Source organism: Centroberyx gerrardi, chromosome 5 (genome assembly GCF_048128805.1).
Source record: "Centroberyx gerrardi isolate f3 chromosome 5, fCenGer3.hap1.cur.20231027, whole genome shotgun sequence".
Lineage (NCBI taxonomy): Eukaryota > Metazoa > Chordata > Actinopteri > Beryciformes > Berycidae > Centroberyx > Centroberyx gerrardi.
Genome location: NC_136001.1, coordinates 12,135,398 through 12,277,380, shown reverse-complemented (window position 1 = coordinate 12,277,380; position 141,983 = coordinate 12,135,398). Strand labels below are relative to the sequence as shown.

General features: G+C 40.2%; 11 protein-coding genes and 1 long non-coding RNA gene across 19 annotated transcripts in view; 6 read left to right on the top strand and 6 right to left on the bottom strand.

Annotated features, from left to right (window-relative positions):
* Positions 1-6,648: 6,648 nt before the first annotated feature.
* Positions 6,649-11,295, top strand: LOC139915325 (uncharacterized). The gene is made up of 6 exons (XM_071903918.2): positions 6,649-6,756; positions 7,190-7,824; positions 8,042-8,146; positions 8,558-8,619; positions 9,904-10,167; positions 10,359-11,295. The coding sequence occupies exons 2-6, from the start codon at positions 7,200-7,202 to the stop codon at positions 10,404-10,406; spliced, it is 1,104 nt and encodes a 367-aa protein (XP_071760019.1). The 5' UTR covers positions 6,649-6,756; positions 7,190-7,199; the 3' UTR covers positions 10,407-11,295.
* Positions 11,296-14,490: 3,195 nt separating this feature from the next.
* Positions 14,491-16,643, bottom strand: rplp2a (ribosomal protein, large P2a). Its single transcript, XM_071903900.1, has 5 exons — positions 16,561-16,643; positions 15,294-15,417; positions 15,141-15,189; positions 14,923-15,024; positions 14,491-14,620 (listed from the first exon to the last, which is right to left on the bottom strand). Exons 2-5 carry the CDS (start codon positions 15,414-15,416, stop codon positions 14,544-14,546), a joined length of 351 nt encoding a protein of 116 aa, XP_071760001.1. The 5' UTR covers position 15,417; positions 16,561-16,643; the 3' UTR covers positions 14,491-14,543.
* Positions 16,644-22,247: 5,604 nt separating this feature from the next.
* On the bottom strand, positions 22,248-24,562 carry LOC139915284 (adenosine receptor A1). Its single transcript, XM_071903860.1, has 2 exons — positions 24,207-24,562; positions 22,248-22,884 (listed from the first exon to the last, which is right to left on the bottom strand). Exons 1-2 carry the CDS (start codon positions 24,560-24,562, stop codon positions 22,248-22,250), a joined length of 993 nt encoding a protein of 330 aa, XP_071759961.1.
* Positions 24,563-31,088: 6,526 nt separating this feature from the next.
* On the top strand, positions 31,089-33,807 carry LOC139915293 (adenosine receptor A1-like). The gene is made up of 2 exons (XM_071903869.2): positions 31,089-31,417; positions 32,243-33,807. The coding sequence occupies exons 1-2, from the start codon at positions 31,089-31,091 to the stop codon at positions 32,892-32,894; spliced, it is 981 nt and encodes a 326-aa protein (XP_071759970.2). The 3' UTR covers positions 32,895-33,807.
* A 419-nt stretch (positions 33,808-34,226) lies between these two features.
* Positions 34,227-43,500, bottom strand: LOC144539367 (uncharacterized). The gene is made up of 2 exons (XR_013504891.1): positions 43,372-43,500; positions 34,227-35,566 (listed from the first exon to the last, which is right to left on the bottom strand). It is a non-coding gene; the product is annotated as an uncharacterized LOC144539367 (long non-coding RNA).
* Positions 43,501-52,139: 8,639 nt separating this feature from the next.
* LOC139915331 (uncharacterized) lies at positions 52,140-62,659 on the top strand. The gene is made up of 13 exons (XM_078283766.1): positions 52,140-52,154; positions 55,255-55,387; positions 55,522-55,632; positions 55,875-56,006; positions 57,756-57,866; positions 58,292-58,480; positions 58,557-58,639; positions 59,091-59,255; positions 59,614-59,726; positions 59,889-59,997; positions 60,093-60,191; positions 60,913-61,084; positions 61,670-62,659. Exons 1-13 carry the CDS (start codon positions 52,140-52,142, stop codon positions 61,801-61,803), a joined length of 1,566 nt encoding a protein of 521 aa, XP_078139892.1. The 3' UTR covers positions 61,804-62,659.
* Positions 62,660-64,676: 2,017 nt separating this feature from the next.
* Positions 64,677-94,131, top strand: tead3b (TEA domain family member 3 b). 7 transcript variants are annotated; one of them, XM_071903822.2, is made up of 16 exons: positions 64,677-64,822; positions 65,145-65,295; positions 76,635-76,884; positions 83,138-83,202; positions 83,642-83,704; positions 86,172-86,183; positions 87,493-87,621; positions 88,263-88,283; positions 88,395-88,438; positions 88,632-88,688; positions 89,290-89,354; positions 89,500-89,636; positions 90,254-90,427; positions 91,337-91,480; positions 91,620-91,772; positions 91,903-94,131. In XM_071903822.2, the coding sequence occupies exons 3-16, from the start codon at positions 76,761-76,763 to the stop codon at positions 92,014-92,016; spliced, it is 1,302 nt and encodes a 433-aa protein (XP_071759923.1). In that variant the 5' UTR covers positions 64,677-64,822; positions 65,145-65,295; positions 76,635-76,760; the 3' UTR covers positions 92,017-94,131. The 7 variants fall into 7 exon arrangements, with proteins under 7 accessions (XP_071759923.1, XP_071759924.1, XP_071759925.1 ...); XM_071903823.2 differs by lacking the exon at positions 86,172-86,183; XM_071903824.2 differs by lacking the exon at positions 88,263-88,283.
* A 587-nt stretch (positions 94,132-94,718) lies between these two features.
* Positions 94,719-102,978, top strand: smpd2b (sphingomyelin phosphodiesterase 2b). The gene is made up of 11 exons (XM_071903931.2): positions 94,719-94,843; positions 97,083-97,259; positions 97,356-97,452; positions 97,756-97,832; positions 98,411-98,504; positions 99,753-99,842; positions 99,935-100,017; positions 100,273-100,405; positions 100,519-100,623; positions 101,871-102,048; positions 102,168-102,978. The coding sequence occupies exons 2-11, from the start codon at positions 97,210-97,212 to the stop codon at positions 102,590-102,592; spliced, it is 1,332 nt and encodes a 443-aa protein (XP_071760032.1). The 5' UTR covers positions 94,719-94,843; positions 97,083-97,209; the 3' UTR covers positions 102,593-102,978.
* Positions 102,979-108,168: 5,190 nt separating this feature from the next.
* Positions 108,169-117,891, top strand: pkp1b (plakophilin 1b). Its single transcript, XM_071903893.2, has 13 exons — positions 108,169-108,418; positions 109,282-109,376; positions 110,042-110,496; positions 110,636-110,777; positions 111,375-111,582; positions 111,970-112,138; positions 113,673-113,790; positions 114,757-114,936; positions 115,320-115,490; positions 115,750-115,903; positions 116,239-116,425; positions 116,556-116,640; positions 117,112-117,891. The coding sequence occupies exons 1-13, from the start codon at positions 108,226-108,228 to the stop codon at positions 117,184-117,186; spliced, it is 2,232 nt and encodes a 743-aa protein (XP_071759994.2). The 5' UTR covers positions 108,169-108,225; the 3' UTR covers positions 117,187-117,891.
* A 616-nt stretch (positions 117,892-118,507) lies between these two features.
* On the bottom strand, positions 118,508-124,755 carry tnnt2b (troponin T type 2b (cardiac)). 2 transcript variants are annotated; one of them, XM_071903951.2, is made up of 11 exons: positions 124,738-124,755; positions 123,589-123,615; positions 123,372-123,393; positions 123,200-123,263; positions 122,972-123,088; positions 122,703-122,780; positions 122,261-122,362; positions 122,049-122,161; positions 121,743-121,833; positions 121,320-121,360; positions 118,508-119,139 (listed from the first exon to the last, which is right to left on the bottom strand). In XM_071903951.2, exons 5-11 carry the CDS (start codon positions 123,068-123,070, stop codon positions 119,100-119,102), a joined length of 564 nt encoding a protein of 187 aa, XP_071760052.1. In that variant the 5' UTR covers positions 123,071-123,088; positions 123,200-123,263; positions 123,372-123,393; positions 123,589-123,615; positions 124,738-124,755; the 3' UTR covers positions 118,508-119,099. The 2 variants fall into 2 exon arrangements, with proteins under 2 accessions (XP_071760052.1, XP_078140003.1); XM_078283877.1 differs by having other exon boundaries at positions 123,589-123,612.
* A 6,000-nt stretch (positions 124,756-130,755) lies between these two features.
* Positions 130,756-132,602, bottom strand: tnni1b (troponin I type 1b (skeletal, slow)). The gene is made up of 5 exons (XM_071903952.2): positions 132,558-132,602; positions 132,312-132,443; positions 132,023-132,112; positions 131,580-131,756; positions 130,756-131,053 (listed from the first exon to the last, which is right to left on the bottom strand). Exons 1-5 carry the CDS (start codon positions 132,564-132,566, stop codon positions 130,949-130,951), a joined length of 513 nt encoding a protein of 170 aa, XP_071760053.1. The 5' UTR covers positions 132,567-132,602; the 3' UTR covers positions 130,756-130,948.
* Positions 132,603-138,120: 5,518 nt separating this feature from the next.
* csrp1b (cysteine and glycine-rich protein 1b) overlaps positions 138,121-141,983 on the bottom strand; it is a 4,738-nt gene continuing 875 nt past the window's right edge. Inside the window, exons 2-6 of the mRNA XM_071903878.2 lie at positions 141,195-141,304; positions 140,491-140,659; positions 140,214-140,343; positions 139,514-139,607; positions 138,121-138,865 (exon numbers count right to left, since the gene is read on the bottom strand). Coding sequence (XP_071759979.1) covers positions 138,789-138,865; positions 139,514-139,607; positions 140,214-140,343; positions 140,491-140,659; positions 141,195-141,303 — 579 coding nt within the window. The 5' untranslated portion in view covers position 141,304 and the 3' untranslated portion in view covers positions 138,121-138,788. The remainder of the gene's footprint in view (positions 138,866-139,513; positions 139,608-140,213; positions 140,344-140,490; positions 140,660-141,194; positions 141,305-141,983) is intronic.

Here is a 141,983-nt window from a genome sequence, read left to right as displayed (position 1 = left end):
TTTGACATATTTACTGTAGCTAAATATACTATAATGTGTTCATCATATAGTAATGATCATTGTATTCCATGTGATAGAGACAGCCAATAGTTCAACTGGGTTTGTAAAATGTTGAAAACAAGTGATGAAACCAGGCATTGGTGTCACGTCAGGAGAATATGAACTGGTACCATATATGCATGCCACATTTCAAACTTGAAAATGTACTGTATGTGTGTGTATTATACATATAAAGACAACCTGTATAGAAACAGCAATGGATGTAGTCGTAACTCAATCAATGCCTTTCTAATAATCCTACAATATGCAACGATGATGATGTATGGGTGGACAAACCAAAACTAATGTATTTTCCATCAATGGAAACAGCAATACCTGTAATCAACGAAATGAAATGCAATAAGCTGCAATGGTGACATTAGTTAGTCACTTAGGTATTCAGCACTTTACTATTGTTATCTAAGCACTTACAATATCAGGACTGTTACTGTGTGTGTGTCAACATTGTACAGTATACAGCATCATAATTTGCTATATTTTATTTATCCTGTACAGAGTGCCTTTCATTAAATGTGTATCCTAACTGTGTGAAGTTCCCCTCTGTTTCCTTCACATATGTAAGTGATCCCATATTTACAATATGGGACAGAACAAAATCCTGACCAGAAATGGATATTTTAAATGAATTCATTGATCTTCAAGATTTAGCTTGTCTCATGTAACGCTTTCACTTTTGAGACGAGCTCCATCTGTCACATCATTACATCGAGCAAATGCCAAGTTTTCCTTCTCAGATTTCAAACTCTTTCAAACAGGTATTTTTTTTTTTTCTTTCCTGGGTACAACAATAATGGTGATGAAAGGAGGTGTAAGTGTTGTGTCAGCATATGGCTCCGGGGCTGAATACTCGTTATCACCCTGTGTTAGCTGTTATTAACGCCTTCTCACTGCTGGTTCTCTGCACCGGTGTGACGATGGCATCCCTCTCTTTCTCTCTCTGTCTTTCCCTCTCTCTCTCTCTCTCTCTCTCTCTCTCTCTCTCTGTCTCTCACAAAAAAATGCTCCCCGGTGAGTCCTGTGCCTCAGAATGTGTCATTCCACAGGAGGAGAGAGAGATATGGGGTTCTTTTTATATCCGGTGCCATAGTGTATACGGCAGACTGGAAGAGCAGACGTTGTTGCTGTGTGTTCTGTAACAAGCCTGTTATCTAATGAAGACGTGAGTAGGATAGCTAAAAATAGGTGGCAAGATCAAAAGGGATTATCAAATCATGTGAAAATGCAACAGATATGGAAAACTGGCACATTGGGGAGTCTTTGTTGCTGTCCAGGATATGAAACAGAAGAGCTGAATAATAACTGATGATAAACATAATTAGTGCGTCCATCTATTAGCACGACTCTGTGCTAGATACAGAGAAATGCTAGTGCTGTGTGCTTGACAATGCCTTTGACTGGGACAGCTTCAAAAGCAAAAGCACCAAATTAAATATGCAGACCAAATGAATCATTTATAAGATTATCTATCTTGGCCTGCAAAGTTAAGAGCTGGGTGTTTCACTTGATGTATTACTGTCCCATACAGTCACATCAAGAACACATTCTCCAAGTGAGCCTGTCAATATGTTTGAACACTGGCTAACTTTGATCTAAGCACATTTTATATGTCTTATGCTTGTGATTTCGGATTTGCTGAGCTGTCCCTCTTAACTGCAACCTAAGTAGGACTGTCTTGTTAAATTGATTTGGTCATTCTCATATGGAAACACACTGGCTGTGTCTTTTCGCAGTCTGTTCAGAGGTCTTCTACTCTTGTCACTAGTTAACGGTCAGGTCAATTGTCTGCCCTTCTGCCCTGATGATCACTGATTGTGTAGTGATATCCCAAACACGAGGCCCGATAGTATTTTGCCATTTAACAGACAGGTGGCTCTCGCAAGGTCAGCCCCAATGTGAGTCTGTCATTTATAATTCATCGGGTGTTCCATGAAGAGATCAAATCCATCCTGCCTTTGATAAGGATTCAACCAAAGAAATCCACTCAAACACCAGCAGATGGTCCAATCGTGACACAGCAAACTATACTGCAATGCTTAATGGATCTAAAAATATCACAGTTGCATGACTCCATTCTCCCCCTTTCTCTCCCAGTAAGTGACAAACTGTGTCCCAATCTTGTAGGAGAAACAATGGATGGGTCTCACACTGAAGCTCAGACAGTGAGTCTCACATCAGTAGATTGGGTTACTGTTTTGTCAGCAGACACGCTACAAGCCAATTTCAGTCCTGCACAGACAGCAGCTTGTGTACTGTAGTTCATGCCCTCCAGAGGGCAAAGTCTCTTGGAACTGGGCAGCTTCTGTTTGTATTAAATCCCTCCAAAGTCTCCTGTTTCTTCCAGTGACTTTACCTTATCTGAATTTCAGAGCAGCACACAGAGACAGTGGCATCGGGCTGGATCACCGCTACAGTGACCTTGCTTTTACTGTTATAGAGCTCAGCAGATCTACTACTGAGTGGCAAAGCAATTTTTATGGGTTCAATTTTGATTAAGATTCAACACCCATGCTCACCTACGGTATTACTTGGGCCATTGATTCTGTGCCCTGACTTTGCTGACCAAGAACATTCTGACAAGGGTTTTGCATTACTCTTATAGCTTCCTTATCGACTGCAGGTCTAATATGATGAAATCACAAAAGCAAAATATTTTCAAAAAAGGGTACACTATAACAAATGAGCAGCAAGTATCTTGGACATATTCTTGGCACGGGTTAAACCAAGTGTGCTTGATATTCCATCTGCTCTCTCAGCATTGGAGGTAATGAAGGACAGGTGGACACACCCTGCTTCTTGGTGGGGGTGACAGAGGCTTAGGCACGCTGACGTAGCGTGACAGTGTGACACAGTGTGACACCATGTGCTACATGCTCCTCCTCTGGAGAAGTATGTATGGGAAGTAATTTCAAACACACGTATGTTATCTGCTAGTTTTAGTTCCACTAACTTACTGGAAATTCCTGATGTCATTCAGATATCCCTCACATTTGTTAACAAACTGTCTCAAATTTCAAGGAAATGCATTGTGTTTCCTGCATGTTAACACTCAACCTATCTGTTTTACATGACCAAGCCTGGACCAACTGAAAACAGCAATTCAAATACAACTGAGGAAAAGTACAAGCATACTCTGACAGTTCATACATCTACTGAATCAGCCTGAATATGACTGTAATAACACTATCTGGATAATAGTAATAATAATTATTATAATAATAATAATACATTTGATTTAAGAGCGCCTTTCTCAGACTCATGGACACTTTACGTATAGTTCAAGAGTTAAAAAATCTGAAAATCAAGTTCAAAAATCAATTAAGCTGCATTAAAACTGCAAAAATTAAAAAGAGGATAATAATAAGACACTCAGGATGTCATTTTCCTGAGTTATTCCTCTTAAGTCCATTTGTAAAGAAAACAGACAAGGCAATTGTCTGTATTTACATTGTGGTCAGAAATCTTATTACATATAACCAGACTCACAAAATTCCAAGTTTGAGAAAGATCTTTCTCCAGCTGTTAAGTTCTATATTATGGGTTGTTATGGAAGTGTAATAGATGTTTCCTGGAAAACTACACCTAAGTTAACCATTAACAGCTTTTTCTTTCTTGTGGTGATGTCAAAGGGAACTCCTGTTATCCTGATTGAGAATTCATTGCAGCCAGACTTTGTTACGGCAAACTCTTCAATTATTCAAATGACATTTTGGTCTACCTCAATAATTCAGAGTGGCTTAAGAGAAGTTTGTGATGACCAGTCCTCGATATATCAAATAAGCCATTAAAATTAATATCACATTAAATTAATAAATCATTTAGGGTATACAGTATGCACTTGGGATGCTGACATTAATGGTGGACATTATATTCTCCATTTTCAGTTTGAACATGCTTCTGTAGCTCAGTTTTTGTCTACCTTAGTGTTGCTACACTAATTCCAATCTATCATTTCTAAAATAGCAAAATTTAGTGTGTGTATTTATCATATAACCTCCAGCGCAGTCACACAGGACTCCAGAGTCCCAAGATGGAGAAGGTAGGTAATGATTCAAGGAGATAAAGATTTATGACAGGTACCTGCACAGTGACTGCACAGCGCCCGCTCTGCTGCGGTGCGCCAGCCTGGAGGTCAACAGCCAGACCTTGTGGGATGAAACGTGAGTCTCACATTTGTCCTGCTTAACGCCCATGAAAAATGAAGCAGGTGACCTGAAGTATCACCCTGGATCAGATAGTAGACTTGCTGCCTTCAGAGGACCGCAGGCTGCTCTTCGCATCTGCCACAAACACAAATCTTTACAAAGCCTGATTATGAAGTTGAAGTGCAAAGAACACTGGTCATGCAATTCCAGTGCAATGAAAAAAATAAATCTGGGGGATTCTACATAGATAATTACCACAATTACTATGACTGTGGTAGAGTCTACATTAGGCTAAGGCAAACCTGCCAGATCAGAGAAAACTCAACCCACTTAAGGACTTCAGTTCAGAGTTCAGTGATCAGCTGGATTGTTGTTGTACTTTATGAAAATTATATTCCTGCACTTCCAAAACACAGCAGATCATACACTCCATATGCTAATTGAGAAATGTAGGCAGTTCCTGTAAAGGTTGGCGGTTTGAATCCTCTGGTCAGCTGTGAAATTTGGGTAGGCAAAGTCAATGAGTAACGCTCTCCCCTCCCTCAATAACTACTACTGAGGTGCCGTTGAGCAAGGCACTGAACCTATGGGGGAAAAAAGCTATGATGTGAAAGACAATTTAGGGCACAGGATTGGGCTTGTTTACCACTACACATCTACTTGTGTGATCTCAGTGCCATCGTGACGACAGGCAGGAGTTGTTTCACAATGTTTAGTGTGACACCATGTGGTATTACTTTGCTACTGCACATTGTAAACAGGTTGTAACAGCAGGTTTGTCACTCATTTGTTGACTTCTGAGCAAATTTGATATATAAAAGGCTCACTTGCAATAAAATGGAGCATAGGAGTACATTTATTTGGGCCCTGTGTACTTAATCAATTTTCTTGGGCCATTATAAACCCATTATTCTTCCCTTCAGTGCTCAGCAGAGGATCAAACAAGCGTGGGCTCTGTCCATCTAAAGCCGACAAAGGCCCAATTATGCGATAGTCACAATCTATTTTCTGTCTGAATGTCTGGAGGAATGATTGTGGAAATTTTGAATCAGTCACTTTTGTATTGGGATGAATGAGAAAATCTCTGCATTCAGCACGGTTGTTGGGAGGAAGAAAAGTCATTTTTAATCCTCCAATCTCCCTAATAATGGAAAAAAGATTAGCAGTATAATGGAGAGATGGAGTCAGAAGGTCATTGGAGGGTGATAATTACAATTACAGGCTGCTGCAGCTTTTCCAAACAGTGTTAGAAAGAATAAAGAAGCTGATTTGTGAACTATACTCACATGATGAATCCATTTGTAATACAAGTTTGGCAACTACTCAGTAATTTAACTTTATGGTTACATAAAAGGTAACCAGGTTTCCCATAAACAAGCCAGACATGGCGTTACTCATAAACTGACACACTGCCCTGATGTTTATTAGTGTAATTACGCTGTTTGCTTGATCAATGAAAAGAGCAATGGAATATGTTTCTGCTATGAAGACAGCTTTACTGTGAGCATAATTCATAAGCATTTCCTGGAAGACTTTCACAGCCCTACTGTTTATCAGACTAAACTCAGCCCAACTTGCAAGCGATTACAAAATCAGGGCAAACACCTTTTGAGGTGAAGTCATGGCTTTCGATAAAAGTTCACCGCCATGTCGCCATGTTGGAGCAAATGATTCTCAAAATTAAAACAAGGGAGAGAAGTGCGAATTAATTCGTTAATGAGTTGATTTGAACCATGAATCTAATTGTCTGAAGAAAACTCAGTTACAACAATACAAACATAATGAGCAGGGAGTGAATGTTGGCAAGTTAAGCATCTTTGCTTTAAAAAAAAGAAAGAAAGAAAAAAAGCATATTGATATAAGGATCCAAAGATCCCATAATGTTATTATGTGAGCTTATAGCAACCATATTGTACTTAATTGTATTTTGATCTCCTATATCATTATAATAATCCTATAGAATATTATGATATGTATAGCATCATTCTAACATTTACTAGAGGATTATTAAAGTTCTTTTTCGTAAAGGTGCAGTGGTCTATGACTCGATTGAATCAAATGATCTGACAACCTATTTACTTCAATAGGTTACAACCACAAGGCACATGCAGTGAATATTGCCAAAAGTCTTTACTTTTCTGCGGGAGGAAGGAAACGATGTCTTCAGCATTTCTACTTCCTGTAAAGTTACTGTCAGCCATCGCATGCGAGCGACAGCACAGAGAGCGAAACCGTAAAGCGTGAAACCGTAAACAAGCTGTTGTGTCACCTGACGCGGCGCGCGTGCTCTCACCTGTCTGGGATACAGGTGTTTTTCCCGTCACTCCGCCCACTCTCTCTAGTGTTATCTGAAGATGACGATAGGCTCCAGGTCAGAGGAGGAGGCAGGGACTTTTCACGACAAGTCCAAACAAGGGTGGGGAATGTGATCGTACCTTCATTAAGTAGTCACACTGTTTCAGTCGAAGCTGCTGCGCGTCAGTCGCATTTAATAGTTTTACAAATCTTCGGGAAGTGAAAGGCGCCTCTCTGTAGTGTTGGTGAAGGAATTAAGGTGAGTCCATGTTGTTGTTTGCTCTAAATTATATATATGTAGGCTACAGCAGGGCAATTTCATGTTTCTAATTTTAACAGTTCTTGAAAAGTGGTACGTTTCTGCAGCTATAAAATGTCTAAGGCTTCCAAGGAATAGAACAGAATAGGCATAGAATAGAACAGAATAGAACTTTTCTAAGTATGCTGTCCCACAAAACGAAACGTGATGTGTCCTGTAGCCTCGGTCATGTTCAAGCTTTCAGTAGTGCCTTCCTGAATTTTGCCTATTTAAACACAGAAGCGTTTGTTCTTCATTCTTTACACCCATGGCAAAGCCTCTGCTTGGATCACAAGTTGTTGCTTCCTATTTGGCATAAATTAAATGCTAAAAATATCTAATGTTGAATGTGAGGTTGATTTTTTTGTTTGTTTGTTTATTGCTGTTGTTGTAGTTTTGCCACCATGGAAACGCAGACGGAGAAAGGAAGGACGCCTAATGGCCAGTTGATCTCTGTGACCCGCAAGGATACAACCCGTCTGCTGGAGGTGTACGTCAAGCGCAGCCTCAGCCTAAACGATGGGACACTGGTGGATAAGAGGACTGAAAGGAGAAAGAAGTGGGTGACGATGCCCCAAAAACGAATACGCAGACACTCCAGTGACCCTTCCATTCACCTGGCCCCGGATTCAAATGATGGGGAAATTGGTGAATTTGCTGCTGCTGCCGAAACCCCCCCCACGAATCAGCCTGAGACACAGCCTGATGAATCTGAGAAAATGCCCAAAAAAACGAAGAAGAGCAAAAAGTCCTCGTTGTGGAAAAGTTTCTTGGGCTTATTCTCGAGGAAGGGGAGTGAGGAGAAAGAAGGAGAGCAGGAGAGTCGTCCGGACGCGTCGGAGGTCTCCGCATCACAAGAGGCCTCCTCCGACGCTGCTGGTGCCAGCTGCCTCCCTGCCACCCCAGACTCCGTACGCAAGAGAAAGTCCATGAAAAGAAAGTCCATGAGAAAAAAGTTCTCCAAGAGGCGGCTGTCTCTGAAAAAGTCATTGAAGCCAGATCCTGCTAAAGACCTCAACACGGTTGAATGTAAGTTTGAAGGAGAGACAGGATTATGTAACCTAATATGTTGAATGTAAGAAGTAGTATTGCATGACAAACAATATGATCAAATGTTATTTTTAAGGTGTACTGGCCATCATACTAGGAGTAATGTGGGCCATAACGTTAACTTTTTTGTTGAAATATACTTGCTGTGTGCTGTTTTTGTATTATGTTTTACAAATAACTAATTGTTGATTTGCAGCTGTCGTGATTGTTGAACCTACCTACTCCTACTATGAGAAGGTGTCAGAGGAAATGGAAAAGATTGTCCATGAGGTCAAGGAGAAAGAAGAAGTTCTCACAGATGGTAAGATGGGCTACTAAGCATTTACACTTTCTCTTACATCTTCTCCTTATGAAAGAGCTTCTTGTTTGGTTCGTGTGCATGGCAGTAGAAACTCATGTATGAAGACATGTTTTAGCTTGACAGCACATTTGGCGAAACATTAAATCTAAACGCACGCCAGCCGGCAGAATGTATTTCTCTGCCAAACGCAGCCCCACCCATGAAAATTATAACCAGCCTGTCATTTCTGTTGGCTCTGCATCCTGGTTCTGCATCCTCCCACTCCAAAATAAGATTAATATCCACCCACATTTAATCCTTCCAACCATGCTATATTAATCGGCAAAACATATACGGGTATGGTAAGAAATAAGCGACAGTTGTTTGACATGTTTGACAGTTAACTTTCACTTTTCTTTTGTCTTACCTCAGAGGAAGTAATAAACAGGATCATTGCTTTGACAAAGCAGCAGGGGGATGCCATAGATGACAAGGTTGGTATTCATGGATAATTCAAGCAAAAATTAGAAGGTGGACACATTGTACTATTAAACTAATTTGTTAGTATCCATATAAACGTTAGATAATTCTAAGTATTTCTGTGTTTGTCTGGTTATACATGACATTGTCTCCTCAACACTCAAATGAAAATTAAAGTATGTTGTTAATTATTAACGATGATCCAGTCAGGATTGTTGATAGAGCATAGAACAACCAAGATTGTCATAAAGTGCTTTACAGAAAGCAAAGGACACAATAACAGATTAGAACAAGGATTATAAAATCAAGAGATAGAACAAGTAGATCATAAAACCCATGACACTACTGCATTTTAAAGGTTCAGTTTAAAGGTTTCTAACCTCAAGTTAGATAGATTTTTTGTGTTGTGATTTACTTTTTTGGTGTACCCACTTTCCCTCAACCCGCCTCGTCTGCTTCTACTTAAAGGAATAGTTTGGTATTTTGAACCCTGGGCCAAAATAACATGTTTTCCGTCATGATCCCTATTAGTAAAAACCATCATAGAAAGACTGTCACGTATGCCCCTAGGTTTCTATTACAATAGAGTGGAAGGGGGCAGCCGGTTGTTACCGGACGGGCAGAGCAGGCGGCTAGCGAAGTTATGGTTTCTACTAATAGGGATCATGACGGAAAACATGTTATTTTGGCCCAGGGTTCAAAATACCGAACTATTCCTTTAAGTTAGTGATTTCCTACATTTCCCAGAATGCCTTTTGACAAGAGAAAGTGCCTGAACTTGTTGCATTTTGCTGTAAAGTTATATGTGAAGGTGGAGAGAGCGATAGCCATAACTATAGCGGGGACATACTAAGAGCAAGAGAGCAAGAGTTTTTTTCAGTCAAGAAAAAGTGACTGCAGCATGTGTTGAGGCTGCATTGCACTGTGGTCTAGTGAGGCTACTGTCGATGGAAAAATTGATTGATTTGAATGTCGGTTCACAATAGTGGGTCTAGAAAGAAGTCCTTGCTCTTTGATTCTGAGGAACTGACACCAAAACCTGACATTTACGGTTAGATAGATGAAACATTTTCTGCTATCAAACTCCATTGTAGCTGCACATCACGTCGTCTACGTGTGGCCAGTTATCCATGGAAATAAGAACAATACAGAAAAGCAAGGTGCCAATAGCTGTTTTTTTTTACAGTGTTAAAATGTCTTAGGGTGGATTTTTTCTTTAACCATGAATGTTTAGGAGCAGTGAGATTCCCAGTTGGTCCAAGTTACTGACAGCAGTCTTCTCCCTTATCCCCATCTAGCTGAAAGAAAACCCCGCCCTGAACAACTTCTTCCAGAAGATGTCGTACAGCTCCTTCCAGCAGTTGGCTGATGCCTATGTAGAGACAGAGACGACACCGACCAACAACAACCACCTCAGCGTCCTACCAACAGCTCCTGAACTGGTCAAGCTGGCCTTCACGCTCGACTTCACTGCCAGGGTGGCCGGCCTCTCCAAGCAGAATATAGGTCACATTACTGGCTTGGGGAACCGCTACCTAGAGGACCGATTTGAATACAAACAGGTGATTAGCAGAAACACACTTACAGAAAAGAGATAAAGCAGAGGGGAGCACTAAACATTTAGTAGACAGCTTGGGCGTTCTTCTTTATACTGCATGCAAATCTAAGAATTTGCCTGTCCTTAATGTTTCAGATGGAAATGTAACTGTTAAAATGTGTCTCTTTGTCTTACTTTGTCTTTTTGTCTTTACAGGCATGCACAGATCATCCGTGGTCCGACAGTGATGAAGCTAATGACTGAGGCGCAGCTATTCAAAACGAAACCTCTACTGCAAACGAAACCAAACTTTATCTCAGCATCACTGTTGTGCTTAACAATATGTTGCAAGCATCGGTTCCCTTTTACCAAAAACAATTTTTTGTCCATACAGGAAGCAACTTAGCACTAATATCAAGACTGTAAACAAGCAAAGATTATAGACATTTTCATGTGGCTTTTTACTGTTGATTTAGAGAGGAATGAAAGGATGTTTGTGTAATTATCCTGCAGCAGGATATTTGCTAACACGTCTTTGTTTAAAAACCAGTTGACTGGCCTTGGTAAACACAAGTGAGTACCTTTTGTAATGTGAAGTGTTGACCAATGTCACGCGGTTTACTACATATGGAAGATCAACTTCAAAAAGGAGATGTTAGTAAACAGTCTTGAATCATGTAGCAATATTTCAGGGTGATAAACAGCTGATTCTGCTAGTGACACTAATAATGTGATTCACGATTAAATTAGCTGCACCGTGCACATTAATTTGTAATAATACAGATGAGCAATGCAATATACTGTACATTGTAAGCTAGACACCTCAGTGCAATACCTTTGTTTACATTTGTAGGATGTAAAGGTGAGGAACATCTTATATATTAAATAGACAATAGCAATAATGAAATGTGATGTGATTGCTATGTTTGTTAGATATGAATGCTGGCGTTCATATTATGTAGTTAGGAGATCATTAATTGAATGCACATTTTTATAACATTTTCTATTGAAATCTTACATCACTGTCAGGATTTATTCTGTGGTAATTAAATAATGTTATTGTTAATTATGTATGTTTCACTGACTGTGGATGACGATGATGATGATGATGATGACAGCAGCTGCTTTAAATAATAAAGCCATACAAAATCAAGGCTTGTTTGGGTCATGCTAAGACAAGCCTCACCCACTACTTGCACACTCCCATTCCATCAGGCAATTACTGGAACTATCAACCAGATCCACTTTTTCCTTTCCCAAGAAAATCCTCTCTTCCTCCTCCACTTACTAATGAGATGCATGGAGAGGTGAAGTCTATACTGAGCAGTCATCTCTAATAGCTGCAGGCTAGTATTTTAGTTTCTTCGACTGGATGCCCTTTTCTAGACCTTAGGATGGGAGTGTATCTTGTTATTGCTGTTGGTGGTGGTGGTGTTGGTGTTGGCGATAGGAGATACGCTAGCAGTGGAAAGCTGGAAGTAGAGGAAAGAACGACACCTTGATTCTGCGGCTCGTCTGGAGTCTCACTACAATCTGCCTTACTGCAGGGACGAGAGCCTGGCAGGGATACGAGAATATGTATCAGAACAAAAAAACAGATGTACATTCCTGTCTAATAGCTGAGGCTGAAATCAACATGCCTTGACAATACTGGGCACAACCACGAGACTGTGTAAGTGGATCATTTAGATCAATTTTGTTTTGAGTGATGAGTCATAGGGGCAGAGATGCAGAACATTTTAAAGATCCAGAATGATTTCAACTCAGGAAAATTTCATGTTGATTTCTAACACAATGAGCATATATACTGTATATAGATGTATATTGTCAGTTTTTGATAGATGGTACAAAGCCTGTAGGACTGAGTGAAAATCTAACCTTCCCTATGATTGTGCCTCCACTGCAGCCAATATTTATATCTTTGGGGAACAAATGTCCAGTGTTGGAACTTCGGCACCCAGCAACAATGGAGGCACAGAGATTTTTTGGCTAGTTCGGCAAGTGGCTGGCTGGTTATTGTCTTGATAGACACCTGATTAACTATGCATACTGTCGACCAATCAGAACATTCAAGAAAACCTGGGTGAGGGTGACATCATTTACACCAGGAAGTAGGCTGGAATTCTACATCTCTTTGATTCTGTTGACAACCAGATGGAGAGATTTTCAAAGGGGCGTTAGTTCAAATTTCCACAATGATGTCAGTTATAATAATGTGGGTAACTTTACATTAACAGGTCCTTTGTTAAATTATGTCATGAAATTGGGAAATACAATTCTCATTGCACTTGACCTTTTTTAGTAAAAAAAATACAGCTTTACCAATTTTATTGGATAACCAGGACATGAGAAGAGATTCCCGCACACTGTCTGTACTGCAATTAAAACATTTATTAGAAAAATAGGCAACGTTTCGGTACTGAGACCTTCGTCAGGCAAATATCAGATTGGATATGTTGGATAACCAGGGAAATGGATGGGCTTACATTGTCACCGTACATCACGATTATTGAAGACATGAGAAAATGTGTTCTTGCCAACATTTATAATGGATTCTGGGTGCACAGTCCACCAGGTGATTAGAAAATGGAATGTGACAGTCTGTCAGCTCCATGGCTGAGGCGTGCAGTGATGGGTCTCACCTGTGAAAAAGGTTCCTTTGCAGGCAGGAGACCTTTCTAAGGAAAAGGAGGAACTCTTCACCGTCCTGCCAGAATCAACGGGGCCCTTGAAGGAATTTCCTGGAAACCAGCACAGCACCATGATGGTACACATGCACACACATAAACCAGAGACAAGAGAGCGGGAGAGATAAAGAAAGTAGACGCCCAGGGAGTTGTATAGTGAAAAAAACATGCCCAACAGTCGTGACTCACTGACATGCGGCATGAACCACTAACATCTCATTGGTGTTACTATTATAGTGCCCAGTTTTAAAGTCAAATCATTCCTTAAATTATCTCTTAATATAACTGTGATTGTTCAGTACAGAGAAGGGCAGTGATTTATTTTTCTTGTGTTTTCTTATGTTTCTTTCCCTCCCATTGTAGCTGATAATCACATCTAGAGTTGAACTCATGATGAACACAAAGTCAGGCGACTAGCAGGAAAGGCAAACAGGCAGGATTACCAGGCGTGCGAGGAAGCAGGTGGTGGAAAACTTTAAAACCACATCGCTTCCAAAGATTACACAACAGAGCTGAAATGATCAGTGACAAAATAAGACGTCATACAATCAGCGCTGAATGAAAATAGGAAAACAAAAGCTGTATTGTAAGATATGAATCTGATGATTCACATTTCATGACTGAGTTTGATTTTCCAGTCTAATTAGCCTACATGTATTTAGGCAGGTACTCAGTCGGATCTGCTGAATTTATAATGTTTTATTGATGCCCATCAGGAAATTCTGTTTTCACTCTCCCCTCTTTACAGGAAGGTCAGACCAGGTAGCAACAGCACAGCGGTCCTGGCGTTGGTAGGGATTCAGTAGTTGATAAATGGGTTAACCAGGTGATTTGTTTTGACAGTAAATTAATAAAGGGGCGGTAAACATGTAGCTGCATTGTGCAAAAGAAGAAAAATATTTAACCAGTAACTGATAGCAATGGCATACCAAATGTATTGAGTTGTGATACTTACAATGTAGGCTGATATACCCAATATAACAAAGGTTTAACCTATATAATTCTAAATAATTTATAAAATCCTGTTATTGGATTCATCTAATTTTGACTTTCATCAGTGTTGTTTTATAGCGTGGCCTGGTCATGTGATGTACTGTTCAAGTATAGTGCAATCTGAACGGTGCACTGGTAATCCTATACTGAATAATCACTTCAGTGTACAGTATGTACTGATCAGCATGCAGCATGTTAGTATCCAGTTCCTCTCTGCATGGCTAATTTACAACTGGGAATATGTTTTGTTCTTAAACCTGCACCATTGTGAGTTGTAGTTTCAGCTTTGTGGCCAACAGTAAGCCAGACAAACCACATGCCACTGTCTGCATTGCCCAATAATGATGGGTTGCAAAGTCAAGCCTATTTTTAGCCGGCAGCAAAATAGCTTTCAGCATTCGATTAGGATTTAGGTCCAGGAAATTCATTTTACAAGCCCTGACACCCATCTTATTTATTTCTGTAACAATAAAAATTGTAAGGTATGGGAGAAACTCAAGCTGTGTATGGGTAAAGTCTAATACCTATTCCTCTTGTTCATGCCACTTTTTCGAAGATCATCCTTCCACCAGTGACAGTACAATGTGTGTAACAGCGTTGAAACTAACTTTGCACAGCCATCATTTGTAAGTGCTATTTTAATCCGACTAAAGGACGACACGACAATGTTTTGTGTAAACCTTTTACATTTTTATTGCTTTTTAAACTCTGAGAAGGCAGATTAATCAAAGAGTCCGAAGCCCATGTCTTCATCTGACTCTTCCGATTCCTCTTTCTTCTCTTCCTTTTTCTCTTCCACTGGAAAGGGGGGAGATAAAGACAACAGTCAATACAACAGACAGATGGCAGTAGGAACATTCAGCTGCACTGGGATCCAAATAGTCAAAAACTTTATGTTGCAAGACATCCAAGTTCAACTAGGCATTCATTTCAGAGTCTATCCAGATTGAGAACCAAAAACCTCAGTTTACATTTGCCATACTATTTGCACTGATAACACATAGTAGTGCAATAATGCTATTTAAACTTCAAGCAAACCTACAGAAAATGAAACCATCCATTTTCTGATGTACGCCAAGACTGGAGGAAAAAACACTCACCAGCAGCAGGCGCAGCCCCGGCTCCAGCGGCTCCGCCACCAGCAGCAGCAGCAGGAGCCGCTACAGCACCACCTGCTGGTACGGAGGCTAACTTGGAGAGGCCTGTGGAAGAAGTACAATATGTTTAGTCAGATTTTCCCTGTGCAACTCCATGGAATCTTCAATGTGTGGCGTTGGGGATTTCACTGAAAAAAAATCAATTTTCCCTGCAGCTTTACCTGAGTTCATGACTTCATTGATGTCTTTGCCATTCAGCTCACTAATGACCTGTGGAGAAATACCAAGCCTTTGTTTCAGCCACACAGCATCTTCAGCAGACAATAAAGAACACTTTTGGTAACAGCACAGTATAGCTTTCTTATATGCCATACCTTGTTTAAACGTTCATCTTCGGCCTCAATTCCTACGCTGCCCAAGATGGCCTTGATGTCCTTTGAGGAGGGGCTGGTGTTCCCACCGAGCACAGCCAGGAGGTAAGCGGCCACGTAACGCATTCTACATAGACAGAGGAAACAGGACAAAGGTAAACAATTTCAATTACACTGCAATTTATGCCACCTTCATGCCATGTCATAAGAAGTGAAAGAATGGGATGATATAAGATCTGGCTGCTATAACTTTCAGCCTTTCACATATAGATTTCACTTATAGATTTAAAATCAACCATAAACAAACTGCAGCAGACATGACTCGCTTTTTGTAAGCAGAGTTGATTGTATTGCTGTGAATAACTGATACTTTTGATTTTTATTATTTTGAACTGCTGACATCAGTGGATTCGCTTGCTGCCTCTGTTGACCGAGGAGGTTTAATAGTGTTGACACTTTTCTGCAATTCGTGAATATGAGATATCAGTGCCTACAAAATAAACCCCATATTCTTTTCTTATTTTATTTACATCAACCTGTGTTGACATTCATCTTCTCCCACCCTGGCATCCTCTGTTCATGTAACACTGTCCTGTACTTTATGTCAATGTGTCATGATTGTATTAGTACTGTTGTCAATTAAGAAAGAAATCCCACATATCCTCCTTGTAATTACCACTAGGAGGCTGGCGTGAACGTTTTTTCCTAGTCGGCAGGTCGTATTTACGGTAATTCCTGCCGTAACTGGAACGCGGCATAAGCGCATACGGTACAAGGTAGCTGACACTCTTTCACAAAAACAACACAGACTTAAAATAGCACCACTTAAAATAAATATGGACCCTAGTAGGATTGAATACTGTGGTGAATCTACGGCGAGTGGAGATATGTGGGAGGGCCCAAGCCTGATATTAGCATTTCTTACTGTCATCTTTTTTTAAAATATAGGATTTAAACGTCTATTACAATTCAATTCCACATGGACATGAGTAGAAAAGGCAGTGTAAGGTTTTGTATTTATGTTTTGGGGTCTGTAATGACACTGCGGGAGCGTTCAACATGTATAATATGTGGTTATTCAGCAAGAAACCGGAGCGGCATGGCGCCCAGTGTCCACCGTCTGTGAGGCGTTCATGAGCTTTGTTTTCGCTCCAGCATCGTCGTGTTGGTAATTAATTCTAACCGCCCAAACCATGTAATATGAAAAATTACTGTAAAACATCGACGAATCGACATTTACAAGGTTTCAACACGTTAAATTGACACTTACTTTTAAGTCTGAACAGACACGAAACGTCGGTCACGCTGGTAAATCCGGAAGAGGGAGGGCGGTGGTACAGGAAGTTGTACAAGTGTTCAGTGCGTCGATTTCATTGGTCCGTTTGGTTGATGGACATGCATACGTCGTCATTTTGATAAATAGATAAAATATTATTATTACTAGGCCTATTATTATTATTATTATTATTATTATTAGTAGTAGTAGTAGTAGTAGTAGTAGTCGTACTTTTTAACGGAATTGTAATGCAAAACAGTAACCTTCACTAAAAAAATATATGTAACGTGAGATTGTGTTACATTTTAATGTATGCATGTGTAATTTTGATCAAACTTGGATCAGCTGTCGTTACCACATACTGAGCACAATATTTTAACTTTTTGTGTTATCAGATTGAGCATTAGCTACTATAAAAACAATACTGCTACAGTTTAAGTTTAATTATATTTGTTAACTTTTTTAAAAAATGGCAAAAGAGTGACATACGCCTTTTTGGCACAAACATTGTCCCAATACAGCCATGCAGAATATGGGCGTATGTAAGTAAACAATTGTAAAACACATTCATTTTAATACAAATCTAGCAATTACACTTCAATCAACACTGAAATATCAAACAAGATCAGAATGAATATCTTTATCATGAAGTAATGCTCAGCAACTTTCACCAAGGCCTTTAAAACTGTAGGCTACATGGAACATATCGAATTGATTGATACATTTTTTCTGTTAAAAACATTTAATAAACCTTTTTAATAAACCTCTATAGACATAAGAAACTACTTTTGATTCTAAACTACTACTTTTTTTTTCTTTTGCTAGTATAATACATTTTTGTAGGGCCTTCATCACTTATTGATGTGTCCTGGGACACATTCAAAGACCTGTAAAACTCCTCATAACACTGAGGGATAACTTCAGCTACCAGCAGTCTTACTACCAGAGCTCATCTTGACCAGTTCACACTCCTAACATTATAAAATAACATTTGAATCTATAGGCCTAAGTATTTCATGGGAATATTAACATATTTACATTCATCTAATATTGACCTAGAATATTAATTAGGATATGAATAGGATACTAAAAATGATGTGATCATGCTGCCATGCTAGCATTACTTACGTCAGCATGCATTTTGAGTTGACCTGTCGTGCTGTTAGAATCCTCTACCCACAATGCTTGTTCAAAACTGGGGTTTTGCTTGGTGTCAAAAGGGCGTAAGTGCAGTTACGCCCTTTTGGCAGCAAACAAAACCCTACTTTTACTGTTACGGCTTTCAGTTTTTGTTTAATTAAAACTTATGGGTCATGATTTCAGTTGTGTCCTTTTGGCACTGAAAAGATCTCACTGAGACCTTTCAATTGATATATAATGCTCATATTCGCCCAAAATCGCACTTACTTATTTGGCTCCAAGCCCTCGATTAGTAGTAGTAGTACTAGTAGTAGTAGTCATACTTTTTGACGGAATTGTAATGCAAAACAATAACCTTCACTAAAAAAATATATGTAAAATGTGAGATTGTGTTACAGTTTAATGTATGCATGTGTAATTTCTTTTCCTTTTTTGTCTGTCTTCCTTTTTTCTCACCTCTTCAGCTCTGCACCCATGTTGTTCTTTTTTTCCCCTGATAGACAACGTTGTCTTATGCAATGTGTGTCTTAATCACTCCATCTTGTTTATTATTTTAATGTATTTTATACACAAATGCAATGGAGTATTATTCATTTTATTCAAGAAAGTAAAATAGTGTTAAAAAAAAAGAAAAAAAAAAAGGACTGCCTGTAGATTGTTTTTACAGCCTAAACTGCAATATAGGTGACAAACAGAGCCTCTTGTGGTTTCCAGGGGTTTAGTCTAAATTTATTAGAGCTCAATTTGGGGCTGCAATGGTGCAGACTCCAAACTAGTGAGGTCCCCTAACATGAAAATGGCATCCTTAGAAAATTACAATACCCCATTCTGATTTTATAATTAAAAACACATGACAACAAGGAACATTTTTTGTCACCTGACTGTGAAGAATGAAGAGTCTCCTTTCTCCATCTGTCATAATGTGTAACAATTTTCACATGTGTTAAATATGAGAGTAGCAGGAATCTTTCAGCCTCAGCATGGGGTCACATACCAAAAAAGGTTGGACACTGATGGGGTGTTCCACCAGGCTCTGGGGGAATAAAATAGATAGATAGATAGATAGATAGATAGATAGATAGATAGATAGATAGATAGATACTCTTTGGAGGCACACAATTGTGTCACTACACTGAATAATTAAATTTGCTGGATGGAAACTTGTCAAGTAAAATGTTACTTTGCTGCGAAGGAAATGTCATCTAGTTCAGATGTTAAACATTTTACAGTGCTATTTTGCAAGAAGCAGTGTCATGTCATCAGCTTTAACAGAGCATGTTAACTGTAAAAACCCAGAAAAAAAAGTGAAGGACACCAGGCCACTGTCAGCATCCGACCAGAGGGTGGAGATACTAGAGATCAGGGTTCATGAATGAATGAATGAATTCCAATTCAACTGAGGAATTGGAACTTGAATTTGAGAAAAACCTACAGGAAACAGAATTGGAATTTAATTGGAATTACAGGAAGTTGTAATTAATTCAATGAAATTCTATGAAATTCCATGTTTTTTTGTTTTTTTCTTATCTGAGATTACACATAGTGTTATATATTATCAATAGCCTACTGAATATCATAAAATGTTAAAGGGACCTTTCAGGTGGTATTTGATGCATAACACGTAATCATAATACATACAGTACATTATGAACAAATGTAATTGATTGAAATGTCTTTTATTTGATTCATAATGTTTGATTTATAACGTTTAGCAAGTCGAGACAAACTCTCTTAGAAGTGGAATTTAATGGAATTTAATGGAATTCAGTTTAGTTTAGTTTATTAGTTTATAATGTCATGGACAGTCCCCATTTTAACTGTAACAGTAACAGCTTTAGCCTACATGGCTAATTTCCAGCTGTTGTCCCCGGCCAGCTGACAAAAGGCAACCTAAAATAGATTAGTTAAAAGAAAAAAACAAAACAGAACAGACAAAAGAAAAAAAAGAAAAAAGAAAATACTAATAATAATCACAATCACAGCAAGCACAAACAAAGGAGGCAAGACATACAAACACATGAATTCAATTCTGTTTCCTGTTGTTCCAATTCCAATTCTGTTTCCAGCTGGGTGACATTCCAATTCTAATTCCAACTCCAGGAATTGAACTGGAATTTACCATGCATTCTCAATTCAACTCATGAATGGCCCCAACCCTGCTAGAGATGTCTAAGAACATGCATTGCAGCAGCCCAGTGAGCTACACCGATCCAGTTAATTGCATACTTTGTTTATTTTTATCAATTCACAGTCAGTATTGAAATTCAGAAATCAATAATACATGTATCTCATCCAAATACATTGCTATCAATTAATTCTCCAGTGGAAATCTGGCCTAAAACAATGTAGAAAAACACAAAAAAGTAACAATTCAATCAAATCACACAGTAATGTTGAGCATGTGGTTTGAAGCGCTCTGCATCCAACCTACAATTCAATCAGCTCCTCCTGCTCCTCCTGGGTGAAGAGCCAACCAACCAGCCTGACCACTGAACCTGACACAAACGCTGCAATCTTCCTCACATCTGTCACAAACCACACCTTGTAGCTAATTTCTCCAAACAGCATTACGAGAAAAATGATTAAGAGCCCAAGGAAGGCGCGATCTATGTAATAGTTGACCTTTTCTCTGAAGCTCCACTGCTCCCACGGCAGGCTGCGCCGGGCATCGCATATTCGGATAATGTGTACCAAGGCCTCCACGTCGTCCACCGTCTCCTCCACTTCTTGGTTCTCCTCAGCTCCGTCTGCGTCAGCCATTTTATAGTGCTTTCTTTTTCAGTTTGGTACTGCAAATAAAAGTTCCCTTCAGTCCTCTGAGGATGTTAAAACAAAGAAATTATTAGATTTGCCTTGTGGGAAAAGTCAACGAGAGAGTGGTGTGCAGAAATAGAGATTCATAGTACCGTATCTTTACTGTGTGTCGCTGCTGTCTTCTTCCAGTAATAGGATGAATTTCGGGGGGGTTTGCCTCAAAGTAGATTAGTCTTTTAGATGGTATGAGGAGAAGATGCATACAGAAACCAGACTCTTGGTTATTTGTCTCCACACCTACACCATGCTTGCGCCATGCATGGTAGTGCCGCTGGTCAGGACAATGCGGAGCGAAGGCAGTAAATGGCAAGTTAATTACAACGTGTACGTACCTCACTAAGACGAGGGCTGGGGATTAGGACACACTCAGCAGTTTCAAATCCCTCAATAGGGATGACAGATGGGAAAACACGTAGTGAAGAGTGTGTGTGGGTAAGAGAGAGAGAGAGAGGAGTGAGAGAGAGATGGTGGGGGGGGGGGGGGGGGGGGGGGGCAGATTGAGGGTGAGGGTTTTAGACACCAGTTTGCTCGTGTCAGTCTATTCAACCATATTAGGGTCAGTTGGTCAGCATACCTGAGGGGTGAATACACACAAATCTAAGTAAAACAAATATATTTCTGGAGCTCACTGGAATACATATGCAATATTGTGTTATACATTATTGCATCCAAAAAATGGAGTATTAAGAAATCAAATGACAAAATATTCAAAGATGCATATTCCAAACCAGATTAGATGTGGGTTTTTTTTTTGTATTAAATATTGAACATGCGTGGAAGTAGTCTGACATGGACTAGAGCCAGGGAGAGGTTAAACTGATGACAAAGCAGAACTGATACAGCTTTAGCAGAGGCTTTAGCGGGGGTGGGAATAAATCACTTCACCATAATGCTCTGTGTGTAATTCACTCAAAGGCCCGAGAGCCTTTTCAACACCCTGTCACAGCTATTGAAATATGGCTCAAACCAGCTGAATTAGCTGAAGAGGTGGTCTGGATCCTGTGATAAACACAGATGGCTCAATTGCTTTGATGTGGGAGCTGCCAGAGTTTTGTTTTATTTGGATTTGGTGATTTGATTGGTGATTTGTTTTCTAGGCTGAACCTTTTAACTTCCCTGTATATTGAATGGTCTTCCATGAAAACACTGAACTTCACAGTACGCTGTACTACTTATTGATCTAAATCCTCCCTTTCTCAATCTTAAGTTATTACTGCTTTTGTTTACGTGTGATTTCTCAAAGGCAGCAGTAAAAAATTAAGACAGAATTACCACTATGCGCTGAATTGAAACTCATTTTGTAAATTCACATTTAAATCATTATTCAATGAGCAAACATGAAACAAGAATAATTCAATTAGCAAACAAAAGCATGTTTACTATGGTGAACTTACCAGCAAGCTTTTTTCCTGTGAAATGTTTGTTTTACCACTTATTATGTAATCGACATATAAAATTCAATATGAATTAATAAGGACAGCAATGAGTCAAAACATAATGCAGGCTGACGGGAATACTATTTTTTTCCCCGTTTTCAGTCAAATTTTCTAAAGATTTGACTGTCAAATGTGAATGGGTCAGAAATGAACTTGTCCTGTGACTCCATGAAGTGCTTTGTTGTGTCTGTTAATGGGTCCATATCCCACATTGCAGTCCTGTAAGTCTCATCACTGCTCCGTGGCATCATCTCACTGTAAATCATGTGCACAGGACTGAGGCAGTCCTTGTTACAGGGTGACAGCCGTTTTCTCCATCAGGACCAGTGTGCTGGTGGGGCAGGGGCTGGGCTCCGTGGGCTTACACAACATGCAACGGCGAGCGATCTGGATCAGCGTGACACGGAACCGCTCTATCCTAAAAGCGTAAACCAGTGGATTGAGAGCCGAGTTCACGTGGGACATGAAAATGCCCGCATACATGGCAAACTTGGGAATGTAGCACTCTGGGCAGAAGAAGTTGACACAGTTCATGATGTGCAGCGGCAGCCAACATAGAGCAAAGAGGAAGACCACCAAGGCCAGTGACTTGGCCAGCTTCAGCTCCTTCTGATAGTACCTGTCCCCATCACAGGTGGCCTCCGCACGCCGGTTAAGCTGTCGCCGGATCACCCTGAAGATCTCCCCGTATAGAGCAATCATTATGGTCAACGGTACCACCACCCAGCCAAAGAAATTGAAGTACACCATGTAGTTCATGCTCATGACAGTGGTGAATTTACAGACAATGTCGCTGGAGCTGCTGAGGTTTCCGCGGGCGTCCTGGTTGTGCCAGCCAATCATTGGAACCAATCCTGCGAGGAAGGAGAGGATCCAGCACAGGCAAACGGCCACCCATGCCCTCTTTTGGGTCACTATGGTGCTATACCTGAATAGGGTCAATGGAAAATAAATAAAGGCAATTTTAAATGCAAGCAAATGAAGACAAAGTCGCCCAGATACACACAAATCGTATTTTTTCAGTCGAGTAGATCACTCTTAACGAAAGCCAGTCCATTTTATCATGACTAAACACTATGGTTGCTGTAATAAACAAAAAGGAGTATGGATGACTGCCAAAATCCCTTAACAAACTATCCTTAAGTCACTCATTTAGGCAGACAGGGACATTTTAATTTACCTAAAAGCTTTTGACGTCCAGCCCATTGATTTGCATTAAACTGGGCAGAGATATATGGCGCCATGTCAGGCATAGATTTCAGCAACAGTGGGAACCACTTCCTAAGGAATTACTTGCTCTCTGATGCCAAAAGTATTTTGAAAAGACAAAGAATAGGGAGCCGAAGCAGAAGACCGCTCAATGGTTTACTAGCGGCTAGGGGGCTAGCGCAATTTTCCAAAGATGTGGGGGGAACATGTCTTATTTCAACTAAACAAACCAATAGATTGTGTTGAAAATTGAATTGATAAAATTGATACTGCAGGATGCACAAGAGGTACGAGATGTACACATTTTTGTAACTTTTGTGGGAAAAGGCTTGGGCACATGATTGCGTACTTATAGACCTACATGCAGTTACAGAAGGCCTCTCTTAACCGTAAGGAGTATACCAAAAAAAAGGATCATAACTATCACTAGCTATAAAATTTTCATGATGCAATGTTAATGTTGGCTAGTAGGTTTACTAGCAAGCTAAGCAAATAATGCTGTTGGGGTCATCAGGAGTTCAAATGAGTGATTGTTACCAACATACACTCAGTTAGCTTTACATTGAAAGTTCCCCGCTACATTTTTTGAACATTCCAAACAAGGAAGTTGTGCCTTGTTTGTATCGAACGGATGTTGGGTACTGTGGTGTGGGAAATGTAAATACATTCATACACAACATAATCATACGTTCTATCAGTTGAATCCCACAGAAATCAGGCCAAGGAATAAATATCAGTTCGGTCTATAGGAGCTGGACTGTTGTATGCAGTGTACTGGAATAGACAGGAGTGAACCAGGGCAGGGCTGACGTCGACTTCGGCTCCCTGTTGCTATCAGCCATGAATATTTAATCGTTCTTATCAAGAACTGTATCATACTTTGCCTGATAGTGTCATAAAATATGAATCAATAAAAACTGAACCAAGATGATCCTACCAAACCAATCTCTGCTTTCCTTTAATCAGTATCTAAATTCAGAGAAAACCAAATTACACCTGTCGAGAGAAAGAGTGACAGAGCGGTGTGACGACAGAATTCACCTGGTGGGAATCTTGACCCGCAGGTATCGGTCGATGGCGATGGCCAGCAGGGAGAGGATGGAGCTCTGGGTGATAATCAGCAGCAGGCAGGAGAGGAAGAGGCAGGTGTAGAACTGAGTGTTTAGTCCCAGGCTGACGATGACAGCCAGAGGGATGACCAAAACCCCCACAGCAATGTCCGCCACCGCCAGAGACACAATGAAGCAGAAGGTGGTGTCCCGGAGCGCCCGGTTCACGCACACCGCCAGAACCACCAGCACATTCCCCAACACAGAGGCCAGGGCAATAGCTGTCTCAATGGAGATATACAGCATGTCCACATGCTCCCGAGGCTTGATGCCAGGAGAGGAAGACATCTTCACCCTCTGCAGGTCTCCGTTACCTTTATTCCGATTCTAAATAGGTTAAATTAGGTTTCTGAAGCTTCTTTTCTCTGCTTTGGGTTGTAGCTTCAGCATGGTGCCATCTTCCATGTTGTATGTTCTCTTGCTGAGAGAAGTGTGGGTTTTCTCTTTGCCACATTTGCACAATGAGTGGCCCTTGTACTGATGAAGGGATGCTGAAAGATGAATGCCCAGCATATTCTTCCAGCTCCACACAAGACAGGGAACCTCTGCATCTCCACTCTCTTCTCCCTCCTCACTTGCTCTCTCTACCCCCCACCCCCTATATCTCTCTCTCCCACTCTCTCTGTTTCTCTCTCCCACTCTCTCTCTCACTCTCTGTCTCTCTCCCTCTCTTGCCCAGTCTGTATAAAGCAGTCGTTAAATCAAGGGGAGGGACTTTGGTCTCTTTGCAGCACCCTGCATCAGTACCTTACTCACATTAGTGTGTGTGTGTGTGTGTGTGTGTGTGTGTGTGTGTGTGTGTGTTTTATGAGGAGCTGCAGTGTTTAGTAGGCTGTAGGCTTTGGTCATATTAAAATTGACATGAAAGATGCCCCATTGAAGATGGAAATGCGTAGGTGCATCTAAAGTCACAATACACTTATTGCTGATTAGATTCTCGCTGATTAGACTTATTGCTGTTTGGACTTTGACACTGACCTACAAAGGAACTCAACTGGCATTTGGCTTCCTACTCATTGGCATGAACCCAAAACATGATGTCTTCATGTGAAATAATTGTGAACTGTGCCGTATGAATCATGTTTTTGCATGTGCAGGTCAAAATGTGTGTCAAATGCTGAGATATTCTGCAAAGTGCATTAGATAATAACACAGAGGCTATGGATACAAACCTAAGTAGTTTTTATTGTTGTAATGAATATTAGATTCAGCTCTTTGCGTTTAGCCTGTGTCATGTGGGTGGATTATTGAAGGAATTCATCATCTTTAGTACGACTGCAGTCCCCTCTAGTCTTAATGCTCACCTACACTCCCCACATTGATTTCCCTTTAATCATGCAACATCAATACCTTAGAGACATGGGGGCTAATTGGTGTTATGTAATGAGTGAGTTATGGTAGTACTTCAGGTACAATTCATGACTTGCTCAACCCAGTTCGATTAGTAAGAAGCAAGATATTTCAGCAAAGCATTTAAGTGTAAAATAAATAATTAGAATTCTATCAGTCAATTGCAAAATGTTTGATAGTTTTGTCTTAACCATTTAATCATGAATTTCCTTTCCTTTCCATTTCCTTATTTTTTTTTTGTCATGCTGTATCTCTTTTATTCTTTAAACTGCACACTGTAGGTCTAGCTTTTCTGTAACTTGAAAATTTACTTCACTTCAACCCACATTCTTCATTTTTGCCGGAAAATTACATATCAGAATTAAGTGCAAGGCACACCCAAAATTTTAATTACTTAAAAACTTTACTTGTTTGAATAAGAAAATGTCCATCTGTGGATCAAAAAACTTTGGCAGCAAGTACAAAGGATGGATTAATGAAGCAATCCCTGAGATGGGCTTCAATCCATTAAGGAGAAGTTTTCGATATCTGCCCGTAAACACATTCATTTCATTCTCTGGCCTTCGTTTTGGAGCAAAGTGATGAGTTAGGATTTTGTTTTGGGACATTGCCCCTGATCTCAGACTGTAGTCTGTTCATCAGTGTGTCAGTGAGCGAACACTAGCTCACGTTTACAGGGCCTGTAACATCTATCCACAAGCCTTCATTATCTCAAGTGGGAGTCCACATGCATTACTGGCACTTCTGGGCATTTCTGAGTGTCAAAAATTAAGATGATTTACAATACTGCGGTGTGTATCATGAACATACTGGTTGAGCACACAGGCATACTATTTAATCATTATTAATTAATTATTCTTTTGTCAGTATCTGTAACTGTCCACTTGTTACAGATAGAAAATATTTTGTAGACTTGAAATCTTCAAATGACCAGATGTTTTGGTCATGCCAAAAGAGAGGTTGATTTGACATATATATGTTCTGTATGGAATTCAGACCAGTATTAATGTGTTTAGGGAGCACATTATCTCAATTACCCCATCCCAATTACCCACATAGCAAAGCCATCTGTGTACGATTTCTAAATATATACACTGAAATTTCTTCCATTTATGTTCCTCTGCAGAATGCTGCCTTTGGCTGCACCACACCACCTATCAATGTCTGTGAATAGAAGTAATGAATTTGATTATGGCCTTGCAGGGATCCGCTAGGGCATATGTGCCAGAGGGAGTATGTGACAATGAAGCTTCTATTACCGGTTTCAATTAACAAAATTATTCTCAACATCCTCACCAATCGTCCCATTGTAATGTGGAGCTGACGGATGCCTCAGAGTTTATTTCACCCTGACACAATGATCCTGCTTACTGTGCTGCTTCTGCATGCGTCTACATCAATCGGTCAGCTTCAGCTATTTTCAAGATGGATAATATGGGTGTTCAAATTAATCAACTGAATGGTGTAGCTGAAATCAAAACTAAACAGGCTCTGAATCTGTACTAAGTGTAGGACAGCAGTGACTCTACAGTAGTGACTGGAGATAAAAAGATCTAGTTGGCACCAGTCAGATATAGTATGAAAATGTATATGCAGTCATCCTATCCGAAAAGTAAGCAGGCTATTTTTTTCTGTGGGAGGAGCCATATTTGTATTTACAAGACCAACGCCTTGTTGAATGACCAAAAATGGCAGCACAGACGCCTCTGAAGTTAATAGAGGCGAAATATTTTAGGCGCTGCAACTCATGTTTGATATGCATCTCCAAGGTATGGTTTAAAAGATGGAAGGAAAAGTTAGAAGATGTTTTACTCAATGTGTACAACAAGATTATTAAAGCTACTACCAGTAGAATTTGAAACTTGATGATTTTGGCGACCCCCTGTGTCCTTATCGGTTGTATTTTAAGTCAGCTGTTGCAAAGACGACTTGCCACTTTGCAATTTGAGAATGATATATTGAGGTAAATATTCTACACATAGGGGCTTTAAAATGTCAGGCAAACAAACATTGGCATTTGCCGAACATTTGAGAAAAAGTGCAGAGACGCCTCAATGTTTATTGATTGAATGATTGATTGAAAATGTCAATGTGATCCTGGGGCAGCGGATGTATAGGAGAGTGCGGATGTTGATGTTTTACTCTTGCCTTTTTTAACAGGGTGTAATCCTTATTTTGTCGAACAGGCCTTGGAGGAGCATGATGAGTCAAATGGAATCATGCCTGTGCTTAATTGCCCTGCTGAATAAGCCATCAGAAACCATTAGAGTAATCCTGATGGTTTCCATTAGGGAGAACTATCAAAAACCATTATAAACCATCATAACCCATTAGTGTAGCGATATGAGCTTCTGCTCTTTTTTCTATCTATAACTCCTTTCCTCTGAGCAGCTGGGTTTGTGTGTGTGTATGTGTGTGTGTGTGTGTGTGGGCCGGGTCAGTATATAAAGTTTAAATGACAATAGGCCTGTCTTCACAGCTATCAAATCATTACAACACTACAACAGCTGTCAAATCCATCATCAGTGGAAGAATCTGCCAAGTGACTTTCTTCCGTCGACTGTTTGCTATGATCAGTGTTGGGGAAGTTACTTTCAAAATGTAATATATTATTTATTACTTATTACTCCTTATTAAAAGTAGTGTGATTAAGTTACTTTATTAAAGTAACAACAAAATAGTGTATGCTAAAGAGTTAGCATGGAGCACCTGAGCAAACAATCTACCAGGGATACATGGATGAATTTGGTGATTATGTTTTCATCACTTAACGAGTAAGTTGAGTCCAATCTCAGGCCAATGTCTTGTCCATGCTGGTCAAGAGATTGACCTGCCTGGAATTGGTGTATTTCTTTGATACTGCATCTATAGAGTGCTATCAGATAATTGGCACTGAAAGCTGCAGAGTAGTTGTGATTATAAAATGTTGTTCCCTAATGCTGTTCCTCTTGGGGAGGATATAATAGAAAATGGTATTCACAAGCCATCCATTTCTCTGGTAGATTAATCATTCGACTGCTGTTTTAGCCCCAGCTTCTCTTTTCTGCAATTTGAGCACGTTCCTTTTTCTCGCAGTGTGGACTAGTTGCTTGCTTTAGCCTAATTCGCGGCTCCTGGTGAAAAATGAACGATGGACCTTTCTAGTAAAAGGCTTGAAAAAATAAGCCTCTCATTTATAAAACATTTGCACAGTTTTGCATTGATGATGACTCATGATTAGGTTTTTGAAGTGTCAGCATGGTTTCAGGACAACAGTCAATATGCGTGGGTGGTAGAGTTTCATGCTTCAGTAAATCATTATGCTTTGTTAAGGCAGCAAATTCAGAAAAAAAAACGCCTTCGTAAAAGCCAGTGAAGTAAGCTACAGTGTTTAGTTCCTTCCCGTTCTGCGCCTATCATCACTTTCATTGTTATCTCTCTTTTTGACTTGTAATATGTAGCACTTTTGACAAAGTGATTGTTTGCTTTGCTTGCACAACTTTATTCTCTGTCATGCTAGCTTAGTAATGTTGGGGATCCATTCAGTGATGGGCCGAAAAAGGAAGTGAAATTTGTGGTCCCCTTGTGACCCTCTAGGGCTTGTGGGTAATCATCCAATTTTCTGATCTCTTGACCAGACAAAAGTGGGACATGAGCCAGCCCAAAAAGCTGGAACCTACCGGCTATACGCAGATCAATGAGAATTCAATCAAGAGAGACAGAGAAAAAGAAACTCTGTTCTGAAGCTGCATATACAAATAACATTCATCATAATTCTTTGTGTAGTGTAGAAATGTTCAAATCTATAATCAAATTTTGCATTGTCAGAATAGGAAGTGACTGGAGATGGCAGCCAATATGGAAACTGCAATCTGATTAAATGTGCTGCATAAGAGGTACTAGACTTTGCAATATCACGTCAAAGCTGATGTATCAACTTTTTTTTTATTATTCTCTTTAACTCTAGACCAGCATGCCAAAAAGCATCTTCCTTTTAAAAGACTGAGCCAAGAATAAATCCATTCTGTACTGCTCTGTGTGTAGGCTCTGTGTGTGTGTGTGTGTGTGTGTGTGTGTGTGCGTGCGTGCGTGTGCATGTGCACACACGAGAGAGAGAGAGAGAGAGAGAGAGAGAGAGAGAGAGAGAGAGAGAGAGAGAGAGGCTTATTATTGTGTGGGGATTATTGTGGAGGCTGGTTTATAATATAATAAATATAAATATAATATAAATTGGTTGGCTGATGAGCAGACTGAGGGAAAAGCAAAAACTGCACTCACCCATCACTTTTTTTCTTTGCTCTTATGCGTTGTGAGACACATTTCTTGTGTGACATTTTACATCAATAGGAAAAAGTGTATTTTCAGCACGTTTTCACATCAAATATGAATACTTATACCACATTTGCACTGTGAGCAACTTGGTTGATCGCTCTATTCAGAGCAATTGTGGGCTTTGCGAGAGGGTCCAGTTGCATTTATGTAATGGTCTTGTGCAGCTACACAGTTGTGATGTCAAATCATGTATTTTTTTTGCTCCTTTGGTGGCTTTCATAGCATTGCATTGTTTTGATGAGTTACAGCTAGCTAGCTAGCACTTATTAGGTAGCATTAATTGAAAAGAAACAGGAAAAACACTCAATAAAATTACTTCACCATTAACCACAACAATGGTGCAACAGTTCTCCAAGCATTGTTTTTGAGATGTTTATTTCTGAAGTCTTTCAAATAAAAGTTCTAGAGGACTGGGAAACTTCCAGTGGTCCTAATCAATTTCTCGCCCATGATACACTTGGGGGAACTATTGTTTATTAAACAAAATCACATCAGTATAGGGAGACAAGGAAGGGCACAAATCTGATTGGCTGTTGATAGCTGATGACCACGAAAAGTTCAGCCATGGCCAGCTTTTCTCGGGCGACAAGCTTGCTGACTGTTGATCTATTCAGTGTGAGCTCAGCCTTCATCAGTGATATCAGTGATAAATGGTTAAACGCTACAAATTTTGAGCTGCACCTAATGAAAATGCATCGCTTCAAATGTATTAATATGGAATTATCTGTAAAACAATCTTGTTTGGCGACAAGAAACTAGTCTCATTTCCTCCTGACAGAATTTCTATGAACACTCTTATCATAAACTGCTGCAGCGATCGACCCCCTGCAATACAGTTTGAATGTTTTGTCAGACCTGGCAATGGGGACATACTGTGTAAGTTAAATGCAACCTTGCAGTTGCAAACAAATGAAATAACATTAAGAATGTGTTTCTCTGAATCTACAAATCCTGCAAACGTGTAGATACAAAGCATGCAAGAAAATAATCTAAGGGTGAAATCGCAACTTGAAAAAAAAAAAAAACACCCGAGTGGCTGAGGACTTCCTCAAAAGTGCCACAAAAATAAGACAAATCTCACAGCACAGCACATTCATATTCAGGACACGTTACACCACTAACCAGTAAAAACATCAGCTGTACAGGAGGCAAAATGGGTGTGGGAGAGGTGATCTACACATTTCTGGAGGTGATTATTGCCGTTAGCTGCTGTCTGGGTAATATGTTAGTGATCTGGGCAGTGTGGTCCAGCAAAAGCCTACAGCAGGCCACTTTCTGCTTTGTGGTCTCTCTGGCTTTGGCTGACTTTTTGGTGGGCTGTATGGCGATACCGCTGGCTGTGGTGGTGGACGGACGGGTGCAGACTTCATTCCAGGCCTGTCTCTTCATCAGCTGCATGGTCATCCTGCTGACCCTGGCCTCGGTCTTGTCTCTGGTGGCTATCTCAGTGGACCGCTACCTCCGCGTCTTCATCCCTCTCAGGTAAGCTGTCTGCTGATCTGCACTCAGACGCACAACACACACATCCATGGGTTTATGTGGTCCTGGATAGCTCAGTGTGCCGAGAAAGGTGGTAACACTGATATGATTAGGAATTCAGCACCCACTTGGGCCGCCGTTACAAAAAAGTAGTAAACTTGAAGTGTATTTTTTTAAAGTGTAAAGATATACTTTAGGTTACCTTTAAGTTTACATCTGTATACTTTTAATATACTTGAGGTTGACTCACACAAATGCTAAAAATATACTAAGGTATATTCAAACTTCTTGTGACTTAATTGGACCAATTTTAAGTTTATTAAAGTATACTTTCAGTAAGTAAGCCTAAATATACTATTCTCAATACCTATTGCAAGAGTGAAAAAAAGTATTCAAGTCTCTGTAGTATTAAAAGTACAAGTACAAGCCTAAGTAATTATTCTCAAGTGTACCTTTTGCAAGTACAACAAGTAAAAGTACACTGTCTTATTTTTTTAGTTTTAAAGAAGTATACTAACCGTGTACAAATAAACATATTTTTTTTATAAGGGCACCCATGCTAAAACTATATGTATGATGTGTTTTGGATAAAGCATACAAAAATGTCATATGATTATAACTTTTATTATTGATTTCTTCTCACACCAACCAGTTACATACCATGTCATGCATTGAAGTGATTACAGTGACCTTGTGATGTTTTTTATACACTGTATTGTCTACTGACAGATAAAAAGAGATTTTACCAACAATTTCTAATTAAAATTCTTTGTGACACTGCAGAATGAATATATAATAATGCATGGATGATACTGCTGTGCTCTGCAGGTACAAAAGGACTGTAACACAGAGACACACTTGGCTGGTGGTTGCAGCAAGCTGGCTTGTTGCTGTAGCACTGAGTTTCACACCCATGCTCGGATGGTACAACCAAGTAACCCCCCTGTCTCCGTCAGACAACTCTACTATTGTCTGCAGGTTCATAGATGTGATCCCCATGTCATATCTGGTTTACTTCAACTTTTTCCTCTGCACCCTGACACCTCTGTTGGTTATGTCTGTATTGTACTGCTACATCTTCTGCACAATCCGGGGGTACCTTCGAGAGAAACCGGGGAGCAGCATCCAAACCCAGTCTCACGCCTACCTAAAGAAAGAGAAACATCTGGCCGGTTCTCTGTCTCTGGTCTTGGCCCTGTTTGCCCTTTGTTGGCTCCCTCTGCACATAATGAACTGTATTGTCTACTTTGGTCGGCCATCAGACGTACCACAAGCAGCTTTCTACGTTGGCATCCTGCTCTCCCACGCTAATTCAGCTGTCAACCCGGTCGTGTATGCGTTCAAAATCCGCAAGATCAAGTCGGCATACCTGAGGATCTGGAGAGAGTACATTGTATGTGGAGAAGAACAGCAAAGATCTCAGACGAGCCAGACTACAGACAACAATCCCAGCAACCCTAACAGTGTGGCCAAAAAATAACTGAGGGGAGACTTCATGTGTTCCTTTGTTCTTAAAGGCATGGTTGGATTTAGCACTTTTTTTTTTGTTTTGCATTTATTTGCGAAGCTATTGATACAAAGACTGACAGTAAAGGAAGATGATGAGTTAAAGATGTTTTTTGTGGATACAAAAGGTTAAGAAAGTCAATTAAGTGAACTGAAATAAAATAAAATAAAATCCAGAATGTACAGTATCTTTAAATGATCAGGCTGGTGTTGGAGAATAGTATGATTCAGCACACACCTTTGCCGCAATGTGTGTGTGTGTGTGTGTGTGTGTGCGCGCGTGCATGTGTGTGTGTGTGGGCATGTGTTTGTGTGTGTCTGTGTGTATTGCGAAACCTGTCTCGCTGAGGAGAAGCAACTTCAGTAAGTTTCATATCACTGTTGTGTTTCTGTCTCCGAGTTCCAGTTCTTCAACTTTATTTCAACAGAAAGTGTGAAATTACGTTGCCTTTCTTTGAGAAAAGAAATCAACTTTCACGTGAGTGTAAACCAGGTTTGAAGAACCAGGTCTGCACACATTGATTGATCAGTTCACACATAACAACTAACTAACAAGATTTCAGAGGAATGTGTCATTTTTACTTTGGGGACAAACATTGTACTTTGTGTTTGCAGATTGTAGCTCCATAGATGTGATGGCATATACAGTATAACATCACCATAACATGAACAACCAACATTATAAACAAAATATATATATATATATTTCCCTGATTGTAACAATTCATAATTTATTTTCTTCTTAACCAAGCAAGCTCAAGAACACTTATTTATAGAAATGAAATATGCCTACTAAACAACCGGCATCATCTGCCAAACTACATGGCAAAATAGTGTCTTTAGACTGCAGCACATTCAAGAAAGTACCCATGCTGCATGTAATGTACAACTCGCCTAAATGTGAAATGATACATTACAGAGTTTTATTCACAAGAGTCATCTGGAATGCATCATAGACAAACATGTGTTTGTACATTACAGTGACAGACAGAGAAAGATATCACAGACCATGTGAGTACTGGTAAGCAGAGACAGAACAGAGGTCAGTGCCAGCAGAGTGATCGTACAAATTATAAAAATACAGGCACTGAATGAAGTCTGGTTCTTTCATTTCATTAGAACTGAAGGTAGCTAAAGTAAAGGCGTTGCCACAGCCCACAAGGAAGTCAGAAGCTGGGTTGCTGTAGACTTTTACTGGACCATACAGCCTAGATTACTAACATATCACTCACTATGATTACTCATACAGCAGATAACAAAACAAAAAAAAACACCTCCAGTACTACAGTATGTACATTTATAGTGTACCTTTATTTACTCAGCGAACGTTTTCTAAGTGCTTATGATCTTTTTCAGCAATGCCCTGCATCAGATTCTGTCACGATTACACTGAAACACACTCACACTTGGGAGTTGCTCAATACAGCCACATTGTTGGCCACAGAGCAGCTCTACTGCAGCAGTTGGGTACAAAATGCCTTGTCCAATGGCATCATGATGATTGTTGTTGTCAAAGGCATGGAGAGCAAATTAAATTCAATTTCTCTTTCCAGATTTCCCTTAACCTTTATCCTACAGCTGCCACTATATAAACCATCTGACTACTAAGCATCATTTTCTTGTTCAACTGCAACTCCTGCACATCTATAGGTGTGGTTGTGTACACTTACACAACAAATGACATATGTGTGCTTTTAGTTATTCAAAATGGCATATTTCTCCTATAACCTCTTTTCTGAGCTGGAAACCACATGTCCTAACTTACCTTAGTTCTATGAAATTCATACCATGGAAGACACAAATTTAAGTTTAAAATATTTGAGTATAAAACTTTCATTAGGCTGTTAAAAGCTTTTTAATGCGAGAAGCTGTCAAACTACAAGTGACTTGTCAAGTTTTCCTTTTACATTTTTGTTGTCATATATCTTATCTGTGTGGACACAGCAGTAATACCAACTTAAATACATAGCACGACAAATAACAACAACAAAAAATATACAGTTTTCAATGCTTTAAATACAACTTCTGGAGTCAGTTCTTCCATTTTGAGACAGTAGATACACAGATGTCCTGTGGTTTAGATGAGAGAGGGTTTATCTCTCAGAGTTTCTGGAGTGATCTGATACTCTTTGGCCACAAGATGGCATAAAAGTGGCTCCACCGCCACACAGTCAGCAGATACCCGGGTATCATTGAGCTTCATTCTACGGAGTTCCAAGCATTCATTGTACCTCTCAAGGAAGGCAATAGACTGTATAGTTATCACCTGAATAGGATTCACTCCATCCCACAAACTATACAACCTACTACCTCACCTTGCTAGGCTCTGTTCATGTAGTGAATAAACAAACCTCAAACACAAATCAACATCCTTGAAAATCCTTGCGTCTGCATTCTATTCCCCAAAAAAGGATCTCTGGAATATTTACTCAGCGTCTGATTGTCTTTATCGATGGAGCTTGCCATGTGAGCAGAGGTCAGTCTGCGGCATCACAGGAGATCAATCTGTCTCTTCAGGAAAGACAGTAGATTGTATAGTTATCTCAGAGGGAGGACACAAACCCCACAACTATTCAATCTACTACCTCAGCCTCAAGGACAGATATTATTGCTGCAAGGAGCTGGAGAGGAAACTTGTCCGTCGAACTGTGAGACAAAAATGAAGAGAGAACAGGTGAGTTTTCAGGTGTTATTATATACCTGGGTCAAAAAGTATTTGCAAATATTTTGCATTTGTTTTAACCCAGATGAGTGGGTTTTATCACATCAGGACAATTCAGATAGAGTCCAGCAGTAGCACATCACAGAAAAATGTAATAAATAGTCTTTCAAATACTTTCCCTGTGATTTCCTGTGACTTATGCAGAAAAACTGCACCAATTGTGCGGCTAAATAGGCTAAAACACATAAAATATTTGTAAATATTATTCTACACAGCTCTAGTTTTCACTGATCATTAAACAATTCAAGATACGCACTCACATGGATAGGCATACATGTATGCACACACTCATGCACATCCCCACCAAACACACAGACACACACACAAACACACACACAGACACACACACACACACAGACACACACACACACGCATACAGTCGTCCAACCAAATTATTCAAATGACACCCCCTGCCATGGAGTGAGGTAGTCTGGTAACAGTTTTATCAGGAATTACCTTCAAGGAGCAATTTCCTCTGTAGACTAGCCACAGAGTATGTTGTAAAACCAGGGCTTAGTTCACCAAGCTCACAACCAGCACTAAAAGACTCATTCTTTGAGTGCTAGTGTGTTAATGTAAGTGATGATCTGATCCCTTGCATTTGTCAATACAAATGTATTTGATCAGTGTATGGGAATGACAGGCGTGCCAAGTGTCACAATAAAGAGTCATACATTGGCATAGCTTGAAAATGTGCAAAAGAAATTATAGTTCCTGTGCATTAAAGACAAAATACACTTTTGTCGCTGCAGAAAGTGTGCTAATTTGTGCAAGCCTAAAAGGTAACTCACTTGCATCCAGAGAAATTGGCATGTAATAAAGGAATGCTGCGCCAAGAATTAGTGCCTATTTTGCTCAGGAACTTGGCTTGGGTCTTTCCAGCTCTACTCTCCAACAGGCAGAAGTAAATAGCTCAATTTAAGCATGGCTTCCCCCAGTTACGTCCCTTTAGTCTGTACAGCCAGCAAGCAATGCAAAGCAAAGGAAGAAAAATGGACGAAAACAAAATGGCAGTACCTCGGCCATTTTAGGGAGTTGCTTGGCACCCATACCCAACATCTGTGGTGCAACCTGTTAACTTCTGCCTCCTTCTTATCCCTATCCATAACCTAGACTGGATGTGTTTTGTCCTGAATAATGCTAATTTATTTTTAATGTCTCTGTCATTGCCTGTTTTCACGGCTTGGTATAAGGAATCCTGAGATTGATCCAAGGATTTGCTTATTCTTGTTTCTTATTCATAAATTGTTTCTGAGAGTTGATTCATCCTGATTCATTCAATAATTCATAAATGCACTTTGAGAAACACTCAAGAAATCTTGCTTGAGATTTCTGTTTGTGCTTGAGATGTTTTAACAGGAAAACCCAAAGTTACTTACTTCTTTGACTTCAAAAACTGGCCTTTTTTGCTCAGTGTGAAAGCCACTTCAAGTCCTTTGAAAAAGCACTCTGTTTACTGTGCCAACTAGAGTCTGGGATACAAGCTGGGCAGAGCTGTCTGGGCCCCAACAGAGCCATACTTTGGCTGGGCTGACTGAGCCCAGACACTGTTATGGTAGACGATGGTCAAACCATGCAAAGGCTGGGACACTTTGCATAAATTAGCATGTGAACCATGGTGGCTGAAAAGCGGCTGGGCAGTTCATTAACATTCTGAATTCCTCTTTGGCCTAATTAATGCCGACAGTGATTGAAATGTTTTGGCAGGCCGTGGGGCTGTGGGAGTGCCGGGGCATGCTCACTGGGGCAGAATGAAAAGGCACGAGGGCAGCAGAGAGTGGGAGGCCTTAATTGAGATGTTGAATTAATTAGACTGTAAATGGTATCAAACTCTTCTGACTGGCGGGCCAATACAGAGGTGACGGACTGGGGGCAGAAACATATTCAACTTTTTATACAAGAAAAGTTGTGTGGACTATAAACAAATATTTGTTGTATTGCTATGCCATTACTGTACGATTTCCTTTGGAAACATAACACAAACTAAACATTTACAGATAAGGCCTCACACCTGCTTAGCCAACTTGTGAGCCTACACAACAACGCTATGGACAGAGACAATATTCACAAAGATAACATTTTTCAATTCATCTCAGACAGACAGATTCTATTGTTTGATGAAAAAAACACAGGATGCTCTCTTCTACCTTTTTTTTTTCTTATTGGCATGATAACATGATGATGTGTTAAATCAGATATAATCCAATCACTGCAGAGGCACACCACAACCACACCACACTGAGTTGCCCAAAAAGAAGTGACTGGCATACTTTTTGCTTAGATTAATCATTTCTTTCTGGAGAATGATTCCCCCTGCACACAAACCTATCTGTGATACAGTTTAAATTAAATGCTCACAATGCTTTGTTAAACTATTAGTTTAGTCAATTTGATTTCCCATGTAATATCCATTTTTCTACCTCATTTGATTTGAAGATAGCTAAACCACTGCCATATCTACGAGCAGAATACAACCACAGGCCAGTGAGGCATGCAAACAGGTACAATTTCATTTTTTCAATCTTTCTTACCTTTTCACATTACAAATTGCTCCTTGGTGGTTTCCAAATGTCATATTTCTGATTGTACATGTGCTTTTTTTGCACTAAACTTTTTTTTAAATACAATTACATTGTGCTAGGAGTATATGCCAATTAGCAGTTCCATTGGAATCTGTTAGTCCCTATGTTATTGAGTGGAACGACGGATTAGAGCAATTTGTTTTTGTTTTTTCACCCCCGGAAGTGACGGTTTGACTTTCATGTATTCCCAGGCTGCCGCTGATTATTACAGAAAAGAAAATGGCTGATCTGTTGCAGAGTATAACAGAGGAATACTGTTAGGAATCCATAACCTTCATCTAAGACTCTCACTCAGAACATGTCAATCAACATATCGATGACTCGGTCATTCACTGTTGCTTCAGATAGAGATGCCCAGAGCAGCTCTCCTCGTCTTACACTGGTAAACATTCATCTTATTAAAGGTATCCATATTGTCGAACGCCCAGGTGCCAAACAGTATTTCTAGACGAAGGCACAAAAAATGCCCATCGCAAGCTGGCGTTGGTCCATGTGGATCGGCGGAACACGAGGGACGACTGTGAGGGAAAAGACTGAGGTTGGATCTCTTATGCGGCTCTCTTCAATATTTGGTGCCAAGAAATGGGTATTGTCTGCGTGCCAAGCTGAATCTCAATGAGGCAAAAAGGGGGTGATGTCGGGGATGCGGTGTGGCAATGCCCACCGCTGAGGGGGGAGGAGAGTATTGGCAGCCAAGCAATAAGAGGATGCCATGTCAGAAAGGGTGTATGTGACAACACAATAAGGTATGGTGGCATAGCTTGCAGCCAGATGCTCAGCGCACTATCCATGCTACCGAGCCAGGTGCTCAAACATCCAGAGAAAGATCCATTGTTCCATTAGCAGACTTTGTCCATATGTGGGACAAGTGTGTACGCTTTCTATGGGCCTGAGGTTTTAGCTGCTCTTCACTCGAATCTCATCATCTGTGATACATCCTGTTTATTAAACTTAGGTCAGACAGGAGTTTACATTCATCTAGCGGGCCGACGCATTCTACCATACGCCGAAACTTTGTACCACTATCATGTAGGCTTTATTTGGAACCTCATTTCCACATTTGTTGTGATTTCAATAGAGCATCAATAACTGAGACAACCACCATATTTTACTCACAATACTTGCCAGTTGAATATGGAAGAGTAACTCTAGGCATTTTTATGACCTGCTGAAACCTCAAATTAGAGATTTTTGGTGCTTTTTTGCTGTCCTAATTGACTGTTCACAATATTTTTCTATTGGACAAAAAGCTTCATGACTCTGTAAGTCATGTGTGCCAACTGTAAAATCAGGGAGCTTTTCTCAATTCCTCAACATTTTTTTTTTTTTTGGAGATACTAGGCATTGCAGGACACTGACAATTTGAGAAATGTAACTTTGTACCAACCTCAAAAAAACAAAAATGGTTTTGTGTACGAACCACAAAGCCACGAGCATTCCTTTTGGTTCAAGTTCCTCTTTTTTCCCTTTGTCATGTCTCTTCTTGGTGTCCTACTCTTTCTTCTCTTTGTGCATCATTTCTTTCCAAGACTAAACTTCCTTCTTCAGTGTCAGACAAGCAGTTGAACAGTCTGAAAACTCCCTACATGTAGAATATTTACCTCAATATATCATTCTCAAATTAATTTTAATAGCATTGTATAATGGGGTGTAGAAAAATTAGACCATTGCTGTGAAAATTGGCTTATGCTTTCTATGTGTTTATTCTATGTGGCCCCGAGTACGATTCCCACAAATTGTGCGTGATTGATTGGGCACAAACGAGACCTCAACCAAAACAGGAAGAGTGCCTCACTTTTTCGTAGGCGAACAAACACATAAACAAGTCCAGATGCTGTCCAGTTTCACAGCACCTAGCTAGGTGTGCAGCATCAACTGTTAATGTAGGTGAAGTTACTAAAATCCTGGAATAATCAGGATAACCACATAATTCACCCAATGTACTGTCAAGAAGAAGAGATCCACTCTACTACAGCTACGCTCTGGTAGGTTAGCTGTCTTTCAGTATCATGGTAGCTTAGCCTGTTAGCCAAAATGTTTGGTTAGCATTGCCTAGACATAATAAATTCCACAACTATCACACAAAAACTGCTCTGTTAGCTCAATCTAGTTGTAACTAAAATATTTGCCAGCAAAAATATTGTTTGTCAACATAGATTAGGCACTGCAGTTACAAACACACATTGTGATACAAACACTGGTGCCAGGTGAGAGACCGCCGTTTCGTTAGCATTGGGAAAACTTAATAAATATAAAAACTGTAACGCAATAAACGGCTCTGCTAGCTCAATCTAACTGTTGCTGAAATATTTGCTGGCAAAAAGTATTATTTTTGTCAAAACATACTGTAGTTTAGCCAATGCAGTTGCAAAGCTATAACTAACACCGGTCAGCGGGCATCACTTAGAGACAAGTAGAGGCAAGTTGTCTTTGCGACAGCTGATGTAAATTACTACCTCTAAGGGGAAGTTGTACTGGTAGTACCTTTAAATATTCAGAGTTTTGGGGGTTGCAAGATGATTTAAGGAATGTGAATTCAAAACATTTAAAATATAGGAAAATAGTATCATATCTCTAATGTTTGCAATAATTGTGTTTTCACAAACATTATTCAATCCCTTCTTCTAATAATCAAGTAAAAAGCGGGGAAAACAGGGGGTCATGAGTGGGAAAGGTTTTGTTTTTAGGGGCCTCAGGTCAAACATCTGTCTATTAACTGGAGAGAGAAATCATTCATGACATTTGAAGATTCCACCAGAGGAGAATGCCAAGTCTTCATAAACAGTGTCTCTAAACAGGAAGTACTGTATGTTTGTTGTTGACCTTGGTTGTCTTCATCTTGTGGTCTCAAGGTGTCAGTGTGACCACAGCACACTTACAAAAACATTGTACTGAAGTACAACGTTTCAGAATGACAATGTACAAATCCCAATTGGTCAACCAATTTTTTGAAAAGCACCCTAATGATTATTTTACATACTGCATTATACATCAATACTTTCTCTTTGATATAATTTCCACCATCGCTGTTTGCTACGGCCAATGGTGCCTTCTACTTTCTCAACGTCTTTATATTATGTGAAGCGTTTTCAAGTGCTCTGCTGTGGGTTTGTTTATTGTGCAATGCTTTATGTGAGTGAGGAGGCTGAAAGGCCATTCTTTGTGATGTATATTTTACTACAGGCTGTGGAAACTTTTCCTCTCTCCGGGCCTAACTGTAACTATCCATGTTCCACTGTAGGCTACTTACCACTCAGTAGAGTTAGTGACAAATGCGTCTTCAGTATATGCACAGGGACATTCCCAAGAGACCTGGGTAAAGATATTATTTTCAAATACTTTTCATGGTTTGTTTTAGTCAACATAGGTGCCAGATATCTGCCAGATACATTTTTGTCGATAACAGGAGAGTATTTGAAAGTTAATTTCATATACTTTTTTCTAATCATCAACTTATGTGACTCCTGTTATGGGAAGCCTGCCAATCTAGTATCCGACACAGATAAAAACAAGAATAAAACCAAAAGTCAGCATTTTTTTGACATGTCCGTTGGTTGCTTAAAGCTAGACCTGTTTTAATTAAGTGTTTGTTTGTTTGTTTTAAATGGCTGTAGTCAACAGAGAAGAATCAAATACTGTTCAACAGCCTTTGAGTCAGCGGTGCTAATAAACAGGAAGAGCTGAACGTGTGTCCTGATAAAGGCAACAACAAAAAAGAGAGAGACTTTGATCCTGGTAACCACAGCCTCACTGTAACCATGGGGAGGAGAGAAACGCAAATAGCAGAGGATATGTGTGGCTTTCCAAAAAAACATGTCATCAAGCAGTGTAGCAAGTTCATCTGAGGAGAACTGGGGGAGGAGGAAATCAGTTCATTTTTTTTCTCTCTGCCCGTCCTCGCTGCACCCTCCCCTTTTTTTTCCTAGCTTACCCTTTCTGTACAGTATGCCATGCTCCGTCTTTATCACACACTCAAACACACACACACACACACACACAAGTGCTGACTCGCATGTATGCAAACAAAGCCACACACAAATGCACACAGGCAATAAAGTGCCAAAATGTTTGCACAGTCATTTTCACAGTGAACGTGGTTCATAAAACATCGGTCTCATCGGTGAAGTGGAAAAAAAAAAAAAAAAAGTTTGTGCTTCTAAAATCATGATGTGATTTTTTTTCTGTAAAGTTTCTTTTAGCGTTTGTGCCTTTAGAAAAAAACGAAACAAACTTAAAGTATTTGATCTGAAATTGAGACCCTGCAATCTTACAATACAAGCCCCTTCATGTATAGAACAATGCTTGCATCAGAGGGATCTGGTTCATACTGGTTTGTGAACAGGTCTATCAAACAGCAGTAGTACACTGAAGGCCACCTCAAGAACCATATGGTTTGCCTGCATGATACAGTAACCACATATTTTCCTCCCATGTAGGGTTTTTTTTTTTTTTCATTTTGTGGCAAAACACATCGCACACAGTTCCCACAGTACAGCTGAGGGACTTTTTTTTTTTTTGTTGTAGCTGGTTGCAGATTGCCCCCACCAATACCTAATAACACAATCCTGCACCACAGAAACCAACATGTTTAGTGTAAAGGGCTACATGCCTTTTATCTCAAAGTATTTCCTGTTTAAAACTTAGAGAGGCAGTAATCGCTTTTGAGAGGTTCAAATGTGTTTCCTCATACTACAGCTACTGGAGGTGTAGTGTGTTTAGACTCTCTCTTGCAGCAAATGATACTTAAATATCGCTTTTTACCACAATCCTGTGCTTCCAGAGGCAGTAACACGACCACTAAAGTGTCTTTTAACTCTTGGCGTGTGTTTAATCAAACAGTCCTACATAAACAGACTGTTCATTACATTCGCTATACACAAAATGCTTTGGTTCTGATCATTTCTTAACGCGCTTAATCCGAGAAACTGCATTATTTAACTCAAAAAACTGAATGTGTCTCAATCGAACAGAAATGGCGGAGATTTCGGCATTGCGTTCGGTGCAAGCAAAGCAGACACGTGTACAGCGGGAAGGTGACAGTAGAAGAAGTGCAAAAGTGTGATAGAATTAAGGAATTAAGGGAGAGTTAAACCCAAAGAGGAATCATAAGGCCCAAACAGAGAAGCAGAATCAAAAATCAGAAATACCTGGAGGTGACTTTTTTTTGTGTGTACAGGACAGGCTAGGTGTTGACCCGCAGAGAACAGGCCATGGTGGCGGCGAGGAAAAAAAAAAAAAAAAAGGCGGGTTAGAAAGGAGACAAGAATGCATTTCCACATCCCTCTCTTTCGCCTGCAAGACGAGGGAAAGGCTGAGTAGTGTACCAGCAAGCAACCCCACTCGAACAGGGGCTGGGGCTTGAGAGCAGTTTCTGGGCCATGCCCTCCTCTCTCCCTGCCCACTTTTGCCCTGCTGCCAAGAGGGATAGACAGGGAGAGGAGAAAGGGAGGCAGAAAAAGAAATCATGAGGTCACAAAAGCTTGCTTAAACACACATACCAAAGATATGAAATTCACTTGGTGCCATGCATACAGTAGACGTTGCAAAGTGAGTTTATGCTTTGAGGTCACCGAGTTTACCAAGTGAACCCGCCTCACAAAGGGGAACGTTTAGAGTCACATGTAGACTGTGTGTCATCAAATAGACATCTCACTTGACTATAGGCTATGGGGGAGAGAGAGAGAGAGAGAGAGAGAGAGAGAGAGAGGGAGAGCGAGGGAGGGAGACAGAGAGAAATATGCTTGAGTAAAAGTATCAGAAGTGAGTACTTACATGCTGTCTTGTAACAATGCCAAAAGGTCTGACAGATTTATCTGCAGTTGGCCAAGCAATTCAATGCCAGATATTCCCGATGCATTTCAGAGCAAAGGAGTTAAAGGCTTCTCTCAGAGCCGTGCAGTAAAGCCTTTTGTCAGCAGTTGGCATCCTTCCCAGGTAGTACATGCCTCACAGTTCCCATTTTCGGTAGTCATTCCAGACGTCTTTAGCTGTTCTGCACCTGCCTGTGTTTTTATTTGGATTTGTTGCATAGCCGAAAAAAAAAAAAAGGAAGCCAGTGAGGTTCTGCTTTAATTCGGTTGTAGTAGTGAATGAAAACCAGTGTTTACAGTCAACATAACGGACAAAATGAGAGGTCCTGGGGTGTTTACCAAAATTTACACTCGCTTTGCAGTAATCATCCTCACGCAACAAAATGTGTCACGGAGCTGTAAAGAAGAAAATAAGGGTGAGGAAAGGGTCAACCTCTGGAAACAAATGGCAGGGGTGAGATCCAAAGACATTGTTCCACGTGGACCGTCGCCAAGAAATGTTAGTCACTAAAGTATTCCAATGTCCCACTCCCAAATAGGGCACAACGCTTTCATTTCATGTGTGTCCACCCCAAGTGCCACAGTCAGACACCCATCAGTATCTTTCCTCAGGCATTATCCAGGGCAGCTTCCTCTGTGACGTCACTGACTCTTCAGATATTTTTCTTTTTTTTTCATGTCAATTATTCCCCTTTACATATAAATCCTTTCTCCTCTCATGCAATCTTCTTGCAATTTTGTGTGTTTGCCTGTAGAATTTGTAGTTTGCATGAACAAAGAAAGCAAACGTGAGCCGCTCTGCTGATAATCTCAGGCAGGTCGAAGAGTGAAAAGGAGAGGAGCTGCAAACTCCCTTTACAAATCTTTCTCTGTGTGTCTCTCTCTTCCTGCTCGCGAACACTGAGCTTGTAAAAGTTTCAGCTGCGAGGGCTTGGGCCAGCCTCCATTGGCACCGTTTCAAAAGAGCACTGCCTGTTTCAAAAAGCGGTAGGGACAAGTCTGCGAGGGAGTGCTGGCTCTCTGCACTCTCTCTCTCTCTCTCTCTCTCTCTCTCCCTCCACCCTCGCGGGGCAGTGACCACTCTCAGGACTTTGCTCTCATGGCAATGCCAGCTCATGCCAGCTCAGTTGTCAGGCATCTGTTCATCTGCTAGGGATCCAAGGGAGTCTGGGTTACCCCGGAGAGGCTGGTCTCTATCACTCTCTGTCACACACACACACACACACACACACACACACACACACGGACGTAGACACAGATGCACACACACAGAGAGTAGGAAATGCAGGCTACAGCCCTATTTCCTGGATACCTTGTCCTCCATTTAAGATGTGTGTCAGGCTCTCACGAGGCTCAATGCTGCTTGGGTTACAGTTCACACACAGTTCTCGCTGCTTTGCCCTTATTTCTGTGGCTTGGGGACTCTCATCTGACCTTCCACGTTGCTTCCTTCCTGACATACTTTTATAGTTGTCCAAATGTGCTATTGTTCTTTTACTATGCTCTTTCTTTTACCAGTTTGACCGTGAATAATTTCGAAACGATAATACACTTAGAGGTAAAGAGGTTTATGTTCAAGCTTAAGAAAAGGCTTAGAAAAACCAAGCAGTGTTTAAATGCTATCACAAATACACAGCACTTTAAACCTCCCTGGTGTTATTGTAACTGTGCCTCTTTCCTTATGATTGTTAATGTTTGATGTTGATATTTGCTCAATTGTATATGATCTGTACCTGTGTCATATGGGGACACAGTCCTCTGATCATAACATCAGTGGTAGGTGGGGAGCAGACAAATAATACTTGCAAATACTTTCATATGTTTTTTTTTTTAACCCTATACTGTGAGGTGCCAGAAAATTGAACAATCACAGGAAAGAATTTGGAAGTCAACTTTGCATACTTTTTTTGATAGGCATCTTAGCAGATACTGACTGACTTCTTTTGACAGAGGTAAACCCCACCCATTTGGTACTTCAAGCATGTTAAAACAAATGCTGAGAATTATTTGAAAAATCCCGGCTCTGATAGGGAGACAGACTCTTTCTGTCTTCTCTGCTTTGCTCAAAGCCTCAAACCTTGCAAACAGTTATCTGTACAACCCACCGCATTGACCTTTCACACAGCTATCTGTGAACGAGAAGGGAGGCAAAGTTCACATGCTGTAGCTGTAACATTGATGAATAGATACCGGCAAAAAGAGCTGCTTCTGTATAGTTTAGCTTTATCTTGTGAGGTTACAAAAACAACGCTGTCTTTGGAGCGTACACTGCGCAGCCTCTACGCATGCCAAGCAAGATTTAATATTATGCGAAAGCGTGTACGCTCTTCCAAATGTTTGATATAGTAAACTGTGCCTTAACCACTAAGAAACGCCTGGTTGTCAAAACCTGAAATTGGTCCATATATTATGAAGCGGCCCAGAATGGTGCTGGTCAGATAATGTGCTTTGCAAGACATACAGCTCTCCCAATGCTACCCAAATGGTCATCAGCTGTAATAATACTTAATAACATGTGTGTGTATGTGCATGTGTATGTGCACGTGTACACGCAACACATTCACCTACACATCTGTGTGCACGTCTGCATCTGCGTCTATGTTTGTGTATTGACGGAGATTCAATTGGCCTTAATGGTCTCTATGGCGCCAGTATCTGAGGACACACTCTCTCCACTGGGACCCTCCATTTGCTGCCAGAGCAGTGATGTCATCGCCCACTGACTGTGCATATCAGTGTGAATTTCAGTAGGCCCACCTCCAACTCTTTTCTCTCTTATGGGTCAATATAGCAAATAATGTACGATGTATTGTATAGCCACAATACGGTCCCTTTTGTCTAGCTGGAGAGATTGTATTAACGAGGCAGACAAACACCAGAGAGGCGGAGGAGTGTTCTCAATTTGCTCTTTATTAGATTTGACACAGTGCTCTTTGGGCCTTGCATGGGGAACTTTTGTCTCGTTTCAAACATTAGTCTCTTATCCTCTTACAAAGCAAAGTGTACCCTGGTGACATATGGCCCTATGAAGAGCACATGTGTACAAATAAAGAGATAGCTGCGGTTGAGAGAGAGATGTGAAATTTGATACCGCTGCTCCCGGGACAGTAACAATAACAGAATGAGTACAATAATGCATTATATGACAGTTGTTCCCAAAGTGGGGTTAGAGGAACCCCAGGGATCCTTCAGGGGAATCCACGTGCTCCCAAGCCATATGAGTATTACTTTAATTTCACTGTTATTACATTCATGTGAAGTTATAGGACAGTGAGAGAAAAATGCAGGAATGTTTTTTGATCTGAGGTTTCACTCTCCTCACCTACAATGTAAATAATTCTTTACCAAGCGATATCTCACCACAAAAATCTTGTCAAACTAAATTCTTATCAAATGGGGTTCTGTGGCCTAATGTGTATAAATGTTTTTTTTTATTTATCTATAATCTATTTAACCTTTCATACCTGAACTTTAGGTAGGAGTTCTTTTCAACAGGATGTGACCTTGTTTAACCATGTAGTGCGAGTTTGCCATTATTCTGTCTATGCCCCAAGAGACTATTTTTGTTCCTGAATAACATCATGCCATTTATAGTGAATGGAAAGGAGACCTCCTGCCATTGTCTCCTTTTCTCCTCTCTCTCTCTCTCTCTCTCTCTCTCTCCCTCAATCTCTGTCTCTCTCTCCACCCGCCCCACTTGAACAATCCCTCCTTTGGGGATAGATTCATTTAACCCAGATTTTCCTGTTTCGTCTTCATTGTTTGCCCTTCCTGAGATACGGGCCCTCTCTGTGTTGATGATTCACCAGGCTTTACAGTGCCACTGGGTTCACGTCCTCACCACCGTGCTGTTTCAGCACTAAACGCACGGGTGAACTAAAATATCATCATCATATCCCCCCCTCAGACACAGGTCACCGCCACTGGAACGCTCTACCTTTATGTACTTAACATAATTTTCCCCGGCTTAGTGTTTGCACAACTGCTTTGAATGGCCCCCTTTTCACCATAACTTTGATTAATGTGTTTTCATTTCATTCAGGTTTGTTGTTACAGTTGTTGATGTAGTAAGAGCTGGTTTTATAAGCCTCCCCGGTATACCGTCTCTTGCCACTTCCCAGTGCTTCCACAATGTTTACCATCATGCCATAATAAAACACAATCGACATGAAATAGGATTGGAAAAACAATGTGTGGTGAGAAACAGACTGTAGTTACTGTCTCTTTAAGATCTTGATGGCCTCTCCTCGACTCCCTTGAGGTCACTGGCCTTCCTTAGGCCGCCTGCCAACTGCCATGTTACTGTCAAGCGCTTGCAGAAATGCCAGCAAAGCCATTAGTCTAGACCCTTTTCACCAGTCAACAGGCTGGACAGTGTGAGCGGGACGGTGATGTGGAGAGACAAAGGGCCTGATCTCGTAAACCTACAAAACAAATTACTTTTCCTTCTTTACTTCCCATCACATGTTATTGTTCCTGTCAGCTGTGATTGCTCCCATCTCCTCTTGTGAGTGAAACCACATCTACAGTCCCGATAGTGCTGAGAAAGATTTGAGGATGTAGTCAAAAGAATAATTTCAGATGGGTAATTATGCATTTTAACTCATTCAATATTATCGTTGAAGTTGACTCAAACATTCAAAATATGTAAGGGTGAAATAAAGCACTCCCTTGTGCCCCCTGGTGCCTCAGCTGATTCCTGCACTGCTTTCTGTCTCTTGGGATACAGCAGCATCTGGTGGTTGACCCCAGGAATCACACTTTATTATTTATTTTTATTTTGAACCTTTATTCATCCAGGGAAGATAGACTGAGCATGCATGTCTATTTTTCCAGCATCACCCCCGCTTTACACTCCCACTGTTAACACTCACTCACACCCAGCAGCTGTCTGGTTCAGTAATCACGGTCTTCTACTGTTGGCCGCTGAACAGTTCCATTAAAACAAATGGGGGTTCCCTTATAAAAAAGAAGTTTATTTTAGTACACGGTTAGTATACTTCTTCAAAACTGCATACTGAAGAAGGCACTAGCCGAAACGTCTGTGCATGATTTCCCTTCTGCATTTATAAAAAAACAACAAAAAAAAACCAAATATAATGAGAACATAAAAGGTCTTGGAAAACATATTTCTTCTTTGAGTGCGAACCACTTTCTCCACTGAAGACATTTGATTGTTTTTTACGCACCAAACAAAGCAAAGGTGAGTGTGGTGATTTCTCCTATAGACTTGATTCTACTTCTTCAAAACAAATTTTAAAAAATACCAGAGTATGCTTTTATTTTACTTTTGTTGTACTTGCAAAAGCTACACTTGAGAGCAATATACTTATAGGATTGTACTTGTACTTTTAAACTTGTTGAATACTTTTTTACACTTTTGCAGCAGGTACTGAGAATAGTATACTTAGGCTTACTTGTACTTTTACTGATACTGGAAGTATACGTTAATACGTTAATACTTAAAATTGGTCCGATTAAGTCACAAGAAGCTCAAATATACCTTAGTGCAGTTTTATTGTGTGTGAGTCAACCTCAATTATTCACATATAAACTTAAAGTTAACTTAAAGTATACCTGAAAGTACACATTTATAATATATAAAAGTGGGCAAATTTAGTCCCAACAAGTAACAAAATAGTACACTTAAAAGTAATAATAGTTTACCAAAGTTAGTACACTTCTTATACTTTAAAAATACTTTTCTTATACTACTTAAAAAAAAAAAATACACTTCAAGTTTACTAATTTTTTGTAAGGGTTAACACATGTCTTTGGGTTTCAGTGCCTTGCTCAAGGGCACCTTACCTGTAGTTATTAAGGAGGAGAAAGCATTTCTTATTCACTTTCACCACCTGGATTTTTCCAGAGAGACTAGGATTCAAACAGGTGACCTTCTGCTCATAAACAAGCCTCTCTAACCTCTAGGCTGCTGCTGCTGGTGCAACACACTTTTACACTTGTGTGATCACACACACCTCAGCTAAAAATAGACACGTTTCATTTGCATCTGTTTTCTTTTCCTACAGTAAAATGAACTGATCGGCTTTCTTTACTTTTTTTGTAACATGGCAACTGAAGAACATTTTTAGAGAGACAGTGAAGCATCAAGACACACAAGCCGCAGTTTCTTTTCCTTGGAAACCTCCACAGCTTTTCTTTGGAAAAAAACCCAGAAATGCTCACAGATGGTGTGTAGCTGATTAGAGTAATCCAGACTGAAGGGTCAGGGTGTCTAGGGTGGGTGGTAGTCAATGGGGGGGTCCTGTTGCTTTGGTAAAAATCCTCTTAGAAGTCGGGTCATGTGACCCCTGTCCCCTGGGCTGCAGGATATGTATGGCTCCTTGTGGGCATTCACAACCTGGATGGAGACCTGCGATCACACTGCTGCCCAGTAAAACAGCTACCTGGTGAGGGATTATGTGTGTGTGTGTGTGTGTGTGTGTGTGTGTGTGTGTGTGTGTGAGTGCGTGAATTTGCATGTTTTTTTATATTCATACTCATATACATTCACATACAAGTTTAAATGCAATGGTTTCCATTCACTCAGTGCTCTCTGTTTCTCATAAGCTTGTTCTTTAAGACCCAAACCTGGATCTAACCCCTTCCCACATCCACCATGCCTCTCCAAAAGGACGCGCTCAGAGAGGTCTGGACAGAGGACAGGTATGTCAAAGAGCTTTAAGTGGCGCACAACAGAACTTGTCACGTGCAAATGTATGCATTTAGAGGTAGTTTTATCGTCAGGACATGATTACTTTAGGTCCCACTATAGAAGAAAGCACAGCGTGTGCCCCCCTGTGATGCAAACAATACAAACAGCGATAAGTATATATTTTTTGCTTGTATGCAGGTTGTTGATGTGGTGTATTCACACTCAAGCAGTCATTTTAGTTTCCATCTGCATCCTCTCCAGACTTTGGAAGTAAAGAAATCACAGAAACATTGCTTCGTCACACCTTCCCATTCCCGTACCTGAGGCCTCACGCTTTTCTCAATGGCTCTTAAAGCTCTACCACACCCCGTTTCCGTACTGTACTAGTCAAGTGGTGCTAAACCAGTAAGTGTCAGGGGAAAGCTTGACTCCTTGCTGTTGGGCAGACCTACTTATGCCCAATTCCCACACCCTGCATGACCTGTTAATGTAAGAATGACACTTGGTACCACAAAACCCACTGATACAGCGATGGCAAGGGGAAGAAGAGGAGCTTTTGACTCTGACTGGGCTACTGGCTGTCACAAATAGCTTATGGCCCCTATGTTCCTTTCCCATATACTGTACATTGATCTTGAATTATTCAATATTTGGGAAAACGTGTCATTCATTGAAGATCTTCTCTTCTTTAAGCAGGCCAATCCTTGGATCAGATATGTAAAAACAATCCTTTCAAATCAGATATATAACAGAATAAATACATACATTTAGTTACATCAAGCCTTGTGTTGAGACCAATATAACCCAATCATAATACATGTGACAGTTTATAGTAATAAATAACTAGTAAGCTCATAAAATATGACTTTTTTTTTAATATAATGATAAATGTACACATTTTTGTCTCAGGCTTCAAGAAGATGATGATTCTGCACTGCAGCTGCAGAATCAGGTAAAATCTGCAAAAGAAAAACTGACCTCAATACTCCAACATAGATGCATGTTCCCTCCCTCAGCTGAAACTGGAAATAGCCAGTGAGAGAGTAAACTATAGCTATAAACTATGCTGTCAAGCTGACCTATAGGTGTGAAGGCAGGCAGAAAGCAGAAGTATCTTGTGACAATTGTACCAAAAAAGTCCCCCAGACCTGAAGTTTCACAGGGAGTTTTGCTACTTTGGATAGTAGACCCGTGTGTGTTCCACCTCCATCCTGATAAACAAGTCTTCTCCCTCCTCCTAAGCCCTTGTTGGTTTCTCCCGTTGACGTGTTTCTACAGAGCAGATGGCTTTACACATAAATCCTATTAACAACTTTCTGCTGATGGAGACACACTGAGTACAGGGCTTTCTCACTCTCTCATTATCTCCAGTGCGAAGCCTGCTTTTTTATTTTCTAACCTCTGAAAAAGAAGCACATGATGTGTAAGAGCTGAAGTCGGAGGCCACACCATGTCTGCAGAGAAGGTAAAAGGGTGGGGTTGTGGTTTTGTGGTTTGTTTCGAGACTTTCAAACGCGATTGGTTCTCAATGTTCATTTCCAGCTTGCAACCGATTAGTGATGAAATCTCAAGATACCTAGAGCCGGGGAAATACGTGATCACAAAAATGACTTGAATAAGTGTCAGATAACTATTTTACTGCTGTCATATAGCTTTATTTACAGTTGCCAACCTATGTAGAGTTTAGGAGTTGGGTTGCAATGCATTCATTAGAGGCATAGTTTTCTCTTCAAGAATTTGAGAAAAATTAAGTTTCTTTTTGTGACTCAGAATAATTTAGATATCGTCATCTAAATCAGGAAGACATTAAGAAGGCTGCTCACGTAATATAATCTCTGACCCACATGTGAAGTAATTGCTCCCTATACAAATGCCAGGATGTGAATCATTCAGAGAAAGTAGTGCAGGTTACCCAAAAGGTACAATATTTAAAAATGTCAAAATTAGGAATCATCACTGTATAGGGGGCTGCAGCATAGACAACCTTTACACCTGACATGAACATGCATCTTGACTGCCAGCCGGACTTTACCCGTATACAGCTCATCTGCCTAGAAGTGTATCTGTAAATGCAACCAAGAGGGATTGAAGACGGCCAGCAATCCAATCACCTAAACCACCTATGGAGCTGGTGTGGTGACATCAAAACCAAATGTAACTGCAGTAGCATTTGCTTTTTCGTCATAAAAGGTCAAAGTTATCTCGGACAAGTAATCGTTATTATCATAGGTATCAACAGTTTTGTTTTTTTTCCACTGTATGGTCAAAAAAATGGCCTTCATCATCAAATGTGGTAACCAGGTCAAAAACGTAATTCCTATATTCTATTAATTTCATAAATCTACTTATTAAATCTGAGAAAATGGCATTGTTATTCTAGATATTAATTCCAGATATTATCCTCTGGCTACTCAAGAGTTTCAGGCCCCTCAGTGAATTGTGAGAATTAACTTTCAATCATGTGCAATTATTCCCAGTATTCACGTCAATCCCTGTGTCAGCAACAACTGTAGAGGTAAAGTATTTACAAAGACAGGCAAAAAGGCTACCGCCAGAGTTCAAAATAGATTATTTTGAAAAACGATATTTTGATTAATGCGTTAATGAATAAGCATACGAATTTGAAAAATGTTCTGTGGAAGAGGCAAGACCAAATAGTTTCCTTGTAATTTCCCAAAAGCTATGACTATGGTGGTCAGAAATGCGCCAAATTGTGATGTAATCTTTAACTTCTTTAAAAAAAAAAAAATCTCCAACTTATCATGGCAGTAGTAGTTTGTGGTGGAGCACAAAACCTCAAGACAACAGATCAAGTTTAGAAGAAATGTTTCACATTTGTCTTTGCCAACAATTATCTCAGACTGCTATTATAATAGCATATGATAGCATATTCTAATTTGTATAAAGTAGATATAAAGCATGATGAAATTCATTATGTTTAATATCATGACAAATCATCATAATATCCCAACTGTCTAGCCTGCTGTCATTACTCTGACCTGTGGATTGTCTGAGGTGACGACAGAAATAGATCTCATCTATGGTGAATCTGCATCTAATAGGATTACCTTTACCATCTCAATCACACTGACCTCCTTCTTTGTGACTTGGGACGGTGACAGTTTGTTCCTCTCACTTCATGACAGGGTTTGCTCTAGTGCCAGAGGAATGACAAAAGCTTCACCAAGACACTGCACAGATATCTTGGGGGAACAGGCAACAGAAAAACAAATCTGATTTATAAATTAATTGGTTAAAAACCTATTGGACAGACTTCCCTTTTTTTTAATTAATGATAGCTTCGTTCATGGATATCTCCCCCAGTTTCATGTCAAATGATGTTATACAAAAATCCTTATATAGAAAAATGTATGAAGGAACCCATTCTTGGATGGATATTTTGTAGGGCAAAAGGGCCGAGGTTTAAGCCCCCCTGTGGCCCTGACTCATATTGCAAGGGATGATGGGGGGGAAGAGGTGGGGAATTGAAGAGCAGGGAATGGGAGTCTGTTCATTCACTGTATGCTTATGAAGAATTACATTTAGACCTAATATGCACAAAATACGTTTTAAATTTTTACAAGTGTTTGATCCATACCAAGGTCAAATAGAGTTACAAATAATTCTGAGCCTCTAACAATTCAGAAAGAGAGAGTGTTTCAAATTAATCACAAAAAGGTACTAAATTGACTTTCAAACACTTTCCTGTAATTATCTGCACTTTCTAGCCCTCGTTTTATTGCCTTCTGTGGTAAACCCCACCTATCTGACATCTAAGCAGGCTTGATTTGGTTTGATCATTTAATTATGTTTCATAAGTTGAAGAGGCTACTTATCACGCAGACAAGACAACTTGGCGCGCGCGGTCTTGTGTCCCTCTAATACTTGTGATGCAACGTGTGTTTGCGATTTATTGAGATCACGATGCTTTTATCTAAGTTTCTTCGTACTCAGGAGGAGGGCTGTGCAAGTTACATAAAATAGTTACGAAACTTCACCATCAGAAATAGATTATTCAGTGCTTGAAAAAAGTCTTTGCATGCATAGTATCACTGTGATTACCTCATGACCTGTTGCTTAATTAATTTGCCATAACTGAACCTGATATCTTAAGTCCATTTATAACCAGCCTATATGACTATATTACAACATTGCAGGTATACTGTATATTGAGGATGGTTTTTAATCAAATCATTTCTTGTGAATGACTGAATGTAAACTTGTTTTTATTTCAGATTAAATTCACAGTAACAATAGTAGTAGAATAATTTGGACTGTTCTCTTTTTAAATCGCTTTTCCCTTCTTACCCCTCGCTTCCCTTCATATCTGAATTTGTGATGGTGAGTTATTACAGTTAATGTTGATCTTTTCAGTAGCAGCCAGAATAAATGCTACCATTTTGATATTGAGATCTCATACAACTTGCTAATTAATTTCTTTACTGTCTGTCTGTCTTTCTCAGTTTTTATTTTGCTTAGTCTGTGTCATCTTTTGTTTCCTATCCTCCCCTTCTTCCACGAGTCTCACCTCTAGTCTGTTTTGTATTCTTTAAGAAAAATTCCAGAAACCAAAAAAGAAGAAAGAGGAGGCCAATGGCGCGACAGAAGCCAAGTCAAATGGAACTGAAGCCAAGCCCAAAAAAACAAAGAGCAAGAAGAATGAAGATGTGTCAGAAGAGGAGAGCCCTGCCATCCAAAGTAAGTAGCTTTAAAGATGTAATCTATGATATTTTAAGTGTTTCTTTTGAAGAAAGTACTGATGATGATAATATCGAACAGTGTAATCTAACCACATCTGTCACATTATTGTCTTCCTCTCAAACATTAAAAAGACGGAAAGAAGGTGAAGAAAAAGAAACCAGAAAAGGATAAAGAAGAACCAGAGAAAGAAAAAGAGAAAGAGCCAAAGAAGAAAGCCAAAAATGCTCCAAAAAAGAAGAAAAGTAAGTCATCAATAGTTATTACTGCAATGGGAACACAGGCGCAATTACCATTATATTGTGTTAAAACTGGGACGTGTGAAGCCCTTTGAGACTGTAACTGTGAGTTGGGGCCTAATAAACTTGACTGACTGACTGACTATTGTTTAGGATCCCAATTTGAAAGTATGTGGCAGCTCAGTAACAATAACCCTTAGAAGGCCAAAAATCAGTTGAATGGTGAATAATGTTTTACGTATCAGCAGGTTCAGGCACAGAAGACGATGACGATGATGACGATGAGGAGGAGACCCCCAAGAAGAAGACTAAGAAAAAGACAACAAAGGACAGTTCTCCATCTGCAAGTTCCAGCAAGGATAAGAAATCTAAATCTAAAGGTATGGAAAACAGTTTTCTCAGGGGAGTTACAGTGTTTTCAAAACAACATGTGTAAAACCAGACTGCTGCTAAAAGGATTAGATGATTTCATTGAGTAATTGTGAATAAGTGGAAACATTGTAGCAAAACACAACTATTAACTAAGTGGCTTGCCCCAAAGTAATAAACTGTGAAAAAAGGGCCTGAAAGGTTTTTTTTGGATGTAGTTCAAAACCTAAACTAATTAGAAATTATTTGAAATGATGTGAGATTATCTGAAATGATCTGAAATGATCTGAAATGATCAGTGTTTCAGGGTATTTCACTTTTAAGCACACATGCCGTTATGATCATGAGCAGCCAGGGTGGATGCTTGCTGTCCTGGGAGCTTGGTGCAGGTTTCCCTATTTGGCACCCTGCTGCATATTTTGCCATGCTGATTTTCCATTCAGTTGCATTCCTTTTGAAAACAAAGAATCTATAATAATATTCATTTTGTTGTGTTAAGAGCCCTATTTTCTTACGATACCGGCACATTAGTCGAGTTGTGTTGCTGCATGTGTGTTTTTCTGACCTATATGAGTCACACAGTCATATGTTCTCTAATGACCCTATACCTATAATCATTCCCTGTAGGATAGCAGTATCCTGCCGCTCTTTAATATCATCTGAACAAGAGCATCAAAACAGCTTCATGACAACATGAATAAATACTGATTCAATCCATATGCCAGCTTTCATTAGGTGTTCATCTCATACATAGGTTGTTTGTGACATAACAGCACACCAGTTTTTCAATTTATTGAGGAAAAAGGAAATTCCTCAAATTAAATAAATAACCTCTTGGCAACAGCCATTTTCAGCAAAACTCAACCTCGGTTTAGCCCTTAAAGTGGTGTGATGAAGCTGTTTGTCAGACATTGTTTGCTATTTGTTGATGATCTTGAGTTCATGGAAAGTTTTAGTGTGTTCAGAAATAAGCCATAAGATTTATGAGCAGGTGATACTGTTGCTTGACTGTTCATGAACTCGTACAAAAGTAAATGTACTACAAAAGTGAAAATATTCAACAAAGGTGAAAAGTTGCTTTGAAGGAAAATGCTGATGTTACTTGTCCGTTCATCTGAAACTTCCACATCTATCGCCCATTGCATAAAGCAGGGGTGAGATGTATATTGTTTGCCTTCGCATTTAACACTACTGCTCAAAGGATTCAATTCAGTTTTAAACTTTATTAATAATTCCATTCACAGACATCCTTGTCAATCTGAAGCCACATCTGGCTTCCCTTCCCATTAAGATATAACTTCCTTGTACCTTCCAGACAGCCAGTCCTTGGATGAGAAGCATTTTGGTCAAAGAGCACAGCAGGAAAAAATACACTATACCGTAGATTTTCATTTGTAATTAACAGCAGTAGGACTTTTATTTCAATGAGTGACACCATGGAGTTTGCCAGCACTTTATCATCACTGATGTCTGATGTCAGCAACAACAAAAAAATGTAAAATAGAGGGATCCTGCTCAAGAACATATGAGGAAAACCACTCCATGGCCTTAAGACAAATTGGCCTACAGAAATGAGCCAAAAGGGGAAAACGCCTATATTTTACTATGCCTGTCTTTTACTCTAAGCCAAATTCAGCGGTGTGTGTTCACGTCATTCTGCAGTATGGTGTTATTTCAAGATGGTGATGATATGGTATTATATCAAGAAAGGATAACAGATTTTCATTTTTACTTGTCCCTCCTTTTCTCAGAGGACAAAGATTCTGATGGAAAAGAAAAAAAATCCAAGTCTAAGGAGAAGGAGAAGAAGAAGGAACCAGCTTCAATGTTCCAGATAAATGGAGACAAAGACTCTAAAAGCAAGAAGAAAGGTGAATAAATATTGGAATCAGAACAAACAACAAACAAACCTTTATGGTCTGTCCTTTAGCCCGGCACTGAACCCCTTTACTGCTCCTGAGGCATTGCTGAGCCTGCAGTGTGTAATGTGTGTGTCTGTGTGTGTTTCTGTCTATGTCTATTTGTGTGTGTGTTTATCTTTGTTGGGAAGGGTGCACGGATCTTGATGCAAAAATGATATACAGTACTATGCTAGTACTATGAAAAATGATTATAAAAAAACATGCTTATTATAAAACATGCTTATAGAACTGGAAAATTCTGTCATCATTGATGGAGACTATGCCTTGATATCATCACGTTTAGTAATTAATAACAGATCTTTCAAATTTATTCTGAAATTGAATTGAATTGTTATGAAATTCTAAAAGTTTTAATAAAACTGTTCTATGACCAGCTGCCAAATCAGACAGTGACGACAGTGAAGAGGAGACCAAGTCAAGCAAGTCAAAGAAGAAAGCCACCGGCGGCTCAGCATCCATGTTCCAAGCATCGGGAGACAAAGACAAAGATAAAGACAAAGATAAAGATAAAGATAAAGATAAAGACAAAGACAAAGACAAAGACAAGAAGACAAAGAAGAAAGGTGAGTGTATTAGTAACTTCTTCCTTCTTTTGAGTCATTAACAAGCGTATGATAAACATGTTATTGTCTATCTCAGGAAAAGCAGAAGAGAGTGATGATTCTGGCTCAGAAAAAGAAGAAAAATCAAAGAAGAAGAAGGGTAAAGGGAAGAAGAAAAAGGTATATGTTGTTGCTTTATGGCCTCAAATTTCCATTAACCCTTTACACCCTGACTTCCCCCTTAAATTTCCCTTTAAGTAGCATCAAAGTTACCCAGTTACCCGCCATTACAGCCAATGGATAAAAATCTAGATGTATTGTGCATAATTTTATACATATTTCCCTATAATTCAGCATGACATATTTGGTATCTTTAGAAACCTTGGGATCTTGACTAGGAGTTAAAATAAATGTCTGTGGGTTTGAACAAAACTTGTTCACGCAACATGTGTTTGTAATGACGGTCCCACCGGTTAAGAGCACACAAATAGAACAGGCCTTTCAGTCACTCACTTCATCTTATACACAAGAGGCAGCATTTAGTTTCTGTGCAAGCGATGTGATGCACACAGTAGACATGAATGGTTTTAGTCAAAACGTGCTTATTCATACTTATGTGTTTTGTGTCCAGGAGAGAGCTCCGTCACCTGAGATTGAGTTTGACAACTTGGAGGAGTTTGTGATGCAGCCGGCTCCACAGGGAGTGACAGTCAAGTGCAGAGTGACGCGGGACCAGAGGGGGATGGATAAGAGCCTCTACCCTCTGTACTACCTTCATCTTGACAACGAGAAAAAGGTCAGGGAATCATTTTCTCCGAGGGGTTCTTTTATGATGAATTTGGACGAATTTGTGACGAATTTGAGTAAAACAAGTGAGCATTCCTTAAGCATCAACAGGGGAAGTAACCAGATAATAAGAGTGTCATGAAAACAAAAAGTACAACATTTAACAAGAAAAGTAAAGTGAAAACATCCCTCCTATCAGCAGTTATGTTACTTAAATTAGTTACTTTAGTATTATTATTATAAATAATTATTTATTATGTATTCTTTGATTAAATGACATCCCATTTAGATATCTTTGTAATGGCCTTTTCTCACCTGATGTTACATTGTATTTTTATGTTGATTTTTTTCTTGGGTTTTTTTTGCAGACATTCCTAATGGCTGGGAGGAAAAGAAAGAAAAGCGCAACTTCAAACTACCTTATCTCCATTGATGCCACAGATTTATCAAGAGGGGGAGAGAATTTCGTTGGAAAGTTGAGGTGCAGTACACTTCACAATTAATTAATTAATTCATCTTTCTAATCAATGGTCAAGTCCCTCAGTCAAACAATCAGCATACAAAAATCAGCATATAAAACGTGTAATAACAATCAACTATTCATTTGCTATTCATTCAGTAAGTTCTTTTTCATATTGTCTAGGTCAAATCTGATGGGGACTAAGTTCACCGTCTTTGACAACGCTCTGAATCCAGAAAGAGCTCTTCCAGACATGTCTAACGCACGCCAGGAGTTAGCAGGCATCATCTATGTAAGTCATTAGACAGCACACTCTAAATTATGTAAAAAAACAAAACAAAACCTGTAAAATTCAAAAATCCTGATCTCACTTATCTTTGGCGTCAGGAAACCAACGTCTTGGGGATGAAGGGGCCCAGAAGGATGACAATCATCATCCCAGGAATGAGCAAGGACAGTGATCGAGTGCCGCTCCGACCAAGAAATGTAAGCATACTGTGTCAGAGTTTACCAATACACAGGATCTGATGTAACCACAGTATCTGTTGTGCTATTAAACTAGGATGAGTGCCAACATAAAAAAAACCTAGAATGAATATTAGGAGGAGGGAGTGGATGGTGAGTACATGTATGTAATTTGACCTCCAACTGTAGATGTTCTGATTGGTTGATTTATGCAGATGACTCAATAGCAAACTCAAGCATCCCAGAATCATCCACTCTATACATCAGACCTACACTACCTTTTTCATATCAAGGACCCCTAATTTAGTCCACATTAGGTCTACGGACCCCCATTTATGAGATATTTTCTCTCTGACCCAAATCTGAGAATATTTTGTGTTTGTATTAGATATGATTTTGGCCTGAATTCCATGACTGTCTGAGAGATAACAGTGAAACTATGATCAAAATAGTCATTCTTCAACATTCTCTAATTGTGTTAACTTCTTGTAAATGAAATAATGGTAATTTAACAATTCAACCCCCTCAAGGACCCCAGGTGATCCCCGGACCCCACATTGAGAACCGCTGATCTATACTACACTGTACAGAGGCTTACATTTAACCCACAACATCAGATTATATTCCATTTACGGTTATATGCATCCTCCATCTGTCACAAGTACAACATCAGAGGCCAGCAAGCAAACTAGGTTAGCATTTGTTGGTGTAACCTGACTGATGTTTCGCCAACTCTCCTCAGGAATGTGACGGTTTGCTGATAAGGCACCAGAATAGAAGGATGGAAAATCTAATCGAACTCCACAACAAGACGCCTGTGTGGAACGAAGAGACGGCATCTCATGTGCTCAACTTCAACGGCAGGGTCACCCAGGCCTCCATCAAGAACTTCCAGATAGTCCACAGCAAAGACTGTGAGTCAGCGCTCTCTCTGTTCACATGCAGCTCTCACCTTGTCTGTCTGTGTGCTGTTTTTATTTTGGCAAAGTAGAGACCTGTCACAGGTGATGACACGTCACTTTGTTCTAGGATGTGAATTAACGAGTTGTGACCGTGTGTCCCAATTCTTTCTTTCTTTCTTTCTTTCTTTCTTTCTTTCTTTCTTTCTTTCTTTCTATCTATCTATCTATCTATCTATCTATCTATCTATCTATCTACTTATCTAATTATCTATCTATCTGTCTCTAGAAGCTCAGCCACACCTTCTTTAATGAAACCAAACTTATTGATGTGTTAGTTTACCGGCCAAAACAAACAATTTCTGTGATTGACAGATTTCTCCCAGGGTGTGTGTATTTAAAATGGTTAAAATGGCAGCTTTGTTGTTTCTTTGCTATTATGGGTTATATACATTTCCATCTCAGATAGATAGATGGAAATGCCATATATCCTTCCTTAATGAGACTTATTGAGGTGTTAGTTTACCCCCTCTATCTATCTATCTATCTATCTATCTATCTATCTATCTATCCACTAAAACAACATATTGTCTTTTCCAGTGGACTACATCGTGATGCAGTTTGGACGAATAGCTGATGACATTTTCACGCTTGACTTCAACTACCCAATGTGTGCCGTGCAGGCCTTCGCCATTGCACTCTCCAGCTTTGACGGCAAAATAGCCTGTGAATAAGAAAACCAAGACGTCTACTCATCCTACCGTCACTAACTTCTGGTGAATATTATGCAACATGCCCACACCCAGAACAGACCGGCCCGGGTCTATGGGCTCGCCTTCAAGATTTGATGTGATGGGTGGCGACGATGAATGATTTGTGCTGTTGCGTTTGCTTTTATGGGCCTGTGTTTTCCCCCCCGGGATTAATAAAATGTATCTCATCTCATCATCTGATCTCTTATGGCATTGTGCAGAGAGAAGAGAATCCTGGTTGGTTTTTGCCTTGGTAAAGCAGTGGGAATGTCCTGATGTAGCGTCAGCATCCGTGCTGTCTGTGAACCAGACAGACAAAGGACTCCAGCGACTGGAGAGTTGTGGACTTTTTGAGGCGATAATAGTACACCTCAGTAATGAAGGTGTTAAATGCTATTTTGGCTTTATATTGTGCTGTATTTGAAATACCAATAGGTCACTATTGTCTTGTCTTGTGCTCGGATGTTTTAATCATTGTGAAGTGCAAACACAGTAAAAATTTAGTAGAGTTTCTTCAAATATTCAGGTTTGAATTTGAAGAGTTTTGCTCCATAATAAGATATCAACAATCTGAGTAAAATGACACTCATAAAATGATTTATAGCACAAAATGAAAGCAGATTATGATACTTTTTGAGGGATGGTCGCTTAAGTCCTTCATTGATTATTATAACACTTTCACACACTGGACCATGCAGACTTTAAATAATGAACTTCAGGTAATGTAATGAATCAGGCATTGTTTTTAAAATAGATATATAACATTTTGGAATAGAAGTCTTCATTTTGTTTACAGTAAGTGTCTTTAGCTCTTCCTGTCTAGTTTTAACCTATGGGTGTTTTGACAAACTGTTCATTCTAATTTAGTTTCAGTACTCAGGAGATTTTTCTGCTCGTCTCAGATCCTCATGGAGTCTCTGATTTGGTTCTTTGAGCTCCTGTAGATTTTTCTATTTACCTGTTTTTCTTTTTTTGTTCCAACATTTTTTTTTTTATTTCACTGATTATGCTGAACACTGCCTTTGGTGCATTTTTAGGCTTATTGTAATAATGTTGTTTAATAAAGCATGTGAATGAAGGCCCCCTGAACTCATTAGTATTTATTGTATGAAGTAAACAGATGCATAGTAACTGTACAGTGTAATATGCTAAAATATTACAATAACATCACCTGCAACATATACAATCTTTGGATTTTGCAAGCAGCCAGTGCTATTACTGGAATGATAAACTGGCATGGTGAGAGTAAATCACCCACCCTTTCTTTAAAGCCGTAGTTTTTGGTATATGAATTGTTGGAATCGTTCTAAAATGTGTCTTGTGACAATACCAGCGTCCGCTATGAGCAGACAGCTGGCAGCAAATCCAAAAGTTTGCTTTCAGTTGTGAGTTGAGAGACAGACACCCACGCTGTTCTTCGGTGGTTACCTGAAATGTTGAGAAGGGCTTGCACTCAGGATGAAAAACCTGTTTGGGCCAAGGAGCCTGAGAGTGAGTGAGAGGTGTGTATTCTGCCTGAACCTGCTCAGGCAGTTGTCCAAACTCGCAGATTAAATGAAGCCTGAAACTGGCAGGGCTTCTGGACAGATGCTCACAAGTGAGTCCCCCCCCCCCCCCCCCCATTGTCTTTTCTGTTATGTGTCCAGCTTGAGCAACTCCCAAGATTATTGTTACTATTGTTAGATGCTAATACAATTATTGCAATAATCTAATATTCTGTACTGAGGACTTTACCTGAGTTATTTTCCAACCAAGCACACTTCTTTCTTTGTAGAATTTTGCTATTGTGTCTCAAAGTAAATGACAATGAAATGAAGTATTGTAATAATGAGAGCTCACTTCAGATTTTAATCAGCAATCATGCATTTAATTCAGACTTTACATAGGGTTGAAACATTCATGTGAAGTCTAATTAAATTCACCATTGGAAGCATTATTCCAATGTGTAGACTCATGCCTTTTGTTCTGATTTATTCAGCCACAGGCCTTCCTACCAAAAGTTGCAACTGCATTGTTGCCCAACAGAAGGAGCTGTTGCTGGATGGAAATGTGTTTCAGCTTACAGTAACAGTGACGAACAATGTCAGCAGTTGAAAGCTTCCTTTAATAAAGTATAACCCTAAAAAATACCCTTCTATGCATCAAGAGTCTCTACTTTTGCTGCTGATTTATTGGAGCCAAGAAAGCTAGACATTTTTGTTCACTGTGGATAGAAAAAATATTTTTCTGCACATAAGTGTATCACAGCATTCATATTAGAGGAGAACAACACGATAATAATTTCAGTGGTTGTTCTTAAATCAATACATTTTTGTCTTTCTGTCTTTCTTTCCTCAACTGGTAAATAACTCATCTAGGCCTATTATACTATTTATCTAATTACAGTTTTGATTTGCAATTGAAAAAATAGCCTAGCTGGATTTGCTATAATTCAGTCGGCATTATGAAAAGGAACAATAGTAATCCTGTAATAAATATTAGAGGGATGCTACACAAACATAACAGCAAAACTATAAACTATAATACTACAATACAGTAACACTATGAGACAATACCATGATCTACAATAAGGTCACTATAAACTCACTACATTACCACATTATAATGGCATGAAACATGAATGAAATGCTGTAATTGAATATTCTAGGAATATCATGGCATGTTTTTTTTGTCAGGGAATGACTGGAAGAGTGGAAGCAGGAAGTCCCAGCAGTGTGCGGCAGGGTTTTGGGGGCGGAGCCTGCAGTGAAGTCTCTGCCCCCCAAGCCTGTTGATTGACGCTCACCAATGGCTCCTCCTTGAAAGTCTTTTTTTTTCTCCCCCCTTCGTTTTCCAGTGTAGTGCGTTGATTTCATACCAAAGTCATACTTAACATTCCACTTATACTGTCAAACCTCTGAGAAATATTACGGAAAACAATAAGGCGCCAAAAAAATAATACAGTATCAAAATTGAGCAGTTATCCTCACTTTGAAAAGGGAAGGTGACTGCCAAAATAAAGGTAAGTTCTCCACAAATTTGCCCTCTTTGTGTTAAGAGCCTTTTCGGTGAAGTTTTTCATGCCGCTTGTCTCGGTGAAGTTTTCAGATCATTGTCATTTTTTACATTTTTCCGCGGAGCTCCCTGCGTTGGGAGGGAAGAAAACATTTGCAGATTGATTGTCTATTGTGTTTGACTTTCTCAGTGTGCAGGATTATCTTTGACAAGCATTGTACTAATCATATTTTTTTCACGAGTAGCCCGCTCATTGACAAAGTATTACAATAACCTTCTCTTTGACAGTATACAAGGGGGCCAATATGTTTCTTTTCTGTGTCGCACAGTTGATACCTGGATCCCATTCCCACAAACTTGTTCCCCAGAGGAATCCGGCAGTTAAACCTACTGACAGAGAGAGGGAGAAAAAACAAAAACAAAAACGATTTGGAGGAATACACAACTTTACAGTCTGGTTTGGGCCACTGCATCCCAAAGGTAAGTGAAGTTCTTGATTTGTCAGCATAGTCAAATGAAGTCAAGCACTCTTATTCTTCCACCAGTAGACATGGATTTATTAGATAAGCAAGTAAAATAGAGAGTGTTTTATTTATTGTTACATCGGAACACAAAAATGTCAGAACACAAAAAAGCGCAGAACAATGAGAAATAATCCCAGTTTCAATCTGCATTTCTCTATTAGTTTGTCCAGTGATAATAAGGGCTTGAATTGAATAAGCAGAATTTACACTACTATTTTTCAATAGATTTTGGTCTCTATATGGAGAGTTATGGGTCAATTATTTGAAGAGTGACATAAAAATGCCCTAATCTGTCAGTTTTTACTATTTTCTGCATAATAAGCACAGCCTTTCAATATAAAAATATACATTTATTTTCACAAATCTGTCTGTAGAACTAGACTTCTGATGTCTGTTATATCTATAAGTATTATACCAGTATGTTTTATTTCGATATGCTAACACTGGTGTATGTTCAGTTTATCATCTCATCATGAAAACATCATTTGTTTCATTAGCAGCTGAAAGAAATGTCTGTTCCCTCATTAATGATCCAGTAAGAATTAAGTTATAGACTGCAGGGCTTGCTGCTGCTAAACAAAATTCTGGTTAAAATGGTAGCTTCATTGTTTCATTTCTAATAAGGGATATATGCCATTTTATATATCATCACCACATATTTAATTACATTTTTAAATATCTATCTATCTATCTATCTATCTATCTATCTATCTTTTCAGGGCAGTATCCCCAATGCGATTCAAATGTAGATGGGGAATACCTTTCTTTCTTTCTTTCTTTCTTTCTTTCTTTCTTTCTTTCTTTCTTTCTTTCTTTCTTTCTTTCTTCCGTACAAACACAGCAGTGGTGATACACTGTAAAGTCTCACTAAGTACATAATTCATAGGTGAGGATTTGAGATGCATGGATATGTATACACCAAGCTAATTGTATAATTATATGAATGCCTCCGCAGGCAACACCTGCTCATAGTCTACTTTGTTAGTTTAGCTTGGGTAAACATTTCTGCACTGAGCTAAATGTTTTAGCTGATTAGAAAATTAAAAAGTGGCATGTGTGCTCCCCCCTCATCTCATCGTAATTTTGTTCAGTCATATGAGCTGCAATTGCACAGTTAAATCAGTGTGACTGCCATTCAACAGGTTTGGCCAAACAATAGAATGCTGTCTTTCAGGTTATTCAAAGTAAGCAGAATAGTCTGTTAACATTTCAGTTTGGGTGCCGTCTGTATGTTACAGACTGTTGCATGTTTCATTTTTCACAGTGGCAAAACTCCTTAAATTTTGTCATATTTATTCACTTTTGTCACATTTTCACCCAGTTACGGCAAACTACGGAGCGGTCTAACTACGGAGCAGTCAAACAATTTATACTGCTTTGTCTTATCCATATGGCTGTAAATTTAAATTTGACAGGCTTGTGGCGTGGTCTTTGAAGCCAGACGGTGTCTGTTGGAGCTGCACTTTCCGACTTTCAAATAAACTCTCACCGAAGTCCAAACTTAGTTTGGTGCAAAACTGATATCAGGGATTATCACTGTAGATTTCAAAGGATTTGTATGGCAATTAAAAGTTCTGTTTCTGGTGGTCATGTTAGGTCACGGTTGAGAGGCAAAATCTATTGGCTGAGTCCCTGAAGACTTTAGACTATACCAGTCTACTTTCTATTAACATGTGGAAATGATGTTCTGAAAGAAAACGACCAAAAAATACAACCAAACAATGCATCCTTGGTAAATGAAAGACGCTAAGACGCCTAATAATAGATTTTGATGCTGACGGGTAAATCTGGAAAGGATTAGCGTTCTGCTGTTCTGACAGATTCTCCTCATTGTTTTTATGCAGCATGAATACATCAGGCCTCCCAATACACAATGTGGTCTTCTTTCTTAAACATATTTTATGACTTCTCAGTCACTGTGGAATTACCACGTACCGTCTCTACTGCTGTGAGATTTAAATGTGAGGGGGAAAGTTATACAACTCCACCAATGTCATGGGGGTCAATTAGATTATTGGAGTAATATCCTCTTAAAGTGGCCATTTTCTCTCTTTTGCTCCCCAGCTGCATTTCTTCAGGCCATTCATCAGAAGGAAGAGTTAATTAGCTTGTGTTCTCATCATGAGGATAAAATTACTGGTCAAGAGAAAGTAGTATGCAAAATAATCCACAGTTTACATTTTCTAAACATATGTTTAATCACATTTTTCACAGCCACTGTAGGTATTTCAATTCCAAAATAAACATTGCTCTCATAGTGTTTTAATTTCAACAATTGTATTTTCCATGCTGTTTCCTATGTGGGAGCGTATCCTCCTTTAAACTACAGAGTGTTTGCTCTGGATGCGGGTCTGTTGACCGTTTGTCAGCAGCTTCACCCGTTTGTGTTAAACCCACAGAAGAATGGCTAATGAGCTCTGCCCATTTGTGCAGACGTTGGTTGCTTTTTAGCACCATCCCCAGAAGTGGTCGTCCAAATGGTGGGCACTTACCCCTCTGTCAACACAGATCTGAACAAATACCACTTGTGTCTGCGTGGTGAACACACAGAGGGCCTCAGAGAAGAGCCTCAGGCGCTCAGTAGAGGGGCATTAATGACAAAATCTGGGATACAATATGCAATCTGACCCTAACTATCAGTAGTCCTGGTGATGAATGCATATTGTGCTATGAGCATTTTACTACAGTGATATAACCCACTCAACAAAATTCCACATTTTGAGGTTTGCGTGCGCTGGATCAACCAAGAAAATGAAATGTGTCTGTGGAACTTATAACCATCATGGCTTCATTCTTAAAATCCCCCTATAACACAATTTATCAACATTGTATTGTAGTTAATGCACTGCACATGTTTACATATCCTCCAACCATGAGGTTTTAACAGATAAGATTTCTGGCCTCCTGTTCTGACCACTCAGGGGAGGAGCCTGGGAGTGGCCTAGAACAGTATAGTCTTTGTGTCAGTTGTCCCCAAGTTGCTAAACGTTTCAGTTGCTCTTTCTCTGGCAACCAACTGTTAAGAGTGATGTTCCACATAAATGTACTCTAAAGAGGAAGAGCTCAGCTAGGCCTGGGGGAAAGAAATGCTGTGAGGATACGTGCCGGTTTCTGTGGCTACTCCAGCGTCCATTATAGATAACAGGCTCCAAGTTGGGCCCGTCTGCTCTCTCACAGACTGGTGTGTGTGGCCTGTGTGTTGGACTGCAGCTCCAGTGACCTAAGGGCACTCATGTGAAACCCCTTTAATCCCTGTGCTCAGAGTGTTTGGGGGTTGCAGGATGACCTCCTTCTACATCGCAGAGTAATTCATTTTGGCAGTCCCTAATATAATACTACACAGGTGTCGTGTTCATTTTCGAAAAATCAAACCATTGTGTGTGCCAAATGGAGACGTGAAGTACACCGCAGTGCAACAAAGTTCATTCCTGGTTACGTTTTGAATATTTTTTCCCCCCAGTGTAAATCCCCTCTATACAGTCCTGATCATAACCATGAGTGCCTCATATGGTGCTTTTAACGCCTTGTTCCACAATTTATATGGTTAGATGAGTTATTACTAGTGCATTCTATTGCAAAGTTATGCATGTCTTAAAGGTTTCACAGATTATGGCTTCAAACCGCTCGCCTCACCACAAAATGACCAATTCAGGCGAGGATGGCTTCTCTGCTACGTTCCCTGGAAAATTTCCGATTAAAATGCTGAATCAGGCTGTAAAAGAAGCACTCTGGCGCGCTCGCCCTGCTTTGTGTCAGTCTTTCCCTCTTCAGCTGGATTAAGGCTTAATTCTCTGAAAGTGTGACAATTCAAGGTAGACTGTGGCCAGCGCCATGCGGTGTTAAAATAGAACAAGAATTAATGAATCAAGCCTTATGTTCAGGCTCTGGCTTGATGTGTGATACTCATTTAAGAGTCTTTCGGTGACTCACTTCTTGTTGGGAAACCAATAACCCCTTCTTACCTCAGAGCGAGTTAGTCTGTTTCTAAGTACTAAGTGTGATTTGTTTACAAAAAAGATTGAAAAAAGATCCAGTTATGGTGATTCGTTGGGTTGTAAATGTTTCGAGAGGTATTTCAATTTGTTTAAGATTCTTCCAGCTCAAGTGTTTTAACACAGAAAATGCGGTTGCTCATTCTTGCATGCTAGACTTTCTCTGAACATTAGTGTTTTTCTTGGGCACGCAGCTGGTATCGAGCTGCAAATGTTTTACTTGACAGAGAGTGTGTGTGTGGCGGCGGTGTGTGTGTGTGTGTGTGTGTGTGTGTGTTTGTGTCAACCTTTCCCTCTGCCTCTCTGCCGTGTGAGCTGTTGGCCGTCCAGCCCTCCTCTCACTCTCAGCTCTGATTGTTTCCTGAGCGCCGTGCCAGATAGGAAGTAGGAGGAAGTTATTGGAGGAGCTGGAGAGAATTTATTAGGGCCAAACACAGACAGAGGAGGGAAAGGGGTGGGTGGGTAGGGTGGCTGGGTTGGGGCGGGGGGGTCTGATTCTCCGAGATGGGGCTCATGCTTTCATGAGTCTGTGGAAGGCGGCGGTGTCAGCGGCTTGGACTCCCTCTCCAAAGCAGAGCAAATGCAGAACAGCAAGACTGACACTCAAGCCTGCTGATCGCCTTCCTTTTAGCCCCCGAATCGAGAAATAGTAATACCGTTGAATGTGTCTGTGCGTTTATGTGTGTCTGTGTCTATTTCTGTGTGTGTCAGGAGTAAGGCAGTGTTTCCAGTTCTTGTCAGAGAGCAGCTTGCCTGGCCTGGAACCTAAAATGTTTTCTTTATCTGTAATCTGACCTTAGAGAGCAGCTGCTCCTTCTACCGCCAAGTCCTGTTGTTTCCCCTGTCAAGTGTGTGTTTGTGTGGCTGTTGGTGTGTGGGGGTCTCAGTGTGACAGAGAATGACTGCTCTACATCTGTGGGCGCCCTTCAACCTTAAGAATAGGAGTTGTGATTTTTATGTGTAAGAGTTTGGGATATTTAGGAGGTATTTGCTGTGTGTGTCTGGGCCTGGAGTGTAAATGGAGGATGGGTCTAGGTGTGTGCAGCTCTTAGTCAGGCAGGGGGCTTTCGGCTGCCCTTAGGGGTCGACTTTTTGCGGGTGTCTTGCCAGCAAGTATCCCAGCTCTACCAGCAACCCAACAAAGCCAGCATTTTGAAAGACATGAACAAATCTTGCAGTGTTTTGGTTAGCAAACAGATGGAGTTACATTCATGGATTCTGCCAGTGGGCAATGATGGAGAGACATGCAAACAGGCTCGATGGGTCTGCATTGGAAGAGACAGATTTGAGAGAAATCTGTTAACAATCTGCTTTGGGACATGAGTCAGTAAAATTGAGTCATGGTGATGGGGGAGTTCAGACTTTTGGATTAGAGAAGGATGGATGATTTTCACATAGTGTGTGAGTGTGTTTTATGTGTCTCATTCGTGTTCCTCCTTCGATCCAGTGGACCAGGTGCATAAAGATGGTGGCCTCTTTGGTTGATGTCATTTGATGCTCCTGGACCATCCCGGGGTGCAATAACCAATAATCTGTATGAATTGGCATGAGTGAATGCTGATATTTGGATGCCTTGCACTGTGGTAATGATTTTGTATGAGTAATTACATCATTGTCTTTATGCATCTAGTCTATTGTGTTGTGTCTGTTGTGAATCTCCAATCTGTCTTGACAGAATCTTCAGTAAAATAAAGTTTCTCTGACCGCTAAATGCTTTTGGTTGCTTAAAAGGAGGCGCCAACTTATTTTGAAAGTCAGTTGCTTTGACAAATCACAACTGAAGTGGGGAAAATGCTCAGCAGGACTTCATATCCTAAGTGAAGCAAATAAAACAAATGCCAGTGAGTCTGAAAGACATTGCAGAAGCTTAAAACCTTGAACTGAATGAAATTAGAAACTTGCAAGTACAGTACATATTGTTGAAAACGTTGTCGGTCACCTCCATGCATGCATCCTCTTGGTGGATATACAGCAAAACTGTAAAAGGAAGGAAATCTCCCATCAAGCACTGAAATATAAAAAAATCTCCCAATAGCTTTGCCTCCTGGAGGACAAACTTTGTGGATCTAGAAAGTTTTGTGTCTTTAAATTGAAAAGGTCTGTATCAATGTACAGTGTTGGTGCTCTGCCTACATTGGCGCGTACAGTCCTCAACTGTTTTCCTTGGTGGTAATACCACTGTCCTAGCTCCATGGGCTTCCATGGCTCTCATGGTGGGATGTTTAGTCTCTGCAAAGATTTATTTCTGTGGTCTGTCCATCCTGTTCGTCCTTCAGTGTCAGTAGGTATGAGGAATGGTCTTTTCCCAGACCAATGGAATGGAGAAGAGATGTTGCCATCATGCCATGAAAATCAAAGACATCAGAGCAATTTTGACTCCAGGTCTGCCTCACTTTAGTCTTTGAATTCCACTGTGCAAGTAGAAATCCAACTGGCACTTACATCTGAGAGCATCAAGAGGATCTCGTGTTCCGTTAAAAATTGGAATGCATGAATAAAAATTGGAAATGTAAAAAATCTTTTACATTTAAAAACAATGTAAAATGCTAAATCGTCACTCCTGTAGTCTATGAATGTCTAGCTCTCCATTTGTTACTACCAAAACACACAAGCTTGTTTGTTTTCCTGCCCGTAGGTGTTTGTAAGGGATTTCCTACAGTGGCACACTTAACCAAATGCCTGTGATACAAATGTCTGTGATACAAACGTCTGTGATGGAATCCCTTCCCTTATTTAGACTATACCGACAGCTTTCCAAAGTGTGGCCGCCAGCCTGAGAATGACTCAGGAGAATTACTGGAATTCAATGGGACATTTCACTGTACACAATCCTGTCTAGGAAAAAAAAAGGATATACAGTACAGTGCCAATAAACTCTGTGGCTTTGTAGATGGAGCTGGGGCAAAGATAAGCCGATTGCTGAAAACAGACTGCAATGTGATCGCTCCATAAGGCCTGGGAAAATGGGAAGAGGATTCTGGTGCATGAATGGTGCCGTTTGAATGAACGTGTGAGGTGCATAGCTTTGCAGCGTTATTTACATTCCTGCTGCACATTGGAATTCTGTAGCATGTTGGTCTCACTGAGTCCCATGGCCTGACTCCCAGAAAGTGGGAGGGGAGGTGTGTCTCGCCTGGTTTTGTGTTAAATGTGAGCGCACCATGTCATTCAATCAAGACCCTTAATAAACCCTCCCATCTGGCAGCTGCCTAAAGGCGCTTTTCATCTGAGAGCCTTACAGACAGGCTTGTGCTTGGTGCGTCTACGTGTCTTTTTGATAACTGTGTTTGTGTGTGTTGTATGTGTGTGTATGTGCACAGCCCCGTGTCTCTGAATGCATGTCAAAGAGTGTAATACCTGCAGTTTATCTGTGCATTTTTGTGTGAGCCATTACTATGTTGTGACGTTTCTCATCTAAACTTGGCTCAAAGGGACATTAGAGTGTCTTGGGAACGGCTGATCTAATATATTTAATGTGTCGATTAGACGGGCTTTTCATTTTAAATGATGTGCCGGCAGTAAATAATGTTTGAGAACTGAAGGCCCAGGAAGTTCTTCATCATAATCCTTTCATCGGACTTTTCTGTGATTATCGACCCAACCGTCGCGTTTGATTCTGTAAAACCGCTCCGATAACCTTAAGTATTATATCTAATTATCCTAATTATTTTCGTCACAAGATGTGTACTGTTGCCTTGATTTAAATCCTATGATTCCACGACAGGATGCATTGAAACAAGCCGTAGGGTAATGGCTCCTCCTGACAATGCCCTCCCTCTAGTCGTAACCATGAGTGTCATGTAGCGGGAGCGTGGCTCGGTCTGTTCCGTGCTGATGTTGCATTCCAGCAGGAACAATCCCACTGTTTTCCAGACCCCGAAGTGGACGCCTAAATTGGACAACCCCCCCCCCCCCCCCCCCATACACACCCCCTTTCCCCTCCGCTCTCCAACCCACCCACCACCCACCCCTCCCATACATGCATCCCCTGGTCTCCTGTCCTTATTTGGGTAGAGACGTTCTGAGCGCTGGGCGGAGGGGTGGAGTGGGGGAGGGGGAGGGAGGGCGTTGGGTTGACACAAGGGAGGCAGGAGGAGAAACAGTGAGCACTCACAGCCCTTTCTTAATAAGGACATGTCTGGAATTCAAGCCCCTCTCTCCATGAAGAGCCTCTCTTTCACAGCACCCCACTTAAACACACTCTTATGTACACTTGGAGCTCGATCGAGGTCGTCAAATCTGCGTGTTGCGTTAGGCAGCGTTTGACGCTCTTCGTAGCTCACTGTTAGAGGAGGCTCGCAGTGTTTTCTCAGCTATAATTGGAGAGAAACAATTGAGTGGCCGCCCCACCATCTCATGGATTGTGCCACCAGTCGTTGATTATTGGCCTGGCATTACTGAAGCTGCTGCTCCCGACCACCTGAGGATTCATTAATGAAATACATGGGGCTGCCTGAGAAGAATTGTCACACCAGACCACACAAACAGCATCTGCTGTACTGAGTCTACACTATATTTCAGCAGTCTGTTGATACACACAGGCTAGCCACGTATTTAGGGGTTACAGCTAATTTCCTAGCATTGATGTCAGTGGCTCTTTATGCCTACTGATGTTACAGACTTTTTAATTCTTACCATTACACAGTCTGTTGATAGCAAGACATCAAGTCATCATGGCTAATATCATGACAGGCTGCCAGAAATACAAAGTTGCTATTTAGGAATCTATGAATCTATGAGTCTAGTGTTTTGCTGTTTTTGTTTGTTTGGTTTTGTTTTGTTTTTTTGTTTTAGCCCCGCCTCCCTGTGGGTTTCTATACTAGAAGTCGACGTGTCTCACACACTCATTGGGATGCTACTTGTGAATTAAATTGTATCTATAAAGTACGATGCACTCAATGGCAGATTGGTAGGACAGAATGTGTATGCTTAGTTCTCTACAGTGTGCAGTTACTGGTCATTGGGGAAGATCCTGCAGTGTTTGTTGGGGCTGAGATGGATCACTTGAGCTGCTGATGAGTACTGAGTTTCAGTGGTGGGGTTTAACACCATGACCCTGGCCCTGGGGCCCCAAAGTGCAAAGGGTCCACCATAACCAATACCCTCCCAACTAAAATTAGCTCTTTGACTTGTGGATATTTGTCAAACTCTTGTTTGGGTTTACTGACTTCCAAAAAGTGCATTATGTGTGGTGGAACATTACTGGATGGTTTTGAATCAGGATGTACAGTATTGCTGGTCTTCTTGTCTTTGATCCTCTGTAATTCCCTGTAAATGATGATGGGAAGGGAAAGGAAGGATCACTAATCCTCCACCTCTGCCCTTTTACCAGTCTGTGGTTCTGGGATGGCTTGGTATAACTGCAGCCAATGTAAAGTGTGCAAAGTTTCTAATTTGACACTGAGCGAGAAAGAGAGAGAGAGAGAGAGACTGAGAGAGAAGCAGGGAATATATAGAAAAGAATAGAATAGAGTAGAATGACTCATATCCAACTGTTTGCATGCACAAACAGACGGATGTTTCATAGCATTTGAAACATGATTCATTTTCAAAACATGTTGCAGAATTGCATACAGAGTGTCTCTTTTACTGAATCACAACCACAAGGTGTAGAAATATTCTGACTGGACTGTGGGCAAAAAAACCCTGTGATTACCTGTGATTAAGGGGCTGTTATGAATCTCCATTATGCATTTAATTTTGTTGAAAAAATATATTTGAGACTTACAAGCATATACACAGATAAAAGACAAACATACTTCCTTGGTCCTACAATTTCATATGTAATTGTACCATGTAGCATCACATTAGAGAGGCATTCTTGGGCCTTGAGAACTATGGAAAGGATTGTCCAGATTTACATTTTACAAGTTTTAGACGTTTTTTTTCAATAAGTTACCACCACAAATCACATCGCCAGACTAAAAATGATTTTCTTGGTTGATATTTGTATCACAAGGAAGAGGCTGTTTAATATCTTCTTACTTGATAGAATGCGCAATAACCTCAGGGAAGAGGTCAAATCTTGGTTGTAATGCAAAACCAGTTGAGAACAAATGCAGGATACTTTTAAATTTTATTATAGAACCTCTAAATGTTCTTGTAATTTGAGGATTTTAATTTACCCATAAGGCCACTACTTTTTGACATTCTCTATATTTATCCAATATGTGTATTTTTGTCAACATCTGCAAAAAATGGCAGTGTAAAAACACAAGCATCCTGGGAGGACGATGGTTACCTCATAGCCTTCCATTTCAGAAACAATACAATGCTGAAAAGGCAGCTTGAAAAATACTTAAGATCTTTGCCTGCAGTCAGCCATAAGCCAACCACATTGGGATACAGTTCCCAGACCACAAGAATTCTTTGAGGCTAGAGCTGATTAGTGAGGTCTTTAAACTTCATTTTATGGAATATCTTGAATTCATTTGGCCATTTCAGAGAAATAAAATCTAGGAAATTATAGTAATAATTACGGTCAGTATTGTTTATTCATACAAATTTTATGATTGCAATAAAGAAAATGTCAACAAAGCCAAAATAGTACCCTATAGATAAATGGTATTCCATATTCCTGAGATGTTTAGTGTGCAGCACATGAAGCTCATGCAGTTCTGGGGCCCTTTTTTGTGACAACCCAAATAATTAAAATTTTACAGATTTCTAAACAAAAACAGTAGAAAAACTTCTCCAGACTGTATGGATGCTGTTGTTGATGCTTCAAACATTCGGCTAAAGGCCTGCAAGTATTGAATCAAGTCACTGCTCTAATACATTTCTAGTTGTCTGTATTTTATTTATCCAGCAGGCATCTAGTTAAGTGTCTAGTCGGGGTCAGGAGTGTTGCCATCTAACAAAACAAGGAAACAATGTAAGAAAACTGACAGTTTGCTGTGGCTATGGGCAATCTGTGCTAATATTTAGAGCCATTTATAGTAACAATGGGAACAAATTCTGTCCCCTGCTGAAAATACCCATGTATTGATTGACTTATCTTATATTACAACACCTGTAACATACACCAGCCCCGCACAATGTGTGGCGTATGCAATGATTTAATGTGGAATAGTCCTTATAAGAAATAGTCTTGAATTAGGGCTGATAACAGTACAGTTGTTACTTGGTGGTATGGGCTAAACAAGGTCCTGAACACTGTTTTGGAGTAGTGTATTATGTGTTTCTGTGTCATGATGACTATGATGATTCACACTTAGTTGTGATCACAGATGTGAGGCTAAAATGAAAAATATTATATAAAAAACAATAATGCAACTCTCTTTTTTTCCCTTGTCTCCCGCAGATCATTTGATAGTGGGGCTCGGGGTCGGGCCCAGGGGGAGCCGCCACCATTGCGTCCAACGAGTGGAGTGCCAACGGAAGCCCGGAAGATGGGCTGGACGGGGACAACGAGGAGCTGGACAAGGCCATGGATGGGGACGCCGAGGGCGTGTGGAGCCCCGATATTGAGCAGAGCTTCCAAGAGGCCCTCGCCATCTACCCTCCCTGTGGCAGGAGGAAAATCATCCTCTCAGACGAGGGAAAGATGTATGGTGAGTAGACGGGATAATAGCCACATGCATTAGAGAGCAACAAAAGCATAACAACAATATGGTAATAGCATATTCCGTAATGAATACACAAAAGTGATAAAATTCTTCATTCTGTGATCATTCGTGGCTGAAGGAAGACAAACATTCAGTATGGTACCCTAAAAAGAAATGAGAAAAAGACTTTCCCTCCTCTTGCACACATGTCACAGCTTTGACACAGAGGCGTATGTTTTCTTTCCACACAGAACTTCATTTAACAAGTCTGTACGTGTCGCGCTCTGACCCGGGTGCAGGTTCTTCCAGTCACACCAGCACTCTCAGAGCTGGTTATTGCTGTTCTCAGAGCATCTCAGCTCCTCGTCTCTTGATTTACACCTGTCTTTTCTCCAAACTGGTTTTCCTGTAACTTCTTTACAGCCTGGTTTTTATGCCTGCCATTTTATGGCCTTTGCTCTTCCTCGCTGCACCGCCTGCGAGTCTGTCAGTCGCTAAACCTGCTCTTTGTTTTTATCGCAAAACATCATGTGCTGTTCTCCCCATGCCTGTATTGCTCAGAGAGAGTTTTGCCTGTAGGTGACTGAGGCTGGTTCCTGGAGAAGTGTTGTGTTTGATGCCGGATGACTCAGTGAAATTAGCATTAATTAGCACAGCATGAATCAAGACTTGGGAACAAAAAACATCACATTGGCATGTTGTTCTGTCAAAGATTTTAAACATCCATAGGGTTGTAGTAGTTATGTTGTTTCCTGCAGCGTGTTCGTTAAATTGCAGGTGTGGAGCACTTAATGTCTTGAAACTCTCTGCATCCAGATGGATAAGTTGGCAAGTTTTTTGTTAGAATCACAAGCATCCAGGTGTTGGAAATTGAATGCATTTGTATTTTGTTATTTTGATTCTCTACTCTCCCATACCAGTTGGTGAGAAAACATAGGCTGGCTCAATAGCTGGTTTGAATTAGATTTTGGATTTGAAGTTGGAAATTTTGCTTTAAACAGCAATAAACATTGATTGATTGGAATTGTGCTAAGCTCGACTGATACATTTCTTTACTGTTTTACTTTGCATTGTCCTCAACAAACCTCTTTTTGGTTTGAGAAATCATGTTATTTTCACCATTGCAATGCAACTCCCGCAAGCCATGCTTTGTAAGATTTTCCTGCCCTTTAATTACTGTCCATGTCTCATAAACTTAAAATTGATTCCTGCTTCATTGTAACCATAAAAACCATCAATCATTGCCATCAAAGTCTCAGACAGACTGTATAGTTTAGGAACATTAGTGTTTGTTTTTATGCTGCTTTTGGGTAGCTGTTCTGCGCTTGATGTCAGATGGGATTCTTCTGGCATGATTCACCCAGGATGGAATCTCATTCTCTCATTTGTCAGACAGATTTGGATATTTATGGACAACCACATACCTGAGATGACTCAGCCACTGCTGCTGCTTCTGTTGTTACGCTGATCCTTTCTGAGGGAACAGAGAAAGAGATGTAAACTTGGACCAGGCTGTTGGACTAATGAAAACTATGTTGAGTCTGTTTCCAGTTAGCATTTTATGTAAATCTGATGTAGGACACTAATGAATGTAATCAAGGAATAAACTGAGACCTTGTTTTTATGTTAGGCAGACTTGAAAAGGATACACTTAAACATAATAGTACATATTAGTAAGCGTAATCCTTAATTTTCCATAATGGCACAATTAGTTCACAACATAATTTTAATTTGACTTTTGTATACTGACCTTAAGAACAGGCCAATGAAGGCATCTCTAATTGGCCTAAATAACTCTCGGTTCGGTTTAGCAAGACGGTGTTGAGTCCCGAGCGCCATACATTTGTCATGAGAACGTCAACAAAGAGGCAGGTCATGCACAATCTGTCCCCTTAGCAACAAACTGTCAGGACCCCAGTTAGAGGTCAAGATGAACGCCTGTTTTTTTCTAGCACAGTAAACACCCTCTCCATTTACACTAAGTCATCTGAGGCTCTCCTGGCAGAGCCAAGGCATGCCCCAGAAGAAGCCTTCTCACAAGGTGATGACCTCAGACATCTAAAAGCTGCCCTGACGTGAGGTGAGGGGAATTTTAACGATTGCACTGTGTGTAATACTGTCTACCTTGCAGTCTCAGACTCCCAGTGGCCTCAAAAAGCAGGCAAGTCATCACTCCCATTGGGAATTTAAGATTTTCCGCAAGGATTTTTTTTCCCTTCGATGGGAAACCTGTGCAAATTTCCATTGCCGTAGCAGGATGACTGCTATACATGAGTATACTTTGCTCCACAGAAGTGTCCAGACTTCCCAGTAGCATTGCCAGTCAGTGAGCTCGGGGGTGAAAAAGAGTTCAAAGGGGAATACCACTCAATTTAACAATTCACACATGTTAATAATCAGTCCAATAACTATTTCTGAACATGAACAACTCAAATCTAGAAATCAAAGAACCTAGAATCTACTCTGTAATGTAGTCTGAATGTAAAACCTCTAGCTAATCCATTGTCTTTGTATGGGAGACTGACTTTATGGACTTACACAGCAGTTGTCTTTTTTTGTCGAAACTTTTACATCACATGTGCTTTATATTCCAATACTTCTAACTTTTAACAAAACTACTTCAAACTACTTTTAACCAAAGTGTAAAATCTACCCTGATTCCCAGAAAATCATCCTGGATACCAACACAGTCACCTTTTCCATCTTTTTCATTAATTTTCCATTTATTTGTATTAATTCAGAGAGCAGCGAGACCGCACTGTCCCAGTTAAAATTCAGTAGTAGTATTCCTTTTGGTGTCTATCCAAGATGAAAAATCTAAAAGCAAAACATGAAAAAATACTTGCAGCTTTAAAAACCCAAATTGTCGGTACACTCTATCATACGTTGACGAAAAGTATGCTCAGAAGATGTGAGTGTGTGTCCAAAAATGTTGCCTGTCTTGTTTTGCGTTGGGGCCGCGCTGACATGTTGTTCACCTGCGTGTCAAACCCCGAGCACACCTCTCCCTCAGCCCTGCAGCTGTCACCGCTGCAGTGCACTCTGGGTACGGAAAAAAGAGCGAAATTGGGCGCTGGAGGGAGGCTTATGTCTGTTTCGACCTTTGTAGGCTGCGTTAGAAATGAGCAATGGGTTCGTTGTATGCACAGAGTTAGGAGAAAGACAGGGGAGTAAAGGTATCGTGGGCCGGGTGAGATTTAGGGTTTTGACAGACGGGGCAGCAGAGCCTGTGATGATGACTGAGCAGGCCTGGTGCTTCCCTGTCAGCCCCCGTACTGAGATGTAAGGAATGTTTTCAGTCATGGCTGAGCAGTATGTTAGCAATTTAGGATTACCTCAATGTTATGAGAAGGGAGGAGGGGAGAGAAGGAGAGAATATGGGTGGAGAAAGGGAGAAGGAGAGAGACAGAGCGGGAGAAAGAGGGAGGGAGGGGGAAGAGAGATTACCTTTTCGCTCACTATCTTAGCGTGGAAGTGGAAAATTCCAGCGGACATGTAGTAAAAGAAAAAAAAAAAGATAGGCGTGTCCTGGCAGGGAAGAGGTTAAGAGCGGCAAAGTCAGCCTGCAGGGATCTGAACTGCGCTGAGTGGGTGTTGAGCAATCAGCGAGGGAACGAGAGAGAGAAACACAGAAAGGGGGTAGAGGGAGAGATGGAGAGATAGTCAGTGTGGGGAAATTGAGAGGCAGAAAACAAAAGAGGCCGTGCGTGTGAGTGTGTGCGCGCGCGTGCATGTGTGTGTGTCTGTGTGTATGCACCTGTCATGCTCCTCTGCTGTGTGTACCAACCTGTTCACCATCTGACTTGGGGCCTACTGGTCTTGCTGACCCCTCGCTGTGTCAAGTCTGAGCAGGCCTGCTGGGCTGCACAACTCCTCTTTTTGCACCATGAAATCAAACCTGTTGGTCACGCTATACATAGTACTGTCTGTGTAGATTCATTTCAGTCATCCAGGTAGTAAGATGTAAAAAAAAAAAAAATAGAAACAAAATCCACTGGACTCAAAATGAAGAATTGAAGACGTTTCACTTCTAATTAGTGCTTGGGAATTGGGCAAATGATCCCATTTCCAATTCCAATTCCCGTCTTCAACTGTTCCATTTTTTTTTTATTATGCATAGTACTGTTGTTTGCGTAATCGCCTCTCAATGCCGTCATCACACTGGATTCAAACTATCAGCCCAGTGTGGAGGATTTCATGCTGCCACTTTGTTGCAGTTACACATTCATCTGTGGTGGGGCTTTAAGTAAGAAATGTGCCAGGTCTTCAGCGATTACTGCTCAACATGGTTATAATGTTTTTTACAAAAATGTCTCTGTACTGTGCTGTGTGTTTACATAACATGCTGATTATTTCCATAATCACTTTAAGGGTTAATAATAGATTTAGCTTGGTTTTGCTGAGCTTCGGCTTAGGTTGAAGTCCCAAAAATCTGCACTGAATTTACAGCATTACCAGCTCCATAGTGTAATGCTGAGGCCACCTCACCGCTCTCAGAGAAGTAATGGAGTTCTCCTTCTCTCTCTCAGTCAGGCAAACTTGTGGCATTTCTCTTAAAAACTCTGCAGTGAGATAGCAGTGAGATTCATAGCAGCACTCTGTAGCTGGGAAGATGTAATGTAATGTTTTTCCCTCTCTCCCCCTCAGCGGAAGAGATTGAGAGTGGCAGTTGGGCCGGGGTTGGGACTGCATTGTTCTCTGTCTGCCATCCTCTGCCTGGGATGGTCAGCAGCAGGTGTTGCTGTCCGTTGGGTACAGGGTCACACAGTGGTGTTGTTTTGGGAAGAGGGGCTGCCCTGCTGCCAGGTGGCAGTTGTTGGCAAAGACAGTTAAGGCTTTGTGTTTCCTCCAAGAGTTACAGCATCAGCTGCCCCTTTGGCCCCTCTAACCGTAGCCCCCTGCCCCAACCCAACAGCCCTCACCCCGGCTCTAACCCCTGCTTCTTCCAGAGTTGGAAGTGCATGTGTGTATGTGTGTGTTCGCCCGGGCACTGGCTGTGTTCGCAGGCCCAGGCCAATCAGACTGGCTAGCACAGATGTGACAGGCTGAGAGGAATGCTAGGAATGCGGAGGCGCTGGAGCGGGCGTGTCCATCCTTGGCCCGGGGGAGAAGGGGAGGGGCTATCTCAGTATCGGCAGACAGCTCCGCTCTGCTCTGCTGGCCGGCTGGCGGGCTGACTGGTTGGAGAGTACAGTGGGTGCTGCAAGCCTGCTGGAGATGGCCTGCAGTACTTTTATGGTAATTGCACTTACCAGGGCCTTCAGGAGGCCAAGGGCTAAGGAGTGTGTGAAAAAACAGGACTTGGGAGTTTCTCCTGTCATTATGTGTCTGGATGGTCTGAAAGCTGTTAACCCATGGAGTTCCTAGACACATAGCCTATTGTCTTTTGTGTGTGTGTGTGTGTGTGTGTGTGTGTGTGTGTGTGTGTGTGTGTGTTTAAAATGGGGTGTCATGACTGCTTGGTTGGTGTAAATTTCTGTCAGCAAGTTTATAAGTTCAGGTCATTATTCATAATGATATAGCAGTTCAGTCTCCCCCTACGGCCCGATTTTCAGCCACAGAAACCCAGTAAGCATGACTTGGCAATGAAAAGAGGTGAAAAAGACGGACTGATTTTCCCTCGAGACAACATAATAATGCTTTTTGCACTTCTCAAGCACTTCCCAAGCTGCACTCCACTGAAAAGGCAGCGCTCCTAAAGATCCGTGTCTCTCACTGGATGTAAAGAGGACCGTGAAAGCCCAGAATAGAAGGCCATTCTCTGCACAACCTGTTTGTGCAGAATGTCGAGTGTAGATGTTATGTCATGAAAAACATGGTCCTGTTTTCTAAGCACTCTCTGTAATTAGGCTACATGGCCATGTGAGCAGACAGTAAAGAGGTGTCAAACGAGCTAATGAAACTTATGGGAAAAATATATCACCCCCTCAATAGCCAGCTTGTGTTACATGAGAAATAAAAATTCAAAATATAATTTTCCAGAAGGAAACGGAGGTGTTATTGTGGCCTTTGACCCATGACAATCAGTATGTTTGCCCTAAGAACCTCTGAGAAAGGTCACACTGCTGTTCTTTTAGTGTGAGACCTGCAGAGAGGTACAGCTAGTGTGCCACCTTCTGTCCGTTTTATGGTATTGTCAATACAAATGCTACATTTACTATTCCTTATCCACACAGATTTGTTTCTAAGACAAATGTGTTCTTGTGTACCTTGTTTTTGTCTCTTAACATTATTGACTTTCTTTTCTGTTTTGTTACAGGTCGCAATGAATTGATAGCAAGGTACATCAAGCTGAGGACAGGCAAAACCCGCACAAGAAAACAGGTAAACATAGCATGGCTCTTTTTTTTTTTTTTAGAAACAAATGCATGCATAACAAACCAGCTAGACTCGGACGCATATAATTAGAATAATTCCTGACAACAAAATGCATGTTTTCAGTTTTAATTAGGTATAAGGAATAACAATGAAATCACCGGAGGCGTGAAAAGTATTTTTTCAGAGCAACAGCCATTTTTTTTATGAAGTTCATGTTATCCTTTTGAAAAAAACAAACTGACATGTGAATCACAAACTATTTAAATCACCTTTTATTGTTTGCATCAATTCTAATGATTTCACTGCTTCTACTGCTGTTAGTGTGTGTGCGTGGGTGGGTGTGGGAATGCGTGTGCGAGTGTGCGCGCGCTTGCCTGCATGTGTGTGCGGGTGCATCTGAGTGCATGTTGTTTATATGCTCAAAAACTGTTTCACACCCCTTTAGGTGTCTAGTCACATACAGGTGTTAGCGCGGAAGAAAGTTCGAGAATACCAGGCGGGTATCAAGGTAGGTGCTGCCAACTGGCCTCCTGGCAACACGGACTGGGCGTCTCTTTCCTCTTTGGTTACGGCTTCTCCCTCTTCCCTTGTCTTTTCTCTCCCTGTCTCCTTTTCTCTTCCCTCCTCTTGGCTATTCTTCTTTGCAGGTTTCTAGCCATTTGCAGGTTCTCGCCCGGAGAAAATCTCGCGAGATCCAGTCAAAGCTAAAGGTATGCGCTTCACCGCGGGCTGGGCGGGGCTGGTAAAGGCTTGGCTTTGCACTAACCACTTCATTTGTGCATATTATCAGTCCTTGTTTTGATGCGAGGACAGTTCCAGTCGGAGCGTAAAAGTTGTCGGTTACATGTGTCATATTTGATTGTGGCCAGTAACGCAGGACGCAAGCTTGGCAAGCAAGATGCATTGTTTAATGCATTCTGTTTAAATGTTTAATTGCATTAATATAAATGTTTTTAAGGAGTTAGTTCTCGGATATGCCCAGGAAAACATAACCTTAATCTTGCTTCTGTATGCATGCAGTGCACAAAGAGACATAAAGAGTTTTTTTTGTTTTATTTTATTTTATTTTTTTCTACTTAGGTCTTAGCTCCATTAACTATGGACTAATCTCAGTACTCAATAATGAAAGTATATTGGCTGATTGTGAAGCTTCTGCTGTAGTGGAATGTGACGAGCTGTGATGAGCAGCCTGGTGAAAGGTCTTTTTGCCGCATGTCGCCCTTGCTCCAGCTCTGTATCTGTCCTCTGTGCCAGCCATGCTGCTGCCTACATACTTTTCTGAGACTTCCTCTCTTCTCAAACCTCTCTCTACTTTGTTGCCTTTAGTTCCTCTAATGTATCTTTTTTTTTGCAATGTCATTTGTAATATGAAAAGAAAAAGATTAATCCTTGTTACCATTTGACTTGCTTTTGACCTGTCCTATAGTCCTTCTAATCCCCCTCCTGGCCTCTTCATACTTTTCATTATTTTTGCATAGTCATACAAAACAAGTTAATCATCTGCATATTCATAAACACATAATGCAGACAGCTGTAATTATCACTGAAGACATTGTGGCATTCTGTAGTGCAGACTTCAAATCACATTACTCGTGTTTCCTTCTATGTGAAAGATGTAACAGAGAAATATGTATATATATATATATATATATATATATATATATGTGTATTACTGTAATCACTTTGGAGAGCTAACCAAACAGATTTTTTGCAAAGAAAATGTTATGGATGCCTTGAGCACCATCAAGCGCCCCCAATTTCTGTTTCCTTTCCACAAAATGACACATTTTTGTTGTATAGTTATTATGGCACTTACTCTATTCCCATCTGTAGTTTGTAAACCCATTCACCAAAAATCCCATTGTACATATTGTACATTCTGCATTTGACTGTATATGTGTCTTTCAGAACATATAATTTGGGTCAGTCATGTGGCTATGTTATGCTACATGAGTTCATTTTTGGATAATGGCATTTGGTCTCACTTTGTTGCACTGCAAAGGATTTAGTAACACTTTAAGTTTGTTGTTCCTTTAACTTTTAAATATTAGTACATGCAGTTGTAGCCATTGTAGACGCCCCCTTCAATCAAGCATTTATCCTGCATCTGTCCTGCATTAATACTGTGGACGATTCTTGAGCAATGTAAAGTGGAGCCAAAGAAGTATATTGTAAAACAAAACAAAAGTATTTCTCAACCAACTAGTTTCCAGACCATTCTTTTAATTCGGATGGCTGAAAAGAGCAAATCATTCCTCTTGGGGATGAAGTAAAAGTGCAGCATTAGTTGAGGAAGCGTGCAGTAAAAAGTAGGACTGCTACAGTGGCTGCATGTGTACAGGTCAGACGAAGTTTGTTAGGATACTAGTGGGTTGATCGGTGTGGTATTATAATGTGATATGTTCCTGGATTATACTGTACCAATATGATGAAGTATCTGTATTGTTATTTTTGTTTTAAAGCTTTTATGAAGGATCAGATTAGGATGTTCAATGAAAAAGAGAACGTCCCCTATGTCTGTAATTGATGTTGACATTTTAGTTAATATTATTGATATATTATTGTATATTATTACAACTTTTTACTGCAGTCAAATGAAAGAAAAAAGCACTCAAATATAAAAAAAAACTGAACCAAATTGCAATGAATTGAGGTTCTGCAAAACATAAAAAAATTGCAGTATTGCATAGTGGCATCAATATTGTGCTAATATTGTATTGGGAGTTCTCGAGCAATTTCCACCCCTAGTATTTAATAATTGAGCTTTCTTGGCTCTAAACCTGGGCCAAACTGTTTATGGTGTGTTTATATGAATTGGGAATTTTTCATGCAGTGGCAATGTGATAAAAATTATTGCACACCTGACATGTATGAAAAAAAACAACCAAATTTGATGTCATCCAAAACTCTTCATTTATCTGAACACATTATTTAGGAGTGTACAGTACTAATGGTTTCTCTCTTCTCCGGTTTAGGCAATGAATTTGGTAAGTGAATTTGATTGTGCAATATGCTTCCCCCCCTCCCATTTGCTTGGCGGTGCCAGTGCGTTGTCCCCTTGCTATGGCCCTCTGCTGGCATGGCATCCCACCCCACTGCTATCCCATAATGAAGCAATGCTTAGGAAACAACCATGCTTTGAACCCGTTACTGCATCCTACCTGATACAGTGTGATCCCCTCAGCCTCTGCCAAACGCCGAGGTGTAGCTTGCTTTGCATAGGGTGTCGCTCTCTTGATTTGGGGTCTCGCTTCTGAGGCATCTTTCCTTTAATTGCATAGGCATCGCTAAACGAGCTTAATAGCAATGTTTACCCTAAGATCTGTATTTGTGGCCAAAGACAAGATAAAGGTATGAGAATGAGACTTTTTTAATCTTCTGTTTGCCTTTCAAGAGCATTCCTTTGTGATCATAAAAAAAGAGCAAGAGTGGATATTTATGAAAGTTTGGCTTTTTCTATGAAAGTTTTGATGTGTTTGTAAATCATATAGGCTAAAGTATGTGTGATGCACCATGTCAACCTTTGGTATGTCCCTATGTGACTTGGAGTTGGCTTTGTACGTCTCTTTGTGCTCGCTTCTTTACCTCTCACACAGTAAACCTTGGGTCTTGTTGGTGTACACTGTTAGATGCAACGTGAATGCATAACAGAAAACTTTTCCTGCATTCCTTCTCCTTCATACTCCGTTTCTTATGGTGATGCTGATATCACTGACCTTTACTTTGTCTCATGACGCAGACACAAATAGCGGTGGGGTAATGCTGCTTATTTTCCCCTGTACTTCTCTGTGCTTCATTCTGTTTAACTGCTCTTTCAGAAATTCTTTGCTTTGTCCAAATCTGCTTTGAAATTTGAAGAGAATCAGCACAACAGCATTATGATGTATGATAAATGTTTTGATGAGAAACAAGAGATGCTATTGACTGTTCAGGTAGACTCATGTCAAACTTGACCATAAATATTTCGCCCTTAGCTATTACTGAAAACAAGATATCCATCTACTCTGTATTGTAAGAAATATGTGATTTACTGGAATATTTTGATTAATTTTAGAGTTTAGATGTTCTGATCATTCATGAACAAAAGATACAAGTGAAGAAATGTAATTCAGAAATTTTGGAACACAAGTTGTTCTGATCTAATTTATACCAAGCACAATTAATACATTTTAGAAATGACTACGGGAACCATGCACTGTGATGTTTATTAGATTAGATTATGGTTTATTAGTGGATTATTAGATTATGGTGCCACCTTGTGGTGGATTCCCTTCATTTCTCTGTCCCAATCTACAGGATCAGGCGTCTAAAGACAAGGCCCTGCAGAACATGGCAGCACTATCATCTGCACAGATCGTCTCCCCGAGTCTGATCAAGAGCCAGCTTCCACCACTGCCTCCGGCCCCCTACCCCCCCCAAGCCAGGGTGAGACTTTTATCACTTCAATACAGGGGTGGGAAGAGTACTAAAACATCCTACTCAATTAGAAGTACTGTTACCTTGCTGAAATTTCACTTAAGTAGAGGTAAAATTACCGGTGTAAAAATCAACTTAAGTAAAAGTAAAAAGTAGCTTGTTTAAAATGTATTCAGACTAAAAATTACTGAGTTATAGCTTTATAGAAAAGAGAACATTGTTAGATGTGATCTTTCCCCTGCAATTCTAAAAGGATAAGAGGACAGAGTTCAAACTAGATTCTTAGAAATGACAAAATAAAGTGCACACTTAATGTAAAGCCAGATTACTCTTCTCTTCTTTGCTGACTGGCCGTTCACTGTGAACCGATTTACAATTGTCCAGTTTCTGTTGCTTATGGGGAAACTACAACATCTGTACTCTGTAATGGATGTGATTTGAAATGTAGTAATTAAGTAAAAGTAAAATTACTGAGATAAAAAAAAAATTAAATATAAGTTATAAGTACACAACCCAAAAAGCTTCTCAATTACAGTAACTGGAGTAAGTGTCATTAGTTACTCCCACCCTTGCTTTCAATACTACTCACACACTATTCATCTTTGCAATTACACTAGCATAACATAAGTTTTTTTCACTCATTATTTCAGAAAAATGACAGCGGATTTTGGGTAGGATTTGATCTGAAGAACTACTTGTGCATAACTGATTTATACTACCAGCAATTGACATTATTAACATTATTTATACTACAAACAACTAACTTTTTTTCTACTCTCCAGTTCTGGCCTGGCCCAATCCCAGGACAGCCTGGACCTTCTCAGGAGTAAGTAGACCAATCCATTAATGCCACTGAAGCTATCTGGGGGATCTGGGATGACGTTCAGGGTGTGTTTAGTATCAGGCATCTGTGTGAGCTTGATGCTTGATGTGAGTGAATGAGTGAGTGAGCGAGTGAGGGGGTAAATGTGGGGTGGATACCGCTGGCATGTTTAACGGATCACGTTTTTGCACATCAGGCTGGTTCTAGAGCTCAACCCGGGAAGGACTCCTGGGCTTGGCCGCACCAGCCATGCGTAAGTTCCCCTTGCCCAGGTTCGGCTGTGAGCACAAAGCAGCACTAACTCTCCTTCAACACTGTACTGTATGTTTCCTGCACTAATGTAAACCACCACCGGGCCACAAACCTGCTTCAAATTTGACTGTGAAATAAAAAAGACTGGAATAGGATAGATAATATACAGTATATTATATTGTACAATGGCCTGGGGTCACTGACACATTTAAAAGGTGCCAAAACAATAGATACATTACATCCAAGTGCATGGGACACTATGGAAGCAGAAAGTTACATCAGGTTCTGGTATTGTCAGCGAAAGCATAACCCTGGCACTCACTGATGCTATTTCGCATCATATTGGCATCATACATTAAGACGTAATGAAGCAGAGGTGGACTTACGCCTAGCTGGTGCAGCAACACATGCTTACACTTTGAACATATCTAACATATCATTTTCAGGATGAGAAAATTTATCAGATATGCAAATGCAATAAAATCCACATGCCGCCAACATCAGTCAGGTCCTAGACTACCAAATTAGAAATGTCACTTTTTCTGTGCATAGTAAATATGATGGGGCGCCGTTGTCTCACTGACCCGTTCATTCTCTTTCAGTATCAAACCTTTTGCACAGTCCCCATACCCAGGCCTACCGGGTCCTGTACCCCCACCCATATCAAGTGAGTACGAATTTCAGTAAAACTTTTCAAACTTTTCAAAAATGAAACCAAACTAATGAATGAAACCAAACCAGCTGGTGGTGGCAGCTGACTGACATTGTGACTGTTTTTGTTGTGTGTGTGTGTGTGTGTGTGTGTTGCCCAGATTATGAACCCTTGGCGCCCCCTCCCCCGCCGGCTGCTACAGCAGTGCCAGTGTGGCAGGACCGGACCATTGCCTCCTCTAAGCTGCGGATGCTGGAGTACTCAGCCTTCATGGAGGTCCAAAGGGACCCGGACAACGTGAGTTAAAACATGAAATATAGCACATGGAAGAGCTTTAAGTAATTTCAATAAAAATTATAAATTTAAAGTAATACTTTTGTCAGTGAGTAATTATTGTTCAGGTAGGGAGAAAGGGCTGCGAGACTCTTTGCCTTCCATTATCTAATATTGATAACTGGTGAAAAGGCATCTGCTCTGATTTCCACTTATATATGACAGACATGGGCCAAATGTTATTTGCAAATACTTTTTTTATGTTTCCGTTTTTGTTCAGATAGATGAGGTTTGCCACAATGAGTGCCAGAAAGCTAATCAATCACAGGAAATTATTTCAAAGTCAATTTTGTATACTTCCCTTTAATTGACAACCTACCTGACCCTGTCTGAATTGTCCTCATGACCTCACACTCTCCTGGTACTCCAAACAGGTTAAAACAAATGTGAAGAATTACAGTATCTGCAACTGTTTGGCTCAGCTCTGAAGTGAGAGAGCTGTGTTGCTTGGCAGTTAGTGGAAGCTAACCTAATCCTCTCTTCCTCCCTCTTTGCCCACTTCAGTACAGTTTTGCAGCTGAGGTTCTTCTCGAAGCTAACCATGTTCTCCCTTGTCTCTTCTCTGTCTCTCCCCACTGCAGTACAGCAAACACCTGTTTGTCCACATCGGGCAGACCAACCCCTCCTACAGCGACCCGCTCCTAGAGGCTGTGGACATTCGGCAGATCTATGACAAGTTCCCTGAAAAGAAGGGCGGGCTCAAAGAGCTTTATGAGAAAGGCCCACAGAACGCATTCTTCCTAGTAAAATTCTGGGTGGGTTTTCACTATCATCTTCCAATAATACCTTGTTATTGTGCATTTGAATTACACAGAAATTGGTGTGGTTTACGCTTAACCTTATCCTACTTCGGAAAACTGTCACACATCTTTTGAACAACTATTTAGCTCAGTGACAGGCACTAACATTGGCAGGTTGCCAGGTTTGATCAATTCAAGTCTGGGGCAACCCATGTTTAAAGTCACAATGAAATGAAAAATGACTTTTTCACTGTGTTAGCTAATTGTCCATATCATCCAGAAGACCATAATGCTTACTTTCTTGTATTTTTATATGAAAATCCCATTACTTCTACTTTTTTTAGTGGACACTACATGGCATACCAATAGGTGTATGTAAAAATTCCAAATAATAACACCACCGCAGATTTTTTTTGTTTTTTTTAACAATTCCCCCTCCGCCCCTCACATCATACAAAACCTGCAACTTCACAACTTTCAAAGTGACCTGAGCAGCAACATAGTGCACTTTTAGGTGTTCCCCCTCGTAAACCCTGTGTCCTTCTCCTATGACACCATGGTCGTGTCCCGGTGGCTGGAATTTATTCATTTTGAAGAATCTGTAATTTGTGCGCTCAAATCCACAAATTACGCAATCCACTGTTTTTGCTTTACCAACTATGCTGAATATGCAGTTTCTCTTTCCGTGTTTGCTATGGTCCAACCTGCCCCCTTTTGAACACAGACTCGCCCCGCTTCATGTCCAGCCCCAACATCCTGTTTCAACCACAAATATGTCAAATTATGGAAGCAAGACACCATCAAAATACTGTTTCCTTGTGACTTTAAAATTCCTCATGCTGCTATGAAGTGCTTTGGTTACAAGTGTACACATACTGCATGTTATGATCATCACTAATCTGATTAAGTGTATGTCCTCTGCAGGCGGACCTGAACAGCAGTGGAATGCAGGATGGCCCTGGTTCTTTCTACGGTGTCAGCAGCCAGTACAGCAGTGTTGAGAACATGACGATCACTGTTTCAACCAAAGTCTGCTCATTCGGCAAGCAGGTGGTGGAGAAAGTAGAGGTAAGGTCATTCCTTAGTTTTCTATTCTCAAACTGAACTGATATCCTGTCAGAATCATATGCTAGGCAAAGACAATACTCACCCAAATGAATCACCAGCTCACTGCCAGCTGTTTTTGACTCTCCTGTACGTATTTCAGACAGAGTACGCCCGCCTGGAGGGAGGAAAATGTGTTTACAGGATCCACCGCTCTCCTATGTGCGAGTACATGATCAACTTCATCCACAAACTCAAACACTTGCCTGAAAAATACATGATGAACAGTGTTCTTGAAAACTTCACTATCCTACAGGTAACAGTACAGTTGATTATTCTGGATTGTTACAAGATGCCAGCTTATCTGAATTCAGTATCATAACAATACAATGTTATACAATGTCATTTTTCTCAGTCATTTGCTTTATGTTTTCATTTTCCCTCAGGTGGTGACAAACCGTGACACGCAGGAGACCTTGCTTTGTATAGCATTTGTTTTTGAGGTTTCCACAAGTGAACATGGAGCTCAGTATCACGTCTACAGACTCGTTAAAGACTAACAGCCCTTCAGGGAAGTTTTGGAAAAGCCTGACAAAGCGTGACACAATCTCTCTTCAACCTGCTCAACTATCCAGGAAAAAAAAAACAAAAAAAAAAACATTCAAACAATGTCACACCTAACTAACATGGACGCATTTTATACTTCAAAAAAAGCCGTGTACATTAGGAAAAAGAATGAATTCTCAGCTGACAAGCAAAGAAATTGGAAGAATTCAGGATTTTTCAAGCAGCCAACTACTTTCCATGTGTTTATACATGCTTTAGATGAAGTGGGTCACTTTTGCCAAGACAGTTGATGGATCTTGAAATGTTTTTATTGAGGGAATGAGAATGTGTCTAGGGTTGTAAAGACTATTTCAGTATCCAAGGGAACACACTCTAAGCAATAAGAGAAGTGTATATAAGATTGGAAAAGTACAGAGAGGACAGGACCATGGAGGGGGGAAACCAGAGCCAACTGGTGTTGTTACAGTAGGAAAGTTAGGAAAGCAAGTGCCTTTTCTCCAAAGATTATATCATTGCCTGCCACTTTGGATTGCCTTTTTACTACCTCTTGTTTTTAAATGAACAGAAAGTAGCCGGACAGGTACATTTTGTCAGTAAATTGGAACCAGATCTCTCAGATCTAGATCTTTGAGGCATACTTGTTATCTGGGCACACAGAGGGATGGGATGGGATAACTGTTTTTTTCATGTAGCCTATATTGTTTAAAAAGAATCGTCCCAAGTTTGACAGTCCAGATGTACAGAAAGAAGGTCGATTGTGTTACCCTGTTATGTAGTTTCTGCTTCATCATGTTTTGTTACACAATAGAAAATCAGGTCTTACAAGAGTCTATATCTATCACTGATTTACGACACTTGGGATGCCTTGTACCATTACTAGCCTAACATATAGCCAGGGCTTTACCATCCTTACAAGATCCCCTGTTATTTCTCTCTGAAGAAATGTGCTTTGTTGCACTTAAAAGATCAAGAAGGGGTGAAGCAACAGCAGTGCTTATTTTCTGCCTTGAGTTATGTAGCCTAATTGAAATGAATTGTTTCTGTACTGTGAGTCAGCGGATGCTAAAGGAATATGTGTTACATAGGAGTATTTTGGGGACTTATGTTCATATTTGTGATTAACTTTAACTCAGCACAGAGACCATATCTGCTTGATTAAAATGGAGAGAAGTTATATCACTGTTTCTTTTGTTTAAAAAAGAGGTCGTATGCTGTGAAGTTGATTCATTTGCTTCACCCTTCTCCATATAATGCATGGAGAAGCCACATTAGTTGAATCGGTTCAATTTTCTACATCGATATTTAAGACAAAACATTTTACTAACATTATTCATTAAATAATTTTGAACATATGCAAATTTTAAACAAATTAATGTCTTGAATGAGAGCTATCGTCTCTGTGCTGTGGAGTGTGACCATTGATTGTTATTTATAGGGTTGGAAAACAAATGGTGGGAGGGCAGGGCGGGTTACTAGTGATTTATTGATCATTTGCCATTGTAATGGAGACATTAAAAGTATTGCAGGACTTTATACTAAAGACAGGATAACTGTCACCCCATGGCTCTCGCTAGACAAGCGATGGTGTCTGCTCTGTGTGGTTCACTGGACAGTTTTGTCATAAAAGTTCATACATCAGATATTGTACGGTGGATTAATTGCACCTGGCTTTGAATGTCATATTTCAGAAGCTAGATACAATAACACTCCTCTAGCAGGTTTCTCAATTTATCTTTTATACAGACATTTTTTTTTTACCATTATCAAGATTAATGTTTTGTTTTGATTCTGTTCTTTTTTTGACTTTCAGTGTATGCCATATGCTTCACTGAAAATAACGTGTGATTGTGTTGATATTGATAATGAATAATGAGATATCTAATGTATCATATTCAGAATGGTGTGGGCAGGTTTTTTTTTTTTTTTTGGTTAAAAGGTGGTTTACTATTGTCTTGGTTACCATTGTGCATTGCAATTTTATACTTTCTGTTATCTTCAAAGTAGAGGTTGTACTATGTAATCAAACAAATGTATCTAACAATAAAAGACGCATGGTGCCTTTGGGGCCATTTTCCCCAGAAAACATATTAAACGTGTTTGTAAATTTGTTTTGTCCATGTTGTTTCTTTTCATATAGAAATTGCAGATTACATGGAAATGTTAGACTGCTATATATTGCCCGTGTTGTGTCTTTCCACACATGATCTACGGCCCAAAAAGCTACATGCTTATGATTTTCTTAGCAGTTTTACTGTTGCAGCTCTGCATCCATATCTGGATTCCACTGCTGTAAGGGTTTGCCTCGCTAAAAGAACTTCACTTCCCAGAATTCAGTGCGGCTGGGGTTTCACGTGGTCCCCTGCGAGGAGGAATAAAGCCAGAAAAGACTTACCAAAGAATGAAAAATGTTGATGAGTATAGAAAAACAACCTTTAAATATATTGTAACTTACTACTGATTATATATTGTTTATATGAACTTAGAGCAAAATGTTGCTACTCATGTTCGTTAATAAGGGTTTTATTGTGAAGGTTATAACCGGATGTTAATTTTTTTTTTTTTTTTTTCTGAATGACATCACACTAGTGAAAGAAACACGCAGCGCTGGAACTAAACACTAGAACCTCCTCGGTTTGATGCTTTGGACCAACCTACTAACGTTATGCATTTCGTTGTCAGTACGCTAACAGCAAGTATTTTGGATTCATAGCCTGAACTACGGGTACTCTTGAATTAAACCGCTTGCTGACGTCCTGACTGCAACTGCACAGCAAGCAAACAAGTTAACGTCAGCTAACGTCAACACTGCAGTTCTGAAAGGTAACGTTAAGTTAAATGAATTTCACTCGGGCAGCAAGCTAACAGCAGACCTAGCCAACTTAACTGTTATGGAGTCCAGCCAACTAACGGTAGTTTAGCTAACGGGCACGTATAACTATTACCTGCCATAGCAACGACACAGATTCTAAAATAGAACTGCGTTCCAAAAATGTCATCGAATGGAGATAATGATTGAATCACCAATCAAATAGAAATCAGAAGTTAGCGAGGGAACAACGAAGTAGTGTATCTGACTCTGCCCACCTCGTCCAATATTACTGCATTTATTGCCAAAACGCCACCAGACTCTGCTTTTTGGGTCACATGCAATAGCGCATTTGAGAAGTGACAAAATCTCACACACCTGTTTAGACTCACATAAATTTCACTGCCAAACGTCAATGAGTTCATCTCGTCTGGGGGTTAAAGTTTATTGGTCAGGCAAGTCATATTGATGTTTACTCCCTTGTGTTATGTGCAGCATCCCTTTTCAAATCATGTATTGCATGTATTATTGTATACACTACTACACTTACATACACCAACGTGTTTAAGTAGTCATAGTAATTTGTACATGGGACCCAGGGTATCATATTCTGGACACACACACACACACACACACACACACACACACACACACATATTTGTATCCATTTTGTTAGACTTGTCAATACTGTATAAATCAAGGGTTGGAGTTGCAAGAGAATGTCTTTGAATTGCTGCTGCTGTCACAGTATTTACACACAGAGAAAACCCTGTTTAACCTGATTCAAAAGAACTGTTTCCTCTAACACCAACCCTTCATTCACTATTCCTTTTCTCTCCAGGGTAAGCTATGTCAGCACTCTGTTAGCTCAGTGCTGTGGCACTCCCAGGAGAATGGAGTGAATGCAATGGCCTCCTGCTTTGTCTCCTTTTATTGCAAATCAATATGCACTTGCCCACAGCAGGGCCTTTTGGGACTTGCCCAGGCCAGCTCAGAGTGATTATAACACCTCATCAAAAAACCCCAGTTGCTTATTTTTAAAGTAGGCTATTGCCCTGCAGGTACCTGTTCATGATTTGCCAATGCAGAATGCCACTGTGAGCACTACTTTTATTGGCATTGACAAATTTGGCCATGCTATTTTTAATATAGTTTAGAATCATAAGTTTGCTAAGGTGCTAGATGCCAAAATAATTCAAAGTGGAGGAACAAAACTTGTGCACACTTTCAAAATAGAATATAGAATCATGAAAAAACTTTGCACAGGTTATTAGCATCTAATAGACTTTTCCTGAGGAACAACTCAAGGTTTTTACATTTATTTTGCTACTGCATTGTTTACAGCTATAACATTGTTTACAACTGCTTTCCAGGAAAATGCTACACAGAAAAACACATTTTCTAAATATATAGCCTAATTTCTGCACCTTGGCAAAATTGTAATGACCCCTTTGTTTGTATGACAGGTAACTATAGCTAGATTACAAGAGAGAATGCAGATTGTGTACCCAGGCCTAGCTATATGGAACATATGGAAATTTGTCATGCCCTCAGAAAGTTGCTGTCTAGACTCTAGGTCACCCATGACCTAGACCACAATGTGACACGTGACTTTTCAGCAATACAATCTGGCCTTCAAATATGACATGTGACATATGACATGACAAGTTTTGCTGATTCTGGTTGCCTAAAACTATTTAAGGCTAAGATCTTAACCCATGATCAGGCTATAGTGTGCTGGGTTTGCACTCTTAGGTGCTTAGTGGGCAGTTTTCATATGGATGTCTATTTGTCTGTCTGTTTGTCCCCCTTATCTTTCCAAAACATCTCTTTGGCTGACATGTTATGTGTGATATATTATTAGTTATGTGATATACTGTATACAGTAGGCCTAAATATTTTTGTATAGCTAAATCTTTCTATAAAGATAACATTTTATGAGTTTATATTTTTGTGCATCCACTCTTGGCCTAGACGTGCCAGGTCTCCATCTCCCATTGCTGCATTTATTGAAATCTGTGTCTGCATTACTTCCCCTTGCTCTTCCTCTCCCATCTCTTTACATTGCTTATGTGCATATTGTGGAGTGATTGTCTAATGCAAACCTGACAATCTTTTTTGGAAGATCACAATCTGGTTTTGAAGTTTTTGTGCATGCAGACATGTTACTTAATGTGTGATTGGTGTGATCAGATGGCAAAAATCGTGCTCAAATGACAACTTTAACTGTAGCTCTTCTTTGTCCCTTTTTAGAGTCGCCCCGGTCACCTCAACAGTTCAAGTCTGTTGCCCCGATCCTTCAGTCCCCAAACAGGCACCAGCCCAGCCTGTGCTGCTGCTGTGGCCGTCGTCACAACTGCTGATCCACTGCTCCGCCAGCATGGCTAATAGAGACATTGTCAGTCTCCGGGTCTTCTCTCTCAACTGCTGGTCAGTGGCTGTGCTTTGTAGTGGTTCTTAGTGTCTTGTTTTGTTCCCTGATACATTGCAGTGATGAAACATCTACCTTTTCTCGCTTTTTTTTAGGGGGATCCGTTACCTTAGCAAACACTGTCCTCAGCGCTATGCCATGATTGGGGATCTGTTGTGCAAGGAGCAGCATGATATTGTCTTACTGCAGGAGGTTGGTGGAAACACACACACACACACACACATACACACACAGACACAGGAATGTGTTTACCAAGTCAATCAATCACTCCTCTTATACACCGCAGTCAGTTCACCCCCTCATTGACTGACTCACACATAGTGAGGAGACATGTGGGTAGTCGGTTAAGCATACACTAATTTAATTTTGGTGCAATGAAGATCAAACATATGCCATAAATCCAGTCACAGACCCTCAGGAACAATATTAATTATGCAAAGATGTCTGGTGTTTTTCTTTCAAGTGACACATAGTTTTATCTTTTTTTTCCTTCAGGTATGGAGCGAGAAAGACTATCTCTCCTTGAAAAAGAAACTTGCCTGTAGCCATCCCCACTCTCACTACTTCAAAAGGTAATGTTCTTATTCTTATCCTAACATTTGCATGAGGGCTGTTTTTCAAACTGTTACTTCTGAATCATTCATTCAATCTATATGTTGAAAATGCATAAAGAAACTGTCATATACTTTCTAAAGGCTACTGAGGTATCCCTGTGACGAAAGCTATTAGTTACACTGTAGTGAACATTCCGTGGAAAAACATATGACTGCAAATTTTGTGTTTGAAGTCTAGCTTTAGAAAAGCAGAGTTAGGTACTACACAAAGGATTTTCTCGCAGTTTTGCAGCCTAATTCTTCCTTGACCTCCATACCAAGCCACAAGACTGAGATTAATCAAAGGCCCTACTTTCTAATCCCCTCAGCAGTTCACAAAAATGTGTTAACTCCAGTAGATAATGCCAAGTTCTCACAACTTCTAGAGGTCACACAGTAATAGCAGTAATGGCACAATGCAGACCTACATGTAAACCAGGCATGTGATTTATTTCCCCCCTGCAGTCATTAAGCAATTTATGCACACTGCTTAAGTAAAGGTTTTGTGTGTAACTTACAACTGATGCCCATGTGTTGCTTTTCCTCTTGCCCTTCAGTGGAGTCATTGGCAGTGGACTGGCCATTTTCTCCCAACATAGAATCCATGATGCATTTCTTTATCGTTACTCACTGAATGGTTATCCGTACATGGTAAGTTTGGAGAGACACAGAAAATGGTGTATGCACATTCCAAATAGGACTTGATGCAGGTTAAAACTAGTGTCACTATTGACCTAAAGAAAAACAATACTCGTACAGTGAAACATGCTCCTGTAAGCTTCACTTGTGCAACATTTCAACCCACTGTAGGTCTTTGTCAGGCCATATGAGGACAGATATGAAAACTGAGAAGGACCCATAGCGGTTTGAAACATTAAACGAGTTAAGCTAAGGACACACTAGGCGACTTTGCCTAGGATCTTCAGTCATAGCTTTCATTTGCATAACCTTAAGAGTTTTAGGAAAATCATAGCACGCGCCCATGACAGGCAGTCGACTAGTGTGACACCCCCAGCGACTCAGTTTTATTGCTCTTAACAGCTCCTGAGACTCGAACGACAAAACGGTTGCCAGTCATAGGGGCGGGCTCTCATGACCACAACAGTCAACAGCCAACAGCCAATGAGATCTCAAGTGGAAGTACAATACACAAAGCAGATATTTCTCTCTCACCTCTAATTCCCGCCGAAGAGTAGTCAGCCCATAATTTCCGCAACCAAGCAAATGTTTTCTGCTCCACGTTTTTTGTCTAATTTCTTTCTTTTGTCTCTGCAAATTAGTGCGCACACTGCAGCGGTGGCGACAAGTTTCTTGTTCTCCATTTTACTTTATGTACTTTCGTGCGATGCTCCTCTAATTACGGTGTGCCTCACCGTGATTGGCTGCGAGAGTACCACAAGGTCGAGGTACTCTTGCAGCGCAATACCAGATTTGGAATCGTGGGAAAATGCTGTGAGGGAATCGTCTAGCTTGTCATCCCCTGTGATGCCTAGTCGTCAAATCTGACACCATCTAGGATAGAAAGTGCAGCGAGATTCAGAAACTGCAGTCGTTACTTTTGACTCTTCCAACTAGAAGTTGTGTAACCTGACATTAAACTTACTTCATTCTGTATGCATGTATTCCTTATCCTTTGCTCAAATCTAGAACGGATCACAGTGTATCAGATTCACAGTTTAAGTTAACCACGCAAAAGATAGATTAACATGCAAATGTTATCAACCTCTGAATAGCCTGATCTCATAGCTAATATGCAATGTGCTGCTGTTATTTTCTTTTTTTGTTTCCCGTAATACCTTAATAACAACTTTTCTTTGTAGCATAGCATATCTCCTTTCAGCTGATTTGGCTCTTTTTTTCTCAATTATTCTAAGTTTCTATACTTTCCCCACTATGCAGGCCCACCATGGAGACTGGTTTGGAGGTAAAGCTGTTGGAATGGCCATCTTAAACATCGGCACAATGAAGGCGCACGTCTATGTGACTCATGTAAGCTTTCCTAACAAACAATTCTCATCCATGCCTGTATCTTATGTATGGTTGTTGATCAATGTGCTGCTGTCCCCATGTACTGTTTTTAGCTGCATGCAGAGTACTGCAGAGAGAAGGACTCCTATCTACCTCATAGAGTGGTTCAGGCCTGGGAGCTGCAGCAGTTCATTCGGTAGTGGCTCTTTGGCTTGCAGAGTCTACACATACAGTACAAGCCACTACATTTGTTTTCCCCGGTGCATTCTTTGCATATTGTACACAGTTAAATCTCACCTGTTTCTATTTGAAGCCATTTTAAGCTATTGGAATGTTTAAAGCAAATGCTACAGAGTCAGATGGTGCTCACATTTAACGGAACACTTTTTAAATAGTACATTTTCATGACGTTAAGTCATTTCTAAATAATGCGTGTTTCCCTGCCCATTAGTCATACCTCTGGCGGAGCAGACATGGTGATTCTTGGTGGCGATCTCAACATGCACCCTCAGGACCTTGGCAACAGACTACTAAGGTCTTACACAAGCCTCCGAGACTCTTATTCAGAGACCGCTAAGTTTGATGTAGGTAGTGACAAGAATGCAACACAATTTTATGAGTAGTATGTGTTCTGAAAATGTTTAACTTGTCGGTTCCATCTAAAACTTTTTTTTGTTTTTTTACTTTTCTGTTGCAGGGATGTGAGGATGGTATGACTCTAATAGCAGACAACCCTTTCATTAGCAAGAAAGAGATTGTTCCCTTTGAGAAGGGAATCCGAATAGACTACATCCTGTTCAAGGTGGGAGGAAAGATTTGTCTATTCTTACACACTATGTTTTTATCCATTCATAGTCATTGTAGCACCATGTTGGATAAATCGTTTTCTATCATTGCATGAATTGCTCCTTTGCTACAGTTATGAGACAATATTGTAAATAGTGTAGATGTTGTAACAGGTAATACCTCCTAAACAGGTAATACTCCTAAATAGTCGTTAGATCGTTAAAAGAAACTGGGCCATCATTGAGAGTGACACTCTTTTGAGTAAAGTTTTCCCTGAACCCCCTATAATTTCTTTTAGACGCGCCCCCACCCTTAGGGACAGACTCATGCATTCATATCTTCCAGCAGATAAAAAGGGTACTTGGTTGACCAAACCGGTTGGCACTTTCAAATGTATGCATTGCCCTCACTGTGATAATGTTGTGCAAACTAAATGTTTTGTTGATGCTAGCACAAACAGAACCTATAAACTTAGTGAGTTCATTAACTGTAACACTACTTTTGTCATATACCGTCTGTCTTGTCCATGTGTGGAAGGTTTTTTCTACATAGGTCATACAAAAAGACACCTGAGGGATCGCCTTGCCGAGCATAAATATGCCATTAGAATTAGGAATCGCGATTACCCCATGGCTAGACACTTTAGTGAATGCCACAATGCTAATGATTCGTTATTGCGCATAGAGGGCATTGAGCACATTAAACCGTTGGTCAGGGGTGGTGACAGAATATGGAAACTTAACCAAAGGGAAGCTTTTTGGATCCATCGACTGGATGCGTTACAGTATCCTGGTCTCAATGAGGATATAGAATTCACATGTTTTCTGTAATTTTTCTCTGTGTAGGCTCTCCTTTTCTCTCACAGCCTATGGAAAATGTATATATGGGTATCTATGCCCTATGTATGATGTACATGTTATATTTCTGTGTAATCTATTCTCATGTTATTTGGTTTAATTATATATATATATATTTTTTTTTTCATTATTTTCAATTTGTTTCACCTGTTATGTGATTATCCGGGTCATGTGCCTGCCTCCCATTGGCTGTTGCTATTATATAGGTGAGGCCACACCCGCGTTGTCTATGTTTAAAGCCCTGAAGAAGACCTACAGTGGTTGAAACATGTTGGCTTTTTTAATGATTTAGCCACTACAATAAAGGCTTTTTAAGAATTTTTTCTTCCTCGTGATTATATATTTGGAGTGCCTGGATTGTCCTTCGGTTTGTACCTCCTAAATAGTATTTTCCTTTTTTCCCCAGGGTTCCTCCAAAGTGGACATTCGGTGTGAATCCATGTCCACTACCAAAGGCTCAGTCCCTGACCATCCTTTCCCATACTCTGACCACGAGGCGCTGACTACTGAGCTAAGGCTGGACCCACTCACCCAGACTGAGACCGGAAGTGACAAGCAAACAAAGGAACAGGACTGTGCTGCAGGTAATTTTCCACGAAAATTCACAAGCATAGTTTTGTATCAAAAGAATTTAGATGCTGCTCCTCAGCTCTTCCAAGGTTTTTGACTTGCCATTTCTCCCTCCTCCCCCTCATGTCTTCAGGCAAGGTGGCTGAGTTGGTAGACATTTTGACAGAGGCCCGAACAGAAGTCAAAGTTGGTCTGCACTGTGCTGAGAGGATGCGCTACACTGCAACCCGTACTGGAGTGATGGGGTTGGCTCTGCTGTTTCTGGAGCTGGCCATCGCAGCTGTGCCCTGGTTGGCCCTGGGAGCAGAGCAACCTTTCCCCCGTGCCTCCTTCTACCTGCTGGGGGCGCTGTGCTTCGCCATCCTGCTGACCACCACTCTGCTGTACATCTTCTATACCATGGAGGTGAAGTCTCTGCAGGGGGCAGAAGACCAGATGAGGCTGGCTGTGGGCAGTCTGCAAGAGAAGCTCCGGGGTTTTCCTCTGGCCCAGCCTCGCAACAACCAGCGGAGGCCCCCGGAGGGTCAGGAGCCCGGTGCCTTTGACCCGGAGGAATGAAGCAGTAGCCATTGCAACTGGGTCAACACGGGCTCATGGAAAGGAAGTCATTGAAATGAGCTGTGAGAAAGACCTTGAAAGGAGTCGCTGCTGCTCTGAATGTGTTTTATGCTCTTGAGATTTAGATTTTTACTGCAGAATGCATGATGGGTTTAACTGAAAGAGTTGAACCATAAATGGAGGACGTTTCTGAAAGTAGTGCAGGACACATGCTATGACACTTTTATACTTTTTTTTATACTTGTCTTTTACGTTTAGTTAGACCTAAATATCTATTCTCTGTTTACCCTGAAATTTACTGTAGTCTATAACAAGGCCCTATTTTAACAAAAGAAATGCTATCTCTTGAAATAGCATACAATCTTTTTTGATATACTCCAATATCAATCTAGAAGTTCCCATGAGTATTTTTCATAATGTTTTTTGCTGTACCCAGATGCTTACTTAGCTTTTTAATTCTAAATTTCAGTTTCCATGCTTTTATTTTGTAGACTACAACACTAAACCAGAAGTACTACTGATACTAATTTCTGCGGGCTTGCAGCAGGCAAGTGAGCAGATACTTATAGACTATATCACATTTATCTCATCGGCCTTATAAGAACCTGTGTTAACTCATATGACTTAATCCTATAACTTGATGCCACCTATGAAGGATGTTATGGCCCAGTTATTCACTAGCTTGTATGGCATAGCTGCGCCTGTATCATACTCTAGTTTTTCTATTCCTAGCCATACTGCCCTCTTCTGACTCAACATCGTAGTGCATAAGTGTCCATACTGTGAATTAACTTTTTGAATGCAGTCTTCAGTGTACTGACAAGTCACTAACTCTTAAAGGCTATAACAGAACAAACAAAATATCTAGCTTTGGTCAGTAAGGATATGAAAAAAATAAAATAAAAACCATTCACAATAACTACAAATGATACATTTTCCATGGAGTAAACCAAACCAACCAAGCAAGCAAGCAAACATTTTTGTTGTTGTTTGTTATTCCCTGGAAAGTGTACCTGGTGTAGTCATTCTATTTACACACTGCATGCTTCCACTCAAAGCAGCTATATAAGTCATATAGTAAGTCATAAGTCTTATATAAGACCTGAGTCAAGACTAGGACCAGAACAAATCAAGTCCAATTCAAGACCATTAGGCTACTATAATTCTGCTTGTCTGCCATCATAGCAAGGTCTCAAAATGTACATTTTTGTGATAACATTTCAAAAGAGAAAAAAAAACATGTAGGCAATCAAAACAATATATAGCAGATATTACTGAATGACAGAAAGTAATCGTTCAATCTGATTAATTGCAATTGTGTTTATTGACCTTCAGACAGGCGAAATGCAGTAGGTGGAAGGATTAGGGGTTGGGGTTTGTGACTTTTCCAAAACGCATCCTGCCAGACTAAACGGGAGTAGCAAGTAAAAGTAGTGGCGCGCAGAAGTTTACTCAAAGAAGGCTCCTTTCCTGCTGTCAAGTCACCTCTTCCTCCTTTCCCCTCCCCCGTTAAGTCGTCTCCAGCTACTTTTTCCACCCGGCACACCTGGGGGCGGTCTCGGCCTCTCGGCCTGTGTCAGGTTCAGGTTCGGTCTGGGCAGTCTTTCTTCCAGCTGGCCGGAGCTGTTGTCTTCAAAGTCCTTTAGCAGGACTCTGTTCCCCCACAGTCCACAGCGCTGCTTCAGCTTCAGGTTGTCTCTGTGCAGGTTGTTGCGCAATTTCAGTTTGTCCAGTGTTTCTTCCAGCTGACTGCAGCTGTCCACAGTGTCCTCAAAGTCCTGGAGCAGGACTCTGTTGCTTCGCAGTCTGCAGCGCGGCCGGGCGACATTAAACAAACGCACAATCAAATGACAGGCACAGACAGTTTGATCTGAGCAGCAGAGCTGCCAGATTGTGTTGTGAAAATGGAAATGAAAAAGAAGAAACTAGACATTCTTTCTTAACCCGATGTGAGTGAGTGTTCAGGTGAATTTAACTTGTAGACAGATAGACATGTTATTGTCATTTCATATGATCCATCTTTGTAACTGAAATTACTATAGTGTAAAGCGGAGAGTGAAGGAATATGTAGCTATCTATTGTTTGATTGACTGTAACATTAGATAAATATGTTGCAGTGGTGTATGGAGGACCAGTCTCAGATTAGAGACAGACCAGCAGACTTCAGGTGACTAGATGATGTACAAAGTTAATAAAGCTAATGTATTCCTGGTTTTGCTGGTTGTTGATGCCATAAAAGTGATGCCCTCTCCTAACTGGTGCCCTTGTACACAATAATATTCAATTCATAAGCAAATCTCAACATGGACTAATAAGGACTACTGAAATTAATCAACACCCCTCCAGCCAATCAGAATCAATTCATCCAGCACAAAAATATAAAATAAAATAAATAAATATTAATGGTTGATGTTTTGAGAGATTACTTTTTTGTCATGTCATGTTTCCTGAAGCAGCCAGTTTTGAGGGAAGTAGCAGAAAATAGTGATACTCAGGTACGATCACCTTCAAACAGGGAAATGCTTGTAAAATATGAAACAAGTGAATTGTATTTTTTAAAGGTAATGTTATCCATTCCATCAGTATCTTAGCAAGGACAACAAGAGACTGAGGGAATCAGTGTCAAGAGTGTCAGCAAAGAGCAGCCAAACCAACCAAACCCCAGATCCAGGTCACTGCACCCATGGCTTCACCAAAGCCTTGTTCAGTTTATTTTATGTATGCAGTTGTTAGTGCTAAGTGTGATGGAATTTTCCATCAAATTTTAATAATTATGTAAAACAATTCCATTCCATTATAATACAGAGGTATGTTATAAGATCTTTAATTTGATCAGTTTAAGATTCAAGTTAACAACTGTATAGTGATGTGTGGCCTACATCATGTATACAGGATTTTTCGATGCAAAACATCTTAGAACTTGGCTTGTAACGCAGTAGAGTGTCCCAAATCTGTAAGGCAAAATACATGGAATGTCCCTGGTTCAGCCCCACATTGCTTGGGCTCAGCCCCAAATGTAGTCAAACCTTGGTGACCCTGCTTGGACCAATTATAGTGAATGAAACTCATGCACACATTCACCACTAGAGAGCAATGTTTCATTGCATCCTGGAAAAACCTTAGTGTCTGTGGTTGGGTCAAAGCAAACACATGTAAGGTGTGTTCTGCTGCTGGGGTGCTAAGGTGAATCCATTTGGGCTATACAGAGTAAATCAATCCAGCCACTGGCAAAGGTATTGGTCCAGTGGAGTGAAATCGGTTGGTTGCCCCTAAAATTGTGGCCAAATAGTGAGTTGACAAGGCCACTGTAGCAGATGTGTTTGGGCATTGTAAGGTTTTTGATGAGAAATGGCTCCAGTCAACTGTGGTTTGGGTTCCAACTGTCATACAATATGCTTTCATTTGATGATGTTAAGTGTAAATAAATGTTGCTATATGAAATTAATATGCCCATGTTATCTGTCATTTTGCGAAGTGAGCCACCCAAATGTTGGCTCCTGCCAAATTGAATCACCAAAACGGCTCTTCACCAGCCTTTGAGACAGATGTGACAACGCATGACAGAAGAGGGCACGTAACACCTGATAATGCTCACTGCCATGTTTGCCAGCTCCCACAAGCCAGCTGGCACATGTTCCCTCTCAGGGCAGGTGTACCCAAAGGTGTGGTATGTTCAAAGTTCTCTTGGTTTTTCCAGTACAAATACATTGAACTCATTCATTGAACCAATTCCAGAGACGGCAACTATTACATCTGATGCCTCAGCCACTGAGTAGTGCCATTTCCCATGATTAGTATTAACGGCTGTGGCTTTGTCACCAATGAAAGCACTGGTGGCAGAGCCAAATGAGCATGGGTTAGGCCTATGAATGATTCAGCTTACATAAGTTCCCGTGAGTGAGGAGAATTTTGCCATTTCAGCTTTTTTTCCCATGTGCTGGTAGGTATTGACGACAACCAAAAGGTCAGCTGTTACCTTGCCTCTATTCTATTCTGTTTTGTTCTATTCTATTCTACTCAGTTGACCCACCTTTTTAGCCTGACACAAACCTCTATGACTTAAAATCATAGTAAAACTGAAGATATGAGAGCATGAGAACAGGGTCTTTTAAGGGGAAATAAAAAACATAAGTCAATGTAAATAGTCATCCTTATACATTCTGTCATAGTGTGAAATAATGGTGAAATTAAAGCATGATTTCTCATCTTCTTAGGGCCCCCTGGGAATCCCTTCAAGGACCCCTGGTGGTCCCTGGACTCCCGTTTGGGAACCATTCACTGCTCTACCACACATGGTGGCAGAGGTGGGTTTACACTGCTTAATTACATAGGCCTATATCAGCCAATGCAGAAAGATACTGTCTTTTTATATATATACTTTTACTGATATCTTTACAATTTGTAATTTTGGTAACACTTTAGATTAGAGAACACATATTACTATTAATAAGTTGCTTATTAACATGCATATTAGTAGTGTATTGGTTCATTATTAGTCATTACAAACCACTTATTAGCGCCTTATTTTGCACTATTGTATTCTATAAGTATACTCCTTTAACTAAGGGTTTTCCCTCAATAGCCTCCTAGTTTGTGCTTATAGCAGTCAATAAGGAAGTTGTTGCACATTAATTGGGCTCTTCCTATGCTTTGCTCAGTATGGGGCTTATAAGGTGCTAGTGTTACATATTATTGAGGGAAATTATTAAGCTATTGAGGAAAACCCCATATAGTTAATAGTTATGTGTTCCCTAATCAAAAGTGTTACCGTAATTTTTTTTTACATTTCACATATAGGGATGACAATATTTGTTTTAGATTTTGTAAAGGTGAGAGTGAGAGTCACTGAGTGTTTCATCACTCAAACTGAAGCAGGAACACAGGAAAAATAAAAGAAAGGAAGAGTGAGTTGGGAAAGAAAAAAAGTAGAAAATGAGACATGAGAGGAAGGGAAAAATGAAAAGGGGGGGGGGGGGGGTAAAGATACAAGCAGGTGTACCTTTTCACATTATACATGGCTGCTACTATATATTAGAGATTAGGGCCATATGTGGAAAGTAAATGTATTTGAATTCTGAGAACAAAAGTTTAAAGTCAGAACTCTGAGATTCTGAGAAGTCAGACTTTATTCTCAGAATTCTACCTTTATTCTCTGAATTCTGACTTTATTTTAAACTCTTTATTCTCAGAATTTCAGAATATCTCAGAGCTCAAATACATTTTTCACTTGTGGCCCTAATCCCCTTCAGTGTCTTAGAATGTATTATTAATATTTCTACAATAATAAAAGAAAGGATGAAAAAAAAAAAAAAAAAAAAAGCATTTATGCTCCCCACGGAAGACTCTTTCACCGGCTGCACGCATCCAAGATATCCATTATAGGCTAATGCTTGTCAATAAAAAACATACTTGCCGGGACCCGCCTGATGTAGCCTGCATGCAGTTGAGTCACGCAGTCTTGCAGGTCTATTGTGCCGCTGATGGGCGCGGTCTAATGGCTGAGGGCAGGGCAGGGCAGGGCAGGGCAGGGCAAGGTGCGCTTTTATTACTTCACACAACAGCCAGTCTGCAGCTGACAGACTTCACATGTGAAACCTGTTCGGATGTTGTTGAGCCAGCTGAACTGAGCGAAAATGACGAGCCTTGCCCTTGATCCGCTGAAAACAGCGATCTCCATCGGGAATGTGGATGATACGTCGCTCGCTCTGCCGTCTGTGAACCAGTATCGATCCGGTCAACAGCGCGTTCTGGATCAAGTGCAAACTATCAAAAGAACCAAGTCAAGGCAGAGTACTAAAACTGGATCTCCTTCTCTTTCTCCAACAAGTAAGAATATAAAAAATCTGAATGGAAAATTATGTTAATATTTACTGTAATTGTTACCACCAGAACTTTATTGTTTTATGTTTATTATAGAGTCTATAATTATAGTCTTAATTATAGAGTTATTTCCAAGTGATAGTTAACAGCCTATAGGGTATGTGTAAGATTTTATCAGTTAAGAACTTATGAGTCAGCATTTTGTGATGGGCTTAAAAAGGCAATTGGTCTCAGAAAATCTAATCTTAAATATTAAATCTAAAAAAAAAAAAAAACTTTGAGCCTTATCTATTATACTGAGGGGAATTTTTTTTTAAAATCAAGGTAACAGTAACTTCTCAAATAATTTCATTTTTATTTTATTTTATCTTAATATTATTTATTCATTTGTAAGGGACCATGCACAATATTAAACATACATGTTCCCCTTTGATGTATTGTACCAGATTGAGCTGAAACTAATTTTCATCTGCAGTTCCTTTTGGTCCACCATGTTCACGGAGTCAATATTGTGCAATCAAATGGAGATTCCATTTGCAAATAGCACTTGAATATCCATGATAGAAGATACACCATAGAATATACACATGATTAAAATAAGGTTTACTGCGTGACCTTTGGTATGGAAGAAGAAGGTCTCATTATGGACAAATAGCTTTTCAGTAAATAATGTGTGAGATCTGAGCTCTCTGCTTCTGTTGTTTTAGCACTTAAATTCCTCTTGGTGATAGCATATGAATATCAGCATCAACTATATATATCAGTATTGTAGAAGGGTAATCGATTAACTAAGAGCTCAGATAAAGGCAGTGACCCTGGTGTGATCCCTGTTGTGCAAGTATGTTAACAACTGATTCATTTCTCTCCAGGCCCTCTGTACGACAGCGTGTTCGTAGACTCCTTCAAGTCACTACCGAGCACACTGAATGGAGGCTTCTTCGTGGGAAATGGTCTTTCTAAAGCGGTAAGCTATGGAACTTATCATAATGTGAAATCCTGCACACACACACACACATACACACACACACACACACACACACCCTTCACCCTCCACCACCCACCACCATCTCCACTGCTGCATTATAACTACTGAGATGTAACTGGTAACTATTCAAATGCAAGTTTTCAAAACATTACTTTTTTTGGCAATCTGAGTAAGCAGTGTGTTGCGCTTGACCACAATCTGATGAGTCTTTATCAAGTTCTCACTGTTATTCATGGGTTTGTTTTGCAATCACAAAAGCCAGGAAGGATACATGCAACACATGCCTTAACACACATTTTCTTTGGTAATGAATAGGTATGATGGGCCTAACAGTTGCTCAGCAATGATTCACCCCCTCTTGAGCTTTCTCCCATTTCTTTCTCAACAAATTTATTTCAAAATCTCATCTCTGACACATGAATTTGCATCAGCCTCACCCATAGAAGCTGTCAGGCATTCATATAATCATACTGGAGGGTTGCCCATTGATAGCTCTGTTATAATTCGATTTCCCCATTGCCAACTCTATATCAGTCAGTTCATCTTGCTTTTGTATCTGTGTTTACTGGTGAAATTGCTGAAATAGGCCTTCTTCAGAAAGGATTATTGTTCATTATGTGCACTTGTGTTCTTTGGCTCTGCAGCTCAGCCAGGAGAAAAACATCAACCGGCAAATCATCAATAACGCCAAGGGATCAACTGTCCAGAGGAACACAATGTTGTCTAACTATCAGTATGATAGGGGTTTTGCTCCCGTCGGCTCTGTGGCGCTTGGTAAAGCCAACACCAGCCGCAGTGAGCCCGATCTGGGTTGGCAGCTTTCCAGGCCGAAACGCGCTGCTCCGTCGCAGAGGCTCCTGTCCAACAGGTCCAACACCTACGTGACAGAAAGGACCACAAATCAGTTCTTATCAAGCGGCTCGCCACAGCCTCAGCCTCAGCCTCAGCCTCAGCCTCAGCCTCAGCCTCAGTACATTATGAATGGCACAGGTCAGACCAAAACAAACAACCAGTTCATAGCCGGCCAACTCGAAATGTACAAAGCGCCCTCAAAGCATTCCATTGTTGAGTGTGCACCCAAGAGCAAGGGAGATTCTGGGTGAGCGCAATGAAAAATTACTAATATGCTTAATTTCATGTGATATGAGTGTATGGAATCTTTTATTGAATATGCGTCAATGCCCTCAGCGTGTATTCTGGAAATAGCATTTAGTTTGTTAACGTGTTTTTTCCTACAGGTCAAATGGCAACAGTGGTATTGCTGATATCACTATGAAGGAGGCTGTGGATTATCTGTCCAATGATGAGGAGACGTACCAGCACTGCGGGGCCTCTTTCATTCAGCACAACACCTTCATTGACGACAAGACTAAACAGGAGGTGGTTTATCTTGTGCTGTCAGACTTCTATAATTTCCATCCGAATGTAACCAACAATTTTGTTTTGATGTTTTGAGAAATGGCAGGTGATGCACCTGGCCTCTGCCCTTTGGCCCTTGGAAAGGCCCCAGGAAAGGAATAGTTCACCATAAAATGAAGATTCAGTCATTATCTACTCATAGCTATTTCAGTCGAAACTCCATTGAAGTTTGTAGGACAGCATGCTTTTGTTTGGAGCTGTAAGATGAGATGGAAGTACGGGGGCTAACTCACTGTGTATTTGGTGGTCATACAAACCTCAATGGAGTTTTGACTAACATGGGCGGGAGTAGATATAAGATAATGACTGAATTTTCATTTTGGGGTGAACTATTCCTTTACTGGGGCATCACTGAGGGCAGAAGGTCTCCTACACGTACATCACCTGCCATTTAGTCCTCCCTAGAAAATCTAGCTATTACTTGACTTTACTATTGAGGCTGCATATAAAACCAACAATTCTATAATATTGCTTAAAATAAATTACTGTAATTTGGGATTTGGTATGATTACTGTGCGCTCCAGCAGTGCTAACCCCATAAGCCCGCTTGTCTCCCAGGTGTTAAAGCTCAATGGCATCGCTCCCCTGGTGGGTCTGCTGCGCAGCCCCAGTGTGCAGGTCCGCCAGACAGCGTCGGCCGCCCTCCGCACCCTGTCCTTCAAAAACAACAGCAACAAGGAGGAGGTGGAGCGCTGTGGCGGCATCACGGAGGCCGTGGCCCTGCTCAGAGACACAGACTCTTCAGAGATACAGAAACAGCTGACAGGTAGACGATGTTGGCTCCGGCATATATGCACACACAGACATACACACACACACACACACACACAGCACAGACAGAGAGGCACTTTGATGTCTTTAAGGATAATCCTGTTTAGAAACTGCTGTCAATCACTGAGCTATACGCTGTCGTGCTGCAGAGGATATTAACATCTGAAGCATGTTGCCAAAATCTGCCCACTGGCTGTTGTTCCAGTGATCAAACCAAATATAGGAATGGCTACATATGAACCTCAAGTCTTTGTAAAATTGACATTTTTGCACATTAAGATTTCTTTCTGTCGTTGCCACAGGCAGTGAGCTCATATTTGACTGATTTGCACTTTAGTGTCATTCTCAGGTCAAAGAGCTGAGGTTGTGTTTTTGTCTCCAGGCCTTCTGTGGAACCTGTCATCTGTGGACAGCCTGAAGCCTGACCTGGTGAAGAGCGCTCTGCCTGTGTTAATGGAGAGTGTCATACTGCCTTGCACAACAGGTCCTGAGCGGACCGTCAATAACAACATGGACCCTGAGGTCTTCTTTCATGCCACAGGATGTCTAAGGTAAGCAAAATGTCAATGGTAATCTCACACTTGGCTTAGGTGGATCTGCACTCAGCACTGCTTATTTTATTTACTTCAAGTTTATTACTTGGCATGCTTTTTATCAACCCTTTTTTCCATTAAATATGTATTTTGTCTGAACTTGATTGATTGCATTAGATGCGTAGAGCTAGACTGACATGGTTAAAAGAAGCAGATTAGCCAAGAAGTTGATAAAGCACAGGTGCGCTTTAATATACTCTTATGTAAAGTTTGAATTAGTCTGGGTATATCTAATGCAGATGACAGCATCATGATTTTACTGTGAAAACAACTTGCCTCTCTGCTTTACACAGCTTGATAGTTGCCCTATTATCAGCTTTCACAAAACTGGACTGACTTTCATTGTGCAGAATAAAAGATTATTAGCCTATACTGGCATTTGTACCTTTTAGTCATGCAGAGAGAATTAAAAACTTTGGCCTCTCTGCATAACTGTTTCGCGGATGTTGAGGACTGGCTGTCAAAAAATGTTTACATTTAAATTTGGACAAAGCTGAAGTCCTCCTTATAGGCCCTGAGCGCATTTCCAGCTAAATTTGTCCCGGTCTTGCTCCTCTAACTCAACATGTTCACCCTGCTTCCCAGAACTTAGGAGTCCTGTTTGACCCGAGCTTTTACTTTGAGCAACATACTAAAAGCTTGTTCAGTCATGTTTTTTTTCCATCTCAGGAACAAAAATGTGATCTGTCTTAAATTTCAGCAATACAGAGAGCATTATACATGCTTTCATTTCATCTCACCTTTACCACTGCAATGCCCTGTTTACCTGCCTTAATCAAAAAGAGGTAGAATATGTTCTGCTCCAACGGTTTTAACCAAAACTAAGACGGCATCATCTCCCCCATTTTAGCATCTCTTCACTGGTTGCCTGTCCATTTTAGAATTAATTTTAAGATTTTATTGATTACTCTCCATGACCTGGCCCCCAGTTATCTTTCTGAACTTTTGATCCATTATAAGCCTCCACAGAGCCTGAGAAAGACTAAAAGCGACCAGGCTTCAGGGCTGCCAACAACTTACCTGGCAATGCCTTTTAATTATCTAATTGATTTCTAATTGTTGGCTTGCAAATCATACCACAAATAAACCCAATAAAGTGCCTACAAGAACACAAATCATCAAAAGTTTCAAAATGATTGATTCATGCCTAGTGTTGACCTCTAATACTAATACTAATACTAATACTAATGACTAGAATTGTTTTCTTAATGGAAAAATAGGGCTTTCAAATATCATCAAACTTATGTTGACTTAACGGCTGATTCAAGGATTTATATTTAGGCTTTGTAATGTGTATGTTTTATCTGTCAATGTTGTTTTATACTGTTATCAGTTTGTTTTGTTAGAAACTGGAAACTTGTAACTCTCACTAAGTAATGTGACAGCAATTGAAGTCAGCCAAGAATCTCGCTGACGCATTTGAAAATGGCTGCCTAATCGGTAATTTATCAAAACACTGTTTAATAGATATCTTTAATTTTATTTTCAACAGAAACCTAAGCAGTGCCAAGCAAAGCAACAGACAGGCGATGAGAAAATGTCGTGGTTTGGTTGACTCTTTGGCCAGCTATGTCAAGGACTGTGTGGAGACAGGCCGACCAGATGATAAGGTGAACAAAGAAAACAGTGTTTAATTTTACCGTCTGTTAATCCCACCCGCTCTCTCTGTCTCCGTCTCATTTTGTCTCTTAGTCACACGCAAACATGTCACACCCTCATTTCCAAGGCACAGAAACTGAAACTGAACAAAAATAAAAGCAAACATTTGTCACTAACTGCAATCTGAAATATAATTAAGTCTGTCCTGAATTATTGACACGCTACATTTACGCAAAATAGCAAAACTAAACAGGGAGATGCATTTTGAACTAACCCAGCCTTTGCCATTATGTTATTGACTGTAGTTTGTATGGAGCTAATCCTTACGCGGCACATCTGAGTCATAGGCATGCTCTGTTTTCTGCTGCATGGGAAAGTATGTACTATATGCTATGTTTATTTTGTTTGACCTTTATACAGTAATTTATACAGTCATATGATCTGAGCCATACACCATGGCCATTCCATTTATGCTTAATATTATATACTGGATATTTTAAAAACTATGATTATGGCTTGGCAATAAGGCTTGTCCACTTGAACACGACAACTGCTTTGTCTGATTGGACACCCAGACTTGTTGCAAGTTATTTAATTGAACAACTTGTATTCTTGTATTGTATTATTCTGTTATTTGAATCAATCATATAATTATCTGCTTCAGTGCTTGATTTAAGATTCAACACTACAACATGTGCTTCATTTATTCAGTATTATAAAACTTAGATCCCCTTTTTTAAATGAATTGAACAAACATCACTTTGCTAAAGTTGGATAAAATTTATTCATGTGTTAAGGCCTAATCAGAGGCTAAATAGTAGCATAGGCACTGAAACATTTTATATTCAGTCTTGGACAAGTTCAGTATATTGTTGAACAAGTAAAGTCTATTTGTCAAGGTGCTCCAAAATGCCTAATGTCGAGTCCTGTATGTATTCTTATACTGTATGTCTTTTCCTTCCTAACTGTTGGAACAGTCCGTAGAAAACTGTGTCTGCATCCTTCACAACCTGACGTTCCAGCTGGAGGCCGAGGCCCCGGCTCTGTTCAGCAGGATGACGGCCTTGGCCAGGACCTCCAGCAGGCGCCACAGCCAGGGAGAGACCGGCCCCATCGGCTGCTTCAGCCCACAGAGCAGCAAAGTGCTGGAGCACGAGGTGAGATGAGGACGGAGCAGAACAGAGACAAGCACACACACCGGTACCAATTTATCTTAAGACAAGGAATGGCACATTTTCAGGTCTAGACAGGACATGTCTGTGTGTGTCATGTCATTCACGCCTGCTCAATGTGTAATAGTCATTTAATAACAATGTTCCTTCTGACAGTCAAATCATGTCTGGTATCTTGCGCATTGTGTCGAATTTTATCACTTCCACTTCCAACGATAAAATGCAAGATGAAACCTGTGGGTTGGGCTTTGTTATGTGCCAAGACAAGATATTTCACCAAGCACCATCACACAGTGTGAGATCAAAAAGTCTGATGCTGCCTTTAGATGTATTTTCCAATGTGTATTCCTGTTTCCGTTCTGGTGTAGCGCCACTTTGACTACCCAGTGGTCGAGGATCCACACCCGACTGGAGCAGGTTGGCTGATCCACTCCAAAACCCTGCAGAGTTACCTGTCGCTGCTGGAATCCAGCCAGCGAGACGAGACCCAGGAGGCCTGCTGTGGAGCGCTGCAGAACCTCACCACACACCCAGGCATTGTAAGGAAAAACCTCCCCTGTGTAGTGTTACTCGTTCACATGGAGATGGACCAAGAGACCGAAGGAACAGAATACAGACAGATTGTTTCGTAGAATTGTAGCTCATTAGTACTAAATTGGCTTGACTAGAAATTGTTGTCCATGTACATAATTTTTCTACCTGTAAACCCATGATTCCAAAGTCAACCTTACGTTTGCTTGCATGCAACAACTTGTTTGCTTAATTCTGAGTCTTTGATATGGTTTTCTATATCCACAGGTCTCCAGTGTAATGAGCCACACCATTGTGCAGAAGTTGAACGGCCTGCGTGTTATCACTCCCCTTTTGAAGTCGACCAAACCCAACTTGCAGAGAAACACAGTGGCTCTGGTAGGAAACCTGGCCAAGAATCATCACCTGCGGAATGCAATAGGTGAGAAGGAGATCCAAGACAGCGCTTCACAATTTCTGTTAAATGACTTCCACATTCTGTTTTGTTTGAAACATAAAACTGATTAAACATCTAAAATGCTAATATTATATGAGAAAACAAATTGAGTTTGCTAATAATTTCAATAAAAAACTAGAATGAGTTTAACTTCAATGTCAGCAATCATTTTGTCAGAGCAATGTAGGTGTCACATTTTCAAAATGAGCGATATGTCATTTGGAATGAAACCCTTCTTTAACCTAAACAATCATTTGCGATTTTACAAGCGTTTGCTTGTGGTAAATAGCCAATGGGTTTTGTTTGTCCTGTCATTGAAGGCCGGAAAACGCTCCCAGAACTGGTCGGCATCCTGAGCGCCGGCACCAAGGGAGCGAATGAGTCTGACGACACTTTGGCCATGGCGTGCCAAACGGCTCACTGCCTGCTTGTAAAGGAGCCTGAGCTGGGCAAGCGCCTGCTAACCAACAACCTGATCAACTCACTGAATGATCTCAGCCAAAACAGGTAAAGTTACATGGAATCAGAGACAATTTGCAGCATATACACTGAGCCCAGTTATTGCTCCAAGCCTGAAAATTACTTTGACAATGGTAATAATCTAGACGTTGACTGATGTTGCTTTCCTCTCTGTTAGATATTTCCCCAAATCTAGCAAAGCTGCAGCTCTGCTTCTCTACAACCTGTGGTCAGAGAAAGATATACAAAGCTTCCTGAAAAAGGTGAGTTCAGACTTATCCCGGTTGCAAGGATCTGCCTAAGCTGGGTGTGTCTTTACTATTTTTTCCCCCGTTCAACTCAAAAGTCCACACCTCTCTCAGGTATTTTAGAGAAAGTGGGGAAGACAGATTGGAGGATTAGACGGTGATCTCTAATGGGAAAATACCCATGAACACCCATGAATGTGAGTGAGGAGCTAAAGCGATATGGCTAAGGAATCTAGTATCACAGGTTCAAGAAAACACTCATGGGACTTCACGTGCATATGGATAATAGCAAGCTAGCTCTGTATTATACAGTTTTTGAGGATGCATGCTTGTTAGGACCCTAAACTCATGATGTAATATTGAGAAAAAACTTGCCATGAGAAAAGCGCAAGTAAGCTCGCAGGTTTGTCAATGTGTGAGGCGCTGTAAGTTCATTTTAATTATTGCGGTGTAAATGCTGATTTTTGTTGACTATTTGTCCTGCAGCAAGGAATGAATAAGGCTTCCTTTGTGAATGACATCACCATGGCGGCACACAAGTCTGTTCAGGTCATCGAGTAACACGACTGAAATGGATCTCTGATTCACATCTACCAACGTAACTCAACTGCAAGCCCACTCCACAGCCATGGGACATGAACATAATGAGGCTGAGTAACATCCTCTCCACTGTCATTTCGCATTGAATCACACAACCAAAAACAAACAAACAACAGGTTATTTGGCCCTGTATATACAGTACTAGTACTAGGGAAAAGGGTGGAGGTGAAAGGTCAAAAATGATAGTGTTTAATATACTAGCAACGGGCCTGTCATTGCTGTACGTTTTTATTTGCTTATTTGCTTTCTACTCTTTATTGATATCAATTTTATTCCATGTGCATTTTGTGTCTGTGCCTTCATTCTTCTATCTGGCTTTATCAGTTGGCTTCATTAGACATTTGTAAGGTTGAGAATCAGATTGTTGAAAATATTTTGCCCTAGAGACAGATTTTGGTTTTGTAAACCAAAGTTAGAGAGTTAGAGATTATTTTCTTTGTAAGTCTGTCATTATTAAGTTGATTATTAAGTTGACATTGACATTGTCTCCAGCAGTGATGCTCCAATTTTTGTTCACATTATTGTAAATAGCACTTTTATTGCATGTTTCAGTGGATGCATTCATCTTTTTTTCATGTGTACATCTGTGATCTTTAAGTGACCCAATTGTATTGTTGCTAAGTGTCAATAAAGCTGACAGAGATATGCTCCTCAGACGGGAAACGATACCAAGGGTTTCTGAATCATCATTGAATCTTTGAATGTCGTATTCGTCACTATTAGCAACCTGTGACAGTCATAGTTATTTGGTGCTGCGTGGAGAGTGTGGGATAGTGAAACCTCCCTCTTGTCTTGTCGCACCCCTCTAGGTCCTGCCTCTGGGCAGATTACCAGCACACATCTTTCAAAAGTTATTTACTCCACCCTTATGATTTATTTTCCAGGGTTTAAGACAGAGCTATGAGAACCAGACAGTGCAGCTGTTGTTGCTTTGAGTGTATTATGTAATTGTTGACCCGTTTTGAACCTGGGTCTCCCACACAGCTAACCACAAATCCACTAGTCAGCTAGAAGTGAATCCAGTGGCCATGGGGGATATTTTGACTTGGCTTCTGGCAGTTCTGCTCTGTTAAATAATCCTTTAATTTAATATGAGTTATGTGCTCATAGCATTGTAGCATGTTGGTCATGCAAACAAAACAGATAGATAAATAGATAGACCTCGAGGGACTTACTGTAACTCAGCCAATCACAGAAATTGTGTGCGAAGTTGTGTGCCAAGTAAACTAACACTTCAATAAGTTTGACAGACACATTTGGTCTCATTAATGAAGGTGCGGCTAGGCTTTTAATAGCTGTGGAATTAGTGCTCACCCTCAAGTTCCCACCAGTTAAGGAACCAAAGAGTGGCAGGAAGGAACAAGACATATTTTATTATATTCTAATCACAAAATAGTAGCCACAGGAGTCAAAGTTAGTTTTGACTTCACTTTTGTTTCTATTCTACGAAACATTAAGGGTTAGTTTTAGGGTCAACATAGCACATCTGTTGTTGCTGCTGAAAGTGTTTACCTTTCAGACAATAAAGTCAGCAAAATGGGCTACACACTTCCCGTCTCCAGTCAATATTAAATAAACACATGCGGCAACACTGGGACTGATCAGGACATTTTGCAATCAGAAAATCTATACTACATTTCTGGTGTTTACCTCAACATGCTCTTCATTTCACAGCTAATTGATTTAAGAGAATCTTAGGAGATATTCAGACTTGCTCATTTTACTCTTTTGTGACAACAATTAAATGTTCAAGTATTTATTTAGGAAACATGTTATGCTGTTTCAGTCACACTCTATGATCTCAGGGACTTGAGGATGTTCGCCTCTCAGTGTAGATGTGAAATCGGCAGTATTCCTCTGGTAGATGTTAGACGTTACTTCCTCAGGCCACGCTTGCTCCTGCTGCCCTTTGAACTGAGAATAAAGTAAAGTTAAGCAGAGCTCCATTGTATCAACCAGTATACAACATAGCAATAATGCATACCAAAACTGCATAATTACAGTACAGTAGAACCTCATTCATCCAATTTTCCGATGTGATCCTTGCACTCTTATCTATTGGTTGCTTCTAATGTTTGCAGTCTAGGAATTTTGTTTTCTATTCTATTCTACTATTCTACTATTCTTCTCTAGTGATTGCACTCATCAATCACTGTCTTACCCACTGCCCTGTACATATATATAGCCATAATTTGATTTTGATGCACAGAATAAACTAATTGTTGTATCTTTTTAACCATTATACATACAATCTGAAGATTTTACCACTGCAATGAATAAAAAGTCAGGAATTTGTCAAAACTTATATTCATTTCCCTTGTGTATGACCTACTTTTACTTGTTCAGACATATTCACATGCTTATAGTTCAGAATTTGGTCAGCAGATTTTTTTTTTCCTTGCACATATGGCACTACTGAAGAACAACATCTGCCCCGCAGTGTAGTCAGTCTATTATTTAGGAATAGACATACACTAACTTGCTTGATCATGCATTCTGAATCTGTTTTCTGTCAATAATACCTGCATAAATGTAGCCTACTATAGTCTATTCTGTGTCTGCGTGACCAATATAATTTATCCCTCTGCAAATGTCCTTTTGGCGAGCTTTGAGAGTTTGAGTGCTGCTGCTGTCCCGGGATAGCTAGTGAAGGCTTTTCATAGCTGCCTGCCATGAGAAGGGGATTTGCTACCAAATAGTATTTGAGTATCACTGCACTGCCATTTTTATCTACTGTATCTACCCTGGTACTTGACCCTGCAGCTTACTGCCAAAAAAAAATACAATACATAACTATAGTTGTAAGCTACAATGAAATAAATAACAGTGATTCTGTACTTCTATGTGAGAATATAGCTTTATGTATGTTTTGTATTGATAGTAGTTAAATTAATTTAGATAATTCAGCTAACAATGTATTTTTGTAAGCTCTTGCATCTATTAAAATGCCTGAAAATGAATTATTGGTCTCCATTCTCATAGTCTTAGCTGGAGATTATAACTGTAAACCAAGACCCAGGCTCAATTTCAGTGTGATTATTGTTAGGAATTATCAATCATACATTATACACTCTTGGCTGCCATATCCTGTAGGCAAGCTGAAGTCAAAAGCTTTTTATAAGTATTTTATTACAGCCTGAGTTTAGATCGCGCTCACTGTAATTCAGCCTACTTAAAGCAGAGATCTGGAGGTATTTGGAGAGCAACAGGGGCTGTTCACTGTTTTATTACGAGCTGCATTACCAGAGATGATATCACATAGCAGTTTTGAGGTCTCTCAGCTGTTGTACTGCCATTACAGTCCATCTATCTCCCTCTTCTAGTCTATACATGTTTGTGCATATGTTGTTCAGATGCCCTTTGTTAAGACACCTCTCTTACGCTCGCCTTTTGTTTTCCCAATCCTGTTTAGTTGGGTATACTCAGGAAATAGCCCTGCTATGGGGCAGCTGGCACCAGCAGCTGTCACTGAAGCCACTTCAAACAGGCGGGGAGCAGCGAGGGAGAGAAGGTGAGGGGAAGTTGAAACAGGAGGAGGTGGAAACTCGATGAGGTCGCTAGGTGAACGTCTACATCGGGGCAGGCTTATCTGTCTTAGCAGGGAATTATCAATTTCTGTCTCGCTGTTGGAGGAAAACAAGAGCAGGAGAAAGTCTTTCCCCCCCTTGTTTTTGTTTGTTTTCCCCTTTTTAATGGTTGGCATGAATACGTTGTTTTATCCATCTTAAAGAAAGGTCAAGTTTGTTGTCTAAAACATAAATATTTGTTATTGTATTCATATTGATAACAATTATAGTTGTCAGATTACTGTGCCATAAAAAGTAACATGAATCATCCTACAAAGGTCACATTGTTGTATATTACACTGTATTACTAGATGACCACTTTAGCCTCAAGACTGTACCATACTGCCACAAACAGATTAGTTACCAAGTTAACTACAGTGGAAACTAAGGATATGCTTTACCACGTTTATACCTTTTTTTCTGCATTTTTTTCATGCAGTACATGTGTTGGAAAGCACTGAATAAAAGTCATAATACCCCCAGTGATTTTGGTACTTTCAGTGTATGTTCTAAATACGATTGACTTACCTTTTCTGATGATCGCTGACCCGGTTTCTCAGCACCGTGACCTAGATAAACACGTAATTGCAGGTTTATTGGTACATCCATGACATTTTGATATACTGATTTTGGCTCTGACTCATCACTCTTTCACACTCCTGTTAAAGCGTGTGAATTGGTGTGATGTACAACTAAACTTTGGCTGAGTACAGTAACTGAGAAATTGGGAGCAGTCAGGTATATTGCGTGTACGTATACGTGTGTGTGTGTGTGTGTGTGTGTGTGTGTGTGTGTGTGTAATTGTAAATGTTTTTTTTGTGTTGAAAATTACCCATAAATCTATCAGTCGTGGCGTGTTGCTATTTTTGGCCTGCATCCTAGAAGCTTCAGAAGGATGCATTAACAATAAAGGAGAGCAATGTAAAATCATTTATATCTGGTATAGCTTACCTCATACTTCTGCCTTGTGTACTTATACTGAAGTTCAAATTTCTCAGCCTCTAGTTGTTGCATCCACTGCCACAGCTCATTGGCTTTTTCCCTGTGTCAGTATGGATGAGGAATATGACAGTAAGTGTTGAAGAAAAGTGTTAAGGTTGTGAGTAATGGAAAATGATGCATCCTTTGATCTAAAATTGATTACAGAAACAATTTTGTGTGAAGTGAATATTGAGAGCAGCAATTATGGATTCCTGTGCGGGGTCAGAAAACATATTTGTTCAACAATTCATCAATAGCTTATTGTATTAGTTTTACCTGAGTTTGTCCTCTCTCATGTGATCAACGCTTAACTCCTTACGGCGATCGCTTAAAATCTTCCTCTTCTTTTCTCTTTCCGTCTGTCTTTTCGTCCCACCCTTGTTCTGTGTCTGTGGTTAGGGAACGCAGCACATGTGATGATGCGTTAAGATGCGTTAAGTCCCCAGCAGCTCAGGACTTTCATGTTAAGAAAATTCACATTTCATCACCTTGTATCCAGAGAAATTCAAGCTGCTTAGGATCTTCTTCTTCTTTGCATCATCATCTGCTTTCTTCTTTGCTTCTTCCTCTTCTTTCCTTGCTTTCTCTTCCTGGTGGGCAAAACAAGAAACAAGCCTTGATCACTCTCGGTTACAATATTTGCAGTCTTCATGTTTATTTATTACATCCATATCAGACCTGGGTTAGGGTTAGCAAATGCAAAGGGTTGTATGCAAAAATGATTTATAATGTTTGTTTTGACCTGCTTGGAGTGCCAGGTGGGTGGGCTTTCCCCACTGTCAGAATGACTGCCAGAAAATGTTTGAGTGAATTTAGAAAATTTCTGCGATTGACAGCCTCACTGACACCTCTGATGTGAAACCACACCTAGGCACACCAAGCCCCTTAAAACAAAGACTTGTGAATATTATTTGACCTCTGTATACGTACAGCTAGTTTGTTTTGCCGTTCTTTCTCTCTCTCTGCTCTGATCTTCATCTGCTCTGCTCTCTCTGATCTGCGTTTATCCTGAGGAACAAAATGAAGCATATTTTAGAGACAGAAAGAAATTCTGTGCACTTCCAAATATGACTTTATGACACCACTTTATGAGTCAGGACTTACATGTGAGCCATCCATTATAGTTAAGCATTCCACGTGTGTCTTAAACAAGAAAAATGCATGTGATTTTGCAACAAAGGAAGGGGATATAAACATACAATACGATCTGTAAGGCTGAGGAGCTCCTCTTCCTCCTTCTTGCGGCTCTCAAAGTGAGCCTCAATCAGGGTCTGGAGCTCAGTCAGGTCCTTCTCCATACGCTTTCGATGAATGTCCTGACATCATACGGAGAGAGAAAATGTGGGGTGAGAGAGAAAAGTTATCCCCTTTCTGCCAAAAGCACACAGCTGCAAGTATATCTTTGATCTACGCGGAGGTGCGCTTACGTCAAAGTCCACTTTTTCTCCATCTGGGATCTTGGGAGCGGCCAAGCCAGGCACGAAACCAGGCCTGAAGAAGAGGCAAACATGAAAATATTTTCCATTGGTGTGAAGATTTCTCACAGTGAATCTACTTCACTTTGAGTTATACTGCGAATTTTTTAAATGTCGTTCTTACTTTGACTTTGGCTTTGCCTCCTCTGTATCTCCAGTGATCAAAAAAAGGAAAATAAAAAAAGAAAAGTCAAATCTTTATCACTACATTTATGAAGCAACTCATTACAAAACAAGAAACAACTTGTGAGGTAATGCATGAGAAAAGCTAGAGAGCAACATTTTTTCCCTCATTCTCACACATGACCTCTCTCAGTACTTCCTTATTGACCCTTCCATACCTCCGTCTTCATTCTCCTCGGCATCTGCTGAAAGATGAGAGGGTCAGTGCAATGTCAACACTGACAGTGATGTAGAAAAAGTGCAGAGAGCTCACACTGAAATAGAGGGTGATGAAACCCACGGACGCCCTGGGGGACAGTGCTAAACCAGTTTGGACCAAAGGCCACCAACAGCCCTTCAAATGTAAGCTTTATTTGTGCAGCACTTTTTCAAAACAGAGTTACAAAGCGCTTTGCTATAAGTCAGTAAGAATAAGTTTAAGTTGAATAATAAACAAGGAAATACACATTAAAAATTTAAAAAATTTATATAGGTAAAAGGTAATAAAACTTAGGTATGAAAGCCTGCCGAGAAAATTGTGGTCGAAGAAGTAATTTAAACAGCAACTAAAAATGTCACTTATGCCCCTTTCGCAACAAACCTTCGTTATGTGACTGAGACTAATTAGTATTAAATATCATTGGAAAGCTCTTGTTGAGCTCTGTGTTGTCAAAACAAGATATTTGTAACCATAAACAAAATCAAAATGAAGGGGAAAATCCAAAAGACTCAAGTGAAGACACTAGATTAAATTTGGTGCCAACAGGGTGTAACTGCACGTAATAGTTTTTCTTTTTTTTTTTTTTTCTAGAATATAAATTTTGTGATTCCTAATCTCTCTAAAATTATGAAAGGTTCCTATGTAACGTTTTGAATAAAAAAAAGATGCAATCATTTAAAGTTTTGGTTTTGCTCTGCTATAAAATTAGGAAAAGGTCACTTACGCAACTTTCACTTCACACCCTCTCTGTGGCCATACTATTACATGGAGAGCTTAATCTTAATAAGCCCGCCTGGTTAAGCCAGTCTTAGCACAAATGTATCAAGTGTCATTCCACTTACACAATGTTGTTTGTCTCTAATTTAAGTGAAGGCACAGCAATCAGTAATGATGGACAACTTTAGACACATAGCAGTCCCTTTGTGTGACTGAGGCAACACTGTAGCTCCTGTCAGCACTGACGGACTTGGCCATAAAGGTATGCGGGCATGTTCGTTTTGTCCTAAGACTCGGGGAAAGCAACTGAGGAAGTCCTTTAGGTTATCGCTGGTTTTAAACAATAGATCACTGTCATGTTTACTGCTGCAGCTAGGCGTGGCCCCCATACCTTGGCTGGCTTCCTCCTGACTCTCTGCCGAGTGAGACAGAGAAAGAGAAACAGAGAAAACTTGTCCATCAGTCTGTCAAGTTTGAGTTTTTTTGTCAGTCATCAGTATTTATCTTCCTCCACCAAGGGGCATCAGTGCAGAGAACACACTCAACATAGGACAACAACATTTCTTCTGTAACTTAAACTAGTGTTTAGTTCAGATATCATCAGAAAAATGCAATGCTCACTGACTGTAGTTATTTATATACTAGATCTTGCTACTTCATTCACATTTAATGCTGCATAATGTAGTCTTGGGTAGACTTCATCACCAGTCTAAAAATAACATAGGCTAACAATTTTGAAGCAAATGCCTATAATATGCTTCTTTGTATCTTTAACTGTGATGGGAGAGTAGGAACATCACAATTCAAAGTCCACAATTCAAGTCAAAGTTTGCTCTTCTAGACACTCAATTATTTCAGTGCTAAATACATTTCATACTTATTTTCCGGGGGTAAACTTACTTCTCTAAACCACAGCTTGAAATGGAAATAGCCGCTGTGAACTATAGTTTCAGCTGAGATTTATTGATGATATTAGAGCTAGTATTGTATTTCATCCCCCGGACTTGCAATTATATCCCACTTGTAAATCAGCAGTGAATGTCATGATGTTTGTCAACTCTCACACTACACAGCTGCCCACAGCTTGTTATGAACACAGTTATGTCTACTATAGCTGGCATGCAAACAAATATTAGCATAAGCAGTACTACCTTCTATCTCCTCCTCCTCCTCTACCTCCTCCACCTCCTCCTCCTCCTCCTCCTCCTCTGCTATCTCTTCCACCTCCTCCACCTCTTCTGTGCAAAGCAAGCATTTTGGGTCAGCAAGCAATCAATCTCCCAACAAGAGGACATCAGAAACAAACTACTGCTCATTAACCACCGGAGTGGTCATTAGATCAACATTGTTTGTACCACTTGCAGATTTGTTGATAATGCCTTAAAAATAAGATGTTTAAAAAGAAAACTTTTCATCTGCATTTTTCTGATCTTCTATATATTTTACTTAAATGTATGGATTTCATTAGATTAAAGACATTTAAAACAATGGCCTCGACAACATTTTTATGAAAACTTCCTAACAGCAGTAATAACATAATCTATACATATTCTGTAAGTGTTAAATGCAAGGTAAACAGGGTGGGCTGCACTGCCTCCTGCCTTTTCCATTTAATGTTTTATCAACCAGTGTTTTATCCATGATGCCTTTAATGAATATGCAAACAGCTAATGGTGAATATAGAACTTCATTTAAATAATAGTCTTACATTTAAATATTCTTTTATTTGTAGTGCTAGATATCAGAATAATGAGGCTGTGGAGATTAAGTGTTTTAACTATTATTAAAAAATAAATAAATAAATAAAAGTGGCTTATCAACAAAAATGAAAGTTTTTTTTTTCAATTTACCAATACTTGTCATAGTAATGCTTGATGTAATTTGTCCTTCATTGAAGCAAGACAATAATTTTTGCAAGTTTGCCATCAACTTCTACACAGTTTTATTTATCATTTGAAAGTAATAACATTTTCAAAGTAGCTGTAGTACTCTATTTTTAAATCCCAACATTGCTCTCTCCCCATAGCTATAGGTACTGTGTGTCAGAAAGTGATATCAGGCCTTTAGTCAGAGTGGCCTCAGTAGTGGAGGGTAACACAACCTCTTTCCACTGCAAAGAAGGTAAACCAACCTGCATTCACTGGACCTTTAATTGGCATAACAATGAGACTGGGTATTGTGCGCTCACCACCGTCTTCCCCAAGGTCCTCTATTCAGAACAACCTGACCTACATCGCTCTCTAACACCGACTCCACTCTGCATACAGGGAGACAGGTGCTGCTTAGTTTCAGGGACAGCCGGGCTGCACCGCGGCCCAAACGGATCGACACACAAAGCAGACAGAAATAGAGGTACAGTAAGACCCCTTATCTCTTTGATGGGGACCCAGCGCACCTCTGAAGTAAAAGGATGGTGCCCCGGGGGATTTTTATTCAAGGTAAAATAGCCCCGACCTCACACAGAGAAGACTGACAGAGAGAAGGAGGTCAAATTTGGGAGAGGAGCTCAAGGGCAGCAGTTGCCTGTACGGTGGCATCCACATGCCAAAAATACAGTGTGCTGTGCGCTGAAGCCAGCGGCTTAGCAGATGCAGCGTGTTAAGTAACTAAGAATGTTTAAACACGAGGCTCCAGTGTGTAAAGCAGGTAACAAAATGGCAGGGGAAAAAAAGCATATGAATACTGATTAATTATTGACACTTTTTGCCCTAGATATTGTTTGTAATACAGTACATACCAACAATATCTTCCTCTTCTTCTCACCACAAGCATAAAGAGAGATGAAGATTAGAGGCCAGCTGTGACGGCATTGTACTTAACAAGCATATTAAACTTGGGCACGAGCGAATATGTCATACATGCAGCATCATCAGAATATACATGCATTTAAGTTTTCTTCATCAACATCAGGTAAATTCAGATTATTGTTTTGCCATGGTTTAGATACAGCAGTTAAGTAGCTCTGAGCATCTGCCCAGTGAGGATTTGTCCCTGATAACATGCAAGCAAGGTACCTGAATCTGTACCACTAACAATAGTGGAAAAAAGTAAATAAATAAATAAGTATACTTGAATGATCAACTGTAAAGACTCAATTTGCCCATGTGTGTGGTTTCAGTGGAATGAGTGAATAGACAAACTGACTTACGTTGTTGCCCCCTGAAAGAATGACAGACCAAAAAAGCGTTTTGTTACAATTGATTCTGTCTGTAGTGGTATCACTTAAATTGTTTTGATCACTCTCCACACTGAAATCATTCCATTACTCACTCATATCCCACATCTTCTGTGTCTGACATGTTTAGGATGCACCTGAATGAGTAAATACAATGCAGAGGTGTATTATCAGTGACACAGTGTCAAAATCAACCTGATACAATGATGTCATCTCAGCATTGATTTAACCCACGTTTAAAATGCGAGTGTTTGCAATATAATAGAGGAATTACTAGAATTACAGCCTATTCACTGTCCAAAAACACACAGCAGAGCACACAGACTTACCCAGATAGTGCGAAGTGCGCCTGAGATGGGGGTCAATGGGGAATTGTATACTGTGCCCCTCTCTGTGTGTCATAAGCTTTTAAACCCTGTAGTGGATCACATGGCGGCAAGCTGCCCATGTCTACAATGGGTGGGCACATACCTGCAAACAGATGGTAGATAGCATTAGCTAGAATGGGAAAACATGCGTTCTCCATGGACTTGCATTGTCTATTTTTACACATCAAAACCTGGACTGAGCAGCACGGGATTAATGCTCTCAAAAGGTTTGGTTTCTCGGGTCTGGCGGACGTGGGGAAGGTTAGAAATAATCCATGTGAACATGCTCCCATTTGCACATGAACACACAGGCACAAACACATGTGGAGTTGCTCTATCGCCTTCAAACATCCATCTTAACAAGTCATTTAGTCTCATATTCAGCCTTCAAATCTTATTTTTCTTAAACCAAGACAGAAATTCTGCCAGTGAGGTGAGATAACTCCACATGTTGCCAATGCAGTTTCACTTGTTTCAGGAATTTTCTAGAAATCACTGTCAATATCTTGAAACAAGTCAGAATAAGGTAGATCACTGCACTACTATCAAGAAAATGACACTTGATTCTAAAAAAAATCTTGAAACAAGTTGATTTGCATTGGAAGCAAGTGAAATTACCTCAACCCACTGGCAGATTTCTTTGCTTATTTTAAGTTTTAGGACTCGATAGACTAAATGACTTGTTAAGACGGTGATTTTTTTGCAGTGTACTTTCCTACAAAAGAAACACATTATTGACTACACATATTGGATATCACCTATCACACAAAACAAACACTACATTTTAGAACGTTATGTAAGAGCAACAATTCATTCCCTAGAATAGCTTTGTATTGTGCAATTGAATAATTAGGAGGAGTCCCATAGCAGGGTGCCAAGGGAAAGAGCAACATAAACCTCACACCTTCAGCAGCTCCGTTTCCAGCACCTTGCCTTTAATCTGAATCTCTGCCCTCAGTGCTCACATGCAATAATGTGTTTTCACCAACACCCTTTATGGTCATCATGCCAAGTCTTTTGATACTCCCGGTGTAGTCTGTGACCCCACACAAAGCAGACCGGTCACAGTATTACGATGCCTCTCATGAAAGCCAAAGACAAAATACAATACTGTTTAAAGGCCTGATCTGTAATTGTAGGACGGTTTCTCCTGTTGAAACACTGTCACACCAATTCTGGAGTGGTTTATTGGATTGAAGATATATATTTTCACCCTGAAATTTATTGTCTGAACTTTTGATGATTTGGATACAAAACTTGACCATATATGACATGTATTTTGGGGCTGTAAATGTCTTACATTAGTAGGTAAACATACAAAGTAGCCTTAGTAAAACATGCATTTTGAGTTATGATGGGTTAAGAAATTTCCAAAGCTTCTTTTCTTTGTACAATTCAAAACATGAGTGAGTATACCCCAAATATAGATAAGAAAATAAATTCTGGCCCCTGAAAGGGATTTTTCTGCCAGATACTTATTTTGTGGCAAATATTTAGACTGTCTTTTGTCCTGTGGTTGTTAAAATGGGAGAAAACTGAGATGTTTGTCTGGTACATGAAGCCCAGGGTGTTTGAACACAAAGGGGCTAATGACCTATTTTCTCTATTTTCTCTCTTAAACATGTCTGGAATGTAACCTAGATAGTAGTACTTCTTGTTGTGTTTACAAGCTTTTTTGAATTATTTCATAAAACAGCTCAGTGAGAGAAATTTGATTTATTTTCCAGTACCAGATGAGTGGGGAACACAGCAAGACCTTTCAGACAGTGTTACTAAGGTAGACAATCTATATTGACTTTGTACTTTCCCTTGATTGTATAAGTTTTCCGGCCTCCATTGTATTGTTGTATGTGTCAAACCCCACCCATCTGGCACCTGAGTAAACTAAAACAAACCACAGAAAGCATTTATCAACATGGTTTGACCCTGGTCTGGCACTAATCCCAGCAAGTTAATCATCTCAATCAAATCTCAATTATTTTAACACCTCCTGTATTTTAATACACATTTTAGCTTTTTAACAAGCATTGCATTCATTAAAAATGAACATGAGGAAAATGAACATTGTTTGACCCACATTTTTACCTTGAGTTGGTTGAAGCTCTGCTGGTTGGATCATGATCTTACCCTCTGTACAGAATCACAGCAGACTGACTGTGAGCTGATGCTGCCATCTAGCTTCAAGTGGCAGAAGTGAAAACTGGAAAAGGAGACTGACTACAACACAGTGGATGCTGTACTGTATATCACACCACAAATCTTTGGTAATCTTTAACCAGGGTTGCATGGTAACAAATTACATGTAACAGGATTAGAATAATCTGATTTCAAAAACTGTTACTTTTACCACAGGAACACAGTACTCTCACAGTTGAAACATTTCGTTTGTAACATTATAGAAGAATTATAGAACATAATTTTGTACATCTTACAGTAAAAAATGCTAAATAATCATTTAAGATACTAATTGTAACAAATTACTTTCTGTGATTCAAACATTTAATCTATCCTTAATTTAAATGGTTATTCTATGTATTTTGGAGAAACTGAACGTAATCAGATTATGTACAAATTAAAGAATTATAATGTATAATTTTTGCTGGTAGTGGCTAATCTGATTTGGATTACATTTTGAAAGTAACCTAAAAGTAAAGTAATCCTGTTGCTTGCTTAATTTATTATCCTGAAAGTGTTATGTTTTTCTGCTCCTGGATAACATTTCAATGAGGGAAAAGCAGTCCATAAAACTACTAATCTGCACTGCAAACAATGTTACAACTCTGAGCAACAGAAGAAATATGAGACAAAAGGAGAAAGCACATATGCTGTTTATTTCAGTGATAATGAAACATGAACTTGCACTGCCAAGAGATCCAACACTAAAAAGACAGAAAATGAATGTATAGCAGGAAAAGACAAACAAACACTTGGAAAATCTTTTTGTGACCTTGTAAAGCAAGTATTTATTCATGTGTGGTCTCTTTCTGTATAGTAATTGGACCACAAACCATGGTATTTGACATAAAATGAAAGCCAACTGTTTGTTTGCTAACACCTGTTTACTGGGTGGGGCCTTTTGCTGCGTCGAACATCTTCTTCCTGCCCTCCATGCCGGACATGGCTTCCACATTCTTCCTCCAGTCACTCACCTCCGCCGTCTTCTCCTGTAGCACACACAGAGAATCACACAGAGGCATTTCTTTATTTCTTCACCTGTGTAGAGTGTCTTCCGCTCACAAGGCTGCGATCTTTGCTAAGATGCTGGAGAACCAGTCAAATCTACAGTGAAGAAGATCTTCCACACACTTAGATCTATGCAATTTACACTCATTAGGCCAAGCTTTCGGTCTACAAAACCTTCATCAAATTGTTTTCTCTGTTTATTTCTTTATCAAACAAAAATGTTCTCTTTCTCTCTGGGTATGGGCTGTAGCTTTGACCCTTGCACCATTGGTTTGTTGTAGTTTTAGCAAGACAAAAAATCAAAGTTGTATTCATTGTAAGTCACTCTGGATAAGAACATCAGCTGAATGCCAACAATGTAAATTACATAAATTATCAGCAGAGGAAACAACTCCACAGCTGCAGCTTGCTAGTGGTTGCTACCATTTTTTTTTTTTTTACAATCAGCATCTCTTTCTCTCTGTCTGTAATTATTATATATATTTTTTTTTTTTACATCAAACCCACCTTCTCTGTGTCCTCCTTCTTGACTGATTTGAGGTTGGCCCGCAGGTCCAAGGAGACCTTGTGTTTGGATCCCAGGAGGGAGCGCAGGATGGCGTCAGCAGACACCCTCACCCTTCTCAGGTTGGGTCTCTTGAACTTCCCTCGCAGGTCCAGCACCTTGATGTTTAGGTCTTTGATCTGTGAAGAACGTGGAGAGAGATTTTAATATACTGTATGTCATATGCCATAGACAGACAGTCTATGGCACAGAGTATAGTTCAATGTGTGTTAATTAAAACCTGAACTTTCTAGGTGTGTTACGACATTCTGTACCCGCTGCATTACTGCACTGCACTGTAGGAGCTTGGATCGACGTTCTTATCTGTGTCTATCTATTGGCTGTTGATGTGGCCGTTTTTATCAGCGCTATTCGTTTTTATCTTTCCTTTCTAGTGTTCTGTTACCTCTCTGGTGTTGTGCAAGACTTTGGCTTCAATGTCGTACCGCTCCTCATCCACCACGTCTATTTTGGCATGTAACTCCTGGCATAATGTCTGTATGGGAAATAAGGGGGGGGGGGGGGGGGGGGGTAGGTGGCTAAATGTTACACAAATTTAACTTTTTTGGCTGAAATAAATTAGATTTCATTGGGAAAAAATGTTCCACGATATCATTTCAGCATACATACTGTATTATTAGCAGAGAATTTGATCAGCCAATATGAACAAAACAACGGAGAGTGTAAGATTATACCTGTAGTTCTGCTAAGGACATGCCACTGGTCTGTACTGGGGGAGCTTTCTCCTCCAGGTACCTTTCCTTCTCATCCTCTTTTTCCATCATCTCTTGCTCCAAATCGTCCTTAGCCTTGGCTACCATCATGCTCTGAAACACCACAGATAGAGGCAAATTGAATGGTTTTGATTCACTGACTTTCTCAGTGATGCAGTCTGTGCTAGTGCGGTTCTGGATTTACTGTCTGTTGGAGGAAGGACTCACCTTTAGCATGAGCTTGCGAGAAGCCGAGATCTTAGGTTTCCTCTGCAAAAATAATTTTGTTTATATATTAGTGTAACATTGTATTAGTGATACTTTTAAATTAGTGCTTGTATTGCAGTATTAAACTGTGTTTCTTAGTGAATAGTGCCTTGGGAAATCTTACCTCTGGTCTGTGGGTGGACAGCGATTTGAAAATATGAAAAGGACACAAAAGGGACAATCACTTATAACACAATAACTTCAAACTATTGATGAATTAGATCTTTAACTGTACATTGCCATACATTATCTTTCACAATCCGTGTTTCCATAGATAAATCGCATTTGTTGTATGTGACTGATACTCAGATTTGGATCTGCATGGAAACAAAAACAGAAACACAATACACTTACGCTTGCTCAGGCATCTTGGCTATTTCAGATTCCCCCTGGAAGACAAAAATAAAACCTTTTGCCTCTGAAGTGCTCGACACTGGGGACCACTTGAGTCTAGCGCCCCAATGGGTCTTAATTATGGCTTCCATTTTAGCTCCACTTCGCATTGTGTTCCACGACACATACATTCCACCATTCAGTCTGCCGTATTGTGTTACAAGAATGGAAATATACAGTATGTACAGGTATGTGCATGTGATCTTTAAGCAAACGTTATCTGGGACTAATTTGGTAAATCTTGTGTGTCCTCTTGCATTACCAATTCTTTGTCAACGATTCATTCAGTTTTTGGACGTGACTGTTTTCATGTGGCCAATGTTTGTTTTGTTTTTTATCAAGTGTTGTTACATCTTACTCACAGAAGGGCCTGCTGGGCAAAATCAGCCAGTCACCTCCCAGTGCTGATAGTGGCACATCCCTCCCAAAAATGGAAGTGATGGCAGACAGGCAGAGGCATGCAAGGTCATGCAAGACATGGCAGCTATTCCAGATAGATAACAATTCCAGCTTTCTCCCTCACTTTGCCACTGGATAAAGAAGAGACACAAATAGAGCCTGAGGCCCCTTTTCCTGGAACTGTGCTGACCTAACCTTTTTTTCCCCTAGAATTCCTAGTTGAGTTTACCAATTAATGAATCTATTTAGCAATATTAGAAATATTAGGAGAAAAAATAAGAGCCATCAAAAAAATGTCTTTATTATTGATTTAAAGGCTTGTAATCCTATTCAGTCCAGTGAAATACTGATTCAGATCCAGGTCCAGCTTTCACTTCTTAACAGTGTGCATGAATTGAGAAAAAAATTGTGACAATTTACCATTACTTTTTTATTTAAATCTTATTGTTATTTGTAAGGTTTTTCTAATCGATCCAGAGATCTACAGCCAGAAACATAAGCATTGTGACAGTGAATTGACGTTATTGCTGCTGACTGATTGTGTAACATTGACTTTAACTCAAAGCATGAATATGAGGTGAAGGCAAAACAGACTTTCAGCTTTTTTTCCAGATCTTCTTTGACATCCATGTTAAACCATGTTAAAGCAATCATGCCAGCAAAAACAAAAAAGACCCATTTGTGGTCATTGTCCCAGCTTAACTTCTAGTCAAATTGATCCAGAGACAAATCCAGTTCTCAAATAAAACCAACAATACCTTTATGACTGACTGAAAAAAATACTTGCTTTTATCTAAACAATCATTAGTAATTAACTGGGTTGCAACAACACACCTTACCTTTCTTTACTGATGCTGTGGAGGCTGGCAGAAAGAAAGTGATGGAGAGAAGAACACACCAGAGTATTTATCCCAAGCTCCTATTGTCCCTCCTATCTATCACAGGGAGACTTAAATAGACACACACACACATGCACACACACACACACACACACACACACACACACACACACACACACACACACACACCAAAAGAGGGAGTGGTCTCAGGATAACGGTGATTCTGATGCTGAAGTTTCCAGTTGTGTTGACAGGTCACGACCCTCAGGTTCTTCTGGGTAATGTGTGTGGACTGCGCTCTGTGCCAAGACGCAGTCAACAGCTTTACAGTCACCTGTTAATTTGATTTTCTCTTTTACTGGAAGTCAAGTACTTCATCCACCATGGATCTTCTCCACCATCCTACGCCAGTCTTGGTTATGTTAACAGACAGCAGCCATGTGTATATGTGGAAAGTTAAAATGACCCTTTTTACAAATTAAACCTGCAATAAGTGATATCAGTCCTTAACTAATGTGTGCTATGTGGAGATTTCATTGAGACATAATGATATAAACTAATATCCACACAGCAGCCAGCTATGTTGCTGTTTCCACCTCTTTTCCAAAGCTTGTTGCCAAAATCTGCACTGGAACGAAGCTCTTCCCGGTCCGTTCAGTAGCTTTTCGTTTTTTTTAAACTAGCTCGTCTCCTCCCTCGCTGCTTGAAAGCGGCCCTCACCCCCTCCCATTCCTGAAAAAAATTCTCATGATGGCAGAATCGATGCAGCGAGCGAGTAAACTTGTTCAACTAGTAAACTTGCTACCTGCCTCTTCACTTCGTCATTGTGGGACATGTGACCTTCAGCGGGAGAAAAATCTAGCAAAGAGAGACTGGTAACCGGCTTCTCAGCAGGTACGTTTAGCTTAGCTGTTAGCATTTATCCTTCCATTTGTCCTTCCAAAGGCCTCCGTAGTGCGGTGGCTTTGCTGTGTGTTATTTACAGAATGTGTTGCCGTTTCTGTCACCCTCTAGTGGTCAGAAAAATGTGCTTATTGCAGCTTTAATGCAAACTTTATTGTATGTACAGTTGAGTAGTTCACTTCCCCCTGTTCTACAACTTTAACCACAGCCACTGTAGGAGATGTGGCTTGTTAGCGTAGATGATTTTCTTTGGCCAGTGAGAGCGGTTTTGGAGATGTGCCCTGTGCCCCTGAGACTGCAGGCCCCCTTGGTCTGATTAGGATAATAGCTGCAGACAATGCTAAGCCATGGCTTGATGATAGGAATGCACCACTGTACTATGGCTAAGGCCTGCCAACTAAACATAGACAAATTGCCGTGCCATATGATGCTGCCACTCTTTGATATTGGGTCCCAACTTGCATATGTGCAAGCTGTGTATGTATATTTGTGTTTGAAGCACCGTGTGTGTGTGTGTGTGTGTGTGTGTGTGTGTGCGTGTGTTTGTGTGTGCAGAGCAAAATGTGTACGTGTGTGCATGTGTCTGTCTGTGTGGATGAGGGTCTATGTGCGCAAGGACAATAAATCCCTCAATGACTCAATGAAATCACTTGTGTCTGGGTTGTGTTGTGTTAGAGATTTAGTTCTCTTTGGCATATACAGTAGTGACAGAAATGTAGAGATCCAGTTTGACCTTGGGCATATACATAGCAGCACTTGTTAGTGAGACACCAGTTTCCATCACACAGTAATTGGAACACATTTTTGTTTCATTTAGTCTCTTCAGTTTGACGCAAATGGAAAAGTTGTCTCCAGGGAGATGGATCATTTCCATCCACTGCAGACCAGCTGAAATTTGTTATAGTCTGTTTTGTATGGTGTCCAAAATATTTCTCTTTCCACAAAAATAGACTGACTAGATGAATTCAGGTGAAAGCTATGGACCCCAATTGCTTTCACCAATTAATTTGAGTTCAGTCATGGGAATGTAGATGAAAACGGAGAACTGAGACAGGTTACAAAAGAATTTGAGAGAACTGAGCCGTGGATTGTGCAAACGGGGGTGGGGGGTTCCTGATATATTACACACTGAGGGTGGACTCATGTTATTTAACCTGTAACAATGATTTTCTGCATTGTCCCTGACAAATAAACCAATAAATACATAAATAATTAAATAACTCCTGGCTGTACTTTACATTGAACTCATGCATTACGTTTGTGGTACCACATGAATGCCTGACAGTGGTTGCTGTATTATCTCCTGCCACAAGTGGTCAAAAATGAGGAGGAGGAAAGATGAAACAAACTAGAGTGAAGTGAATCTGGTGAGGTCCAAGATAATGGTATTTGCTGTATTTTACTGTATCTTTTATTTTTTATTTTTTATTGTTAGGGTGAGATGGTGGAAATTTGCAAGATTTCTCCTTTGCTCTAGCTGAGTCAGTATGTTTGAAGCCTGTTATTGATTTGATTTATGACACTTGAGAACCAGGCTGTTGCATGGCAGCTGATTATAGTTCCACTGTATATATATATGGCAGCAGGATTAACAAAAGTGCTGTGTGTTTGCTTGACTGCTTCTGGGAAACTGGATGCTGACTTATATATAGAGATGCCAAGGGATTATATAGTAGTTTTCCCATGCATTGCTTTTTTTTTTTTTTTTAAATAAAGTATAGTGTTTAAGAACAGATGAATTAAAAAAGGCACTGGAATTGTATCATGCAGGTGTTATTCACATGTAATGTATATTCAGTTCAAACCCTCATTTAACATGCAAAGTCAGATGTTACTGTTACAACAAAGTCAGATATCAAGTGGAATTGAAAAGTTTTGTTCCAAAATGAGACATCCATTTGAAAAAAAAAGATACCTACTTGTACAAAATGATTGATCGCACATAATTAAAACAATTTATGGTCCTTTTTAAAGGATTTTAGGTACCGAGTGGTTGGTTGACAAAATGATACAGTATCACTTTTACAGACTGTTCTTCTATATCTCTATTTATATACTTTAGATAATGTTATCATTATCATTACAATTTTATTTTTTAAATTATTTTTCTGGGCTTTTTGCCTTTATTATGATTTTTGATGAGTTTTTACAGTAGAGATAGACCGGAAAGATTAGGAGAGAGAGAGGGGAATGGCATGCGACAAAGGTCCTGGGCCGGATTCAAACCCAGGATGTCATGGTTACATGGTACGTGCCTTAGATCACTAAGCCACCAGGATGCCCTATTACTATTATTTTCAAAATGGTTATAGCGTTTTGGAAATTAACTCTTCACCCCTCACACTGTAGGACTGGGCCTCTCTAACACCCTCTGATGAGTAGAGGGCCAGGGAAAATGGATTGGTAAATCCACAGCATATTCATACAGATAGCATAACATTTAGAACAAGAATATCCATTTGAGGATGAGCAAACGTCTGGAGATGAAACTCATTGTTTGCTCCAGTTATTTATTCTGGCTCTGAAGCAACACTGAAGTCATGAAAGTAATTGAATGGGTCTGAGGCCTTCAGTGCGCAGTGAAATACTTTGATCTTTGTATTGATTTCAAATGTAGTTTTGTTGTCAATCTGCAATCTCCAGTCTGCCACCACAGCTGCCTGCTGTTCTGGTCACTGTGCCAACCCCTCGGAGCAGGCAGAGACAGGACCGGGGACTACGACTCTGTTGTTCACCACAGCAGCTGGCATTTTGCTCTGTGTTTTGATGATGATGATGAGGAATAATAAGCGGACACACAAGCACGCCGAGGCACACACAAACATACAAACTGATTTCATCAGATCAGAACTTCCACAGCACTAAAAAGAACAATGACAATTGTGTACAGCTTGCCAAATTTCGCAATGTTTTCAACTTGTCTTACTTGTGTATCGGTTGGTGAAGTTGCTATTCAGAGCACATTACGCTGAAAGGGAATATTAAATAAATTCCAGTGTTTTCATCTGATGTTTATTATGTGCCTCAATCATGATGCATATTGTAAGACAATATACAACATTTGACATAGAACCCAGCGAGTAAGGCTTTGTCTTGAATGCAGCTGAAGTATGATGGGAGAAATAGATAACCTCCCATGGCAGTATTTCACAACTCTCAATCTTGAACCACGTTGATCTGAGTTTGTTCCCACAGATTCTGATGTTAATCAAACTCAACATTTCCCAAACTGAGTTATCTTAGGGTGTGTCTTTCTGTAATGTACCCACAGTGTATGACTCATTTTATTTTTATTCACTTCCTCTAAAAACAGAGCCAACTTACAGGCTGTTATCTATTCGGTATAAATACACATAGTAAATGTTGATCAAAACACAGTGTTGGATTAGAGTGTGATTTAAATGTTTTCCATGCATTTTTAACCTCACAAAAGTTAGAATGTAACGCACCAGATTCTAAAGCAACATATAGAGCGAAGTCTGCATGGTGAACACCTACAAAAAGCTGTGTGTTGCATGCTGTTGCTTTTATGCCTCTTTGCCTTTAGCTGGAGTGAAAGGGCAGCGTAAAGTCAGCTAGATATTGACTGAAGGATCCTGGAACCGATGATATCAGTGCACACCAGATGTCAGTCCCAGGTGGGCCGAGGCTGGAGGCTTTACTGGGAATGTGCCAGAGCCCCTGCCCCCTGACCAAAACCAAAGCCCTTGGGACCAAAGTTCTTTGCATAGCATCCTGTGAATGAAATGACAATACAATACAAACTCTGTGGATAATACGCTGTCAGATTGGAGTTTTACTTGTAATATTTCTTGGTGGAGGAGCTTCTCTGGAGGCAGAAATAATTAGAGTTAGAGAGTTTTTCGGCTTGTATGTTACTTACTGCTTACTGTCAAACAAGGAACTAAGAAGGAACTCGAACCTGACTTATTTGTTCATTTATTCATGATTCATAATCTAGGAAGGTCCTGGCTAGATTGAACTTGGAAGGTCAGCGAGTCTAACTAGCTAACTTACTGTAGATAATACTGGGCTTCAGTCTAAAGTTACTTAGCCAGAAAAACTGTGGTTCTTTGGCTCCCCCCACTGAGGTTTAATTCAATCAGTGACATTATTTCCGCCTCCAGAGCAGCTCTGCATGCCTCTGAGAAATGTGTGTATAACTTAAACTCCAATCAGCAATAAATTGTGCAATTATATCATAAAACAACTGCAATAATTACTGCAATGCTTACTGCAGTAGCCACTTTACTGCAATATATTCTAATCAACTCATTCAACAATGGAGAACTTGGCTGGCTTGATGCATGCGTTTTACCAAGAATACTAGCTGTCAGTTCTCAGTAGTAACAGTTGAAGCCTGAGTGTAGACAGCACACTGACCTTTACAGTAGATCTCTCCATCTTTGTCAGCAAGGGTTGTGGACTCCAGTCCCTTGCCACACTTGGCACAGCGAAAGCAGCCTTTATGCCAGGACTGGATAAGAGAGGAAAGTGTTGGTTCAAGCACTACACCTCATAGATATTCCAACAACAACAGCTACTCCTCATTCATAGCATAGAAAGAATATCCCTGGAATATGAGTGGCAATTGGATAGGGCAAGGTGTGGAAATACTTGAGCATAAATACGTCTTTTTCTCTGTTTTTTATCATTATATTGGAGAGCAAAGGTCAGGCAAATTGCCAGAAATGTATTTGGAAGCCACCTTTAAAAAAAAAAAAAAAACATATCAGGGGAGCTTTCATGACTGATGTTCCTTCTAAGCTGATAGTTATGTGACAAACGTCTAATAAATAATTAAACTGACCAAACCATGATACCTTCTCAGTGATTAGCCAGAAATTGAGTCAATGCAAGCAGAAGTACAAAGTTTTTTCTAGCATCAGTGATATTAGATACATAGCTCATATTTTAGGGTTAGTCAACTGACACACAAAAAATGGACAAATCAACACTGACAGCTCCTATTGTTGTTCCATACGTTTCAGCCCTCTAAAATGTTATTGAATGAGTTCCACAGCACAATTTACAACCCCTGATATATGAGCAGATATGAGATATGAGCATAAATCGTTCTTACATTTCCACCCCCAATAACCTTCTCCGCTGCATACACTGTTTTGCCACATCGCGGACACACATCTGAACCCCCTGCCTTCTGGGCAAACTTGGAGGCATTGGGGTTATTTGTAGGGCGATGGGGTCCTTGTCTGTCAAGAGAAATCAGAGCTTTCATAAGGAAACAAGGTAGAATCAAACATTGCATAACAATGTACCATAATAGTAATTAAACCGTAATAGTTAATGTAATAGCAAATGTACCAATAAAATAACAGCAGTTGTACATTTTTCCTTACTCTTCAGGCTTGATTCCAAGTCCTTCCCCGGTGTCCATACTCAGAGTGCCAGCTCCACCACCAAAGCCGTAGCCTTTTGGGCCATATTTCTTGCCGTAGCATGATTTGCAGTAGATCTCATCCACATGGACGGCCACCGTTGTGCTGTCCAAGTTCTTCTTACAGACCACTTACCACAAGGAGGGAGGGGTAAAGAATAAAAGTTTAAAAATGCAAATCAGTGCATTTTCATTTCTTTTTCCCACTTTAGGGGACTGTTTGTTTGGTTTGCTGTAGATTTTTGTGTATTACATTGGGAAAAAGTCTATTCTATGTGTCTATTTTAGTGTTATCTTCCTACAAAAGCAAACATTTCAAAGCATTTATTCACAGATGTCAAACTGTGACATCCCCACAGACTCAGTGTGACGTTTTACAAAATAAAATGGTTTACCAGTATGTGCTTAGCCGGCTCGAATAAATACTTGTCTGATCTGAGGAGAGTCTGTGTACCTTCCTCTGCCGTATAAGGAAGACCAAGCCGGTGTCACATGTTTTCTCTGTCTCTAAATAAGGGCAGAGATGTCTGAGGGGAAAACCTTGGGATGTTCTGTTTCCTAGCCCGGTGCCAAATACTCTGCATTCCATCCTGGCACTTCTTAGTCATTTACGCATTCAGAGTCAGTCAAATCATAAAGCGATTACCTCAGAACCCACATACTTACTGCACAGAAAGCAGGATTTGTGCCAACTCTTCCCCTCGCACTGCACTTCCTCAGCAAAGTAGACGGTTTTCTGGCAGCAGCCGCACTTGTTTCCTCCTCCAAAAGGCATTCTGTGGAGATACGGCAGACTTGGCTGTATACTTTCTTCAAGCATTGTATACATAACAGCCTTTTGTTCAGAGTTCAGGCTGTGCTGTGTGTCCTGTAGGGCTGAGTATTGGTCAACAGAGGACAGAAGACATCTGCGACACTTGAGGCTAGATGCAGTAATTCCTATAAAAGGAAAAGTTTGTAATGGCACACCACTCATTCTTTCATTCTCTCTTCTTAGGTCAGCGCGCTTGAATAAGTGAATATCTGGAGGACCGGTCATTCCTAATTGTAAAATGCAAAGTACCTGCTTGCGCTGCTCAGATAGCACTAAACCACCTCATACAGATAACCTGCAGTCAGAATACACTCTATATGGACACTATATCAAAGTCACTGCTGAGCTGCAAGAAATTAAATGCCTTTTCATAATGAGCGCTTCAGTTAATTTGAGATTCATCAGCCAAACAGAAAGTCAGTAATCTACCAGATCGCTCTGGATAAACAGGAAATTCCCTGCATTTCATTTTGTCATTACGCATGTTAACACTTCCTGACCGCAGACAACCCATCAGGCCTTGCTACTGAGGTGGCTAATTTTCAGCCCTAACATTTGTTGTGTGGTAAATCAAACAATCCTGTTTAAAAAGTAATAAATATAAAATTAGAAGCACCCGTAAATAGTTTAATCATGCAGCG

Excerpts from the sequence above, each read along its gene's own strand:
- LOC139915325 (XM_071903918.2), top strand. The coding sequence starts at position 7,200 with ATGGAAACGCAGACGGAGAAAGGAAGGACGCCTAATGGCCAGTTGATC. Across the intron at positions 8,147-8,557 it reads AGAAGAAGTTCTCACAGATG|AGGAAGTAATAAACAGGATC; the intron begins GTAAGATGGGCT and ends GTCTTACCTCAG. Across the intron at positions 10,168-10,358 it reads ACCGATTTGAATACAAACAG|GCATGCACAGATCATCCGTG; the intron begins GTGATTAGCAGA and ends TTGTCTTTACAG.
- rplp2a (XM_071903900.1), bottom strand. The coding sequence starts at position 15,416 with ATGCGTTACGTGGCCGCTTACCTCCTGGCTGTGCTCGGTGGGAACACC. Across the intron at positions 15,190-15,293 it reads AAGATGAACGTTTAAACAAG|GTCATTAGTGAGCTGAATGG; the intron begins GTATGGCATATA and ends ATTTCTCCACAG. Across the intron at positions 14,621-14,922 it reads CGGGGCTGCGCCTGCTGCTG|TGGAAGAGAAAAAGGAAGAG; the intron begins GTGAGTGTTTTT and ends CCCCCTTTCCAG.
- LOC139915284 (XM_071903860.1), bottom strand. The coding sequence starts at position 24,562 with ATGTCTTCCTCTCCTGGCATCAAGCCTCGGGAGCATGTGGACATGCTG. Across the intron at positions 22,885-24,206 it reads CGGGTCAAGATTCCCACCAG|GTATAGCACCATAGTGACCC; the intron begins GTGAATTCTGTC and ends GACCCTATTCAG.
- LOC139915293 (XM_071903869.2), top strand. The coding sequence starts at position 31,089 with ATGGGTGTGGGAGAGGTGATCTACACATTTCTGGAGGTGATTATTGCC. Across the intron at positions 31,418-32,242 it reads CGCGTCTTCATCCCTCTCAG|GTACAAAAGGACTGTAACAC; the intron begins GTAAGCTGTCTG and ends TGTGCTCTGCAG.
- LOC139915331 (XM_078283766.1), top strand. Across the intron at positions 56,007-57,755 it reads TAAGAAATCTAAATCTAAAG|ATTCTGATGGAAAAGAAAAA; the intron begins GTATGGAAAACA and ends CAGAGGACAAAG. Across the intron at positions 61,085-61,669 it reads GATAGTCCACAGCAAAGACT|TGGACTACATCGTGATGCAG; the intron begins GTGAGTCAGCGC and ends TGTCTTTTCCAG.
- tead3b (XM_078283538.1), top strand. The coding sequence starts at position 76,761 with ATGGATGGGGACGCCGAGGGCGTGTGGAGCCCCGATATTGAGCAGAGC. Across the intron at positions 87,622-88,394 it reads CCTACCCCCCCCAAGCCAGG|TTCTGGCCTGGCCCAATCCC; the intron begins GTGAGACTTTTA and ends TCTACTCTCCAG. Across the intron at positions 90,428-91,336 it reads TCTTCCTAGTAAAATTCTGG|GCGGACCTGAACAGCAGTGG; the intron begins GTGGGTTTTCAC and ends TGTCCTCTGCAG.
- smpd2b (XM_071903931.2), top strand. The coding sequence starts at position 97,210 with ATGGCTAATAGAGACATTGTCAGTCTCCGGGTCTTCTCTCTCAACTGC. Across the intron at positions 97,260-97,355 it reads GTCTTCTCTCTCAACTGCTG|GGGGATCCGTTACCTTAGCA; the intron begins GTCAGTGGCTGT and ends GCTTTTTTTTAG. Across the intron at positions 100,406-100,518 it reads CAGAGACCGCTAAGTTTGAT|GGATGTGAGGATGGTATGAC; the intron begins GTAGGTAGTGAC and ends TTTCTGTTGCAG.
- pkp1b (XM_071903893.2), top strand. The coding sequence starts at position 108,226 with ATGACGAGCCTTGCCCTTGATCCGCTGAAAACAGCGATCTCCATCGGG. Across the intron at positions 110,497-110,635 it reads AAGAGCAAGGGAGATTCTGG|GTCAAATGGCAACAGTGGTA; the intron begins GTGAGCGCAATG and ends TTTTTCCTACAG. Across the intron at positions 115,904-116,238 it reads TCACCTGCGGAATGCAATAG|GCCGGAAAACGCTCCCAGAA; the intron begins GTGAGAAGGAGA and ends CTGTCATTGAAG.
- tnnt2b (XM_071903951.2), bottom strand. The coding sequence starts at position 123,070 with ATGGAGAAGGACCTGACTGAGCTCCAGACCCTGATTGAGGCTCACTTT. Across the intron at positions 121,834-122,048 it reads ATGAGAGAGGACAAACTCAG|GGAAAAAGCCAATGAGCTGT; the intron begins GTAAAACTAATA and ends ATACTGACACAG. Across the intron at positions 119,140-121,319 it reads GTCAGCGATCATCAGAAAAG|TTCAAAGGGCAGCAGGAGCA; the intron begins GTAAGTCAATCG and ends CTTTATTCTCAG.
- tnni1b (XM_071903952.2), bottom strand. Across the intron at positions 132,113-132,311 it reads TGTCCTTAGCAGAACTACAG|ACATTATGCCAGGAGTTACA; the intron begins GTATAATCTTAC and ends TTTCCCATACAG. Across the intron at positions 131,757-132,022 it reads TCTTGCACAACACCAGAGAG|ATCAAAGACCTAAACATCAA; the intron begins GTAACAGAACAC and ends CGTTCTTCACAG.